This window comes from Idiotropiscis lumnitzeri, chromosome 5 (assembly GCF_059441095.1).
Source record: "Idiotropiscis lumnitzeri isolate Australia: NSW breed Sydney's pygmy pipehorse chromosome 5, RoL_Ilum_1.0, whole genome shotgun sequence".
In the NCBI taxonomy this organism is placed as follows: Eukaryota; Metazoa; Chordata; class Actinopteri; order Syngnathiformes; family Syngnathidae; genus Idiotropiscis; species Idiotropiscis lumnitzeri.
In genome coordinates this window covers 4105923-4250101 of record NC_142395.1, presented here as the reverse complement: position 1 = coordinate 4250101, position 144179 = coordinate 4105923, and the positions used below count along the sequence as shown (strand labels likewise).

The following is a 144179-nucleotide window of genomic DNA, read 5'->3' as shown; positions in this document are numbered from 1 at the left end:
TTCTGGATGGATTTTTTTGAGGAGAGCATCCACATTGTTTCCGATTTTTACATTATCGTAGTAACCCGCAGGCAGGGTTAAAGTTTTGATGGTGAATTTGCTTTCGTCAAGGTATTGAGGTATCAAACTACCTTCAGCCGGGGCCCCGTTTTCCCATGTGTCCACATATTCAAAAGTTGAATGGTCTTCAGGTACGTTGAACCATGTATGTATACCATCATATGATATTTCACTCAATGCTACTTCCCAGTTCCCTTCGAGAGCTATGTGATGGGCCAGATTCACTCTGTATTCCGCTATCGTATTGTCTATATACACATCAGAACTTGAATTGGAGGGGAGGGTGATGTAAAATCCACCTTCGAGATTCGGATCCATGGTGTCAAATGTCGATAGTTCTTGTAAAAGCTTCTTATTTATATATCCACGACTTGTGTAGCGGGGACCCAACTGTCATATTTCATAGGCCAGCCCTTCCAACGTATGAGAAACTGTTTCTGTCCGCCGACTTTACGCCGTTTGATAATCTTCTACACATGAAAGATTTGATCCTTAGTTATCGTGACTTTCTAGAGTTCATGTGCATAGAAAGATCCTCGCACGATTTCGCCGTCGTAGTCTTTAAGCCTGTAAACAGGCGGAAAACGTGGTACACACTCTGATATCGTAAACAGTTCATCTGTAAATCTCTGTTCATATTTCTTGTCAAAGACGCCTCGCACTTTTGATATTCTAACAAGATCCCCCGATTTAAATTGAATTTTTATTCTATCACTACCTACAGGTTTTAGGTTGCCGTACAGGTTTTGGAAGACCTGCCAAGTATTCTCTGGAGTGACTTGATTAGGTTTAATTTTTATACTTGTATAATAACTTTCGTTGTAACTGTCGAGTAGTTCTTGTAATACGTCGATATAACGACGTGTGTTCTCGGTGGTGAAATATCTCCACATTCTGGTTTTTAAAGTTCGATTAAAACTTTCGACCACCGAGGCTTTCAAATCACTGGCAGTTGCACAATGATGAATATTGTGTTTTTTCATCAACCTTTGAAAATGCTTGTTGAAAAATTCCTTCCCCTCGTCTGTTTGTAATTTTTGAGGGACGCCGCTAAGGAGCAAAACCGATTCAAAGGCTCGAACGATTTCTGGTTCCGTCTTCTTCATCAAGACACGCGCGTATGCACGCTTTGAAAACACATCGATGACCGTGAGTAAATATTTAAAACCGTCGTTGTACTCCGCTAGAGCCTGCATGTCACATAGTCAAGTCAAGTCAAGTCAATTTTATTTGTATAGCCCTTAATCACAGACAGTCTCAAAGGGCTTTACATAGCCACAATCGACATCCCCGATCTTAACCCCCAGGAGGGCAACGAAAAACTCAAAAAACCTCATTAGGGGAAAAGTGAGAAACCTTGAGAAGGGACCACAGATGGGGGAATCCCCCTTCCAGGATGACCAGGCTGCAATGGATGCCAACTGGGCAACATTTGACACATACAATGATGCTATGCAATAATAGATAAGATAATGTAAGAGTCAATTGAATGAAGTGCTGCAGGAAGATGACTTCAGTGGAGTGGGTCCTCATCCAGGGCCGTAATATCCATGGCAGCATATCCGAAGATGAGCCTTCGATCTTGTACCAGTCAGTTGGTGTAAATTCAGTACAGCCACTTCCAAGTGAATCGCCATCACCTAATTCGGGGAATTGGGAACAGAAAAGAAAGAACAGAAATAGCAAACAGCCTAACAAGTAGTTCAATGAAGTGCTGAAATATAAGGAAATCAGAAAAGGCGCTGCATGAAGACGACTTCGGCAGAGCAGGTCCCTTCCCGGTTCGTCAGTGCCGTAATCTTCAAAGCATGTCCCCATCACCTAATTCCCAAGCAGAGGAAGGAGGGGGCAGAAAAGAGAAGAACCGGCAGTAAACAGGCCAACACATAATTAAATTAGATGCTAAAGTATATAAATAAATTGATCAAATGTCGCGCTGCAGGAAGACGACATCACTGGAACAGGTGCATGCCCAGTTGGTCAATGCCTTAAACTTCCTAGTGGGTCACCGTCACCTAATCCCCCAGCCGGGGGAAAAGGGGGCAGAAAAGAAAACAAAAGAGAAAAAAAAAGCGGCAGTAAACAGGCCAACAAATATTTCAGCTAAATGCACAAGAGTATAAATGCGTCTTTAATAGTGTTTTAGATCGGCCTGAAATTGATTCATAGATTTTTAAACAATTACTCTGTTCCTAGGGAAATTAATTCGAGCCGGTTTGTGCAAGGTGTATGCATCTTGCGATGATAAAAAGTCCTTGACTTTATGACGCGTCACTTTTTCACCCAATTTCTCCCGCGCAGCTAAATGAAGGCGATCTATGCCTCCAAAGCTGGCGGGTTGAGTGGGATCGTAGTAAAGTTTTTTCAACCACCTCTTCACGCTCATGATGGCTTATGATTTAGTTTCAATCATCACACCAATATTTATCTAAACACACAGACACAAATGCTGCTTTTTTGACAAACATCTATTTTTATTGGTTCACAGCAAGGTAATAACTTTGTCAGTCGTGCTAATAAGATGAAACATGCTGGTGACATAAAAAAAAAACATCCGACAAGGTTAAATATGGTTACACACACAAACATCTACATAATGATATGAAATCTCTAAGTCGTAAAAAGTCTATAAGTCATGGTTAAAACAGAAGGATTAACTTTTGCTTCAAACATATCTTCATACATCTTCAGTTCATGCGCGACCTCCACAGGTTGTTGAACATCGTTAAACAGCGTAAGTATGGTGAGTACATGACCTACATTTATCTCATTTTCCCAATTTTCCAAAACATTTTGAAACGTCCCAGCAAAACCCGACCGACTCACAGATATGACGTGTTGCACAAAAGATTCCCAAGGCGTTTGAAAAAGCTTCAAAGACATGACACGCACTTTTTGCATAAACAATAAAATTTTTTCAGTGACAGGGTCTTTATCATCAACATCAGTATTATATGTAATTGTTCTATTTATTATATCTGCCGATCCATGGCTTCTGTAGCCAAAAAACGATATTTTTCTCAACACATTACCCATTTTTATTAAAAGTTAATATTCTGGATAATATGTTCTACAAAACTATCACTCTGATCACGGTTTATCATAAGGAGGAAGTTCTCATCTTCTGCAAGTCGGGCCGGTAAGTTCTGTACGAGCGCTAACTCCACCAGTAAGATCTCAGCAAAGGATCGGTATTATACGTTCATAATGCATTCTTATATAAAAATGACCCCCAAGATGAACATAGTTATGCAAACAACCTTGTCTTTACTGATACCTTAGCAAAAAGCGATTCAGAATATAAAGAATCGCTGCTTAAATGACTATCACAACATCCATATCAACCCATCCCTTAGGAGGATCATCCCATGACATATGTTGTACATCACCCTCTGGAATAGATGCAGGGCTGGGGTTTGGTTCGGTCATAGTATGAACCTTAGAGGAGTCATACTCGATGTTTGATAGCGCTTGATCGGACCAACTGGGTCGTTGTACCTCATCGTTTTGTAAAGATTCAGCAGATGATATGGGGGTCATCGGAGGGGTCGAAGGCGGAGTATCAGGACGAATCCATCTTCGATATGACGGCTCGCAGGTGTTGTGCGAGGATGGGACGGTAGTAGGTCAGGTTCCCGGGACGTCAAACCATGTAGAGTACGATGGCACAGCTTGGTTCCCGTGTGATGGACCAGGCATCTCAACCTGGTCCTCGCCTACATTTGTAGGGGTGTCAGCACGGCTCCTGTCTGAAGTTGTAACGGTCTCTACATCGACAGCTTTTTCAACCGTAGTCAGATCATGGTCGAGTGTGAGTTCGTCCATACCGCTATCTGCAATACAAAGATACTTTTATTCAATATAATATAGATATGGATTATAGAAATGTAACTCATAATTAGTTGCATCGTTTACCTGAAGAGAGTTCTGCAATGTTGTTTTCGACCCGTTCAGGTGCCCTGATGGGTGTCACCCTTCTCGGGGTGGTGGTGCTCAGGGCCATGAGGCGTCTTGTTCTGAGCATCTTTATTTTCATGAGGTGTAGGTATGGCTCTTCAGCTGGAAAAAATTGGCTTGTCTGTCTGGAGCGTGGTTTGGGCTTTAGTTATACTGGATTGAGACAGGGGGTGGGATAAATGACGTCATCCGGCTGTCCAAATATAGGCGGCCCAAGGGGTACATGTCCTGACTTGTATCGTTGGTAACATACTGGTTTGAGACAGGGGGAGGGATAAACGAAGTCGTCCGGCTGTCCAAATATAGGCGGCCCAAGGGACACATGTCCTGGCTTGTATCGTTGGTAACAAGCCGAGGCCTGTTTCTACAAAGGAATTCTTTGCCAGGTTTTAATAACCCGTGTGGTTGGTAACATGTCTAGACTTGTTTCAGCAAAGGAAGGGGATGCTTTGCCACCCGGATGTCCAAATATAGACACGTTTCACAAAGGTAAGTATGTTTACTTTCCTTCCGTTTTAATATGGTTTGTTTAATAACCCGTCCAAATTTATTGGTTCAACGATTATATGATAAATGATTATTTCAGACCCCCATTGGAAAGTAATAACAATGCATTAATGATTTGCAAATGTCGGTACAAATGTCTTAACCTAGCTGGATGCTATATCCTAACCTAGCTGCATACTATTTCTTAACCCAGCTGGATGCAATATCTTAAACTCGGTGCTATATCTTAGCCAAGCTGTATGCTAAATCTAAAACTCTGTGCTATATCTTAGCCTAGCTGGATGTTAAATCTTAGCCTAGGTGCTATATCTTAGCCTAGCTACATGCTATATCTTAGCCTAGGTTCTATATCTTAGCCTAACAGCATGCTATATCTTAGCATAGCTACATGCTATTTCTAACCTAGCCGGATGCTATTTCTTATTAACATGGACTACAATCCAACATGGCGACCACAGATGACTACAAAACAGCATGGCGGATGCTGAGAACTACACACCAAGATGGCAACCGTACATGAAGTGACAGGAAATGGGAGGGGTTATGACGTACCAGGAAATGGGCGGTGTTATGACGTACCTGACGGTGGGAAAGGCTATGACGTTACCCGGAAGTCGTAAATCATAGGGGCCATAAATCATGGGGTCATTAAGACCTTTTATTGGGGTCATAAACACCTTATATTGGGGTCATAAACACTTTTATTGGGGGTCGTAAATCATAGGGGTCACAAATCATGGGTCATAAATACCTTTTTGACATAAGTAGGACTATGTTCTTTTCCTAGATATTCCATATAGTATTCAATAAATAAGTAAAAGCATCTTTTTGACGCAAACATTTAATATATAAAATATAACGCACAGGGGCCTATTTTGTAATGTAATAATACGTTGTAATTGTCAGTTAAATCCGAGTTTACCCTTTTCCAGTATCTGCATTTCAGCGACCCTCATTCACGCGCATTTACACAATGCGATATATCTTCCGGCGAGACGGATACTACAGATCCAGATAGGGGGCATCAAACATCATTTAATCAAGGGCAGATGGTTGGCATGAACAGACATTACGTGAACTTATGGATGCAGTCGCGGTGTTAGCGGACGGTTTCCTCCTGACTGATCAGATAGGTGCCAGGGCAGCCTGCCTCCCACAGTGCAGCAGCAAGGGCCCAGTTGCACTCAGGGTCCAACATCCATGAGCTCAATTTGTAATGGCCACATGGTTCTGCCACTAATCTAGAGGCACTACACTCCAAACCAAAAAAAAAGAATTATAGGCACGTCAAATTCACACAGACTAGACTACTAAAACCACCATCCAAGCTGTAGGTAGCCGCCCTCGGATCTACTTTTAATAAAAACCTCGGTGAATAAAAACTACAAGATAAAATAAACAACCCCTACACTAAAACTAGTAAAACCTACCCCTTATAAATATTAGCTCAGTTGCGCCCCCTACTGCCCAGCTATCACAGTCCACGTAATATGATAGGGGGGAATAGGGTAATAGGGTCGTCATGCTCGATGGCGCGAATACTTTTGGGGCGGTGGTGTCCTCCGGGATCTGTCCACGTACCGGGGATAGCCTCTCCGGGGACAGTGCAGAGGGGCAGTTTCTTTTGGAGGCGCTGGGAGCATTGTACCCGAACGCTGCATGTCTCGTCCCGTCGGCTATGGCGTCTGGCTTCCGTGCGGCGTTGGAGCGAGAGGTCTGCATGGAGAGATTCGTGTCGGCTGAGGCGTCTCACTCACGTGCGGCGTCGTTGCGGGACTCGTCCATGCAATGTTGTGGCAAGAGTGTAGAGTATCGTGCGTGGCGGGCGTTATTCCGATCCTCCTGTGGCACCGTCTTTATATGCTCCGCTCAACCCTCCCTGGCCAATCGGGGTCGTCAGGTGCTCATCAGGCCACGATCCGAGGTACCTGGGGAAGAAGTTCACTCTCACATGCTCTCACACACACAAACACTTACTCGTTTTTGCCAATTGTGAGGTCCACTTTATTTTAGTACACTTGTGGGGTCTATCCTTTCCAGTGGCACTACAGCTGTCAAAAAAATCTGGAACAATCCCCCAAAAAATCTGATTAAAATTCTTCTAATTTGAAGTGATATTTATAAACTTTTTTTTTCCGACCTGTTTTTTGGTCACTTGTCGGGTCCTTTTTTTTAGCGGTCAGGCGTTATGAGGTCCACTTCCATAACACACATGCACACTTAAGTTTATCTACCTAAGTGGGGACCAGTGTTATTATAGTTAACAAAAACAAAACTAAAACTGGAACTGAAAACGTTAACAAACTAACAAAAACTTCTTTAAAAAAATACTGAAACAGCATTTTACTTTGAGAAACAAACATAAAAAGTGGTCTTTTATCCACTTTAGAATGTGAAAAATTGGCAAACAAGGCAGTCCAGCTTCAATTATAGTGCATACTTGCCTGTAACTTTAGAAGCGGTGTTATACGATGCACTTAATGTAAGTCAAAGTCTGCGGATGGTTAAAATGTAGCCTTTATTATCAAATTGTTTAACTTTTGGTGAAATTTTACGATATATTACTTACCATGGTGTTTAAGTCTTGCACACTTACGAAATTAATACTAAAACAATATTTACCCCCCCAAAAAATAAAGCGAACAAAAACTAAAAGCTGCCCTGAAAAGTAATTAAAACCAAGTGAATTTAAAATACAAAACTCAAAACGAAAAAAAACCCAACTGTAATTAAAATTCCAAAAGAACAATCCTGGGAAGGACTTAAATGTTTGAGGGCGGAAATGGGCACTTCACCCTATTTTGCAAGTCCATCTTCCACTTGGGCAACCTTCTGTCCTCCACCCTTATTCAGGAAATTATCATCTTCCGTTCTTGTTTGCGCTCTGTCCTTATACCGGGCTTTCATCCTTTTCGATGGTTGTCATGTGTGTGGGCGAGGGAAGCGACACTTAAGCAAGGAAATAATTTTACATAATTTGAACCGATTCTAAAAGCAGGGAAATTGAACTTTGCATCAATACCACATACATTGTGGTAGCTGGTATTTGATGGGGGCAAGGCCCAATAAAGGACAGACGAACCCACTTCCGCCCTTGCTTGGTCAGTCTTTTATTTTTTTATTTTTTAAACTTGACCCCAAAATGGGCTTCCATCCGGGACAGACGGAACGGTCTGTCTCCAGAATGAAACACCAAATTCGGCTTAAGGATAGATGGACTTGGGTACACAGTGTCAAACAAAGTACCAGTTCATAGCAACTGGCAGAATGCTTTACTGATTTCCTTAAAAAAGACAAATGACCTTCAGGCCAGTGTTTGATTTTTTTCCCCCCAAGGACATGGGCCTCTGTGGGCAATTAATGCCATGGCTGCAAAACAAACATGAATGGCCATCTACTGGAGCTTCCTTCTTAGAGAAGTGATTCTATATTTTTTAAAATATTTGACTGCCCTCCAGTCAGTCTTTGGTTCCAAGCATTGCAGTTTCTGCATCAATACAACTCTGGCATTCACTTTTTACAGGAACTTGGTTCAATCTAATACACCGTCCAAGATGGCGCTCCACTGCCTTTACCTCAGCAGGTGTCCAGGGTCTTTTGACGGTGGTTCATTTACCTAAGTGGTCATAAAACACAGGTTTAAGAAGGGTAAATTTGAAGAACTGAAAAATGACTGGATTGGAAACATACATTCCCCTTTAAAAGATTGGAATCGCAAAGCCAGTTCTGTTTTCTTTTGGTTGTGGAACCGAGACATTTGGTTTGAACATCTAATTATGAATACAATGCAAATAATGTGAACTTAAGCTTTCATTTGTTGATGTTTAAATAAAAATTTAGGCTGCAAAATATTGGAAAAAACACATACATATACACACACACACACATATATATATATATATATATATATATACACACACAGATCAAAGATTTGCTGCTATATATATCACAATGACCAACAGCCAAAGTGCGAGTGAATCAGGTCCGTCATTTTGTTAAAATTTGCGGTCATTTGTCAACAACGGGGACAACCCAAAAAGTTATGGTACGATAGAGGCACAAACCTCTTGGGTGCTCGGCCTACTTTCAGGTAGCTACATAGTCACCTGACCTGTTTGCAGAGAGCAGCAGTCAAAGACGTGGCTGCCAGAAATGTAAGAGAATGGCAATGGCATCTCCACCCTGCAGACCCACACTCAGTAGGAGTAAAGGTGGTGGATTGGATCCCACCTCCTTTGGATAGCAGCTCGTCGCGGTTGAACTTGAGGTATGGGATATAATTGAAAATATAATTGAGAAACTCAGTTTACCATCATATCTATTGTGCCCTCCTTTGAACGTTGATCAGTCAGCCAAGCGGGAGATGTTCGACTTTTAAAATTATTCAAATTTATTTTTCTGTTGGTGAAATATTCAATCTCATATTGAGTTAAAACATAATGGTTTCTAATAGCTGCGACCTTACCGACACAGGTGTAGTCCTCCCCCCTAATCCGCCTCTGTCTCCCTGGCCACCGGTGTCGTCCCGCGTCAGGGGATACAGATTTTTTCGGGGGTAAGTACTTTGGCATGACACCGTTGTGAGCGTGTGCTGACAATGCAATGCCTCATGGCTATTGTAGTTAATAGTTAAAAGTGATTATTTTGAGTTAGTTTTGTTATTAAACTAAAAATTAATTCTGTTGTTTGGATAAGGACATATGCTATAGTTTTAAACAATAGCAACGGATTCACAGTGGTTATATATGAATAGTTATCTTTAAAATGGGCAACTGTTTATGGTATATTCAATTCATTTAGAGATAACATTGTATCATTGAGACTTTTTCTTTCTGTTTTACTTCAGGTTTATGACCTGTGGCCTTTGTTTAATTAACAAAACAAAGAAACACGATATATGACGTTGCATGCTTCCTAATGAACCTTTTTAGACTGTTGACAATAAAATATCCGAAGAAGGAGACAAATAAAACCATAATAAGCCCAGAATAAAGTAAGCATATTTGAAAAGTAAATTAGCCAGCTAACGATCTTTAAATATACCGTTAGCATCTCTCACGTGGTGGCGTCACGCCCGGAAGCTTTTTTTAAATTAGCCAGCTAAGGATCTTTAAATCAACTGTTAGCATCTCTCCCACAGTGTGGCACGGACACTATTTTTGGGGGGGGGGGCGGGTCCGATGCGGCGATCGGGTTCGGGGGCCTACAATTTTTATGAATAAGACCGGGGGGGTTGAGGCCAGAACGGTACAGAGATCATGGCCGGAGGGCAAGGGCCTGACCGCATACTAATATAATTTGGAAGCATAAATTTGACACCATAAAACAAAACAATGACAACAAAGAGTGATGCTCAGATGGAAGGAAATATCTCAACAAAATACTTGTTCTGTGAGCATCACACATGTAATGTGAATCATGCCAGCCTAAGTTGTTATGATCCATATTTGGTGTTTTTGGTTCCGTATTTAGTTTCATGTTTTTTCCTTGTGTTTAGTGTGTCTCGTCATGTTTATTGTGTCCAGCTGTGTTTGCCTACCCAAGCCCCAGTGTAAACCAACCAAACCCAAGCAGCCTACATGAGGGTAAATGGTAAATTATAGTAGTTGCATCCCTGCATTCAGCAACCTGGTCAGAGTTCTGTGCTCTTTTACGCTTGAAGGAAGCCAACATTTCCTCCGCCCAGGGGATAGTAAACGCTATGAGCAATTCTAAGTAGCCCGGAACAACAGTAAAATGTAACCCTTGCTGATATCATCCCTCTTGCGGGCCCCCTCGGCATGCCGGCCCCCTCGGCATGCCGCCCCCCTCGGCGGGCCCCTGCAACCCCATCAGCTCTTAAGAGGTGCCATGGCACTACTAGATAACATCAGGGGAGGGACTTCACTGGTCACTACACTCCTTAGAGTCACGGTTTCAAATCAAAACCAAAAAAAAAAACTCAGCATACAAGCAAACAATGAAACAAAGAAATAAGATTAACACATGTATTAAAACATGTATTTCTCATGCCATCTATATACCCAAAAGAAATAAAATTAACGCAAAAAGATTATCGCAATGGCTTCTTGGGAGCCACTGAGAATCACATGGCTGTTTAGGGAGATGTGCATGGCTGTTTAGAGAGATGTGCTGTTGTGCATTGGGCTTTTTGCAGTCTGTTGTCTAAACCTGGGACGTTTCTTGCTTGCAATAACATAAATGATAAGACAGACTATCCACATTGTGGACAGCTTCCCTTTTGTCCAGCTTTCTCCTACACCATCACCCAAACACCATAGTCACATAATGTATAGTCGCAGTCAATTTGGAGCATAGATGACTCAGACTTCGACCAGTAGGGTGTGCTAACATGCACTCCGAATAGCCCAATGAGTAAAACAGTTGATGGTCGAGAGGGATGTTCCGTCCATATAATGGGCGCGTCGCTTTACAAGGCGCCTCCGTTGGTTTTGGGGAACATTTGGGACTTTAGAGTGCGCCCTATGGTCCGGAAAATACGGTAGTTTAGTATGTCCAATTGGGATGTTCTCTTATTATTTAAGCAACATTGATTGTCAATCATATTGACTTTAATTGCTTTGTTACCTTCTCAAGATCCAGACAGAGACACACAAGATCCATCCATCCATTATCAGTACCTCTTCTCCTCAAAAGGGTCACGGGGATGCCAGAGTACCTGGAGGAACCCGGAGAACATGCAAACCCGACACAGGAAGGCCTGTGCATTGATGGCAAGCCTCCCAGCGTCAAGAACCAAGCACCATGGTCATTGAGGAAACTCGACGGTGTGGTAGGAGACTTTTTTTTTGGAATGTGGGAGGAAGCCCGGAGAGGACCCAGGCAGGCATGGAAGAACATGCAAATTCCACACAGGATGGCCGGAGCCCCGATTGGAATCCTGGATCTATGCACTGTGAGGCAGACGTGCCAACCACTCGATCGTCAACCATTAAATGTTAAATAAATTGTTATTTTTTTAAATGTTGGATTGTTAAGCGAGCTTGTCATAGTGTTGGTTTGTATGAGCGCATTTCACTGGTGTTTATGAGCGCATTTCCGTAATGTGTATGAGCGCATTTCAGCAATGTGTATGAGCGCATTTCAGTAATGTGTATGAGCGCATTTCAGTAATGTGTATGAGCGCATTTCACTCGTGAGTATGAGAGCTATTCCTGAATTATGTCCCGAACGGCGCCTCATAAACATGGGGGGGCTTTCACTGCAATCCACCCATGGTCACGTACCATTTATTTGACATTATTTAAATTAAATTGGAATAAATGGAAGAATAAAGTGGAACTAATAAAATAAGAACCAATGATATAACCAGTGAAGCTAAAAAAAAATGAATGAAGCTTCTCCACACCTGCTAATTGCCACATTAACTATACTTCCCTTTATTGCATTCAGTAAACACCATTTTTTAAAATTGATTCATTAACTTTTTATTTAGTAAACACTCACTGCACCAACCCAACCTGACTGCATCGGGTCATCTGTCTGCTACACCTGTAGACTCCGAGGGTCCCCTTTTGGTCTTAATGTGTGGCTCCGGAGCCACAGTCAAGTCTCCAGACACGCATTTGCAAATTGCCACACGCATTTGCGAGTCGTCCACGGCGAAACTGTAGCAACACCCAAAGGCAGGGGACGCTGAATGTTGGCATTTTGTGCTCTCAGCCTGTCAGGCGAATATGAGGAAATTTATTAAAAAGCAGCTCGCATACTTGCTTAGATTTGTCAAAGTTTTTTTTATTTATTTATTTTTTGCGGTGCAAAAGCTTACAGCACCTGGTATTCCCAGGCGGTCTCCCATCCAAGTACTAACCAGGCCCGAACCTGCTTAGCTTCCAAGATCGGACGAGATCGGGCGTTCTCAGGGTAGTATGGCCGTAAGCGAGAATTCCCTCCAAAATTTTGCATTTTATACATGTGGTCTTTATTGTGGCAAATACTTCAATCCAAAAATACGTAACAAGAATCTGAAACTATAACCACAGTCACAAATGTGTAACAACAATCTACAATGCATGATTGAAGTCACAGATATATGACAAATATCAGCAAATGTGTACAATGATTTGTTGGCACATACACATGGTTAAATGCGGACAAAAATCCGTAGATGGGCGACCTGTAAAAACGGGACCTTTTGATTGGCTGTGTTCTTACAGGTGACGTTTGCTACAGTCCTGCCGCGGACGACTCGCAAATGCGTGTGCTGATTTGCAAATGCATGTCAGGAGACGTGTGTGGCTCCGTAGCTACACATTCGGACCACATGGGGGCACTAATATTATACCAGCCCCGTACCACCAATATATACACCAATAACTTGGGGGGGCGTTCACTGCTATCCACCCATGGTCATGTACCATTTATTTGACATTATTTAAATTAAACTGGAATAAATGGAAGAATAAAGTGGAACTAATTAAATAAGAACCAATGATATAACCAGTGAAGCTAAAAAAAATGAATGAAGCTTCTCCACACCTGCTAATTGCCACATTAACTATACTTCCCTATAGTCCCCTTTTGGTCTTAATGTGTGGCTCCGGAGCCACAGTCTAGTCTCCAGACACGCATTTGCAAATTGCCACACGCATTTGCGAGTCGTCCACGGCGAGACTGTAGCAACACCCAAAGGCAGAGGACGCTGAATGTTGGCATTTTGTGCTCTCAGCCTGTCAGGCGAATATGTGGAAATGTATTAAATAGCAGCTCGCATACTTGCTTGCATCTGTCAAAGTTTTTTTTTTTTTTGGCGGTGCAAAAGCTTCCAGCACCTGGTATTCCCAGGCGGTCTTCCATCCAAGTACTAACCAGGCGCAACCCTGCTTAGCTTCAGAGATCGGACGAGATCGGGCGTTCTTTTTTTCTTTTTTTATTTTATTGTAATATTAACTGTACAAAAAGAGGTCTGATTCAAAATTCCAACAATCGTGAACAAACATCAATAGGGATATCCAAGGATTTCATGGTCGTAACAAAAGATGCATATTAAAAATGAAAGTCCAGACAGTTGGCAGCAGACACAGAAACTAGTCCGTTGTTCGCCGCCAAGTCGCCTTCAAAACGTTGGGGTCGATGTGCATGAAGATGGGTGAGATGTGAGATAACCAAAGATTTGAAGATGGACCAGTGATCGCCTTTTCTTTTTTCATGCAGATGGATGTTTCTGGTGATGACGATGGCATGACGTGCGATGGCCAAGAGCAGTTTGAGAGCTTTCACATTCAGGCCTTTCAATGGCGAAGGGATGACACCGAACAGGAGAAGCCAGGAATTCTGGTCACCGCCACCACAGGCAATCGGCGAGGGGAGTCTCACCCCCAGCCTCCTGGCAATGAGATCCTCTAGTCTGGATCTGAATTGTCGCACGACTCGGCATTGGAGGATGAGATGGTGGAAGTCCTCAGGTTCCTCTCTGCACACTGGACATGTTCTGTCATAGGCACTTGGTAGAAAAGCATGCAGCGTTGTACATGGAAAGATTATCCTGTGTCTTATTTTAAAATCAGTGTTACTTACCTTGGGTGGATTATACCAGTTGAACATGTCAGCCCAGATGGACGAGGAAGCCAGGGCGGGGTATGCCTGACGCCACGCGTTTTCTGCAGTAGGCTTTTTAAGTACTTTGGTTAGCAACACCTTATAGAATAGTTTAGTTGTGCACTCTGCCAGTCTAATCAGTCGAGCCCCATGGGTCATCACATAATTTAGATCTGACGCAGTGGTGGCGTCTTCGCTCTGTGACATCCGCCCCAGAAGGTGCCCCCAGTGGCAATGCACGGAGTCTCTGATTTTTTCAACTGAGCGTAACACAGTGGCCCTTCGAAAGGGAACTTTGTGGAACCGAAACAAGGTGCGAATGCGTTCAATGTTAAAATTCCCTTTCTGGTCTAATAAATCACCTATTATTCTGATGTGTGCGCTTTCTAAAACCCCACTTAACATCCTTTCCCCACTCTCTGGCTCACCGCCCAGGAGGTCGGGGTTGAACCTCAGTGGAATGTTCTGCAGTTGATGCAGTGACATTGGCTCTGTCCTAACCCATGGCCGCAATGCCCACCACGCCTCTAAGATTTCCATTTCAAAGGGGTCCAGAGGGGGGAACATCGTGCGAGGCAACATCTGGCAGAGATTAAAAATGCCGTAGCGGCTTAAACCTTCTAAAATTGGCATAAGAAAGTCCTTCCAGGGAGCAGAGAAGGCAGGATTTTAAAACTTTCTGAGCAGCTTTAAACGTAGTGCAGCCTTCTTGGTACCGATGTCCATCAAATTTAAGCCACCCAATTTGACATCACCGATCAAGCTTTAGTGCCCAATGAAACCTCTTTCCCTCTTCCACAAGAAATAATTAAATGTTAAATTTAATCTATGACAGTCAGTGAGTGAATTAACTTTGAAATGCACAGGTTATTGATGACCAAAGTTTTCCATTTCAGAGTTAAATTACTGAATTTCCACATATCTAAAGTGGATTTTACTTGCGGTAAAACTGTTTACCATTGCTGTTCATCACAGTGAGAAGTGTTCTCCCCAATCCAAACACCAAGAATTTTTTGGCTGAGCGTGGCCTCTTTAAAACCCCAGGTCTTTGGCACAGCGCTGGTGGTACCAAAAACGGCCATGGTGGACTTATCAAAATTGACTTTAGCACCCGAGGCTTGGCAGAAAATGTTGAGCTCGTTAAGAGCTCCACTTAGACTCTCCACGTCTCTGACAAACAGGTTCGTATCGTCCGCATAATGTAGAATCTTAACTTCGCGTCCACTCGGTGTCCAAATACCTTTTATGCTGTTATTTTGTTTGAGGAGGGCCGCTAGTGGTTCTACAACAAGGCTAAACAGTAGTGAGGACAGGGGGCACCCCTGTCTCACTGACCTTCCCAATTTAACAGGTCCTGTCAGTAGTCCATTCACTTTGATTTTACTGGCTGTGTTTGCGTACAGGCGTTTTATCCAATTGGTAAAAGAAGACCCAAATCCAAATTTGTCAATAAAAAAGAGTGCTCCACCCTATCAAAGGCTTTTTCTGTCATGATCCGTTTCCCGTCATGCCACGTGTCTTTTGTTTTGGTTTTATCAGCCGGCCCGTGGGCGTGCCTCCCAGCATTCTTGTCATGCCATGTTTTCACGGCCGGAGAGTCACGCCCACCGGCCACTCAGCTGTGTCTTGTTAAGCCCTGATTATCATGTCTATTTAAACCTCCGACGCTGAGGAGTCAGCGTCGGATTATTTCCTTCCACTTGCTCACGACCACGTTCCACGTCTGTATCGTTCGCCCATTGAATTCTTGTTGATCACTTGTTATGACCCTCGCTTCGCAAATTGACTACGCCTCTTGCCCAATGTGTTTCGGATCCTTTCGCTCGTTCTCTTTATGTTACGCTCGGCCTTCCTTGTTTGTGCAAGCGCTTTTTGTTCTCGTTGTGCCTTTTCCCCTGGAGCGGATTTTCCCTCCAGCGCCTTTTGTCAACCTTCGCTCGTTCAGCTCCCTATGTTCATTCAGTTTCGTTTTGTTAATAAACTCCCTGTTGATTACCTCGTCTCCCGTGTCCGCGCTTAAGGAGTTCCATCCTCGGCTGGAAAAGCAGCCGAGCCTTACATTTTCGAAGTCGAGGCTCACATGAATTCCGCACAAGGCAGCCATGTGTTTAGTTAAATACTTTATATTTAAAATAGTGTCTGAAATATCCCTTGTCGGAATGCTATATGACTGCGTTTCGGAGATGATGGTACCTATTACTCTCTTGAGAGGAGCTGCTAAAACTTTGGCTGAGATTTTATAGTCAGTGTTCAAAAGACTAATCGGTCTACATTTGCTCAATTGTTCAGACGCACCTTTTTTGTGTATTAACGTAACGGTACCTTCGCAAAATGATGAAGGGACCAGATCTTTTTTTTCCATGTGATGAAACAAATTAAGCAAAATAGGTGACAGCTTTTTCATAAAAGCCTTGAAGAACTCTGCCGTTAGACCATCGCAACCTGGGCTTTTTTATTATTTAAATCTTGGATTGCCTTTGTGATTTCAAATTCGGACATTGAGTTGTCGCACATGTCTTTATCGTCCACACTCAGTACACGGTTTAAGGCGGCTATGGCCTCGGTGGCATGATCTGTCAACGGTTGTCGGAATTTGAAGAGATCAGTATAAAAAAAATTCGACCTCTTCTAAAATGTCATCAATATCCGTGACCATCGCGTTAGATTTATGAGACCACAATTTAGATATAAATGCTTTTCCTTGTTTATTTTTTTCCAGTCCCAAAAAGTACGCTGTCGATCGCTCGCCCTCTACAGCATTTTGAGCTTTGGCCATCAGGGCTGCCCCTCTACACTTCTTTGCTTCAAGCAGCTCGAGTTTATGTTGCAGCGAGAAAAATAACGGGTCCACAGGCCCACGTGTTATTGCCGCAGATAGTTATTTTCAGCAATTGGTCCCTCACAGTGTTCTCCTCTAATTTTTCCACCCAAGACTTAGCTCTACAATGATTAATGGACAATTTTTTTAAACGTAGTTTGACACTTTCCCACCAGTCTGTGACCCTGTCTACATACTTAGACTCCTCATTTATCCCATCAAGAAAAGAGTTTACTTTTGAAATAAAGCTCTCATCCTCTAGAAGCGAATTATTGAAGACCCAGAGACCACCGGTCCGCCTGCTTTTGTATAGACATAGATCAAACGACAGTAGCGCGTGATCACTCTGTCCAGACCATGTGTACTTGGGATTGTCCAATCTCTGCACAAGGGAAGCAGACGCTAAGCACAAGTCAATGCGCGATTGTTTCAGCGTGCCCAGTACTATTTGTTTGCGCGAGGAAGCCCTCCCCCTGAGGTTTAGGGTTCTCCAGATTTCTGACATATTATTATTATTATTGATCAAGTTAAGTAGACAATTTCTGCTGACATCATTTTTGTAGGTGTTGTTGACACTAATATCCAATTTACTCAGGGCGACATTAAAGTCTCCAATCATTGTCGTGTTCTTCTATGGAACAAAGTAGACGGGGCAACAACTGCAGGCTTGTCGGTGGCTTTATTTGTCTCTGCTTACACATCCCCCCCAAAGCAACAGTGCCTCCCCAATATATACCATCCCCGTAATCAGGATCAGCTGCAGGCCGTAATCAAGGATCAGCTGCAGCCCAGATGAATCTGTCTCATGCACAGCACCGTCAGTCCCAAACAATACAATACACCACATCTCCCTTTTTTTTTCCTTTTTTTTTTTTAAGAAAAAAAAATAACGTGAATGAGAAGTATGTCGCATGTCTAGCTACGCTTCATAGATTTAGCCTTACTGGTTTGATAACGACTCTTCCTGATCGAGTTTTCACAACTTCAGTATTAACAGGAAATACAGGAGGTACAATGGGTGATTGTTTTACCTGCTCCGCAGATACACTTGCCTCATTCTGCTTTTCTTTATACTCATCACCCAAAGGTGAATGTGAATGTAATGGGATCAAATGTCTGCGATTGCGTCTCACTGTCCCCGGTGATAAGTCCACAGTATAGAATCTTGGTGTTGTGTGACTCTGGATAACAGTGCCTGGTGTTCTTGCATCTGTCACCCACACTCGCTCTCCTGATGACACCTTACACAAGGGTTTTACTCTGTGACGTCTGTTGTAGTAAGACATGTCCGATATCCTCTTCTCCCTTTCCTTTTGTGCGAGCACGACGCTGTCCGGCAGTGACGGGGGTCCAACTGCGAAGGAAAGGAAGGTAGTGTTGTCCTCAGGCGACGACCCATGAGTAGTTCGGCAGGGCTGTATCCATTCTGTAGAGGAGTAGCTCTATAAGCAAGAAGAGCTAGATATGGATTCGCAGCTTTTTTCAGTAAGTTCTTTACAGTCTGTACCGCACGTTCCGCCTCCCCGTTACTCTGCGGAAACTTTGGGCTACTTGTTACGTGCTCAAATCCATATGCCGCTGCGAAGTCTGCGAACACTTGACCAGAAAACTGGGGTCCATTATCTGACATCAGGACTTCAGGGATGCCATGACGGGCAAAAAAAGATTTCAGATGGGTGACAATGTTTTTGGATTTGGTTTTGTTCAGGCAGGCAATCTCACCAAACCTGGAAAAATAATCCAGAGCGATTAGGTAAATTTTCCCTCCTAGCTCGAACAAATCTGTACCCACTCTTTGCCATGGGCGTTTGGGGTATTCAGTTGGCATCGGTGGCTCATGAGGGTTTTCTCTTTCCTGTATACATGTTCTGCACTTCAACACCATCTCACTTATTTGTTGACTGAGCCCAGGCCACCATACTGTCTGGCGAGCTCGGGCTTTGCATTTTACAACTCCTTGATGTCCTTCATGCAATTTCGCTAACACATCATTTCGGATTGCTGAAGGAATAACGAGTCTTGAGTCTTTCAACAGCAAGTCGTCCTTGATTGTAAGCGTGGCTCGGTCGGGCCAATAGTTTCTCAGCAGTGGTTCTTGTTTTGCGTGATCCGGCCAACCTTGCCTGCACAAATCCATGACACGAGCACACACGCTGTCCAATTTCAATTGGTCTTTTAGCGTTTGCAAATAAGATGAACTGACTGGTAAATGTCCATTAATGCTGTCGACATATATGTCTGTGCTCTCCATGAGTTCTATGTCCGACTTTGTCGACTCCTTTTCCAGTGGTGCTCGTGACAGAGTATCTGCTGTTGAAAGCGATTTACCTGGTGCATACGTTATCTTGTAAGCATAACGCATGAGTCTCATTCTAAACCGCTGGATCCTAGGTGGCAGTAAATCCAGAGCTTGTCCTCCCAATAAAGACACAAGGGGTTTGTGATCGGTTTCCAGACAGAAGTATTTGCCGATCAGAAAATCACGGAACCGCTCACACGCCCCTGTACACGCCAAAGCCTCTTTCTCTACTTGTGCATAGCGTTGTTCTATAGGAGAGAGTGCTCTTGAAGCATAGGCGACCGGTCTCCATCCTTCCTCCCCCCACAGCTGAAGAAGAACACCACCTAGTCCATACGCTGAAGCATCCGCCGATACTTTAGTGTCTCTGTTTGGATCATACATTGCCAGTACTGGGGGTGAAGCTAAAGCTTCTTTCAGCGTTTTGAAGGCCTTGTCTTGGTCCACACCCCAATACCAGCTGTTCTTTTTGGACAGAAGATCTCTCAGAGCTTTATCCTTCTCTGTTAAATTGGGGATGAACTTGCCCAAATGGTTCACCATTCCCAGAAAACTCCTGAGCTCCGTCACATTTGTCGGCTCCTTCATCTTCATGACGGACTCTGTTTTCTTTGGGTCGGGACTTAAGCCAGTGTCTGTAATGATGTGACCAAGGAAAGTCATTGTGCTCCGCGACAGGTCACATTTTTCGACATTAAGAGTTATGCCTGCTTTTTGAAGCCTTTGCAGGGTGGCATGAAGTCGGGCATCATGGGGCATGTCGCTAATGTATAGATTGAACAGGCTGGGGGCTATTACAGAGCCCTGTGGGACACCGTTTCTGATTTTTCTGCTGCTGCTTCGCTGATCTCCCAGGGTCACAAAGAACTTTCTTTCACCCGTCATCCGCTTTAGGAGTCTCAGAGTTCTTTTGTCTTTGACTACAGTCGCCACCTTTATCATTAGTCCGTAACTCCACACTGTGTCGTATGCCGCGGAGAGGTCCACGAATACAGCTCCAGTCTTCTCTTTGCGTTCATAGCCGGCTTCAATCATTGATGTCAATGCTAGTACTTGCTCCAAGGTGTTTCTCCCCTGCCTGAATCCAGCTTGGGATGATGGTATCGTCTGCTCTATGTCATGGGTGATTCGTGATAGGATTATCCTTTCCATCAGTTTATAAAGGCAGCACAGAAGAGATATCGGGCGATAGCTGTTGGGGTTATCTGCGGGTTTATTTGGCTTCAGTATAGCGAGTATCTTTGCCTGTTTCCAGAGATAACAGTAGTTTCCCGTAATGATTGCATCCGTGAGACTACCCGCAAGCCACCTTTGAGCCTTTTGACCTAGGTGTTTTATCATATCTGGATATATTCCATCGACGCCAGCAGCCTTTCCTCCGTGTACTGTCCCCAGTGCGGCCTTGACCTCATCCGCTGTTATCGCCTGTGATCGTTCGCTCTCATCTGGACAATCAGCGTAGAGTTTTTTTATATTGTTTTCTGATGTTAGTTTCAAATTTGTAGTCTGGTTTGTGTTGGCCCCGCTGTTTGAGATTGCTTGCAACTTCGTCAGCCGATATCATGGGTGCTGTCCTCCCTCTCCCGCAATCACCACCGTCCAGACGTTTGAGAAGTCTCCATGCCTGTCGGCTTGATCTTTGAAAGTTAAGACCTTCTACTGTCTCTATCCACTTCCGACGTCTTTCCTGTAGGAGAGAGTCCAGAAGCTCATTTGCGACTTCTTCGTCCCCTGTCTCCTCATATCTTCTTGAAAGTGTTCCTCAGTCCAGCACGGGATATATTGCTTGCGGCAGCCCCTGGGTATAAATTTTCTTGCGCTTCCGAGAATGAGCTTGTTGAAGCGGATCATATTTTGCTGGTTTGATGGGATTCTCTGTACTATGCTCTCGATGTATTCCGTGAAGGATCGCCAATCGGCCTTTCCAAAGTTCCACCTCGCTCCGGGCACTGATTGAGTGATTGGTATTGTGATACCAGTGGTGACAATGACGGGTCGATGCTGGTTATTCGGGAAGCCATGAAGCACCTCTCGTATTGCTGGCATGGGGTTTCCATTTAGTTTAGTCAAAAAAACAAGGTCGGGAGAGTATTCTCTCTGCCATCGGGCTGAAAGGAAAGTTCCGCGCTGTCTTGTGCTGTACATTAGGTGGAGGTCACAGTTTGCAGCCCAGTCTACAACCGCTTCACCCGCGCCGTCACTCCTTGGGTAACCCCAGGAGGTATGGTGGCTGTTAAAGTCAACCCATAAGAACCCACGGTGACACCAGTGTAACAAACACTTTGAACTCCCCTGTTTCTTTGTTTTAAAACTTTTTGCCTGACTTTAACCCTTCAAAACCCTATGCGGCATATATGCAACATCCTGGAATAAAGACCATGTGATAGTCATGTGACTCTGACAGGAAGTGACCTCTCCAATTTGCTGGAACTGCTGATGTGTTAATTTCAAAGAACCAGCCAACTTCAAAGAACTGTTATGTGATACTACAGGTAATGTCAAACTCATTTGACAGTTCCAATACTTTGATAACATGTCCTATAGTGCTGATAACATGGTCTCACCATAGTGTTTGAAGAAACTAATATCAAACCAGGGATCGAAATATTGTCACATCGGGCTTTCAGCCTTAAAATACGATTGAAAAGCTCGACGTGACATATATGTCACAATAACAAAAATGGTCATAATCCACCCAATTTATTCAGCGGTATCTGCGATATTCAGCTGAAGTATGTTCTGCTTGTGAATTAAAAGTATACTGAACAATTAGAAACACCAAATAATGCGAAATAAAAACACTTTTTGGAACTTCAACGTAATGCTAACAAAGTTTTACTATCCTATGATTATCTCATAAAAAGAAATCTCTAATTATTGTGTATTCTGTACTTTCTTATTTTTAATACATTTTTAGAATGCAAAAGAACAAGAAATACTCTCTTCAAAATGCACTCCAGATCATCCTGGGAGATGACAGTGACTTTGAGGGTTGTCACGATAACTCGGATGAAGACCCAGATGATCCTCTTTACAATCCCAATAGCCAAGACATGGACAGTGATGAGTCTAGTGAGTGTGGTGATTCACACATTAGTGAATCAAGTACTTCTGATGAAGAACCACAGCCAAATGTGAGTTCAAGAGAGCAAAATAAAAATACATCCGTCCAAGGAAAAAAAGGGAATGGCCATGGTCACAAAAAAGGAACAGAAGAAGGAACTGTCCAAGGTAAAAAAACATTTTCTTGGAGGAAGAAATCTTTTGAAATCCCTGACAGCACATTCAAAGGATCACATGTCACACCTCCTGACAATCTTCTTAGTCCTCTGGAGTACTTCAGAAAGTTCATAACAGCGGAAATGCTTGAGTTGCTCAAAGATCAAACAAATTTGTACAGTGTACAAAAATCGGAACACCACAACAATGTAAACACCACTGTAAAAGAGCTGGAAATAATGATTGGTCTTTATCTGAGAATGGGTCTTTGCCAACTGACAGGAAGTCGTGCATACTGGGAAAATGACACAAAGTGCCCCATGGTGGCTGACATCATGTCACGTAATCGTTTTCTAAACCTGCTGACAAATCTACATTTCACTGACAACACCAACGTATCAAACAGAAGAGCAGAAGATAAGTGTTGGAAGATTCGGCCATGGTTGGATATGTTTCGCAAACAATGTCTGGATATCACCCCGGAAGAGCACAACTCTATTGATGAGCAAATGGTGTCCTTCAGAGGGACACACAGTCCCATAAGACAGGATGTAAAGGGTAAGCCCCACCCTTGGGGACTGAAAATTTGGAGTCGCTGTTGTTCTTCAGGAATCCTCTGTGATTTTGTCGTGTACGAAGGTGGCACTGGGAAAAAATCTTTACTTGGCATGGGAGGTGATGTTGTGGTCAAGCTTTGTGAAACTCTCCCATCAGACCACAACTACAAAGTCTTTGCCGACAATCTTTTTTCTTCAGTCCCACTGGTACTCAACCTTCTTCAACGAAATATATACTTTGTGGGAACTCTGCGTGCCAATCGCTTAGCTGGGTGTCAGCTTGAAGATGAGAAAAGTCTTGCCAAGAGAGGCAGAGGGTCTGTTGACGCCAGGGTGGAAAAAAACGAAAAGTTGGTCATTGTGAAGTGGTATGACAACAAATCAGTAACCCTAATTTCATCCTATTGTGCAGTTGAGCCTCAAGATAATGCTCGACGCTGGAGCAAAGCAGACAAGACATTTTTGGAGGTCAGGAGGCCTCACATTGTGAAGGAATAGAACACATTCATGGGTGGTGTGGATCTTCTTGATGCATGCATTGCAAGGTGCAAGTATCACATGAGGTCACGGAGGTGGTACCTCTACTTGTTCTGGCACACCATTATGTTAGGTCTGGTTAATGCTTGGTTGATCTACCGCCGTGACTGTAAACGACTTGGTGTCAAAAATGTACTGCGCCAAAAGAGCTTTCAGGCAGAGGTTGCCACTAGCCTCATTCTTCTGCAGGCACAAAGAGGCCGACCATCACTCAATCCCACATCTTCACAGCCACCACCACCACCCAAAAGGGTTCGTCTTGGAGTTCCAGATGATGTTCGCTTAGATCAAGTTGCACATTGGCCTGTGAAATGTGACAAACGCGGCCGCTGCAAACACTGCAAAGTCAACACAACTACCACTCTCTGTGAGAAATGTGATGTGCGTCTTTGCTTCACTGAGGAACGAAACTGTTTCAAGTCTTACCATCTAGTGTAGGCTAAAAACCTTTTTTTGGGGGGGAGTTTGTTGTTCAGTTCTCTGTACCCATGGTGGCTTGTTACAAATGCAACCAAATATGCAGCATTATTTATTTATGATACAGTTGGCAATTTTGTGACACAAAATGTGTAAACTGAAGAATTTTATTTTAAACCTTATCGTTAAAGTCACAGCCACAATTTGTGTTGTTGAAATGCAAATAATTGGCACATTTCATGTTACTAAGCACTAAAAACTGTCATGTTTACTCATTGCCAAATAAAGAATTTTTTTACCACTAACGCCCAATGTTAAATATATGTAACAATACAGATCTTTGGTATGTGTCAGGTTCGCCAATTTGACATATAGGGTTCATAGCTGAAAGGAGAGACACGCAGCCCAAGTGGAGACAGAAAGGTTAACAAAGTTTATTTGGCAACTTCATCTCCCTTCTGTTCCTCGATGTTTTTCACGCATTCCCTTTTATAACATCGAGGAATCAGATTACACTTCGAGAAATCAGATTACATTCAAGGGTGGTACAGTTCGTCTTCTCAAAAGCTGGTTTAGTCCGGTTTATCATGAGCGTGCCGTCGTGGGTCGCAGCTGACTTTGACGTCAGCATCTCTTATCAGGACCTAGCACGATGTTGCTTGCTTCAGACTTTGAGGCCAACTTCTTTATCAGGACTCATCACGACGTTGTTTACTTCATCCTCACTTCTGAAGAAGTGCCACCGCCCTGCCAATTGCAGGCACCTCTCTGCAGTAGAGATGTCCTCCTGTACCTCCACTCTGACTGTAAACACTCAAGCATAGTCCACTACACTAATTTTCAACATGATATGTGCACCATGTATTGAAATAAAGTTGCGTCATGGCAAATGTATAATAACCTAATAACAGTATGAAAAAGTATTATTCTGAAAAAACATCAGAAATGTGTTTAATGTGATCCACTTGGCCCGTGGTATATCCCACATAATTTTCCTTTATGGAAAAATGGGTCTGGGTTCTTATGGGTTAAAGTCCCCCGCAATAATTGAGGGGTGATGATACTGAGGGAGAGGTGGGTCTGGCCAGTGTGTGTTTGGAGGCTTGTATATGTTGCTGATTGAAATGCCGTTGTACTTAATATCTGCTCTGTAAATACCGTTCTCCTGCGATGTCTCGTCCCTCCCCAACAATAGAGGATCCTTCACATATGTGACCAGTCCATACTGCTTGTGATCAACTCGCACTGCGACGCTATATCCTGTGATGGTGTATCTCGACGGCGGTGACTTCTCCTCCAGGTGGGTCTCCTGCAGCATTGCCACGTCAACACGATGCTTCTGCAGCAGCCCCACCAGATAGTCACACTTGGCCATTGACAGGCCCTCGACGTTCAGCGACAAGATTTTCATGCCTCCCCCGATCCGGAGGAAATCTTTGTCCGAGTCTAGCTTACTTTCCGGTCCCGCCGGACTCTCAATGACGGGATCGCGGTCCTTATTATCCTGGGCGACGACCGAGCCAGTATGTTTAATCCTCAGGGTAGTATGGCCGTAAGCAACAATGCCTTTCAAAATTTTGCATTTTATACATGTGGTCTTTATTGTGGCAAATACTTAAATCCAAAAATACGTAACAAGAATCTGAAACTATAACCACAGTCACAAATGTGTAACAACAATCTACAATGCATGATTGAAGTCACAGATATATGACAAATATCAGCAAATGTGTACAATGATTTGTTGGCACATACAATGGTTAAATGCGGACAAAAATCCGTAGATGGGCGACCTGTAAAAACGGGACCTTTTGATTGGCTGTGTTCTTACAGGTGACGTTTGCTACAGTCCTGCCGCGGACGACTCGCAAATGCGTGTGCTGATTTGCAAATGCGTGTCAGGAGACTTGTGTGTGGCTCCATAGCTACACATTCGGACCACATAGGGGCACTAATATTATACCAGCCCCGTACCACCAATATATACACCAATAACATGGGGGGGCGTTCACTGCTATCCACCCATGGTCACGTACCATTTATTTGACATTATTTAAATTAAATTGGAATAAATGGAAGAATAAAGTGGAACTAATAAAATAAGAACCAATGATATAACCAGTGAAGCTAAAAAAAAATGAATGAAGCTTCTCCACACCTGCTAATTGCCACATTAACTATACTTCCCTTTATTGCATTCAGTAAACACCATTTTTTAAAATTGATTCATTAACTTTTTATTTAGTAAACACTCACTGCACCAACCCAACCTGACTGCATCGGGTCATCTGTCTGCTACACCTGTAGACTCCGAGAGTCCCCTTTTGGTCTTAATGTGTGGCTCCGGAGCCACAGTCTAGTCTCCAGACACGCATTTGCAAATTGCCACACGCATTTGCGAGTCGTCCACGGCGAGACTGTAGCAACACCCAAAGGCAGGGGACGCTGAATGTTGGCATTTTGTGCTCTCAGCCTGTCAGGCGAATATGTGGAAATGTATTAAATAGCAGCTCGCATACTTGCTTGCATCTGTCAAAGTTTTTTTTTTTTTTGGCGGTGCAAAAGCTTACAGCACCTGGTATTCCCAGGCGGTCTTCCATCCAAGTACTAACCAGGCGCAACCCTGCTTAGCTTCAGAGATCGGACGAGATCGGGCGTTCTTTTTTTATTTTTTTATTTTATTGTAAAATTAACTGTACAAAAAGAGGTCTGATTCAAAATTCCAACAATCGTGAACAAACATCAATAGGGATATCCAAGGATTTCATGGTCGTAACAAAAGATGCATATTAAAAATGAAAGTCCAGACAGTTGGCAGCAGACACAGAAACTAGTCCGTTGTTCGCCGCCAAGTCGCCTTCAAAACGTTGGGGTCGATGTGCATGAAGATGGGTGAGATGTGAGATAACCAAAGATTTGAAGATGGACCAGTGATCGCCTTTTCTTTTTTCATGCAGATGGATGTTTCTGGTGATGACGATGGCATGACGTGCGATGGCCAAGAGCAGTTTGAGAGCTTTCACATTCAGGCCTTTCAATGGCGAAGGGATGACACCGAACAGGAGAAGCCAGGAATTCTGGTCACCGCCACCACAGGCAATCGGCGAGGGGAGTCTCACCCCCAGCCTCCTGGCAATGAGATCCTCTAGTCTGGATCTGAATTGTCGCACGACTCGGCATTGGAGGATGAGATGGTGGAAGTCCTCAGGTTCCTCTCTGCACACTGGACATGTTCTGTCATAGGCACTTGGTAGAAAAGCATGCAGCGTTGTACATGGAAAGATTATCCTGTGTCTTATTTTAAAATCAGTGTTACTTATCTTGGGTGGAGTATACCAGTTGAACATGTCAGCCCAGATGGACGAGGAAGCCAGGGCGGGGTATGCCTGACGCCACGCGTTTTCTGCAGTAGGCTTTTTAAGTACTTTGGTTAGCAACACCTGATAGAATAGTTTAGTTGTGCACTCTGCCAGTCTAATCAGTCGAGCCCCATGGGTCATCACATAATTTAGATCTGACGCAGTGGTGGCGTCTTCACTCTGTGACATCCGCCCCAGAAGGTGCCCCCAGTGGCAATGCACGGAGTCTCTGATTTTTCCCACTGAGCGCAACACAGTGGCCCTTCGAAAGGGAACTTTGTGGAACCAAAACAAGGTGCGAATGCGTTCAATGTTAAAATTCCCTTTCTGGTCTAATAAATCACCTATTATTCTGATGTGTGCGCTTTCTAAAACCCCACTTAACATCCTTTCCCCACTCCCTGGCTCACCGCCCAGGAGGTCGGGGTTGAACCTCAGTGGAATGTTCTGCAGTTGATGCAGTGACATTGGCTCTGTCCTAACCCATGGCCGCAATGCCCACCACACCTCTAAGATTTCCATTTCAAAGGGGTCCAGAGGGGGGAACATCGTGCGAGGCAACATCTGGCAGAGATTAAAAATGCCGTAGCGGCTTAAACCTTCTAAAATTGGCATAAGAAAGTCCTTCCAGGGAGCAGAGAAGGCAGGATTTTAAAACTTTCTGAGCAGCTTTAAACGTAGTGCAGCCTTCTTGGTACCGATGTCCATCAAATTTAAGCCACCCAATTTGACATCACCGATCAAGCTTTAGTGCCCAATGAAACCTCTTTCCCTCTTCCACAAGAAATAATTAAATGTTAAATTTAATCTATGACAGTCAGTGAGTGAATTAACTTTGAAATGCACAGGTTATTGATGACCAAAGTTTTCCATTTCAGAGTTAAATTACTGAATTTCCACATATCTAAAGTGGATTTTACTTGCGGTAAAACTGTTTACCATTGCTGTTCATCACAGTGAGAAGTGTTCTCCCCAATCCAAACACCAAGAATTTTTTGGCTGAGCGTGGCCTCTTTAAAACCCCAGGTCTTTGGCACAGCGCTGGTGGTACCAAAAACGGCCATGGTGGACTTATCAAAATTGACTTTAGCACCCGAGGCTTGGCAGAAAATGTTGAGCTCGTTAAGAGCTCCACTTAGACTCTCCACGTCTCTGACAAACAGGTTCGTATCGTCCGCATAATGTAGAATCTTAACTTCGCGTCCACTCGGTGTCCAAATACCTTTTATGCTGTTATTTTGTTTGAGGAGGGCCGCTAGTGGTTCTACAACAAGGCTAAACAGTAGTGAGGACAGGGGGCACCCCTGTCTCACTGACCTTCCCAATTTAACAGGTCCTGTCAGTAGTCCATTCACTTTGATTTTACTGGCTGTGTTTGCGTACAGGCGTTTTATCCAATTGGTAAAAGAAGACCCAAATCCAAATTTGTCAATAAAAAAGAGTGCTCCACCCTATCAAAGGCTTTTTCTGTCATGATCCGTTTCCCGTCATGCCACGTGTCTTTTGTTTTGGTTTTATCAGCCGGCCCGTGGGCGTGCCTCCCGGCATTCTTGTCATGCCATGTTTTCACGGCCGGAGAGTCACGCCCACCGGCCACTCAGCTGTGTCTTGTCAAGCCCTGATTATCATGTCTATTTAAACCTCCGACGCTGAGGAGTCAGCGTCGGATTATTTCCTTCCACTTGCTCACGACCACGTTCCACGTCTGTATCGTTCGCCCATTGAATTCTTGTTGATCACTTGTTATGACCCTCGCTTCGCAAATTGACTACGCCTCTTGCCCAATGTGTTTCGGATCCTTTCGCTCGTTCTCTTTATGTTACGCTCGGCCTTCCTTGTTTGTGCAAGCGCTTTTTGTTCTCGTTGTGCCTTTTCCCCTGGAGCGGATTTTCCCTCCAGCGCCTTTTGTCAACCTTCGCTCGTTCAGCTCCCTATGTTCATTCAGTTTCGTTTTGTTAATAAACTCCCTGTTGATTACCTCGTCTCCCGTGTCCGCGCTTAAGGAGTTCCATCCTCGGCTGGAAAAGCAGCCGAGCCTTACATTTTCGAAGTCGAGGCTCACATGAATTCCGCACAAGGCAGCCATGTGTTTAGTTAAATACTTTATATTTAAAATAGTGTCTGAAATATCCCTTGTCGGAATGCTATATGACTGCGTTTCGGAGATGATGGTACCTATTACTCTCTTGAGAGGAGCTGCTAAAACTTTGGCTGAGATTTTATAGTCAGTGTTCAAAAGACTAATCGGTCTACATTTGCTCAATTGTTCAGACGCACCTTTTTTGTGTATTAACGTAACGGTACCTTCGCAAAATGATAAAGGGACCAGATCTTTTTTTTCCATGTGATGAAACAAATTAAGCAAAATAGGTGACAGCTTTTTCATAAAAGCCTTGAAGAACTCTGCCGTTTGACCATCGCAACCTGGGCTTTTTTATTATTTAAATCTTGGATTGCCTTTGTGATTTCAAATTCGGACATTGAGTTGTCGCACATGTCTTTATCGTCCACACTCAGTACACGGTTTAAGGCGGCTATGGCCTCGGTGGCATGATCTGTCAACGGTTGTCGGAATTTGAAGAGATCAGTATAAAAAAATTCGACCTCTTCTAAAATGTCATCAATATCCGTGACCATCGCGTTAGATTTATGAGACCACAATTTAGATATAAATGCTTTTCCTTGTTTATTTTTTTCCAGTCCCAAAAAGTACGCTGTCGATCGCTCGCCCTCTACAGCATTTTGAGCTTTGGCCATCAGGGCTGCCCCTCTACACTTCTTTGCTTCAAGCAGCTCGAGTTTATGTTGCAGCGAGAAAAATAACGGGTCCACAGGCCCACGTGTTATTGCCGCAGATAGTTATTTTCAGCAATTGGTCCCTCACAGTGTTCTCCTCTAATTTTTCCACCCAAGACTTAGCTCTACAATGATTAATGGACAATTTTTTTAAACGTAGTTTGACACTTTCCCACCAGTCTGTGACCCTGTCTACATACTTAGACTCCTCATTTATCCCATCAAGAAAAGAGTTTACTTTTGAAATAAAGCTCTCATCCTCTAGAAGCGAATTATTGAAGACCCAGAGACCACCGGTCCGCCTGCTTTTGTATAGACATAGATCAAACGACAGTAGCGCGTGATCACTCTGTCCAGACCATGTGTACTTGGGATTGTCCAATCTCTGCACAAGGGAAGCAGACGCTAAGCACAAGTCAATGCGCGATTGTTTCAGCGTGCCCAGTACTATTTGTTTGCGCGAGGAAGCCCTCCCCCTGAGGTTTAGGGTTCTCCAGATTTCTGACATATTATTATTATTATTGATCAAGTTAAGTAGACAATTTCTGCTGACATCATTTTTGTAGGTGTTGTTGACACTAATATCCAATTTACTCAGGGCGACATTAAAGTCTCCAATCATTGTCGTGTTCTTCTATGGAACAAAGTAGACGGGGCAACAACTGCAGGCTTGTCGGTGGCTTTATTTGTCTCTGCTTACACATCCCCCCCAAAGCAACAGTGCCTCCCCAATATATACCATCCCCGTAATCAGGATCAGCTGCAGGCCGTAATCAAGGATCAGCTGCAGCCCAGATGAATCTGTCTCATGCACAGCACCGTCAGTCCCAAACAATACAATACACCACATCTCCCTTTTTTTTCCTTTTTTTTTTTTAAGAAAAAAAAATAACGTGAATGAGAAGTATGTCGCATGTCTAGCTACGCTTCATAGATTTAGCCTTACTGGTTTGATAACGACTCTTCCTGATCGAGTTTTCACAACTTCAGTATTAACAGGAAATACAGGAGGTACAATGGGTGATTGTTTTACCTGCTCCGCAGATACACTTGCCTCATTCTGCTTTTCTTTATACTCATCACCCAAAGGTGAATGTGAATGTAATGGGATCAAATGTCTGCGATTGCGTCTCACTGTCCCCGGTGATAAGTCCACAGTATAGGATCTTGGTGTTGTGTGACTCTGGATAACAGTGCCTGGTGTTCTTGCATCTGTCACCCACACTCGCTCTCCTGATGACACCTTACCAAAGGGTTTTACTCTGTGACGTCTGTTGTAGTAAGACATGTCCGATATCCTCTTCTCCCTTTCCTTTTGTGCGAGCACGACGCTGTCCGGCAGTGACGGGGGTCCAACTGCGAAGGAAAGGAAGGTAGTGTTGTCCTCAGGCAACGACCCATGAGTAGTTCGGCAGGGCTGTATCCATTCTGTAGAGGAGTAGCTCTATAAGCAAGAAGAGCTAGATATGGATTCGCAGCTTTTTTCAGTAAGTTCTTTACAGTCTGTACCGCACGTTCCGCCTCCCCGTTACTCTGCGGAAACTTTGGGCTACTTGTTACGTGCTCAAATCCATATGCCGCTGCGAAGTCTGCGAACACTTGACCAGAAAACTGGGGTCCATTATCTGACATCAGGACTTCAGGGATGCCATGACGGGCAAAAAAAGTTTTCAGATGGGTGACAATGTTTTTGGATTTGGTTTTGTTCAGGCAGGCAATCTCACCAAACCTGGAAAAATAATCCAGAGCGATTAGGTAAATTTTCCCTCCTAGCTCGAACAAATCTGTACCCACTCTTTGCCATGGGCGTTTGGGGTATTCAGTTGGCATCAGTGGCTCATGAGGGTTTTCTCTTTCCTGTATACATGTTCTGCACTTCAAGACCATCTCACTTATTTGTTGACTGAGCCCAGGCCACCATACTGTCTGGCGAGCTCGGGCTTTGCATTTTACAACTCCTTGATGTCCTTCATGCAATTTCGCTAACACATCATTTCGGATTGCTGAAGGAATAACGAGTCTTGAGTCTTTCAACAGCAAGTCGTCCCTGATTGTAAGCGTGGCTCGGTCGGGCCAATAGTTTCTCAGCAGTGGTTCTTGTTTTGCGTGATCCGGCCAACCTTGCCTGCACAAATCCATGACACGAGCACACACGCTGTCCAATTTCAATTGGTCTTTTAGCGTTTGCAAATAAGATGAACTGACTGGTAAATGTCCATTAATGCTGTCGACATATATGTCTGTGCTCTCCATGAGTTCTATGTCCGACTTTGTCGACTCCTTTTCCAGTGGTGCTCGTGACAGAGTATCTGCTGTTGAAAGCGATTTACCTGGTGCATACGTTATCTTGTAAGCATAACGCATGAGTCTCATTCTAAACCGCTGGATCCTAGGTGGCAGTAAATCCAGAGCTTGTCCTCCCAATAAAGACACAAGGGGTTTGTGATCGGTTTCCAGACAGAAGTATTTGCCGATCAGAAAATCACGGAACCGCTCACACGCCCCTGTACACGCCAAAGCCTCTTTCTCTACTTGTGCATAGCGTTGTTCTATAGGAGAGAGTGCTCTTGAAGCATAGGCGACCGGTCTCCATCCTTCCTCCCCCCACAGCTGAAGAAGAACACCACCTAGTCCATACGCTGAAGCATCCGCCGATACTTTAGTGTCTCTGTTTGGATCATACATTGCCAGTACTGGGGGTGAAGCTAAAGCTTCTTTCAGTTTCTCAGCAGTGGTTCTTGTTTTGCGTGATCCGGCCAACCTTGCCTGCACAAATCCATGACACGAGCACACACGCTGTCCAATTTCAATTGGTCTTTTAGCGTTTGCAAATAAGATGAACTGACTGGTAAATGTCCATTAATGCTGTCGACATATATGTCTGTGCTCTCCATGAGTTCTATGTCCGACTTTGTCGACTCCTTTTCCAATGGTGCTCGTGACAGAGTATCTGCTGTTGAAAGCGATTTACCTGGTGCATACGTTATCTTGTAAGCATAACGCATGAGTCTCATTCTAAACCGCTGGATCCTAGGTGGCAGTAAATCCAGAGCTTGTCCTCCCAATAAAGACACAAGGGGTTTGTGATCGGTTTCCAGACAGAAGTATTTGCCGATCAGAAAATCACGGAACCGCTCACACGCCCCTGTACACGCCAAAGCCTCTTTCTCTACTTGTGCATAGCGTTGTTCTATAGGAGAGAGTGCTCTTGAAGCATAGGCGACCGGTCTCCATCCTTCCTCCCCCCACAGCTGAAGAAGAACACCACCTAGTCCATACGCTGAAGCATCCGCCGATACTTTAGTGTCTCTGTTTGGATCATACATTGCCAGTACTGGGGGTGGAGCTAAAGCTTCTTTCAGCGTTTTGAAGGCCTTGTCTTGGTCCACACTCCAATACCAGCTGTTCTTTTTGGACAGAAGATCTCTCAGAGCTTTATCCTTCTCTGCTAAATTGGGGATGAACTTGCCCAAATGGTTCACCATTCCCAGAAAACTCCTGAGCTCCGTCACATTTGTCGGCTCCTTCATCTTCATGACGGACTCTGTTTTCTTTGGGTCGGGACTTAAGCCAGTGTCTGTAATGATGTGACCAAGGAAAGTCATTGTGCTCCGCGACAGGTCACATTTTTCGACATTAAGAGTTATGCCTGCTTTTTGAAGCCTTTGCAGGGTGGCATGAAGTCGGGCATCATGCTCCTCTTGGTTACGTCCCCATACTAGCACATCGTCCATGTGACAGACTACACCTTCAACTCCCTCGATGACTTCCAACATGATGCGCTGAAAATGCTCCGGCGCAGAGTTGATGCCGAAAGGAAGGCGATTGAAGTGGAATCGCCCGAAGGGTGTTATGAAAGTCGTTAGTCTGGCTGATTCAGCTGACAAAGGAATTTGCCAGAAGCCCATGTTTGCATCCAGTTTGCTGAACACTTTGGCTCCTGCTAACCTCCCAAGACTCTGTTCGACTGATGGCAAGACAAACCTTTCCCGGCACACATACTCACATACTCTATATCTTTGCTGCTGTAACACTTCAAATTTCCCCATTGTGGGACTAATAAAGGACATCTTTATCTTTATCTTTATTCAGTCCGGTAAAGTCCACACACAGTCTCAGCCTTGGACTATTTTTCTTCGGAAAAACGACCATGCCAGCGCACCAGTCTGTAGGTTCCTCCACTCGAGTGATGACGCCGAGCTCTTCCATCCTTTGTAGTTCCTCCTTTACTTTCCCCATCAAAGATATTGGAATCCTCCTAGGGGTTTTCAATGAGTATGGCACAGCTTTTGGCTTGAGTTTTATGTGGTATGCTTGCTGTACTTCACCTAATCCACTGCACAGCTTGGGGTAGGTTGCTTTTAAAGTGTCCATCGAAACAACATCAACACGTACAAGAAGACCCAGGGCTATGATGGCAGGAAGGCCTAACAGTGGCATGCCAAGATTTCTGACAACGTAGACCTTTTCCACCGTCTGTTTTGTTCTGTAGTTGAGTTGCAGTTCCAGGAGTCCAGCAACCTTAAGTGGATTCCTTCCAGGACCGAGCAATGGCTTCTCCGGCTGCTGAAGAACAGGTATTGTGGATCCTGAAAATATATTTTTCAAGTCTGACTGCGATACGGCAGTAACATCCGCTCCAGTGTCGAGCTTGAACAGTGTCGAGCTTGAACATGCACAGCACCGTCAGTCCCAAACAATACAATACACCACAATCATGATTGTTCTATTGTTGACAAAAGCAAACACATGTAAGAAAAAGTCTCGGTCTTTTTAGCTCCAGATTTGGTGCGTGGAGGTTGATGAGTCGGAGAGGCAATGAGCCATTAAAGTCTACCACTATAAATCTACCCCCCGGGTCAGCATGCACCAGGTTGGGGTGGCCAAGTGCACAGGTCTTAGACAGGATTGCTACGCCACAAGACCTGGGGGAGCCGAGGGCTACATGTACAGAGCCCCGTACCATGCGACGAATTTTGTCAACATGCTCTTGGCTCCACCAGATCTCTTGCAGACAAAGAACATCCCACTTTGTGTTATGTAAAATGTTGTCAATTTTGAGGTTGCTCCGCAGCCCACAGGCATTAGCTGACGCAAGGAGAACAGTCATTTTAAAGATAGGAGGGGAAAAGGCTTATCACTTTGACTTCTTCGATCTTCCTTTCCTCAAGCTTTCAGATTGCCTCTTTTTGGGTTCCGCTGTGCTGTGTTCCATTTTGTCATCAGACAATCTACAACTATTATGGCACTTGTCGACCGGTAAGGGGGCTTCTGCCATGTGGCATTGCGGCGTCAGTTGGGGAAATGATGACCCCTCAGGCCGACCAACATTCCTACCCACCGCAGATATCTCGCTCTCTCCCGTATCTCCAGTGCACGAGGCATTTAGGGAAGTTGGCAGGGAAAAATTGATACTGCTGATCCTTTCTGGATGTTGTTTCTTCCCCAGCCTAGGGATACAACTTTCCATAGTTGCCCCCCCCTCTCAGGGGCAGAGAGTGGAATCTGCCCAACACTCACCCCCTTCAAAGGTTCGGCCCCGGTCGACATGGGATCAGGGGTAGGGCGATGCGCCCCCCCCCCGCCTCGTTCGTGAGTAGAGCTAGGATTTTGACCTATAACTCCCTCCACTACAGGCACCCTTGTCCCACACAGCACTGTATCAGAGCTCTTCTCACTATTCTCAAACAGGAGAGCTTTTGAAAGGTTTATTTCTGGCAGGCGGACAACCGGCTTTGCAATAGTGGGACTGTCTTCCATTTCTATCGGTGCGCCCACAGAAACATCCTCGCCACAAACACAAATGACAGGGTATTGTCTGCACACACCACAACGACGAAGGTGAGTCTCATAACATTCCCTGGCATAATGCCCCTGCTTGCCACATTTCCTGCACAAGAATTCCGGACAATCCCTGTACACATGTTCCGGGGACAGGCAACCTCTACACACTTTGACCTGTCGATTATGGATCACCCTGAAATATTCAGGCCCTGAGGCAGTGATGAAGCGAGCAGAATATGGTAAAGATTTTACAGTGTCAGTAAATCTTACTTTAACAAAACGGGTCCCGTCAGCTACATCGGTGCCCGGCCACATTTTCCTCCGTACATTGGAGGTCGCCGATACGCCCCAGGACTGAAGTTTATCATATATTTCGGAGTCTTCAATATAAGCCGGCAGATGTAAAAAGGATACGACCATTTCGTCGGTTGTTATCTCCCTACCATGTATTCGCGCCGCGCCCATCCGGAAGTCATCAAGTAGCTTCTACTTCGCTTGAATAGAGCTAACTGTTACTTCAAATTTGTCAGAGGAAATCCTCCGACAGGCCCTTTTTGTCACGATCCGTGTCTGTTTGTTTTTCAGCGAGTGGGCGTTCCCTCCGCGCTCGTCCCGTCGCACGTCATCGGGCAGGGAGAGACGCGCCTCAAGCCGCGCAGGTGAAACTGATCAAGTCATGATTACAGACTACTTAAGCCTCCGCTTACGGCCTCGGCCGGACAGCGACCTTGTCAGAATCATCCGACCATGGACTCTGCTGACCGCGAAAAGATTTTTACGGCTGTGGCCAGTCAAGGACGCTTAGTGGGTCAGCAGGGGACCAAGCTCGCCTCCCTGCGCGAAGCGGTCGGCATGCTGGCCCAACGCTTAGAAAGCTACGACGCTCGTTTAAACCCCCTATTTGCTCCCAGTTCGGACCCGGCCGCTTCTGCGTCCGGAACGGCGTATCCGGGGTTCCCTGTTAGAGAACCCAGCCTGCCCCACCCCGCCCGTTATGGCGGGGAGCCCGGCCTCTGCGGGCCCTTCATACATCACTGCCGGCTGATTTTCGATCAGCAGCCCTTCACCTACTCCCTTGATAGCTCCAAGGTCGCATTCATGATGAGCCTCCTGACTGGTCAAGCCAGCGCGTGGGCCATGGCCGTGAGCACCGCTCGTCCGGAAATTCGGTCGTCGTTTGCCGGTTTCCTTACGGAGTTCCAGAGGGTGTTCCACCACCCGGTCAGGGGAAAAGAGGCGGGTGCCGAGCTCTTGGACTGCACCCAGGGTTCCCGATCGGTCGCGGATTATTCCATCGCCTTCCGCATAAAGCAGCTGAGAGAGGCTTCGATGACAGCGCCCTGCGAACCGTCTTCAGGAGAGGTCCGAGCTCAGCCTTGAAGGATGAGCTGGCCGTGCGAGAGGACGCCCAGTCGTTGGAAGAGCTCATCACCTTGGCGATCCGGCTGGACAACCGTCTTCGAGAGCGTCGTCGAGAGAGGGTAGCCGAGCAGCGCTGGACCGAGCCAGCCGCCTCCCGGGTTCCCGAGCCTCCTTCCGGCGACGAGCCCATGCAGCTGGGAGCGGGTCGCCTGGATCCCCTCGAGCGGGAGCGATGGCGCAGATCGGGAGCCTGTTCCTACTGCGGTCTCCAGGGCCATCGAGTGGATTCATGCCCTAGATGATCCGCCCGTCGCAACTCACCGCCTGGCCGCGTCGACCACTGTGAGTCCGCGGTCGATTCCCCCGCGGTCACCCCTCCCGGACAGGAGCAGCCCGGCGTCGGGGTTCCAGGACATGAGGACGGTAATCCCCGGGGCGCGTTGAGACTGGAGGTCGAGGGGGAGATCTTGGGACCGACCACTTCCGTCCGTATCCGCGCGTTGATTGACTCAGGGGCGGGCGATTGTTTCATCGATGTGTGGCCAAACTCGGTTGCGCGGTCATGGAGCTGGACAAAGCCGAACCGCTGTACGACCTCGACGGGCGCTTGCTGGCGGACATTCGACGGTTGACTGAACCCCTGTCCCTCAAGATTTCAGGGAACCACATCAAGCAGCGTTCCTTTTTTGTTATGCCGTTAAGGTCAGCTCCGGTTGTTATCGGGATACCCTGGCTAAGGGCACACAATCCGGTCATAGATTGGGAACGCTTATCGATCCAAAACTGGGGTGTTTTTTGCTATGCTCACTGTTTGCGGTCTGCCGAAGAAGGGTTAAAGGTTAGGATCACCCCCGTTAAAGAGGCGAACCTGGAGAACGTACCGCAAGTCTATCACGACCTTCGAGCGTTTTTTTTAGTCCGGTTGGCGCGGGGCTGTTTTTTGTGGAGAAGAAAGACAAGACTCTCCGGCCGTGCGTAGATTACAAGGGGTTGAATGAGATTACGCTGAAGAATCGTTACCCGTTGCCACTGCTAGACTCCGCGTTCGCTCCTCTGCAATCGGCCACGATCTTCTCTAAGCTGGACCTCCGTAGCGCTTATCGCCTGGTTCGTATTAGGGAGGGTGACGAGTGGAAGACCGCATTTAAGACTCCTCTAGGCCATTTCGATTACCTAGTCATGCCCTTCGGTCTGTCTAATGCACCCGCGGTTTTCCAGGCACTAATCAACGACGTGTTGAGGGACATGCTCAATGTTTATTGCTTCGTTTACCTCGATGACATACTCATTTTCTCACGCTCCGCTCAAGAACACCAGCAACACGTTCGGGCCGTACTGCAGCGTCTCCTCGAAAACAAGCTCTATGTAAAGGCAGAGAAGACCTCAGTCCAGTTTCTCGGATTCGTGGTAGAAAACGGGCAACTCAGAGCCGATCCGGCCAAGACGCGTGCGGTGATAGAATGGCCGACGCCTACGACGCGTAAACAGCTGCAGCATTTTCTCGGGTTTGCCAACTTCTACTGGCGCTTTATTCTACCGGCGCTTTATCAAGGACTATAGCCGTCAGGCACTGCCCCTCACTCGCCTTACGTCCACCAAGACCGCTTTACGTGGGATAGCCTCGCAGAAGCCGCGTTCAAGAACCTAAAGAGAGCCTTCACTAACCCGCCGGTTCTGCACCATCCTAATCCCGATCTGTCTTTCGTTGTAGAGGTGGACACATCAGATTCAGGAGTGGGGACCGTCTTGTCCCAGCGTTCCCCGGTCGACCGGAAGCTCCACCCCTGCGCCTTCTTCTCCCGCCGGCTCTCTCCGGCAGAAGCTAACTACGATGTGGGCAATCGGGAACTTTTGGCCGTGGTCTTGGCGCTCTAGGAGTGGCGCCACTGGCTGGAGGGCACCCTGGAGCCATTCACGGTTTTCACAGACCACAAGAACCTTTCCTTCATTCGATCCATGAAAAGACTAAATCCGCGGCAGGCGCGTTCTTCGCTCCTGCTTAGCCGCTTCAACTACACCTTGATTTATTGCCCAGGTTCACGAAACACCAAGCCCGATGCCTTGTCACGTATCCACAACTCCTGGGAGGAGGAGGAGGAAGGCCCGGCAAGCGTGGTGCCAAGTCATCGCGTGGTGGGGGGCCTGCAGTGGAGGATCGAGCAACAGATCCGGGAAGCGCAGGAGGAGACCGATGCTCCGGCCGGATGTCCCGAGGGACGACTGTACGTCCCGACCCAACATCGCGCGGAGGTGATTAAATGGGGACATGCATCCAAGCTGGCCTGCCACCCGGGCATTCGCCGCACCCTGGGACTGATCGGGCAACACTTCTGGTGGCCATCCTTAAAGACTGACGTAACAGACTATATTCGGGCATGCTCCGCTTGCGCCACCAGCAAATCCTCTCACCAACCGCCGGCGGGACTCCTGCAGCCCCTACCGATTCCTGCACGTCCATGGTCCAATATTGCCTTGGATTTCGTCACCGGTCTACCCGCATCACGAGGAAAGACAGTCATCCTGACCATCGTGGACCGGTTCTCCAAATCAGCGCACTTCATCCCTTTGTCCAAGCTTCCTTCCGCTCTGGAAACGGCCAACCTCCTGGTACAACACGTGTTGAGACTGCACGGGATTCCGGACGACCTGGTGTCCGACCGTGGGCCGCAATTCATCTCACGGGTCTGGAAACGGTTTTGCCAGTCGCTGGGAGCTACGCCGAGCCTGTCTTCCGGGTACCATCCGCAGTCCAACGGTCAGTCGGAGAGGGCCAACCAGGACCTCGAAGCGGCTCTTCGGTGCGTTTGCAACAACCAGCCTTCGTCCTGGGTCGACCACCTACCTTGGGAAGAATACGCCCATAACACCCTGGTCTCATCTGCCACCGGGCGGTCCCCCTTCATGACCGCCTATGGCTACCAACCGCCGCTGTTCCCTACGCAGGCAGGCGCGGAGGAGGTGCCGTCGGTCCAGCGCCACCTCAAGAGAGCCCACCAGGTATGGAGGGAGGCCAGGGCGGCTCTCTCCCGAACCGCGCAGCGCAACCAGCGAATCGCGGATCGCCGTCGATGACCTGCACCCGCTTACAAGACCGGGGACCAAGTCTGGCTGTCCACTCGGGACCTCAACCTAGCGGCGTCATCCCGGAAACTGGGTCCGATATTCGTGGGACCCTTTGAAGTGGAAGCTATCGTCAACCCCGTCTCCGTCCACCTGAAGTTGCCCCCCACCATGAAAATACGTCTCCTTGATCAAGCCGGCTCCTACCTGCCACATGGTTCCTCTTTCCACCCCACCACCACCTCCGGAGATCATTGACGGGGGCCCAGCGTACAAGGTACAAGAGATTTTGGACTCCAAGCGCAGGGGAAGGGGTTTCCAGTACCTGATCGACTCGGAAGGCTATGGTCCGGAGGAGCGTCAGTGGGTTCCCCGCTCCTGGATCCTGTTTCCATCTCTGATCCGCGACTATCACAACGCTCACCCCTCCAAACCAGGTGGTCCGCCGAGAGGCATCCGTTAAGAGGGGGGGGGGGGGGGGTACTGTCACGATCCGTGTCTGTTTGTTTTTCAGCGAGTGGGCGTTCCCTCCGCGCTCGTCCCGTCGCACGTCATCGGGCAGGGAGAGACGCGCCTCAAGCCGCGCAGCTGAAACTGATCAAGTCATGATTACAGACTACTTAAGCCACCGCAGAGGATCAGTCGGCGTCGGATGATTATCCTGCGATGCTCACGTTCATGCTTCACGTTCTTGATTTTGCCTTTCTTGTTCCGTGTATTGATTGTTACGTTTTCTGTATTTTCTGCCTCAGCTACTTTTCGGCTCGCTTTATGTTCTCGTGTTCGCTATTTGGATTTCCCTTATCCTTTCATGGTAAGCCATTCTCGTTTTCTTGTATTCCTTGCTATTAAAGGATAATGTAATCATGGCAGTCAATCTAAACAGAGCAAAGGGTAGACTGCTAGGAGCCACCAGTATGACTTTTGTTGTCCCGGCATGAAAGTCCATTGTTTCAGAGGTGTCTCGTTCACACCTCCTTTGTTGCAGCCTTGATCCAATCTTCCTGCATTCCTCTCCTCAGGGTCTTGTCATTAGCATGGTCCAAACTTCGGATACACTTAAAGGATTTCATGCATTTGACTATTAAAGGAATATAAGAGTTTGAGCTTAACATAGTTCATTAGATGTTGCTGCATCCAGTGTATGAAAGTGTGATACTGTAAAGTGCTGAGCGTGTGACTGGTGGAGCGGAACGGTGTGTGGGGTGCGAGAATGTGTAAGAATGGAATGTTTTAGAAGCAGACGGTGCTGAGCGAGACGAGATGACTCCGGGGGCTGTGGGGGAAGGAGGAGCCATCAAAAGATCACACGCAGGAGGAGCCACGGGATTCGGCGGGGGAAGAAAGACCAATGAGAACAAGCTGAAGTTAACTGCAGGATACACATAGCCAATAGAATCATGCCAGGATGCCTTTGTCTTTGTATAATTTACATATTGTATATTATGAATGACTACTGGGCAACTCGGAAAAGTTCTGTTCTGTTCCGTTCTGTTGGTGGCAAGAGAGGTGTAGAGTTTTATTGAGAGGGATCCGAGACCCAGGCGAATATGTAGTAAATCTGTGTATTGGGAATAAATCCACTCGTGCGTGAAAATGCCGGCTTCCTGATACCTTTCTATTGCAGAACGAGCGCGCATATTGTTGGATTAGTGAGAGTTGGGTAAAGTCGCAAATTGGAGTCAGATTACTAATTTGAGTTTACATTGGTTTAAAATTAAATTCTAACATTGATTTAAAGCTAAATTCCAACACTATGCAAGCGCTTTAAGTTTAATCATCGTTTTGCTTTCCTGGTGGGACTGCGTCCACCAGCGTTTTCCGTTATCGTTCCCCGCGACGGTTGTAACTATTGATATGTGCCTCTATTTAGATTTCCCCCGAATTCATACTCCAGTATTTGTGTGGATTGATTACTCTTTGACGGTCCCAATGGCCGAGTGGTCTAAGGGCGCCGCGTTCAGGACCCAGTCTCCCCAGGAGGACTGGGTTCGAATCTCGAATTTCCCCATTGTGGGACTAATAAAGGGAATATTAAACACCTTGTCGGAACCTCTTTCCGTTGTCAGCGTTTTGAGAGTCCACCCTCCGCTTACGGCCTCGGCCGGACAGCGACCTTGTCACTTATCCACCCACACACTTCCTTAATTCCCCTAATTAACAATAAGGGAGTAATCTCATCACCATTGTCTATGTCCAGAAATACCGTAAGGTCTTAATAAAAAATTATGCTCTCAGCCACAACATTGCTCACCATTCCATCGCCGTCCAAACCTTGTCTCTTGGTAGCCGCCTGCATGTCATCAGGCACTCGATTCAATGGCTGCTCCATGATTTGTCCTAATGAGTCCATTGAACCTGGATCCGGGAGAAAAAAAGGGGGGAATGGGATAGGGGAGAAGAAACAACAAAACCCCCCCTCCACAGCACGGAGGCTGGGAGGAGAAAAAAAAAAACTAAACAAAAGCTCTTAAAAATTCAGAAAAGATCAACCAAGATTTACCACGAAAAAAAGACATAAACCAGGAGCATTGAGCTCTAACTGTCAGCTCTGCACACTCACGCAGAGTGACAATCAGGCACACCTGCAACCACTCAACCAACCACACCTGGGCGTTCTCAGGGTAGTATGGCCGTAAGCAACAATGCCTTTCAAAATTTTGCATTTTATACATGTGGTCTTTATTGTGGCAAATACTTCAATCCAAAAATACGTAACAAGAATCTGAAACTATAACCACAGTCACAAATGTGTAACAACAATCTAGAATGCATGATTGAAGTCACAGATATATGACAAATATCAGCAAATGTGTACAATGATTTGTTGGCACGTACACATGGTTATATGCGGACAAAAATCCGTAGATGGGTGACCTGTAAAAACGGGACCTTTTGATTGGCTGTGTTCTTACAGGTGACGTTTGCTACAGCCCTGCCGCGGACGACTCGCAAATGCGTGTGCTGATTTGCAAATGCGTGTCAGGAGACGTGTGTGGCTCCGTAGCTACACATTCGGACCACATGGGGGCACTAATATTATACCAGCCCCGTACCACCAATATATACACCAATAACATGAAGGGGCGTTCACTGCTATCCACCCATGGTCACGTACCATTTATTTGACCTTATATAAATTAAATTGCAATAAATGGAAGAATAAAGTGGAACTAATAAAATAAGAACCAATGATATAACGAGTGAAGCTAAAAAAAATGAATGAAGCTTCTCCACACCAGCTAATTGCCACTGGTCGGATAACGGCGGTCCTAAAAGCTGCTGGTCCTATACCCGTGGTAAGCGATAGATTAATTATATTTAAAATAGACGGCCCTAGGGTCGTAAACAGTTCTTTAATTAGTTTGCCAGGAAGCGGATCGAGCATACAAGTTGTCGGTTTTGCCGCACTAACCAATTTTGTTAGGCTTTCAAGAGATATTTTTTTAAATTGAAATAAGGTTATCCGACAGTTATCAGCCCTAATGTCCCTATTAACACCATTTATCGCGGAGTTCGACGGAATTTTAAGAACAGTGTCTTTAATCTCATCACGAATACACTCAATCTTCTGAGTAAAGAATTGCATGAAATCGTGAGCTGAATAGGATGAGCGATCCGAGATAGGTTGCTGTTGCCTTAGCATTGCTACGGTATCAAATAAATATTTAGGGTTGTTTTTATATAAGACATTTAATCTAGAATAATAATTAGTTTTGGCAAGATCAAGCGCTTCTTTGTATATTAGTAAACTATCACACCATGCCTGACGGAAGACCTCAAGTTTGGTCGCACGCCATTTGCGCTCAAGCTTCCTACAAGATCGTTTCAGTCTGCGCGTTTCCTCTGTAAACCACGGAGTAAGCCTCTTTGGACGAGTTTTAGTTTTTAAAGGTGCGATGGAGTCAAGCGCATTTAACAAAGTGACATTAAAGTTGTTTGTGAGATCATTAATCGTACCAATATAACTAGGAAACGAAGCAGTTGCTAAAGGGAGTAGCTCAGAGAGCGCAGCGGTGGTTGAGGAGCTAATGTTGTGGCTGCTATAGCTTTGATTATGGTCAGAACGATGACAATGAGCCAAGACTGTCAGGATTGCCTTACGGCAAGGAGGAGGTGGACCCAATAGGCGAGGAGGCAGGGAGGTGGATAGGGTTAAGGGAATTTATTAACTGGATCAAACAAAGACAAACAACGTGGCAGGGTGCAAAATAACAAGGCAACTAAACGTGACTAAATTGGAACAAGGACAAAGAACACAACGAGACGGGAACAAACTAAGCGGGAGGTACGAAAAGGGACGGGAAGAGGTGACCAGAGCTGGGGGCATGAACGAGAGCATGAACGAGAGCGTGAGCGGGAGCAAGAGCGGGAACGAGGACAAGAGCATGAACAGGAACAAGACGTGGTCGTGACAGTCCGTAGGTAGCGGCAAAGAAGGAACAATGACCCGACACTGCGTTGTCGGTCTGGGAGGTTTAAGTAGTCCGAGTAATCAGGGGAGCAGATGGGAATCAGGTGCGTGATGAGGGTAACGGGGAACAGGTGCGTGGCTGGGGAGGACGAGTGCTGAGGGGAAACGCTATCACAGCTGACAAAACAATAACAGAAAGCACATGACAGGAAGGAGGGAAGAAAATAACAACACAAACACTGACATGCGCGACGCGGGTCATGACAAAGACTTCAAATTTGATAAAGTAATGGTCAGATATAGCACTAGTATATGGTAATACAATTATTTTTGAGGATGCTAAGCCTCGGGTTATCACCAAATCTAACGTGTTACCAATTATATGCGTTGCTTCATTTATTATTTGCGTGAAACCAAACATCAATTATTGTCCGAAACGCCACGGTAAGTGGTTCCGACGGGAGATTCATATGAATGTTGAAGTCGCTCGTGATAAGTTTATTATCCGCATGAGTTAGTAAATCAGCTACAAATTCAGAAAATTCATCTAAAAAGCGTGAGTAAGAGCCAGGCGGACGGTAAAGAACGGCAAGATAAAACGGCAGCGCGGCTGTGGATCGCATAATGAGAACTTCAAATGTTTTAAAGGAATTGCTCGGACAAGGACTAAGTTTTAGATTAGATTCGGAAATTAGGGCTACACCCCCGCCTTTCTTTTGAGGGCGCGCAACATGCGAGCTCACGAAGTTTGGAGGCTGTCACGATCGCCTTACGGCGAGGAGGAGGTGGACCCAAAAGGCGAGGAGGCAGGGAAATGGATCACGTTAGGGGAATTTATTAAAGGGATTCAACAAGGAAAAATAACGGGGAAGGGAGCAAAATAACAAAGGTAACAAAACGTGACTAATAGAAAAAGAGGGCGAGGAACGAAAGCAGGGGCAAAACGCTGAGGGACGTAAACGGGAACGAGAATATGAACAAGCACAGGGACGAGAACAAAACGCGGTCGTGATAGTCCGTAAATAGCGGCAATGACCCGACACGGAGTAGTCGGTATGGGGAGCTTAAATAGTCTGGTCATTAAGGGAGCGGATGGGGATCAGGTGTGTGACGGTTAACGGAGAACAGGTGCGTGGCTGGTGAGGACGAGTGCTGAGGGGGAACGCCCCCACTCAGCTGACAAAACAATAACACAAAAGCATGGAAAGGTAAAAATAATAACAAAACCCTGCCATGCCCGACGCGGATCATGACAGAGGCGAAGCCTCATTTAGCGGTAAAAACTGATTCGGTTTTAACCAGGTCTCGCAAAGACCAATCATGTTAAGATTATGGTCTCTAATAAGGTCATTAACTAAAAAGGCTTTCGATGAAAGTGATCTAATTTTTAAAAAACAGAGTTTCAGTAAAATAGGTCTCTCTAAGTTATTCCGCGCAACAGGACTCCTGGTCATAATATTAATGAGATTGCCTTGCCTAGGGCCCGGATTGTACCTCGAGCAACTATAAACGCAGCGAGAATTTCCGACGGTCGGAATCCGATAGTTATTTATCAGCTTTCGAGTGCTATTATTTTGAGAGAATTTTTATTCTATCACTACCTACAGGTTTTAGGTTGCTGTACAGGTTTTGTAAGACCTGCCAAGTATTCTCTGGAGTGACTTGATTAGGTTTCATTTTTATACTTGTATGATAACTTTCGTTGTAACTGTCGAGTTGTTCTTGTAATACGTCGATATAACGACGTGTGTTCTCGGCGGTGAAATATCTCCACATTCTGGTTTTTTAAAGTTAGATTAAACCTTTCGACCACCGAGGCTTTCAAATCACTGGCAGTTGCAAAATGATGAATATTGTGTTTTTTCATCAACCTTTGAAAATGCTTGTTGAAAAATTCCTTCCCCTCGTCTGTTTGTAATTTTTGAGGGACGCCGCTAAGGAGCAAAACCGATTCAAAGGCTCGAACGACTTCTGGTCCCGTCTTGTTCATCAAGACACGCGCGTATGCACGCCTTGAAAACACATCGATGACCGTGAGTAAATATTTAAAACCGTCATTATACTCCGCCAGAGCCTGCATTCGCATAGATCGGCCTGAAATTGATTCATAGGTTTTGAAACAAACACTCTGTTACTAGGGAAATTAATTCGAGCCGGTTTGTGCAAGGTGTATGCATCTTGTCAGAAAGACTTGGGGGGGGAACCAAAGTTTCGTTCCGCATCGACGCAATACTAGGACGGGTTTCATAATAAGGTAACACTTCCGCTCCTCTCGCGGCACCCGTTGGTGTGCGTCTACTGATTAAAAGTAAGTATTCCGGCCATGTTACGTATTGTTAACATATGTATTCCAAATATGTGTTAATTGTATCTCGTTTTGGCAATACGCCGCGTGTATTGCCTCGTTTGTGTCGCCGCGGGTGGCGATGTGCTCCGGGAGTGAGTCTGTGCTAAAAATAGAACAGTGCCGTTACTGCACCCGGCGGGCGCTACTATCGCCGTGTTGTACTCGTCATCCTAGCGCTATTGTAGCCCTTGTTATGTCATTGTAATGTGAATGTTGATTTATCATCACTTTGGTCTATATTTATATTAATTCAAACATATTGTTTTCTTCTGTTTCAGACCACACACACACACACACACACACACACACACACACACACACACACCCCCACACACCCCTACTCACTAAAGGATAATGTAATCATGGCAGAACAAAGGGTAGACTGCTAGGAGCCACTTTTGTGATCCCGGCATGGAAGTCCATTGTTTCAGAGGGGTCTCGTTCACACCTTTGTTGCAGCCTTGATCTAATCTTCCTGCATTCCTCTCCTGAGGGTCTTGTCATTAGCATGGTCCAAACTTCGGTTACACTTAAAGGATTTCATACATTTGACTATTAAAGGAATATAAGAGTTTGAGCTTAACATAGTTCATTAGATGTTGCTGCATCCAGTGTATGAAAATGTGATACTGTAAAATGCTGAGAGTGTGTGTGGGGGTGAAACTGTGTGTGTGGGAGCATAAGCAACAGAATGGGGGTTGCGGGGGTTGTGCAAGGATGGAATGTTGCAGGATCACCAGAAGGAGGGGAAAGCCGAGATGAACAAAGCACAACCAGGAGGAGTCGCCACGGGATTTGGCGGGAGAAGAAAGACCAATAAGAGCAAGCTAAAGTTAACTGCAGGATACACATAGCCAATAGAATCATGCCAGGATGCCTTTGTCTCTGTGCCATTTGCGTATTGTACAGTATGAATCATTACTGGGCAACTCGGGTAGTACATTCGCTGGTGGCAAGAGAGGTGTAGAGTTGTATTGAGAGGGACCCGAGACCCAGGTGCCATGTAGAAAATTTGAGTATTGGGAATAAATCCACTTGTGCGTGAAAATGCCGGCTTCCTGATACCTTTCTATTGCAGAATGAGCGCGCATATTGTTGGATGAGTGAGAGTTGGGTAAGGTCGCAAATTGGAGTCAGATTACTAATTTGAGTTTACATTGGGTTCAAATTAAATTCTAACATTGATATAAAGATAAATTCCAACATCACGCATTCCTACACATATCTATACACTTCCAATGATATGTGACTCCCCTTATTGACATGAAAGATATTCCAGTTTCCTGATTCTCTGACCGGAATCAACGGTCCATACTGCCCGCTTCAACCAGTGTAATTTCTAAGCTAATGTGGACAAGACTGCATTATAACAAGTGGTCCTTCGAGCCGGATTGGAGCAAAGCTAAAGCACTGTGGACCCTGCAGCGACTACGGAAGAGACATCGAGTGGGCCCAGCAGAGAATCCCGTTTGCCCCCTCATCTAATGGACGATGAAGTTGGCTATTCGGTCCCCGGATCACATTCTCCAATCACTTCATCCCGCTCCAGCGGCAGAATCAGAAGTACTTCGAGGAGATCCCATCGCTCTGTAACCAACACCCGTTCCTACTCAGGGAGGCACACAACCTATTCCGTTGGCCACTATCCACAAGATGGAGTCTCCCCAATCCAAGCGGCAATTCTGGACGAGAATACTAAACAACTTCAGATGGTTAATCTTCAAAGACAGCTGGCTGAAGATGCGGAAGCTGAGCGCGAGCTCCAACAACTGCAAGCTCAAACCAAGGCAGCGCAACAGGCACAAGAAGAAGCCGGGCGGCACGGTGGCCGAATGGTTAGCACGATGGCCTCACAGTGAGAGACAGCATCGGGCGTGGGTTCAATCCCGGCTCCGGCCATCCTGTGTGGAGTTTGCATGTTCTCCCCGTGCCTGCGTGGGTTTCCTCCGGGTACTCCGGTTTCCTCCCACATTCTAAAAACATGCATGGCAGGCCGATTACAGGGACAACGGATGCAAATTAGCCATTGGCTATAATCTGGCATATTTACAGGAAACTGTTTGATTAATATGCACTGTCCCTGTATACTTTCAAAAATAAAAACAAATACAAATACAAATACAAGCAAAGGAGGCCATTAGCATACGCCTCGAACAAAGCCGCAGACTACAACAATTAAGAGCGGATGTGGAAATAGCTAAACTGGTCACGTCAATGCTCAGCATGAACAGCACCACATCGAGCACCTATCAGCCAATCCCACCAGCTAGTCCTGCACCAGGCAACCTTGCACCTCCTCACGCCAACTCATATCCAACAATGGGCAAACAACAATCCCCCAATCTAGTCGAAACAGCTGCTGCAGCACAACCGTTACCTACGGCAGCGCCAACAACGATCCATGATGGAGCGGCTGCTCTAATACAAAGTGAGCAACTTAATACGACTCACGGCCCGTCATTCCAGCAGACAGGCCAAGAATGGGAGCCTCCTCGAGCTTCTTCCATTCCCATCCAGGCTCCTACATCAGCACCTGCCCCCTATCCTGGTCTACAGCCACAACTCGGAGCAGATATGCTGATCGCTTCTGCCTTTGGCATCCCAAAGACAACGCTGCCAGTGTTTGAGAGCGGTTGTGAGAGTGACTTTGCTCTGCTGAAGATGGCATTGGACAGTCTACTCAACAACCACACTCACCTGAGTGAGCAGTATAAGTATCAAGTATTACTAAGTCACTTGAAGCTACCTAGTGCTCTCCAACTCGCCAAGGCGTATATGCACCACACAAGCCCATATACAGCTGCCCTCAACGCGCTACAAGATAAATACGGTCAACCGAGGCATCTCATCCAATCAGAGCTTGGTGCCATCCTGAACTCACCCGCACTCAAGATAAGTGATGCCAACAGTTTCGACTCCTTCGCTTTCTCCATCCAATCTCTTGTGGCCATGCTGAGGACTCTTGAAGGCTACAATGGCATTGAACTTATGTGCGGGTTGCACGTCGACAGACTGTTGAGTAAATTGCCTCCCTATTACCGTGACAGCTTCGTGGAGTATTGTCTCAATAGAGGAATCCTACAATCAGGTTTTGACCAAACCTACACGCTCCCTGATCTTGCTGCATGGTTCTATGTCAAATCACAAGCCAAACGCATCTCCAGCCGTGCCGCAGCCTTGTACCAGCCCGAGCCAAGCAAGACAGCTAAAACTACAAAGAAGTCTAGCTCAACTACTTATAAGGAGCAGTCCACGTCCGTTTTAACTGTGAACGAAGAGTCCCTTCGTCCCAAGCCTGCAAAGCAGAAATCAGCTTCCAAGCCACAGCCCTACTGTCCTCCCTGTGACAATAAGGATCATTACCTGAACTCCTGTGACAATTTCAAGAAGCTCACCCCCACTCAGATCGGCCAATGGATCAAGGATGGAAACCGCTGCTGGAAATGCGGCCGCAGCCACCTCGCTGAGAACTGCAACGTCAAACGTCCTTGTAAGGTCTGCCAAGAACAACACCTCACAGTCCTCCATGATTCCATCCGTGAAACCTCCAATGCCGTCCTGGTGGTGAACCCAGCTTCCACAAAGGTCTATCTTGACCGCCCCAATCGTGCACAGCGAGTGATGCTAAAGGTGGTAAGAGTCCTCATTCATCATGGCAAGCAAGCGATGGAAGCATATGCAATCCTCGACGACGGTTCGGAGCGGACGATTGTTTTGTCTCAAGTTGTCCGGTCCTTCAAGCTACCAGGAGCGCCGGAGACCCTTCCCATTCAGACGAAACATCACAATGTAAAACAGCTGGAGGGCCTTACCGTCACATTTGAAGTGTCCCCTCTTGCCACTCCTAACAAGGAATACCTCGTCTCCAATGCATTCTCTGCTGACGGGCTATGCTTTGCTGAGCACAGCTACCCCATCGCTGCTCTACAAAGGGCATATAGGCACTTACGAGGCATCCCACTACAGGCTGTTGACCATGTGCACCCACTCATCCTCATCGGCTCCGATATGTGCCATCTCATCACCCCAGTGCAGCCGACCATCAGTGGGTCCCCCAGAGGGTCCCGTTGCAGTCTGTACACGCCTTGGCTGGTGCCTCCAGGGTCCCATGACTCCAGTCCAGAGCCGTCACAGTCCAGCTCAGTGTCTGCATATCTCTACAGCGTCGGTAAATACAGAGTTACTGCATCATGTGCAGCGCCTCTGGCAACTGGACACTCTACCCTACTATGAGAAGGCAGTTACGAGGTCTAAGCTTGACCAACAAGCACTCAATCTTCTCCAAACCGCTACAATCCGGGTCGACACAGGAGGAATTTCACGCTACGCTACGCCACTACTCCGTCGCTCTCCCCCCATTCCACTTCATGCCCCGAAGGAAGCAGCACTACCAAGTCTTCGCAGCACTGAACGTAGACTTGCCAAAGACCCATCCAAAGCTGCCACCTATTGCGCTGAGATCCAAAAGCTGGAAGCTGAAGGCTATGTGGCGAAGATCACAGCTGAAGAAGCACGCAGGTCGGCGGAGTCCTGGTACATCCCGCACCACCTTGTACACCATAACGGCAAGGACCGTATTGTTTTTAATTGCTCCTTTCAATACAAAGAAACGAACAACTGCTCCCAGGCCCCACATTAGGTCCAACTTTGCTGGGAGTGCTTCTGAGGTTTCGCCAGCACAGCGTAGCTATCAGTGGCGATATTCGAAGTATGTTCCACCAGGTGCTCTTGCTCGCCTCTGACAAACCCATCTTGCGTTTCTTGTGGAGAAACATTCAAAGAGAGGAGGGACCTGAGATTTATGAGTGGCAAGTCCTGCCTTTTGGGACCACCCCTGCTGCGCAACATACGCTCTGCAGCGACATGTGAAAGACTCCCAAGCCAACCAACAAGGACTTTCAGAAGTTGTGACACAAGCATTCTATGTTGACAACTGTCTTTACAGCATGCCTGATCCTGCACATGCCAAGGCTGTTGTGGACGGATTATGCAACATCCTCGCCGAAGGTGGCTTCGAGATAAGACAGTGGGCGATCAATCTGCCTTCAGTCATCAATCACTTGCCCACCAACGCAAGATCTGTCCGTAGCGATCTGTGGTTGTCCCGTGTTAGCCACGACCTGGACGAGCCAACACTGGGTCTACAGTGGAACTGTCTCGACGACACCATGGGATATCGACACCGCTCACCAGAGCCTCTTCAGCCCACACTGAGAAACCTGTACAAAACTCTGGCAAGCCAATATGATCCGTTGGGCTTCATTGTACCTTTTACAACTAGAGCCAAGGTTCTCATCCAAGATCTCTGGAAGCAGGATCTGAGCTGGGACGACCCCATAGAACATGAACAGCTTAAAGGCGGTGGCTTACCTGGGTCGAAGAGCTCCCCAACCTCCTTCAAGTGCAGTTTCCCAGAGCTTACACGCCCCCCCAGCTAACCTCGATGCTCAAATCAAGGCTTCAGACTTCACCAGCGCAGAGAGGGCCTTGTTAGTTCAAGCCCAAGCTGATTCCTTCCGAGCTGAAGTTAAGGCCCTTAAGGTGCTGCGCCCACTCCCTTCAGGAAGCAGACTCAGTTCCCTTGCGCCGGAGTATGAGCAAGAAACTGGCCTCGTCCGTGTTGGGGGGAGGCTTCGACGAGCTACAGATCTTGAAGCTGAAACCATCCATCCAATAAATATGGAACCAGGACACCCTCTCACAAAGTTACTCATTAAGGACTGTGATGAAAGGCTCCACCATCCCGGCGCAGAACGCATCCTGGCAGAACTACGGCGCCAATTCTGGATCCTAAGAGGGCGCGAAGCGATCCGTAAGCACCAATATGGCTACCGTGAGTGTCAGTTCTGGCGAGCTAAACCCCAGAGTCCAAGAATGGCCGATCTTCCACCCGCAAGGCTGAGGCTCTACAAACCTCCCTTCTATTCAGTTGGTGTTGACTGTTTTGGCCCATTCCTTATAAAGATAGGTCGTCGCCAAGAGAAAAGATGGGGCATTTTATTCAAATGCATGACCACAAGATGCCTCCACTTGGACCTTCTCGAGAGTTTAGACTCTGACGCCTTTTTGCTCTGCCTTCGCCGCTTTATAGCCCGCAGAGGGAGGCCATTTGAGATTCTTTGCGATAACGGCACAAACTTCACTGGTGGTTGCCGCGAACTCCAGGAGGCCTTCCAGGCAATGAGCTCTCCACTTCAAGCACATCTCGCAGAGCAGAAGATACAGTTCCGATTTAATCCTCCAGCATCCCCGCACTTCGGCGGAACATGGGAGAGAGAGGTGAGGTCGATTAAAGCTTCCCTGAGAGTCGTCCTGAAAGAACAAGTGACTCCGGAGCCAGTTCTCCGCACACTACTCGTCGAGGTAGAAGGTATCCTGAATGCCAAGCCACTTGGATATGTTTCAACGGATATCGCTGATCCAGACCCCATAACACCGAATATTTTGCTCATGGGAAGCAGAGATTCATCCTTCCACAAGCCATCTACGACAGTGAAGACCTTCTTGGGCGACGTCGGTGGCGACACAGCCAGGTGCTTGCTGACAACTTTTGGTCATCCTTTGTCCGTCACTATCTACCTGGTCTTCAAGGTCGTCAGAAGTGGCAATCCGACTCCAAGGGGTTCAGTGTCGGTCAAGTGGTCCTCGTCGTGGATCCTCGTCTCCCGAGAGCATCCTGGCCGCCTATATTTGGACAGCCTGACGACGTCATTTATCCCTCCCCCTGTCTCAAACCAGTATGTTACCAACGATACAAGTCAGGACATGTACCCCTTGGGCCGCCTATATTTGGACAGCCGGATGACGTCATTTATCCCGCCCCCTGTCTCAATCCAGTATAACTAAAGCCCAAACCACGCTCCAGACAGACAAGCCAATTTTTTCCAGCTGTAGAGCCATACCTACACCTCATGAAAATAAAGATGCTCAGAACAAGACGCCTCATGGCCCTGAGCACCACCACCCCGAGAAGGGTGTCACCCATCAGGGCACCTGAACGGGTCGAAAACAACATTGCAGAACTCCCTTCAGGTAAACGATGCAACTAATTATGAGTTACATTTCTATAAACCATATCTATATAATATTTAATAAAAGTATCTTTGTATTGCAGATAGCGGTATGGACGAACCCACACTCGATCATGATCTGACTATGGTTGAAAAAGCTGTCGATGTAGAGACCGTTACAACTTCAGACAGGAGCCGTGCTAACACCCCTACAAATGTAGGCGAGGACCAGGTTGAGATGCCTGGTCCATCACACGCGAACCAGGCTGTGCGATCGTACTCTACATGGTTTGACATCCCGGGAACCTGACCTACTACCGTCCCATCCTCGCACAACACCTGCGAGCCGTCATATCGAGGATGGATTCGTCCTGATACTCCGCCTTCGACCCCTCCGATGACCCCCATATCATCTCCTGAATCTTCACAAAACGATGAGGTACCACGACCCAGTTGGTCCGATCAAGCGCTATCAAACATCGAGTATGACTCCTCGAAGGTTCATACTATGACCGAACCAAACCCCAGCCCTGCATCTATTCCCGAGGGATGGGTTGATATGGATGTTGTAATAGTCATTAAAGCAGCGATTCTTTATATTCTCAATCGCTTTTTGCTAAGGTATCAGAAAAGACAGGGTTGTTTGTTTGTTGTAAATAATAAAAAAAAAGCCCAGGTTGCGATGGTCTAACGGCAGAGTTCTTTAAGGCTTTTATGAAAAAGCTGTCACCTATTTTGCTTAATTTGTTTCATCACATGGAAAAAAAAGATCTGGTCCCTTCATCATTTTGCGAAGGTACCGTTACGTTAATACACAAAAAAGGTGCGTCTGAACAATTGAGCAACTATAGACCGATTAGTCTTTTGAACACTGACTATAAAATCTTAGCCAAAGTTTTAGCAGCTCGTCTCAAGAAAGTAATAGGTAGTGATGGGTCCAACGACACCGAGGCGTCGATGCGCGCGCCGAGCTTCCAGGGCAAATCCCGTGTCGGTGCGCGTACTGCTTTGAGAAAGTCACGTGACCACTACCAGAATCGTGTCGACACAGCGGTCGCGCGCCAAACTGTGTTCATAAGGAAGCGCATCTGTCAACAGGATGGACGCTCAAAACAAGCATTGAGTTATTAGCGCGTTACTTTGCGTTAAAGATCCGCAAGATGGAAGACGTCACTGTTGATGCGCACTCAGAGGTGCAGCGCTATATGTCAGCAGGACACGTTGCACGTACGGAAGACCCGCTCTTATACTGGAAGTCCATGGAGGCAACGTTCCCTCACCGATTTATATTAGCCACACAGGCGTTGTGCACACCGGCCTCTTTAGTGCCTTGTGAGAGGATCTTCTCAAAGGCGGGGGAAATTGCCTCAAAAAAAGAAATAGACTGAATAACAAAACGCTGGAGAAACACATTTTTTGGAATAAAAATCTTTAATTACAATGAGTCCATTGTCATTCACAACACTTTTACTTGGGCATTCAGACAGATGTTCTCTTAATTTATCAACTGCATCTCAAATATCAAAGATTTTTTTTTATGAAATTGCGTGCATGTAAAAATAATGTGAAAGCAAATGCCTAATCAGAATCAGAAATCCCTTTGTCATTGTACTCAAGTGTGCAACGAGATTAGAGAGCTCCCCTCTCCAGTGCAATACAACAATAATTCAGTTAAATATATAAATTAGATAAGAGAATAATTAGTGCGATGGAAAGTAATACGAAATAGGATATATAAAAACACATCACGTCGCTAATCAATGGAATTGGATAAAATTAGTTTGACAGATCAGTGTCAGATGACCCTGTCAAATGTTTCCTGCAAGTCCACCAGGTGTCAGTATTCAGCAACACAGTGTCAACACAGTGTCAATACATTGTGTCACTGTGTCGAAACGATACAGGATGCCTCATCTACCCATCACTAGTAATAGGTAACATCATCTCCGAAACGCAGTCATATAGCATTCTGACAAGGGATATTTCAGAAACTATTTTAAATATAAAGTATTTAACTAAACACATGGCTGCCTCGTGCGGAATTCATGTGAGCCTCGATTTCGAAAAAGCCTTTGATAGGGTGGAGCACTCTTTTTTATGGAAGGTGCTTGACAAATTTGGATTTGGGTCTTCTTTTACCAATTGGATAAAACGCCTGTACGCAAACGCAGCCAGTAAAATCAAAGTGAATGGACTACTGACAGGACCTGTTAAATTGGGAAGGGCAGTGAGACAGGGGTGCCCCTGTCCTCACTACTCTTTAGCCTTGTTGTAGAACCACTAGCGGCCCTCCTCAAACAAAATAACAGCATAAAAGGCATTTGGACACCGAGTGGACTCGAAGTTAAGATTCTACAGTATGCGGACGATACGAATCTGTTTGTCAGAGACGTGGAGAGTCTAAGTGTAGCTCTTAACGAGCTCAACATTTTCTGCCAAGCCTCGGGTGCTAAAGTCAATTTTGATAAGTCCAACATGGTCGTTTTTGGTACCACCAGCGCTGTGCCAAAGACCTGGGGTTTTAAAGAGGCCACGCTCAGCCAAAAATTTCTTGGTGTTTGGATTGGGGAGAACACTTCTCATTGTGATGAACAGCAATGGGAAACAGTTTTACCGCAAGTAAAATCCACTTTAGATATGTGGAAATTCAGGAATTTAACTCTGAAAGGGAAAACTTTGGTCATCAACAACCTGTGCATTTCAAAGTTAATTCACTCACTGACTGTCACTCACATGTCTGCGAATGTTTTAAATAGATTAAATTTAACATTTAATTATTTCTTGTGGAAGAGGGAAAGAGGTTTCATTGGGCACTATAGCTTGATCGGTGATGTCAAATTGGGTGGCTTAAATTTGATGGACATCTGTACCAAGAAGGCTGCACTACCTTTAAAGCTGCTCAGAAAGTTTTTAAATCCTGCCTTCTCTGCTCCCTGGAAGGACTTTCTTATGCCAATTTTAGAAGGTTTAGGCCGCTACGGCATTTTTAATCTCTGCCAGATGTTGCCTCGCACGATGTTCCCCCCTCTGGACCCCTTTGAAAAGGAAATCTTAGAGGCGTGGTGGGCATTGCGGCCATGGGTTAGGACAGAGCCAATGTCACTGCATCAACTGCAGAACATTCCACTGAGGTTCAACCCCGACCTCCTGGGCGGTGAGCCAGGGAGTGGGGAAAGGATGTTAAGTGGGGTTTTAGAAAGCGCACACATCAGAATAATAGGTGATTTATTAGACCAGAAAGGGAATTTTAACATTGAACGCATTCGCACCTTGTTTCGGTTCCACAAAGTTCCCTTTCGAAGGGCCACTGTGTTGCGCTCAGTTGAAAAAATCAGAGACTCCGTGCATTGCCACTGGGGCCACCTTCTGGGGCGGATGTCACAGAGCGAAGACGCCACCACTGCGTCAGATCTAAATTATGTGCTGACCCATGGGGCTCGACTGATTAGACTGGCAGAGTGCACAACTAAACTATTCTATAAGGTGTTGCTAACCAAAGTACTTAAAAAGCCTACTGCAGAAAACGCGTGGCGTCAGGCATACCCCGCCCTGGCTTCCTCGTCCATCTGGGCTGACATGTTCAACTGGTATAATCCACCCAAGGTAAGTAACACTGATTTTAAAATAAGACACAGGATAATCTTTCCATGTACAACGCTGCATGCTTTTCTACCAAGTGCCTATGACAGAACATGTCCAGTGTGCAGAGAGGAACCTGAGGACTTCCACCATCTCATCCTCCAATGCCGAGTCGTGCGACAATTCAGATCCAGACTAGAGGATCTCATTGCCAGGAGGCTGGGGGTGAGACTCCCCTCGCCGATAGCCTGTGGTGGCGGTGACCAGAATTCCTGGCTTCTCCTGTTCGGTGTCATCCCTTCACCATTGAAAGGCCTGAATGTCAAAGCTCTCAAACTGCTCTTGGCCATCGCACTTCATGCCATCGTCATCACCAGAAACATCCATCTGTATGAAACAAGGAAAGGCGATCACTGGTCCATCTTCAAATCTTTGGTTATCTCACATCTCACCCATATTCATGCACATCAACCCCAACGTTTTGAAGGCCACTTGGCGGCGAACAACGGACTAGTTTCTGTGTCTGCTGCCAACTGTCTGGACTTTCATTTTTAATATGCATCTTTTGTTACGACTAGGAAATCTTTGGATATCCCTATTGATGTTTGTTCACGAATGTTAGGATTTTGAATCAGACCTCTTTTTGTACAGTTAATTTTACAATAAAATAAAAAAAAAAGAACGCCCGATCTCGTCCGATCTCTGAAGCTAAGCAGGGTTGGGCCTGGTTAGTACTTGGATGGAAGACCGCCTGGGAATACCAGGTGCTGTAAGCTTTTGCACCGTAAAAAAAAAAAAACTTTGACAAATGTAAGGAAGTATGCGAGCTGCTTTTTAATACATTTCCACATATTCGCCTGAGAGGCTGAGAGCACAAAATGCCAACATTCAGCGTCCCCTGCCTTTGGGTGTTGCTACAGTCTCGCCGTGGACGACTCGCAAATGCGTGTGGCAATTTGCAAATGCGTGTCTGGAGACTAGACTGTGGCTCCGGAGCCACACATTAAGACCAAAAGGGGACCCTGGGACAGGTGTAGCAGACAGATGACCCGATGCAGTCAGGTTGGGTTGGTGCAGTGAGTGTTTACTAAATAAAAAATTAATGAATCAATTTTAAAAAATGGTGTTTACTGAATGCAATAAAGGGAAGTTTAGTTAATGTGGCAATTGGCAGGTGTGGAGAAGCTTCATTCATTTTTTTTTAGCTTCACTGGTTATATCATTGGTTCTTATTTTATTAGTTCCACTTTATTCTTCCATTTATTCCAATTTAATTTAAATAATGTCAAATAAATGGTACGTGACCATGGGTGGATAGCAGTGAACGCCCCCCCATGTTATTGGTGTATATATTGGTGGTACGGGGCTGGTATAATATTAGTGCCCCCATGTGGTCCGAATGTGTAGCTACGGAGCCACACACAAGTCTCCTGACACGCATTTGCGAGTCGTCCGCGGCAGGACTGTAGCAAACGTCACCTGTAAGAACGCAGCCAATCAAAAGGTCCTGTTTTTACAGGTCGCCCATCTACGGATTTTTGTCCGCATTTAACCAAGTGTATACTCAGATTTCACATGTTGGTCAGATTTACCTGCATTGCAGAAGACACTTCAAACTTCTCTTCAAACTTGCCATCCCAACAGACTGGCAGTACTTACAGTTAGATAGTGCCAAACCACATTCTAAAATATGAAAAGAAAGAAGTTGAGTTAAAGTTTTTTTTTTTGTGTTTTTTTTTTTCATTTTAATCTTGTAATCAGAAACTCATAAAATAAATTGTTTTAAAGTCAAATTAAGCAAACTGTAATAAAATGAGATGAGAAATGAAAAATAATAATGAGAAATAGTTCACAGTTTTACAATGTACTAAATCGTCACAATCACCAGTGTAAGTAAACAAAGGTGGACAAAGTGAAAGAATCAAAATATCAAAACAATCAACAGTAAATACTGTCATGTGGCATCCATTATCTATACCGCTTCTCCTCACTAGGGTCGCGGGGGGTGCTGGAGCCTATCCCAGCTATCTTCGGGCAGTAGGCGGGGGACACCCTGGACTGGTTGCCAGCCAATTGCAGGGCACACAGAGACAAACAACCATCCGCGCTCACACTCATAACTAGGGGCAATTTAGAGTGTTCAATCGGCCTGCCATGCATGTTTTTGGAATGTGGGAGGAAGCCGGAGTACCCGGAGGAAACCCACGCAAGCACGGGGAGAACATGCAAACTCCACACAGGATGGCCGGAGCCGAGATCGAACCCACACCCGATGCTGTCTCTCACTGTGAGGCCATCGTGCTAACCAGTCGGCCACCGTGCCGCCCATATATATATATATATATATATATATATATATATATATATATATATATATACTGTTAAAAAGGTCAGGTCGTTTTGTAGTATGCCGTTGTAGCACCCTCTGGAGGCTGGCCTGTTCATACAATTGAATTTTAGATGGGCATGTTTTTAGCCACCTATTTTAGGACCCACGAAAAGTAACAGACAAGGGATGTACAGTCATTCTCTCCGAAGCCATCCAACCACAAGGTGTGCGTGCATTAGCATGTAAGTGACCCAACATAAAATATCCTTTTTTGTGGGAACGCGATTTGTTTGTGGGCATTTCAGTTAATGTTGTTTGTGCTGTTTTGTTGATTTGTTATGGTTATGACTACGGCAAATTAGTATTGTGTTGATGAGGTTTTCCATTGTATCCGCTCATGTTTTCTTTTTATTTGTTCTACAGAAACCACACACACAAACACATCCATATCGAAACAAATTAAAGATTACATGGACCAAACTGGTTTGATTATTCCTCATCTGGACAATATTGTGTTCTAACTGGACATACTGCAGCGGTTATCAACTCCTGAAAATCAATCCTACAAGCAAATATTTTACATGGTCCTTCGAGCCGGATTCGATAATTACTGCAGACAACGATGTCCTCTCAGGAAGAAGTACAAACCAGACCTAAACGTTTAACTCACCCTCCACACTACTTAAAAGACTATGATGTTACAACTGAACATCACGAGAATGACTCTGAACATACTCAACTAATGGAATCTATAAATGAACAAGAATTTTCTGAAGACAGTCCAGCGGAAGAGACCATAATCTCCTGTTTGACATACGATCAGTCAATACAACCACCAAATAATCAAGAAGCAGTACAAATGAGTGGTGAAAACAGTCTTAGAAAAAAAGAGTCATCACGCCAATGTCGTCGTGAGTCTTCAAGTCCATGTCAGCATCGCCGTGAGTCTTCAAGTCCACGTCAGCATCGTCGTGAGTCCACAAGTCCACATCAGCATCGTCGTGAGTCCACAAGTCCACGTCAGCATCGTCGTGAGTCTTCAAGTCCACATCAGCATCGTTGTGTGTCCACAAGTCCACGTCAGCATCGTCGTGAGTCTCCAAGTCCACGCCGTCGTGAGTCCTCAAGTCCACGTCAGCATCGCCGTGAGTCTCCAAGTCCACGTCAGCATCGTCGTGAGTCTTCAAGTCCACATCAGCATCGTTGTGAGTCCACAAGTCCACGTCAGCATCGTCGTGAGTCTTCAAGTCCACGTCAGCATCGTCGTGAGTCTCCAAGTCCACGTCAGCAACGTTGTGAGTCCACAAGTCCACGTCAGCATTGTCGTGAGTCTTCAAGTCCACGTCAGCATCGTCGTGAGTCTCCAAGTCCACGTCGTCGTAAGTCTTCAAGTCCACGTCAGCATCGTCGTGAGTCTCCAAGTACACGCCGTCGTGAGTCCTCAAGTCCACGTCAGCATCGCCGTGAGTCTCCAAGTCCACATCAGCATCGTTGTGAGTCCACAAGTCCACGTCAGCATCGTCGTGAGTCTTCAAGTCCACGTCAGCATCGTCGTGAGTCTCCAAGTCCACGTCATCGTCCTCATCCACACCGTCGTGAACCTCCAAGTCCACGTCATCTTCATCAGCAACACCGTCGTGAGTCTTCAAGTCCACGCCAACGCCGTCGTGAGTCTTCAAGTCCACCTCACCGTCCTCATCCACACCGTCGTGAACCTCCAAGTCCACGTCATCGTCATCAGCAACACCGCCGTGAGTCTTCAAGTCCACGCCAACGCCGTCGTGAGTCTTCAAGCCCACATCATCATCGTCATCGTGAGTCTTCAAGTGCACAACAGCGCCGTCGTGACTCTCCAAGTCCACGCCAACGTCGGTGTAAGTCTCCAAGCCCACGTCACCGTGCTCATCAACATCGTCGCGAGTCCCCACGTCCACGTCAGCATCGTCGTGAGTCTCCGTGTCGACGCCGTCGTGAGTCCCCAAGTCCACGCCGTCGTGAGTCTCCGCGTCCACGCCTTCGTGAGTCTCCAAGTCCATGTCGTCGTGAGTCTCCAAGTCCACGTCGTCGTCCTCATCAACCTCGTTGTGAGTCTTCAAGTCCACGTCAGCACCGTCGTCCACATCATCGTCGTCGCGAGCCTCCAAGTCCTCGCAGCCACCGTAGTGAAGCTTCAAGTTCGCGTCAACATCTTCGTGAGTCTGCAAGTCCTCACTATCACCGTCGTGAACTTTCAATTTCACACCATTGCCAGCGTGACCATGAGTCTCAGAATCTACGTGAATGCCGTCATGAACTCACCCAGCAGCGTAATAGACAGTATTATTCTCACCACCAGCATCACTATGAGTCAGGCGATCAAAGACGAATCATGTCCACCTACATTGATTCAAGCTACAACCCACAAAGTGATAGTCCAGAGAACAGATATGACCCCCCTAGATACAATACACGCCAACGTACACTTTCACCACCTCGTGGTGAACCAACATATCGAGGGCCAACTCCTACTATTCCCCATTTTGTAAATGAAGACCCACGAGAGTTCACACGTCTTAGGGTCGCACTCGATAATCTCCTGCCACGGGATGCGACAGAACAATTTAAATACCAGATTTTACTAGATCATCTCAGGCTAGAGGAGGCACTACTTATAGCCGATTCGTACTGTAGCAGTCGTTATCCATACAGTGACACTATGGATGCTCTTAATGAACAATACGGTCAGCCCCATCAGTTAGCACTGAAGCGTATCGCCCAGCTTATGGATGAACCGAACATCAAGAGCGGTGACATAAAATCATTCCGAAAGTTTGCTCTAAAGGTTCGGGCCCTAGTAGGAATGCTGGACCAGTTGGGCGACATAGGCCAAACGGAGCTAAAATGTGGATCACATGTCACCCGAGTATTAACTAAATTGCCGCATCATCTCAGAGCAGACTTCAAGAGACATATTAACCCTCTTAGAACCCCCATCCCTACCTTAGTACACTTATCAGATTGGCTCGAATACGAAGTCAGGGTACAAGACGATAGTATGCAGTCCCCCCAAACCGCCAGCAGAGACCGCCCTTTCACCAAGAAAGAGCAAGCACAAGGGGTTAGGCCTAGAGGTACATTTGCCCTCCTTGGTAGTGATCATAATCAAATAGAAAGCACAACAGTTACATGCGAACCCGAAGAAACTACAATAGAACCAAAGAAATTCTGCCCATTCTGTAACACCACTCAACACTATCTCAACCAGTGTACAAACTTTAAGATTCTCACAAAAGAGCAAATTAATAACTGGATTAAGACATACAAGAGGTGCTGGAGATGTGGGCGTAACCATTTCTCATCACAATGCACTTTAAAGGCAAGATGTAATAAATGCAAAGGGAAACACTTGGAAGTGCTTCATGAGGTAAATGCCGGTGAATTTCCCACTCCCACATCCATCCATTCGATCATGGCCGACAGCCCCCGTGCAATAAATTCTACCGCCGAAACACTCGATGTGGACAGACCAATTGGACACAATAAAGTGCTGCTCAAAATTATTCCTGTCACCCTGAGACATGGAGATGCATCACTCGACACCCATGCTGTGCTCGATGATGGATCGGAGCGTTCCTTTCTACTTCACGAGGCAGCTCATTAGGTATCCTGGGGAGCCCGGAGGACTTACACCTGCGCACTGTACGGCAAGATGTCTGTATCATTCATGGTGCCTCTGTGTCATTCACCGTGTCCTCAGCGACCAATCCCAATTATAAATACCAAATATAAGATGCCTTTACAGCTAAAGAGCTAGCTCTAGGAAGTCATTCCTACCCAGTAGCCGCCCTCAAGACGAAATATCACCACCTGAGAGAGTTGCCAATCCCGGAAATATATAATGCACAACCACTGCTCCTAATAGGGTCGGACCATCCACACCTCATCCTACCAACAGAGCGTGTCCGGCGCGGACCACTTGACGGTCCAGCTGCAATCAAGACAGCGATGGGCTGGACCCTGCAAGGTCCTTCCAGGTACCTGAAGCATTCGCCCCACTCCGCGCAATGCCATTTCACCTCCACTCAGCCACCCCAAGCCAATCTTCTTACTCATGTCGAACGTTTATGGCAGTTGGACATCTTGCCTTATCGAAGTGAGAGGGTGGTTACCAGGTCCAGGGATGACACTGAAGCACTCGAGACGTTATCCCAAAAACCTGTCAAGGGTGACGTAAATGGTGCCCCCAGATATGCCCCACTCTTGTCGTGGAGAAAGAATCTGCCACAGCTGGTCACACCCAAAGAAGCTGTTCTACCTCATTCACGCAGTATGAAGAAAAGGTTAACAAAGGATAATAGTAAGTTGATAGCTTATGAAAACGAGATCAACAAGCTACCCACCTTGGGATACATCAAGAAAATCACACCTGACGAAGTCGATTCCAGCGAAGGTTGGTACATTCCCCATCACACGGTAACGCACAATGCCAAAAACCGAATAGTGTTTAACTGTTCACTCAAGTATAAAGGACTATCACCGAATGAACATCTGCTGCCCGGCCCCAGACTCACCTCAAGTCTTTTGGGGATCTTGTTGCGGTTCAGAAAGAATATGGTGTCCATTAGCAGCGACATAAAGGGAATGTCCCACCAGATGCGTCTCCTTCCCGAAGATCAGTCGTACCTGAGATTTCTCTGGCGGAACACAGTGACTGAACCCCCTGAAGTGTACCATTGGTTAGTTCTGTTGTTCGGAACCGTCTCAAGCCCTTGCTGTGCTACGTTTGCTTTGCAAACTCATGTGACAAATAACAGTCAACCTAATGAAGATGTGCGTGCGGCAATTGAGCGTCGTTTCTACGTAGACAATTGGCTGAAAAGTTTACCATCAGTCGAGAAAGCTAAGTCACTAGCCAAGAAACTACGAGATTTGCTGGCAGAAGGTGGATTTGAACTCAGGCAGTGGGCAACCAGTCACCCAGAAACGCTTGAACACCTTCCCGTTGAGTGCACATCGGAAAGTACAAAACTTTGGGTCACTCAAACCCATCGTGACCCATCTGACATCGCAGATCCCGATCCCATTACACCAAATACACTCTTGACGGGGCGGCATGATTCATCTCTGCCACAGGTGGTGTACCCCGAATCCGATCTTCTGAGCAGGAAGCGTTGGAGACATAGTCAAATTCTCGATGACCAGTTTTGGAAATGCTTCACACAAAATCACCTGCCCGCCTTACAAACTCGTAACAAATGGACAGAGGACAAGGATGACCTCAGGGTCGGAGCTGTGATGATGTTGGTGGACCCACAGTCTCCGAGAGCCCTTTGGCTTGTCGGAATAGTTAAGACTACTATACAGGGAAGAGACAATAGGATCCGACCGGCAGAGGTTCGCGTGAATGACAAAATTTTCGTAAGACTGATGTCTCGCCTCATAAAGTTGCCCGCCTTTCCACCAGAAGAAGACAATTAACTGGCTTCAAGGGATACAAATCTGCTTCTCAGATTTGGGGGCGGCTGTTAAAAAGGTCAGGTCGTTTTGTAGTATGCAGTTGTAGCACCCTCTGGTGGCTGGCCTGTTCATACAATTGAATTTTAGATGGGCATGTTTTTAGCCACCTATTTTAGGACCCACGAAAGGTAACAGACAAGGGATGTACAGTCATTCTCTCCGAAGCCATCCAACCACAAGGTGTGTGTGCATTAGCATGTAAGTGACCCAACATAAAATATCCTTTTTTGTGGGAACGCGATTTGTTTGTGGGCATTTCAGTTAATGTTGTTTGTGCTGTTTTGTTGATTTGTTATGGTTATGACTACGGCAAATTAGTATTGTGTTGATGAGGTTTTCCATTGTATCCGCTCATGTTTTCTTTTTATTTGTTCTACAGAAACCACACACACAAACACATCCATATCGAAACAAATTAAAGATTACATGGACCAAACTGGTTTGATTATTCCTCATCTGGACAATATTGTGTTCTAACTGGACATACTGCAGCGGTTATCAACTCCTGAAAATCAATCCTACAAGCAAATATTTTACATATACTATATATATATATATATATATATATATATATATAGAGAGAGAGAGAGAGAGAGAGAGCGAGAGAGAGAGAGAGAGAGAGGGAGAGAGATAGGTGTGTTGGCAGGAAAGCGGCCGTCCAAGACCGGAATTTGACACAGTGATTTAGAGTTATCAAATAAATCACCATGCGTGTCTTTGAAATGTGGGAGGAAACCAGAGAATCCGGAGAAAACCCACGCAGACACTCTTTTTTTTGCTTGTTTGTTTCTTTGTTTGTTTTTTGCTACAAATACAAAATTGTAATGCACCTACAAGTTGTTTTTTTCTACTCCAAATTTATGGGATTTCCTTCGTTCCTGTTACTGCATCAAATTTACCTCTGCCTCCATGTTTCAGTTACAAACTACCCATCTAGCCATTATCTGTACTACTTCTCCTCACGAGGGTCGTAGGCGTCCTGGAGTCTATCACACTATCTTCGGTCAGTAGGCGGGGTACCCCCAGAACTGGTTGCCAGCCAATCGCAGGCCACACAAAGACAAACAACCACTCGTGCTCACACTCACACTTCGGGACAATTTAAAGTGTTCAACCAACCTATGAATTTCAACTTAAATTGTACAATTCCTAGTCAGATTTGCAATGAAAAGATCTAAATGGAACAATACAAATTCAATGAAGGTAATTCAGATTCATTTTTCCCAATGCAATTATTCAAGTTTAGCAATTCAAATCAATTATTCAAATTCAGTTTCTGGTAGCACATATTTCTCTCCCAAAATGAGCCCCATTTCATGCCAAATTGGTTAACAGTGCAATCAGCATTTCTGCCTCGAATTATGTGTTATTGTAAAACATTACATATAATTCACCAACTGTAACGTGTTCAATTATCTTCGAACAAAACTTCAACAGAAACTCTAACGGCCGGAATTATTTTTCTCGTTCCTGGCACTTTTTCCTGAGCAGGTGACACTCAGAAACACTCATGCAATTTTTTTTCTGAGCAAAATAACATAACAAACACAACCTGGCAGCCGTTTTGAAATATGACCACAAAGTTAGTTTCTTTTTTTTTTTTTCTAAGAAAGGAACACGTTTTTTGTCACTTGGTTATGTCAAATACTATGCTTGTATCACAAAGCTCACAAATCAAACCAAAACCCACATTTACCTGCTCTTCTGCCATACGTATTCAAATACAGCAGCCATCAATCTGTTTATTTCACTTTCTTGGTGACATTCATTGATTTTGTGCAATACAGTACATATCATTTTCACCACACAGAAAGTAGTCAATCATTTTAATACTTAAGAGCCAGAGTTTAACAGACATAACTTAATAAAATGTGCTTGGCATTTTAATGCACAACATTTTTAAAATAAATCATTACATAATAACTCAGAGTTTCGGCTCACTTCTGAAGTTATGAAAACTACTTCTATGTTGGCTCTGACATAATTAGGACAGAAACGACTGAAAACACAATTTACAGGATCCAAAATTTAAATAGCGCTGAATATGTAAATTCTAACAAAATGACTGGAAAGGTCAACTAAGTTCACTCTGCCGCTGAGCTAAAACGATGCACTTACCTAAAACAACCACACGATGTCAGCTTTTTACCATTTTTGAGCACATGACTGCACTGCCGTCTTAAAACAATAACAGCCTGCTTGCTACGGGTCCTAAAGTACATTTATCTTGTCTACCAATAATCCAAAAATCCTTGTTAGTTTAAAAGCAAAAACAAACAAACAAAAAAACAAATAAATTAACCTCAAAATAAAAATGAGTGGTCACCATTTGACGTTCTAAGTCCATTAAATATTTCAAGTACAGTACTGGTGGAACCAGTTTAAGAGTAAAACAATAACCTACTGAGTAGAAAAAAGAGGCTGAGGGGAATGTTTGACTCTGTGCAATTCTAACAGGGAGTCAGTCAGTACATTATGGCAGAGGTCTCAAGTCCAAAGTCCAACATTGTTGTTTAAGTCTTATGCGTCCATTTTTTTTTAATCACAATGACCACAGAAGAAGCAATATTGCTTCAAATAAGGCCTCACAATATCAGTACAAAAAGGTAAAAGGGCAGGCAAAAGTTTCACAACCTTTGCTCCCAGATGAAAAATATCCAAAATACAAAATAATTAATTAGGTCTTAAAAGAGTGATACCTGTTTGACTTCTCTCCTTGAAAGCGCATCACACGAAGCATAATGTGGTTCTGAAGTTCACAATTTGATCTGAAAATTATCCCAATTTCTTATGAAAACATTGATTATAAACACTAAGAGTGGAAGTCTTTATAAAAAGAGAAGTTACAAACACGAACCAGCATTAAAAAATAAACATGTCTCCTCAAATTGAGGAACTAGTGCAGAGTCACTATAAAAGATGTGTTCAAAAACTCCCAAAGGAACCCAACTTTCAAGACATTTTCCATTAACACAGCTCTCAGGTGTAGTAAATTACATTTTAATATTCTAATGGATGGATGGAGGGATCTATTCATTGCAGTAACTGAAGTAGTCCAAGACCTACCCAAACCACTATGTAACTTTTTAAAACGTATCTTGCCAGACTGAGCGCCTAACATGAAATAGAGTTGAACTGCCACATTGAATATATTTTTACTCTTGAGTCTTCACTAGTTGTTCATGCAATTATATCACACAGCTCTTCTATTTTTCTAAAGATAAGCGAGCGCAGTACTAATGGAAATATAGCCTGTTTTATGTTTTATCATCAAAATTTTAACAGAAACCAACGTGACCTTCTAAATTGGGTAAAATAGTTGGAAAAAACGATTGGTCCTGAAATTAAAATGATTAAATTTCAAAGTATTTCCTTTATTGCCAGACACATAATCTTATGAATCAACCCTATGAAGCTAAACAGGTGTCATGTCTTTAAGCTTAATCAGGATCAGAAAAAAACAAAACAAAACAAAACAAAACTTTTTCTCCGTTTTAGAAATTCTGCCTACTTTAAGGACTCTCATCTCGACCTCTGATTCTTATATAGCTATCAAGTTCATATGACAAGAGACACTTTGACGCTTTAAGACAAATAAATACAGAACAAGCACGGAATATATCTCAGAGGCTTGCAGGAAAAAAAACAAGTGCACTACTACAAGAGGACCTACTCAAAGTCCTGTAATATTGTGTGACTGTTGGCTTGCTGGTGGAAATTTCGCCAGGGAGGGTGCTATAAGAATATATATATATATATATATATATATATATATATATATATATATATATATATATATATAGCATACATATAACATTAGCATAGAATGTTCTAGAACAAATGAAGCAGGTTTTGTGGTTAAATATAGAATGTGTGTAATTCTTTTGTTGTGTGTTTTTATTTTGCAGTTAACTCCAAATGGGTGTTATTTCAGAGCTTAAAGCATACCAAGGGACAGTGGAATGGTGCATTCAGGGTACCTTCACAATGTCTGGAAATCCCATAGACATTTCGATTAATATATATATATATATATATATATATATATATATATATATATATATATATATATATATATATATATGTATATATGGCCGCTGTCTGCTGGGCCCAAATTGTTTGCGATGCTAGAGATAAACTAACCAATTTTACTCATTAAAATCTGTATACTAAAAATATACACATATTTTGAAGTATTGTATCATAATATTTCAGTTTCACTTTAATTACATTGAGACCCTTTCAAAATGAATCGGCCCTCTACTCACGAGCTGTCACTGATCATAAGGCCGCAAACCTGACACTGTAAAACAACTGGCCTGTAGCACATTTTATTTATTTATTTTTTTGCGTGCATCTGAGCAGAAATAATTTTTTCTCATCAGCAAGGCAAATGTTAATAGATGGCATATTTTCTGTTATGATAACTCTGCATCAGCCTCTGTAAGCGCAACCTTTGGTGCATCTAAACCTGAAAGAAGCGTGTGTGTTCTGTGTGTCATTGCACAGAAGTGAGGTTTTAAGATACTGTATGTAAGGCAGGCCTGCATTGCAAATGTTCTCTGTTACCTCACTTGGATAAATAAAGGTTCAATAAAACAAAAACAAAAAAACAAGGGGTTTTTATACTTTATAGGAAACAGTGGCACAGAATATGATTCAAATGTAATTTGTGCTATCCTTTTCACAGAGTAAAGCCTGTTCACAAGGCCGTCAAAATGTAATGTACATGGAGATGACCAAAAAGGAGCTGGTATTGAACACACAATGGCCATTTTTTCATCAAGTGTTTAGGGCTGGTCCAGGCTCAGGGTCCTATTGGAGGACAGAGAATCTGATGGCTGGAATAGGCAACTACCCTCTGCCATCTCTGCTGCCGTCTGACTTTGTGGCTGAGCAAAAAATATGGGGGCCGATAGAGTCCTATGCACCCTGTTGGAGGATCCCTCAGTGCTAATGGTCGTCTGAGTGAGGTTGTCTGTCGAGTGTATATCTGCAAGTCCTGAGTCATCAGCTCGCATCTCAATCATCCACTCATAAGAATGTGAGAGCCGATCAACAGTTCCGGCTGCTTGGCTCTCTGGGGGCTGATAAGGCGGTGGCCCTGTAAGTGGGAAGTCCTCTGAGGTGTACAGGGCCTGGTTATGGATAATAATAGGGTCTGGGGAAGGAAGAGGGACCTCCTCATCCTCAACAGGATGTAGATCTTTGATGTCTTTGGTAGGGCTCTGGTCTGGAGATATAAAATCTGGCTGGTTGGATATGATGTGGAAGCTGAGCCCTGCTTTGGGACAACCACTGGCTGAGGGGGGCTTTCCTCTGGATGGCCTCAGTGGACTCAGCAGCACTGGCAGCTCCTGGCCCAAAGGCTTACGTGGCAACTCTTCAGGCTTCCCTAAGAAAACAAGTGGATAATACGGTGAAAAAAAGAATATATTGTGGGCTTGAGTAGCACTCAAAAACATTTCAGGTTGAATATGTCTTGAGCCAGTCCTGATGAGTATATTGGAAAAGGCATGAATGTATAGGCTGATGATATGCTTTAACACTCTGTGCATTGGTTGTGGCCATGCTAAAAGAAGACAGTCTGGAAGCAGTCAGTATTGAATTGTCGAGTTATGTACCTGGGGGAGGAAAATCCAGCTTCATCTTTCGTAATTCAGTCATAGAGGCCTGTAGCTGTTCAATGACTACGTCGTCACTGTAAAAAAACGTCTGAGCAATTCGCTCCAGCAGGAACTCTCGAAGCTCCTCCAATGACATCTTCAAGAGACGCTCTGTGCAAATACAGATATACATCCACAAGGCTATGTTAAGATCATACAAAAATGAGACAAATATATACCTCGAAACTTTTCCCTTTCAGCTGATTTTTAGATAAAATGCTCCAAAAACTTGCAAGGACCAACACTACTGACTAAAACTATCCCTTATTAAATACAAATAATAATAATCATCATCATCATCATCATCATAAATATTTGATACGATGGTACCTCACTAAGCAGTGAATGCTTGCAAAGGTTTCATTTTTTTCTGACAGATGCTGATGAAAATCAGGGGGTCGCCTCTGTCATTCGCAACATTTACAAATGCTAAGAGACAATGTGCAAATATTTGGGAAATTGCTTCCAAAAGACAGATGGCGACAACTGGAGGGTATTTGGGACAATATTTTGAGTTTTCAGCTCTCCAGCGTCAAAGATGGATTTGTGTAACTCGTCAAATTCAGCATAAAAAAACAAACAAACATTATTTATAGGTTAGTGCAGGTGGGCCCTAATTGCCTTCAAATTTCACTGTTATGAAAACTGCGTCACCACATCTCTTTTGCTATTTGTGTCCTTAATCTCATCCAAACAAGTGTTGTAAAACATTGGTACTTTTCATTACATTCCTCTTTGTGCCTTGTTTCCCCTGGCATGATGATCAATGTGGAGAACGGCTGCTGATATTTTCACGACCATAAGGCGCACTTTAAAGTCCCAAATCTTCCCCAAAGCAGACGAGGCGCCCTGTATTGCAATGTGCCTTGTGTACCGGCTGAGACCCATAATTCTATACAGATGCTATTCACTTGAGCAACGGGCCTGATCCGTCATAGAGAATTTCAGAGTGCATGTTAGCACACCCTGCTGGTTAGTGATGGGAATCTGGAGCTTTTATGAACCACTGAACCATTTGAAGCAATCACTTCAGTGATAAGGACATCTGCTGGCAAAAAAATAGAATTACAGTCAAATACTATGGAGGCTTTTAGACAGTAAAATACATGGAAACAATGATTGGATACCTAGTTCTTTATACCAAAAATGTTTATGTGTCTTGTGGCAGTTTTCCAGTATATAAAATAAATCAGGCAAATTGCTCATTCCTTGTTTAACGTCAAGCTCAGAAATGTCGGGAATGTCATTTATTTATTTTTTCAACAGTCTTCGGATTTAGTTCATTTAGAGAATGTAACAGTTACTGCTTTGGACGTCACAGGTCACGTGTTTTTCTTCAGACGGAGTAGAGCACTGCACTGAACAGAGGGTGTTCCTTAGCAATTTTATTTCCAGGTTTGAAACATGCACCGGAGCTTCAATTTCAGAGTGCTCATCACTACTACTTGTTGAAGTCTGAGACAACTGTGGGCAGACTTGACTGGGACAACTAAATTCTATGAATACCTCATTTGTTGATGGTTTCACACAATCAGTTAAAACAGACCAGCATATACGTGCGGGAGAAAGACGGACAAAAGGGCAGCTGTCCACGATGTCCTAGTCTGTTTTATCATTCATGTAATTGCAAGCAAGAAACATCACAGGTTTAGACAACAGACTGCAAAAAAAAAAAAAAAAAAAAACACTGCCCAAAGCACACCACTCACGACATCTCTCTAACCAGTCATCTGATTGGCTAAGGCTGATAGGCTCCTCAGTACTCTTTTTGGGTGATTTTTATTTTTTGGGGGGATATGAATGGCATGAGAGATGCATGTTTTGTGTAAATTGTGTTTCTTTGTCTCATTGTTTGCTTGTATGCTGTTCAGTGATAGTTTTGGTTTTGATTTAAAACCGTGACTCAAAGGGGTGTGATGACTAGTGACATCCCATCCCCTGACATTGGCTATGTTGACATGAGAGCTCACAGTGTCAATGATGCGACCAGTCAATGAGAGCAATCGTGTGCATCACCCAATCACAAGAGAACCATGCTAGAGTGCGTTTGTGACTTTTGTGGCTCGCATCCGTTTGCTTGCGGTGTTCTGAATTAACTGCACTAAGACAGAAAATGAACTACGGTTTAGTTAAATTGAAATTTTTGTAAGGCTGCTTCTTTGGCTGATAATATCTCCATATGGCATAAAATTAGTTATAGGTGAGCCATCATCACGTGAAAGACAGGCAAAGCACACAAATGAATTTTGTTTATTAAAATCTAGATAGTAAAATTAATAAGACGTAAAGATGTCAAATGTGTGTGAAAATGCTGACAATAATAACAGCAAGCTTTTAGACATCTTACTTTTGTGTAGCTTCAAGATGGCGTAAGACATGGCGGTGAGGAGCCTCTCACCCTCCAGAATGAAAACATCCCATAGGCGAAGGGTCAAAGTAAATGGTGTCTGCAAAAATCACATCATCACTATGGATTAGTGAATTTGTGGGATCTCCTTCAGGACAAAATCGGGCGATGTATTTGTTTTTGTTTTTCAGGACCGCAGACTTAATCTAAGCATCGAGACGGGTGTTTGTGGGAAAGAGAAGTGCTGACAGTGGCCCAATGGTTCCAAACCCCCACCACAGGATTTTGGGCCTGAATTGGTTTGGGAAAGATGAACAGTTTATATTGCGTCTGATGCAATATACTGGAGATTAAAAAAAAAATAAAATCACTGGGTTTTTGTTGAGGGGGGAAAAAAAAGATTCAGGAGTGGCCGATATATATATATATATATATATATATATATATATATATATATATAGATATATATATATATATATATATATATATATATATATATATATATATATATATATATATATATATATATATATATATATATATATCGTCATTGATATTAACATCAATCTTCCTTTGACAATGAGAAATTCTACATTATCGAGTATTTAAACGGTCTGAAAAGAAAGGACAAACGGGTCAATTAACTGTAAAAGGAGGAAGTGATGAAAGTCCACATTCGGTGAATCGGCATGCTAATCGGCACAGGAGCAGAAGGTTTTAAAACTTTATTCTGTGAATCAGTGGGTAGGATTCAGTCAGGGGCCCAGTTATGGGGGAATCGCCTGGAACTGATTTGGGGTTTGATAAGACAGATGTCGGTCAAAATGGCGACAATGCCAATGGTCGCTGTAAAGAGCAATTGAATGACGTCTGTTCAACTACGAACCATATGAAGGATTACATGACTTCATAAGCAAGATTACTGCTAAACAAAATATATGGTAGACCTCTGCATAGGACACCACTGACTTTGTTGATAATTCTCATTATGGAGAAACTAGTTGAAATCAATTGTCAGAAATGTTCACTAGAAATCAATTTTAGCACATTCTCTTATTCTGAGAGTCTGATGGTCGTTGGCAGTGGTAGATCAGTACTTAATGCAGCTCAAAATGTGATGATATCTGTCATTATGGAGTAATAGGTGAATTGGTGAATTTACTCACCCTGTCAATAAAACACTGTAAGAACCATTTCGTACTGTAAATGCCTGCAGACATTTGCTCTTTGTCCTGCAGAGAAACACATTAATGGTAAACCAGCAATCCTGACTAAAACTGAAAAATTGTACATCGCGCGGCATCTTCACAGATGTATTGCATGCAACACGCTCACATCTCACCATATGTTTCTTTAGTTTGGGAATGAGTTTGGAAATGATTTGATCATGATGAGCCTGGAATCGCTGAAGTTTGGGGAATCCGGGAACAAAAAATCCTGAGGGCAATAGGTTAAGGTTGTGGGCAAGACAGCAGAGAAATATTTAAATGACATCAAACCATATTTGAAAGAGCAATAGCAGCACACCCAGCAGGGAGTTGCACTGTCCGAACTTCCAAAGAGCAACGTACAACGAACCGGTCTATTTGTTGGAGCACAACATCTAAAAAAGCATGCGTCATCTTCAAAACATAAACTCACCATGCATGGCGTGTTTCTGGTTGGTCAGCAGCTGTGTCAGAGCCCAGAAGGCGTCTTCCTCGTTCATGTACATGAGCAGTAGTGCAGCGATTTGACTCATGCCCTGGCAATAACTCACTTCCTGCAGACCACAGGACAAGGTGAAAACAATTACATCGAGGAATTCCCACTTCCCACAGCTTTTGGCTCATGTCTTGTCGGATTGGTGAAACAGCAGCACAGCTTCAGGATGACCTAATCCTACGTGTTTTTTGTGGCATTGTGCATGAACTGAACCTAATTCCTAACATGCCCCCCCTCTCCTTGGTGGCTGGACCTTCCAACATGTGTTACCCATTTTCAGGGAGAGCATGGACAGTACTTTAACACTATACAGGAACAGCGCTGTCATAACAAAAAAATGTTTTACTTTTGTAGTCATGCTAAAAAACCCTCCCTGATAATAAGAATTTAAAAAAAAACTCTTTAAGGAACTGTCTGTATGTGAATGCTGAACAGCTGATACTGAGGTGAAAATCTGTGAATTTAAATGACTTGTTGAAATATAAAATGTTAGTCTTGAGAATTGGAATTGTTTGAATTGGTCAAGAAATGTGGCAGGGAAGGTAAACACAGAAGAGCTAATAATCTGTCGTTTTTTTGTGAATATTTTGGCAATACTAACAAAACATACAGTGTATAAATTAGAATTTAGATTCTCTTTAATTCATTGAGCTAAATTGTAGATGGATTTTTACCTCAAATTTCATGATGTTCACCCTTTATTCATTTTCTGATTTCTGATTCTGTTTATTCCGTCAGTCAAACCCTTTTTTGTAAACCACTCGACAGGCTAACAGAAAAAGAGTGGGGCATTTTTTTTTTCTTTGTTGAGCTCCGCGAACATTTCACTATATCACCATAGCGATAGCAGTCTCATATTTTAAATGCTCATTTTTCTTCTCTGTTTTCTCATGGAATTCTAAAATATGTAGAAACAGTTCCAATAAGGATGTAGAAGAATGGCAAAAATAAATCACCATAAACCTACTCATCTTTTGGAAAAATTAATTGATTTAATTCATTCAAAACCAAACCCTAAATAACCTGCCATAAACTTCCCTATAAACAAAAGATTTTCAAAAAAGCAAAAATAATGTTAAGAGAAAAAAAAAATCTAAAAATAGTTCTTTGGTTTTAAAGACAGGACAATAGCTCGTGTTGTGTGTTGATATATTGTGGTAACATATGAAGTCATTTCCGGGTTCCAGACATTTGCAGTGAAGATGTAAAAATAAATTTATAAAAATATGAATCATAATGAGAGCAAGTAGTACATGGTTTACTGTGATGGAGGAAAAATTGCCACTTACTGTGTTGTAGGCTGAATATGCCGACAGAACATTAAAGAGAGACTGCTGCCTGCAAAAAAGGAGAGTGGGTTCAAAGAAACGATATGAGCGAACTATTTTGCATAAAATATGCTTGCTTCCATCTGTTTTCGAATCGCACCGGTTAGTATATTTCAGAGCGACCGCCACCAACAATAAGTCCAGTGGAGTCTTCTAAAAATTGGAAATTCAAACCAATACTTTCTGTTTCAGTTGACCTTAGTTATAATCATAAATATCGCATGGTTGCAAACCACTGTTCCTTCCTCTACTGCTGCATTACTGATACGTCATTGTTTTGCATAACAGATGCAACAAAATCTGCATATACAGTACATATAATATACATTGTAAACCACAAACTACAACATTAGCCAAAACCTCGTCCACAGCGCGGCGAATGAAGCCATCAACTGCACATGGCTGGAGACATGTTTTCAGACAATGGAGCCCAAGCTCTCCAACTTTCTTGTACAATTGAGATGTGTATTTTGCAGTTAAATAAAGACACTGTTTGCTTATCCTTACTTTCCAGTGCCTCTTCCAAAATCGGCCTGTGATCTATTACAATGACATCATGCTGTGGAGCACTAGATTTCATTGAAACCCGTTTAAAACATAGCCAGCTTTTTGCTCTGTCTTAGTCTGCAGTAAGGTTGCCAAAGAAAATAAAACTGCCTGATTTCATAATGTTATGACAAATAAACCAATGCAAATAAATAGATAAGATGAAGTTTCCCAATCCCTTCTCAGATGTTTTATTTTTATTTTCAGTCTTCCTCATTTAATACCTTAATTTTATAGTCGGGCTCTTGTTTGAGGGATGAACTGGTCAAAATTAACGAGAGATGCAAATCAACTAGATGCTTTCACAACGAGCTGCAGATGGTGGTGATTACCGTTTTTAGCAGGATGGCTCACCGCCACACTGGCATCTCACTTTAAGGAGCTTTCTAAATGAGTGCCTGCCAAACAGATTCATGAGCGGCGCTGGATAAGGCTTCTACAACTGACCTGCAATGTAGCCAACCAGACCCAACTGCTTGTAACGTCTAAGGTGTAACTTTAGGTGAGCTGCAAATTTGCACACACGGAAGCAGAAATGCAGGCTCTCTCTAAATATGCTGCAGAGTGAGACTGTTGCATCAATAATAATAATATCTGTAGCTGATACACTGTAAAAAATGGGGCGTGACATTTGGTTGAAAAAATCTAGTAAAGTTTTTTTTCACACAGACAATTGTTTTTTGTAAATTTCACTACTTTATTGAATTAAAAAAAGTCACTCCAGGGTCGTCAGCTTTTACTTTTTCACATAGCTAATTTCAAACACAAGGTTACTCAATGTGATTGAGGACTGAACCAACAACCTCACGATTTGGAGACTGCTGCTCAACACCTGAGGTAAGGCTCTACGACTTGGAGCGAGTATCTTTGCTGGTATCTCCAAAAGGAGGCCAAAAACTCGCTTTGTAGGATTTTGAGGTTTGCACCTGACACCAATGATATATACTAACAGTACGTAGCAGTGGGATGGTTCAGGTTCAGAGTGGCTGTCTCCCAATCTTCAGGTTATGGGTTCAATCCGCTACCGCAGTGAGCTCCATTGTGTGTGAAATGTGTGTACAAAAACATAAATTGGGTTTAACCTTGGAGTGGCGTCTTAAAATTAATGAACTTCTAAAATGTACTCAAAAACTCCATTTAAATGTCATGATCCGCGTCGGGCATGACAGCCTTTTGTTATTGTTTTCATATGCATGCGGTTTTTGTTATTGTTTTTGTTGTTATTTTCTCCCCTCCTTCCTGCCATGTGCCTTTTCCTGTCTGTTTTGATCAGCTGAGCAGGGGCGTTTCCCCTCAGCACCTTGCCCTCACCAGCCACGCACCTGCTCCTCATCAACGATCACACACCTGCTCCCCATCTGCTCCCCTGATTACCGGACTACTTAAGCCTTCCATGCTCTCAACCCAGTGTCGGGTCATTGCCGAAACTCACGGGCAGCCACGACCACCTTTGTTCACGTTCTGCTCCTTGTTCATGTTCATGTTCATGCTCTGGTTCCCCTCTTCGTTCCCGTCTTTCAGTGTTGTTCCTCGCCCTGCCTCCCAGTCTAGTCACGTTAAGTTTGCCGTTTGTTATTTTGGCACCCTGCCACATTGTTTGCCCTGGTTTGTCCATTCAATAAATCCCCTTTACGCTACCCACCTCCTTGCCTCCTTCCCCTTGGGTCCATCTCCTCCTCGCCGACCGGCGAGTCCTGACATTAAATTTACTTAGAATTCCTGAGTGAAAAAGCGTTAACTAGGAATCTTCAAGTAAATATCACTCCCAATTTCTACAGTGAAACGATGAAGCTAAGTATGAAAAATATTACCAAAAGAAAATCTTACATCATCCATTTTTTTAAGCATTTTTTTATTGTATTGTTGTTGTTTTTTTTGTGGACACCGTGTGCATTAAAATTGTCCCAGTCTGAATTTCTATGACCTGAAAATCAACACCATTTGACAAAGAAATGTAAAGCGCAGCAGTCATCAGTCACTAATGGTCAAATTCAAAACAAACTTAACAAATCCATCAGAATATTTACTTTAATATTTTGTGAAGTGTTGTCTTATCGACTTGTGGATGAACGTGATTTGAATACTTACTTGACTCCAAAGCGATCCATGAACATGATGTGATTGCGGAAGGTCCTGTTGATGTCAAGGTCAATCTGTTTAATCTCAGATGAGTACAGTTTGGCTTGCTCCTTCATTTTCTGGGACACCAAGAAGTTCAAATGTTATGTGTACGTTAGGATACTCATCATGTACCTACTGTATATTTAAAAAACATTTAATGAAAGAATGATAATTGCAATTGCAAGGTAAAAAGTGATACATGGAGAAGAATTATCAATATTTATTTCTCAAGGTAACCAAAAGCTTACGAGCATGCGGCATATAATATTTAGTTTCACAATTTGTGCTATCCCAGATTTGCATCAAAGACAATGGACATGGAATTGTCCGAATTGTTGCTAATTTGTGACAGGCCGGAAACGGAGAAGTCCCTGACAAACAATGGTGGCATTGTGAATAAGGTATTCCAGAATCAGACAAAGCCCACAAATTCATCGTCAAAGGAGTCAAGAAAATAGGTTCTATGTTGTGATTTCATGTGAATAAAGTACATGATGCATGAATGGCTCATTACAGCTTTATGATGCAATAACAAGCTGATCATGCACCAAATTTACTTCACACAGTGCAAAGCCCGAGTAATTCATTTCTAATGTGGAACAGCTTTTACTTCTTCATATTTCGTTGTAATTTAAAATAATAACTTTCATAATCACAAACATAATTCACAAAAAAAAAAAAAAACACACACGAACTGGCCAAACATTTTCACATGATTTTATGTACAGTCACTATGGAATGGAAGCAAATGGGGAACCAATTCATATTGACAATACCTATTTGATTCCATTATTTTAATGAGGTCAGGTAAGGTACAAACTTTTGCATATTCACATTCCGATTGTATTTACCTCATATTTGCCCTCATTGACCTTTTTAGTGTTCTCCACATCCAACAGCAGTGACCAGACACGACCTCTAAGCTGGATTGGGATGCCTTTGTACACCCGTTTCACCATCTGAGAGCACCAATTCAACGAGAGTAAAAATATAGCATATGAATGCAGAAGATTTAATCAGCTAAGATACAGTTCATGATTAAATCGTAAATTTTTGGACTTGCTCCACAGAAACCAAGTTAAGCCATCTTAAAGCATCTGTGCTTATCAGCTATTAATATACACCTGATGTATCTTGGGGAAAATATGCAAATTGCAAAAAGCATTCAAAACCTGACCATAACAATCATCATTTTAGCGCTACTTCTTATGTAATAATCAGTCTATATTGTCAGCCCATACATTTCGGGAAAGACAGACAACCCTCCCATCATTCCTCCATAGGATATGTTGGCTGCTACTCACTTTGTCACTGTTTTTGTATTTGTCCCACATCTTCACCATCTTCAGCCATTTCTCTGCTCTCTCTACCTCCAGTTGCTTCAGCTGTGGTAAAAACAATGAAATAAACAACTGCCCTTTCCTGCTACTATGAGTCCCATTCACATTCCCCCCATGCAAATTTCCACATCAGAGGTGTGACAATATCGCCGGCAAAGGCTTGCAACTTGGTTCAAGTTATGGTGCAATCCTCAGTTTCCCTGTTTGTGAATTTGAACACCGCTCTGCGCCATGGTGGGTGTGGTGGGCCTGCTGGCATCCCGAGAGTGTTTCCTTTTACATGCACCCGGCAGCGGACACAACATTATGTCTGCTGGAACCACGTCAAACTATCTATGCAGGTAGTCTAACGCAATTTTAGTGAATTTGAGTCAGGCATATTGACTTCAAATTGATTTGATAACCTGTAAATGTGCACAACATTGTACCTTTTCCTCATTTGCAGTTGGTGCAGGCAGCTCATTTTCACTGGAAAATAAAGAAAGAAAGAAAGAAATAGGAGGAAAAAATTACTTCCACAAAGTAATGGTAAGATATTGCTTCAGTCAACAGACCAAGATTGGACTTACTGCATGAACCCGAGGCGATCGATAATTTTATAGAGGTTGTAGTCAGCATCTTCCCAGGGGTCAATCTCGACCCCACCCTGCCGGCCCTGGAGACACATTCATGCATGCCAATAAGTAAAAGTCATCACACTAAAGCTGGGAAAAAAATACAAGTATTTCAGTCGGGTGGGGGTTCAGCTGGTTGTTGGGGTACATCAAGTCAATTACAATGGGGAACAATTTGAAAAGAAAATCTGCCGAGTTCGATTTTCATGCTTAAAAACTAAAACTGGAACGATGATTCCAAAATTGCAGTCGGTTTTTTTCTATTACACTTTTGAAGAACTTTCTCTACAGCTTACCAGAAAAAGGTTTCCACACATTTACAGTGACAAGACTGTAGTAAGATGACCTGATTATGATTGGACTCATCAACAGCGACGTGGCAACTGGTTTGAGCAGTCACAATTAAGACAGTTTGGTGAGAGGTGTATGCAGCTCCCAATAGATTTCTCTCAACATTCAAACCATTGGTATACTGTTTTAAGTTTTGTGTTTTTTTTTTCAAAGCTTGTAACTATTCCATCTTAGCGTTTTATTTACATACATGCACATTTATGTCATACTTTTTTTCCAAGAAAACGGGGATCTTACAGATCAAAAACTTGATGCGAAAGAGAATAACTTCGATCAATTTTGGATTCGGCACCCAAAACCTTTTTAAAACCAACTGTTAAACTTAACTCCACCCAGTGTTATCCGGGCAGTATAGGAAAACTGAGAATTTGCAGAGTCCCACACAGGCCAAGGACAACACAGTTGAGGGTTTTAGAATTAGGGGACACTGTCAGTAAATTCAAGGTGCTCCATTTTCAAAGACACGCCTTCATATTCGTCACAAGTCCAATTTACTCTATTTAGAAATTTGGCAAAGCGTGTTGTGCCAAGCTGGGTGTTCTTGTGTGGACCGTGGGCGTTTTCTTATACACGTCCCCAGTGCACTTGAAAATTTGGTCCCTGACCAGACTAGACTTCAGAACAGCTCAGAGCAGGGCTGAGTTGTGGCACAGGTGATGGAATGTGATTTTGGTAATGTGATTGAGGCGCAGGCAAACAGACTGGTTGATGTCATTGTAGTTCATTAATAAATATGACAACAGCCGGTATCGAACCCTCTGAAACATTGTAGGAATCAATTGATTGAAGGCATTGTTATCATCGTCATCTTTATTCTATTTATCAAAATACCACCAAGTGCTGCGGCACAGCTTTTTGCACACAAACTATCTGGGTGTTAGGCGTGTCACGGTACGCTGGAAGGCGAGGTGAAGGAGGACCCAAAGATGCAGGGAAGCCAAGGCAAGGTAACTTGAGGGGAGTTTAATTAACAAACAAAGGCAAACAAGGGACTTGGAAACAAATGAACGAAACGACGATGACGAACAAAACACGACGGGACAGAACAAAACGGGACTATGGAACAGGAACTGTGACGAGTAACATGAGCAGTGAGCATGAGCGAGAGCAACAGTGGCATGCCAATAGGGCAATGCAACAATGGGCAGTGAGGTCGGGGAAATTGTGCAATGCACCGACGACAAACAGTCGGCACGGGGTGCTTAAATAGTCCGGTGATTAGAGGAGCAGATGGGAGTCAGGTGTGAGGCTAATGGGGAACCGGTGTGTGGCTAGTGGGTGCGTCTCCTCAGCCGGACGAGACAGGGCGGGAACGAGCGCTGAAGGAGACGCCCCCCACTCAGCTGACAAAAACAAACAACACATGGCCTGGTGCGTGACAATAACAAAAAACCCTGACATGACCGACACGGGTCATGACAAGGCGATTCGTTTCCAAGTGCCCACTTCACAGCAGTGACCTGTGAATGCTCAGGCCAATTTAACATCATCCAGTCGTGGAGGTCTGCTCGCAGTCTCTTAAAACGCATTACTCACACTTTGATCTTCGAGCCTTTTAACCACAATTCCTCCCCTCTGACAGCGCTGCATCATGAACCCTGATTCATTTTGAGAAGATAAAAAACACATGGTCTTAAACTTACTATAAATACTTTCAACATGCATTCTCCAGGTCTGTCACACATTGGAATGGTACGAAGAAAGTTATGGTTAAAAGAAAATAAAAGTACATGCAGTATGTGGTTTAAGGTCTTGATAAGCAATATTTGTGCATTCCCATGCTTAATGCTTAATGACAGGACGTCACTTTCGGCGCAACATCTTTTCCTCCGCTTTTATCCACCGGGCGAGTAAACGCAACTATGGTTTCGTGCACCACCACATGCAACACTTGCACCATTCTCATGGAAAGACTCTCCCTGCTAGAGGGACGTGTCCGCCAGCTAGAGCAGAGTAATGTGGTAAGCGTAAACGTGGCGGACACGACTGTTAGCACGGGTTGTAGCCAACCTGCTAGTCTGGTTAGCATTGGCCGTAAACGGCTTGCTAATCGCGGTGAGCCTGTTAAGACACATAGCAGTTCCATTCCACCTCGGTCTCATGGCTCCCGCACCTTTGTGATAGGTGACTCCATTACCCGCAACATTAAGCTTGAAAATCCAGCCACAGTAATGTGTGTTCCTGGGGCCAGAGCACCCGACATAGAAGCTAATCTTATGGAGCTAGCGCGCAAGACACCTATACACCAGCGCAGTGCAAACAACGCTAGCTATTCAGATATAGTGATACACGTTGGCTCCAATGACACTAGGATGAAGCAATCAGAGATCACAAAGAAAAACATAGCAAGGACTTGTGATCTCGCCAGAAAGATGAGTCGGCATCGAGTAATTGTCTCTGGCCCCTTGCCTGCGAGAGGCAATGATGAGAGGTTTAGTAGATTATTCTCGCTAAATAAGTGGCTGGCTAGTTTTTGTAATGAGCAGGGACTGCAGTTTATAGATAACTGGCCTTCTTTCTGGGGCCGACCCGACCTGCTGAGGATGGACGGCCTTCACCCTAACTGGGAAGGCGCCATCACTCTTTCTAGAAACATAGATTATTGTTTGAGCCTTCCATGACTATTCATATTAGAGCAGGTCGGGCTGCAGGCGAATAGTGAGCCTGTAAGGAAGGGTATGGAGTCTGTAAGGCTAGAGCTAACTAGCGCTATGCTAGACTTAGACAACACACATAGCTTTTCTTCTAGATTTGAGCGCTACACACCATACGCTGTTACATCTCATACTGATATAATTTCTACTGAGGTGGCAATACATGATGGGTTTAAGCATTCCTCCTCGGTCGGTTTTATTGATGACGAGCCGTTCTCTCAAAATAATAGCACTCGAAAGCTGGTAAATAACTATCGGATTCCGACTGTCAGAATTTCTCGCCGCGTTTATAGTCGCAATCCGGGACCTAGGCAAGGCAATCTCCTTAATATTATGACCAGGAGTCCTGTTGCGCGGAATAACTTAGATAGACCTATTTTACTGAAACTCGGTTTTTTAAATATTAGATCGCTTTCATCGAAAGCCATGTTAGTTAATGACCTTATTAGAGAGCATAATCTTAACATGATTGGTCTTTACGAGACCTGGTTAAAACCGAATCAGTTTTTACCGCTAAATGAGGCTTCGCCTCCAAACTTCGTGAGCTCGCATGTTGCGCGCCCTCAAAAGAAAGGCGGGGGTGTAGCCCTCATTTCCGAATCTAACCTAAAACTTAGTCCTCGTTTTAGCAATTCCTTTAAAACATTTGAAGTTCTCATTATGCGATCCTCAGCCGAGCTGCCGTTTTATCTTGCCGTTCTTTATCGTCCACCTGGCTCTTACTCCGGCTTTTTAGATGAATTTTCTGAATTCGTAGCTGATTTAGTAACTCATGCGGATAATATACTTATCATGGGCGACTTCAACATTCATATGAATCTCCCGTCGGAACCACTTACCGTGGCGTTTCGGACAATCATTGATATGTTTGGTTTCACGCAAATAATAAATGAAGCAACGCATATAAATGGCAACACGCTAGATTTGGTATTAACCCGAGGCTTAGCGTCTTCAAAAATAATTGTATTACCATATACTAGTGCTATATCTGACCATTACTTTATCAAATTTGAAGTCTTGGCTCACTGTCATCGTTCTGACCATAATCAAAATTATAGCAGCCGTAACATTAGCTCCTCAACCATCGTTGCGTTCTCTGAGCTACTCCCTTTAGCAACTGCTTCGTTTCCTAATTATATTGGTACGATTGATGATCTCACAAACAACTTTAATGTCGCTTTGTTAAATGCGCTTGACTCCGTCGCGCCTTTAAAAACTAAAACTCGTCCAAAGAGGCTTACTCCGTGGTTTACAGAGGAAACGCGCGTACTGAAACGATCTTGTAGGAAGCTTGAGCGCAAATGGCGTGCGACCAAACTTGAGGTCTTCCGTCAGGCATGGTGCGATAGTTTACTAATATACAAAGAAGCGCTTAATCTAGCCAAAACTAATTATTATTCTAGATTAATTGTCTTACATAAAAACAACCCTAAATATTTATTTGATACCGTAGCAATGCTAACGCAACAGCGACTAACCTCGGATAGCTCTTCCTATTCAGCTCACGATTTTATGCAATTTTTTACTCAGAAGATAGAATGTATTCGTGATGAGATTAAAGACACTGTTCTTAAAATTCCGTCGAATTCCGCGATAAATGGTGTTAATAGGGACATTAGGGCTGATAACTGTCCGATAACCTTATGTCAATTTAAAAAAATATCTCTTGAGAGCCTAACAAAATTGGTTAGTGCGGCAAAACCGACAACTTGTGTGCTCGATCCGCTTCCTGGCAAACTAATTAAAGAACTGTTTACGACCCTAGGACCGTCTGTTTTAAATATAATTAATCACTATCACTTACCACGGGTGTAGTACCAGCAGCTTTTAGGACCGCCGTTATCCGACCGTTACTTAAGCAACCAAACCTTGACCCAGAGAGTCTCAACAACTATAGGCCGGTTTCAAATCTTCCGTTTATTGCAAAAATTCTTGAAAAAGTCGTCGCGCAACAACTTAATGAATATATGACTGCTAATAATCAATTTGAACCCACTCTACTGAGACGGCCCTTGCTAAAGTTACTAATGATCTTCTCATAGCTTTGGACGCCGACACCTCATCAATATTACTCTTACTCGATCTTAGTGCCGCTTTTGATACCGTTGATCATAACATATTATTAAAACGCCTTGAAACGTGTGTTGGCATTTCAGGTTCAGCGCTTTCTTGGTTTAATTCGTATCTGTCGGAGAGGACGCACCGTGTAATTCATGGCAATACGACTTCGGATCTTTGTAAGATCACATGTGGAGTTCCGCAGGGATCGGTACTTGGACCTCTATAGTTTAGCATCTATATGCTACCGCTTGGTGATATTATACGGAAATATAACATTAGTTTTCACTGTTATGCTGATGATACGCAATTATACATGCTGTTGGATATAACGAATCCGCGCGACTGCTATAAATTAGAGGCGTGCCTTGCCGAAATTAAACAATGGATGTCTTTCAATTTTTTGCGTCTTAACTCAGATAAAACCGAGATGCTCATCATTGGACCAGCGCGTCATCGGTACCTTTTCAAAGACACCACTCTGAATATCGATAAATGTAATATTACCCAAAAGGATTCAACAAAAAATCTCGGTGTCATATTTGACGCAACTATGTCATTTCAAATGCACATTAAAAATATTACTCGAACTGCGTTTTTTCATCTGCGTAACATTGCTAAAATTCGCCCAATTCTATCAACGTGTGACGCGGAAATCTTAATCCATGCGTTTGTTACGTCTCGCCTCGACTATTGTAACGCTTTGCTCTCGGGTCTCCCCATGTCTAGTATTAAAAGTCTGCAGTTAGTTCAAAATGCAGCAGCTAGACTCTTAACTAAGACGAGAAAGTTTGATCATATTACCCCGATATTAGCCAATTTGCATTGGCTTCCGGTCCACTTGAGATGTGACTTTAAAGTTCTGCTACTTACTTTTAAAATATTGCACGGCTTAGCACCTTCCTATCTCGTTGACTTTGTGGTACCATATGTTCCGTCCCGAAACCTTCGCTCACAAAATGCTGGTCTTTTAGTGATCCCGCGAGCCAAAAAGAAGTCCGCAGGTTCTAGAGCGTTCTCTATTCGGGCACCAATGCTTTGGAATGCACTACCCTCAGATATTAGAGGCGCCACTTCAGTAGAAATGTTCAAAACACTATTAAAGACGCATTTATACTCTTGTGCATTTAGCTGAAATATTTGTTGGCCTGTTTACTGCTGCTTTTTTTTCTTTTTTCTCTTTTGTTTTCTTTTCTGCCCCCTTTTCCCCCGGCTGGGGGATTAGGTGACAGTGACCCACTGGGAAGTTTAAGTCATTGACCAACTGGGCATGCACCTGTTCCAGTGATGTCGTCTTCCTGCAGCGCGACATTTGATCAATTTATTTATATACTTTAGCATCTAATTTAATTATTTGTTGGCCTGTTTACTGCCGGTTCTTCTCTTTTCTGCCCCCTCCTTCCCCTGCTTAGGAATTAGGTGATGGGGACATGCTTTGAAGATTACGGCACTGACGAACCGGGAAGGGACCTGCTCTGCCGAAGTCGTCTTCATGCAGCGCCTTTTCTGATTTCCTTATATTTCAGCACTTCATTGAACTACTTGTTGGCCTGTTTGCTATTTCTGTTCTTTCTTTTCTGTTCCCAATTCCCCGAATTAGGTGATGGCGATTCACTTGGAAGTGGCTGTACTGAATTTACACCAACTGACTGGTACAAGATCGAAGGCTCATCTTAGGATATGCTGCCATGGATATTACGGCCCTGGATGAGGACCCACTCCACTGAAGTCATCTTCCTGCAGCACTTCATTCAATTGACTCTTATATTATCTCATCTATTATTGCATAGCATCATTGTATGTGTCAAATGTTGCCCAGTTGGCATCCATTGCAGCCTGGTCATCCTGGAAGGGGGATTCCCCCATCTGTGGTCCCTTCTCAAGGTTTCTCACTTTTCCCCTAATGAGGTTTTGTGAGTTTTTCCTTGCCCTCCTGGGGGTTAAGATCGGGGATGTCGATTGTGGCTATGTAAAGCCCTTTGAGACTGTCTGTGATTAAGGGCTATACAAATAAAATTGACTTGAATTGACTTGACTTAATTATAATGAGAAACACGTTCTGTAAATATGAAAAGTAAATCAAAGAGAATTGGTCTAATTTTAAATTATGACGGTGTTTCAGCACTACGCACAGTTTTGTTAAGAATATTTTCATGGTGTTAGAGGTATAATGAGCAGCATGTGTATGAGGGAGACATGCAAAATAAGGTAAGCAGTTAAGTTTTGACAAGCACTCATGCTGTGAGCTTTATTTCGTTCCAGCTGTGCTCCTACTGGAAACCTGCATTAGAATGTATAATCTCACTTGCTCACTGGGACTTTAGCCAGAAATCTCTGCCTGTCAGTCAGTGCAAAGTGTGTCACAGCTGTTGCTATGGCTAGACAGAGCAGACCCCCTCCACGGCCCCTCCCCCACCAACCAATTTAGCTTAAAGTCTAAGCTAAATTTAAATTCACTCTCCATCTTTCAGCTCTACATCAGCTTCTAAAAACCTACCAGGAAGCGTGATGAGGAATTCAACTTTAATAAAAATGTTGTAATTTTCAAAGTGACTCATTTATCTTTTTGTTTGTCTCTTTGCCGTTCTAGTCTCAATCTATCCTCAGAAAAATACAAGAAAATACTTTGCCGTCACACTAAGAGACTGATGAAAAGAACGCATGTGTGGCTGATTTTTTGTTTGTTCAAATATTGCTGCATGACCAGCATCATCTGAAGATATTTATTTTGCCTCATTTAGATCTGTTCCATACTGTTTGTGCAAAGTATTATACAACTACTGTAAATGCCTTTTGGCAACACAAATGCATCCACCGGCGCACGCCCACACCAGTTTGTTCTCTTCTTGTCCAAGGGTTACACGTAACAAAAAGAAATTCAATTTTGCATTATCATTCTTCTCAACATCCTCGCTTTGCTTCTCAACTCTTCTTTCTCTTCTTTGTTATAGAGCAATACCATTACAGGATACAGTAAAGTACAGAATATAGCTACAGTGAATGACTTTACTTCAAATGATTAACAGTAAATTCTTAATCATTCCAAAAGTGGAGTTCTTCACATATGTTGGTGCCTTGTAGGCAAAGAAATGGAGGCGAGATCGACAGCATCCGTGGCGATGGGAAGTCTGCATCGCTCTATGGTGGCGAAGAAAAAGCTGAGCTGAAAGCTATTGATATGCTGGTTGATCTACGTTCCCACCCTCACCTGTTGTCACAAGCTTTGGGTTGTGAGTTATGACCAAAAGAAACAGCCTGTGGATGCCAATGACCGCAATGAGATTCCTCGTTCCAAGAGATTTGTGAGGTCAGTCATCCAGGAGGGGCTCAGAGTTGAGATATTGCTCTTCCGATTCAGGAAGATCCAGATGAGTTGGCTCGGGTTACTTGTTAGCATGTCTTCTGGACGTCTCACTGGTGAAGTGTTCTGGGAGGAGGTCCTAGGAAAGACCCACCGGAGAGATGTCTCTCGACTAGTCTGGGACTACCTCAGGATCTGCCCTGGAAGAGCTCCACGAAGTTGCCAGGGAAAGGGTTTGGGCTTTTCTACTTATGCTGCTGCCCCTGATACCAGACCCCGGATAAAAAGATGGATGGAAGGATGGATGGATGGATGGATGATTTCAATTTATGACTGACTTTTAAAAAATTATTCTTGTTAAAATGAACTGAAATACATTCCAGCCCCAAAAGCAAGTTGTCAAGTCACACTGAGGGCTAAGTTGGAGCATAAACATGAAATTGAAAAAGGCTACACATGGAGTTAACGTTCATGCGTGAGAGAATGCACAATGAAACAATGAACAGTCCATGTGGATGCATTGATGCTTCACAAACTGAAGCATAGTTTGTGTACTGACGCGATATACGTAGGAAAATTTTGTTTGCCAACAGAGATCTCAATTAACTGAGGTTTCATGGGAGTTTATCTATGAAAATATGTACCTTTTCGATCTCGATTAAAATATTATTGGAAATGTGTTATATTTTATGTGAACGAAGAAAGGAATTAATGTTATGTTTTAAGGCACAGACTCACCTTGGCATATTTTAAAATTATGTCCGCTCTTTCCTCAGCTATTAATGTCTCAATGTCTTTCTTCATGTCAATATCTGTAGAGAAGAGAGCAAAAGCGGTAAGAGACAGAACAAGACAAGAGCAGAACAGGCTCAAGCAAACTTTGCGGTGTTGGGCTTCAAGTATTAATAGAAACAATCCAATTTTTCTGTAACAATGCCAATTTTGTCTTTCAGAGTAACTAACGTGGTTTTAGCAGTATTTGTTTATTATACAGAGATATTCTTCTCGTCCAGAAACTCTCGAACGCTCACGGCATTGTGAGCAGGTACATTGTCATGGTGAAGCATGAGTTGCCTTGCCGCTACTTTCGCACACTGAACAAAGCAAACGTCACAGGATCTTTGGAGATGTGCTGTTTCATTGTCTGGTTCACAATGAAGAGTCACAATTGTAGTTTAGGTTTGACATTTTTCTTTTGCGATATCAGTTCTGTAACTTTTCTGACACACCTCGAAGGAAACACAAGGTGCTTGCCGCATCCATCCATCCATTCTCTTCCACTTATCCGAGATCAGGTTGACAAAGGGGATATTTGAGATGTGCTTTGTATGTCCCTCTAGCGCTTTGTTGCAGCTCCTGCTATTCTGAAATGCGCTTATACATATATATATATATATATGCGATTGGCTGGCAACCAGTTCAGGGTGTCCCCCGCCTACTGCCCGAAGATAGCTGGGATAGGCTCCAGCACCCACCGCGACCCTAGTAGGAGAACCAGTACAGAAGATGGATTGATATATATATATATATATATATATATATATATATATATATATATAGGGCTGCACAATATTGGAAAAAACTGACATTGCGATTTTTGGGGAGGCTGCGATGTACATTGCGATATTGAAACTAGAAAGATTTTCACCAGATGACTCAAATAGGTCTATATGGGAAGACTTTGCTTTGTTTATTATACAGCTCTGGGATTGCCACTTGAGAGAAATACGTGCGCCACGGCATTTTATACCCTTTGTCGAGCATGCAGATAATTTTTATAAACCTCTCTTTCATGACGGCGTTGAAATGCTTTCACTTTCGCTTTCGCCCCGTTAAAAGTTATTGCATTCGCGATTTGTCGATGCTGTTTGGACTTCTTATCATAAGGTGTTATAATAAAGGTGCCTGTCATTGTTTTTTGAGCAGATGGTTTTACATCGGGTCCCACTAATGCAGGGGTATCAAACTCATTTTTGTGGACGAGCCACATCGTAGAACTGGTTTCCCTCGGAGGGCCGTTATGACTGCGATTCCATCACCTTAACGTTGGAAACGATGGAAATACAGAAATCAGAAGCCAGTCAATAAATGTTCAAACAACAATTCTTTATTTCATTTTATAAGGGGAGGATTGGTAACAAATAGCAATATCTCAATTTTGTTAAAAGTGAAGAAAATGTGCTAGAAACAGGAAGTTGCCGCACATGATTTGCCCATCGCGGGCCACATAAATTGAGGTCGCGGGCCAAATCTGGCCTCCGGGCCTTGAGTTTGACACCTGTGCACTAATGAGTCTGAACTGGTTATAAGCGAGCTCGTAATAGCGATTCAAATGGTCGGACAGGTTTGTTGTATTACCTCGTGTTGCAGCAACAACGGCGAGGCACTGTCGGCAGAGAATTTTTGTGTGTTGTATATTCCTTTTTATGGCCGAAATAATTCCATATTTTGGATGTTGACTTTCTTTTGGGGACTAAATCTACTGCTGCTTCTGCTGCCGTCTCCTCATGTTTTCAGGGCAGACTGCAGTGGTTGTGAGAGTGGAGGCGGGGGGCGGGGGGGACATTGACTAATTAGCAGGGGGGTGAGCAAGACGGTCTCTATAGTCTCTACAATGTAGAGCATAGTGTAGCGTGCTGCTTTTATGAAACAAACCAAAAGTTTCCGTGTTAAAAAACAAAAAAAAGGAACATCGCACGTCCTATGACGTGACTATTGCGCATGCGCTCATCGCAATCGCGATGTTCAAACGGCATATTGTGCAGGCCTAATATAGGCCTGTATATATATATATATGTCACACTGTTCTTCAAACCAGTTCAATGGCATGATGTGACTGACAGCTCAACAACAATGTGGGCCACTTTACTGATCAAATAAATCCCTGTCACAACTAAACTGATATCCCGAAATCTAACCCGTACAATAGAATCATGGTATTAATCCTACTTAATCTGCATTCTGTGTGCAAATCTCCACTAATGGCAGTATCATCTGCGACACGTTTGACACGCAACACCACAGAACATAAAACAAAAACATCTGGATTCAGTAGTACAGTAACATAGAATTATGAATCTGATTTCTTTGAACAACAAACAGATTCCTGGACCCACAAGTGGGTCGCGGTTTCATTATGGTAGGGTTGTGAACTGGTTGTTAAAAAATTCCAGGTGGTCTTTAGTTCATGACTGTGACTTTATTACTGCATCTGCGTAGGTTAGTGATGAATTTTGAAGCGTTCCAATTTATGTACAAATGTGTATGAGTGCAATGATTTTGTAAACTGAGGACTCCCTTCATTTTCAAAAACATCCAATTCCAACAAGCCAGTATTCCAACCTGACAGTACCTCGCAATGGCCAGGGCTGGGGAGGCCCTTTATAATTTCTCACAGTTCAAGTGATTATTATTTTTCTTTCATTAACAATAATTGTGACAATGTTGGTATATGTTATAATGTTGGCCATATCGCAAGGCCCTCCCATATTGAGCAAGTCCAGGATAACAAGCAGACAGCCATCTGAACATCGTACCGCAGTGTATACTATATGACATATTGTAACTTCAAATGGTCCAATTTTCCACCAACTTTAGAAGTATAACTTTCTTCTGAAGTGTATACTGTAACCATCTGGATGTGGTCAGAGCACTAAATCAGAGCAGAACTCTGGCAGTAATTTTAACTCCCAAGGCTGGAGGCCCACTTTGGGATAGAGCTGAAGACAGCAGCTCAACATTTACACTTATAGATTTCAATCAAACACTATCTTTACCACGGATAACAAACATCAGTCCATAGATGGAAGGTTCTCTGAATAAACTTTCAGGGGATGGAAAAATCTGAACAAAAATGTCTTTCACTTTTTGTCATCTGAGTATTTGAATATGTTCCTGTTTTACTTGCCTTATGTTCATTTTTTTTTCTTTAGGCACCTTTGCATGTGCTGGTGGTGGCCGGAGCTTCCCGGTCGCACCTGTTGGCACATATTGCCATGTCTTATTTAAACTGAGTCACAACAAAAGGTCCTTTTCTTGCCAGTGTGCTTTCTTTCCGTCCACAACTAGTAAGTACCACTCTCTGTCTTCTGACTCTAACTTGTGTAGCTTATGTATATGTAATTTGAAAATGGCCCACATGTGGCCCCTAGGCTGGACTTTGGACATACTTGCTCTAAGCCTTTTGACAAAAGTAATTGAGCTACATTCTAGTCGTTTTGTTCCCCAGGCTTGTTCACGAAGGACAGTATGAAAAATATGAGTCTGTAAGCAAACATGTACTTCCACTGGATGAGCAGGAGAACATTTTATTTCACCACATCACACGGACCAGATACACTTTGCTTCATGGCAATGTGAAACCATCACAAAGAGTCAATGACCGCGCCCTCATAAACCATAAACCATTGGTTGCCTTGACAGCAGAGGGGACAGTCACAGCAGTTCAGGGCAAGTGTCCCGAGATAGTTGACACCACCATCAGGCTGTCAATTTTATTCCAAAATGCGGATAATCGGCAAAATGCTAAATAATAATAACCGATAATCGGCCGATAATTTGGACCTTTCTTGAGGCGAATTATCATCAGCAGAATGCATTTCTCGCAATTACTGGGGAAGTTGAATTGTTGATATTGAAAATTTTCTGAGTTTTCTATCACTTTCCGAAAATTATTTTAGAAGCATTAGTTGTTCTTGAGGCACTCCGGAATATGGTTTTGGTTTGTTTTTTTGGTACTTTTCTTGGCTATTAGTGAACACTCTTAACCACTTCTCCTCACAAGGGTCACGGGGGGTGCTGGAGCCTATACCAGCTATCTTCGGGCAGTAGGTGGGGTACACTCTGAAATGGTTGCCAGCCAATCGTAGGGCACACATAGATGAACAACCATCCGCACTCACACTCATACCTAAGGGCAATTTAGAGTGTCCAATCAACCTGCTATGCATGTTTTTGTGGGAGGAAACCAGAGTACCTGGAGGAAACCATGCAAGCACGAGGAGAAAATGCAAACTCCAGACAGGAAGACATCCTTGTGCTAACCAGTCGGGCCACTGTGTCGCTATATTTTAAGCAGTATAAATTAATTTTAAATTGATTTTTGATTAATTGTTACATTCCTACCAGAAACTCTCCTGCTAACGTTGCCGTGAACGTCTTTGCTTAGTCAATCGCATGAGTGAGGAAATCGTGGCATGCAGTGAATAAGCTATTTTACTCTGATGACAGTAGGTTGGCTGAAAATTTATTATTTTCACCTAAAGGGATATTGGCACTTACATTATAAGTTTGCATGTAAAAATGAAATTAGTAACCATTCCAAAAAAAAAAAGGACTCTAAGGTGATTTAAGGGTTTTGATGGGATGAGATTTACGACAAATTGGCAGGCCGCTTTTTGGAGCTCGGCCTGTTATTTTTTCCGGTCTCATTGTCAACGTCACAGCAAGGAGGCAAGTGTAATATTGCTCGCTTTGTCAGTTCTGTTGTGTAAAACGCCGACAGATTGCCACCAATATGCAAATTCACATTACTGTACTCTTGTCCACTTCAACCTGTGAAAGTATAAAAGCGTTCTGCACAATAGTTTGTATTTATTGCCATCAAACATGAGCTCATGTGATCACTTAAACAAAATAAAAAATATCGCGCTGAACTCTACTCCACTTACAGAGGCTGAAGCGGACAGTAATGGAGTGAAGTGGATCTGTTCTATCCATCGATATCCCCACGCAGACAGAAATGTGTGCATTTTGGCTCAGTTTTCTATACAATTGTCAGGCTCTTCAACATTTCAAGATGTCTGGCATAGCTTGGAAACATGTTGCGCTGTTGCCGTTTGAACCAACAACTGAAAAATAAAGGCCAAATTGCAGCAGTTGCATTTTTTGGGAGTGACCAATGTGCTTGAATTGCAAGCTGTGCATGACTGGCCATGGGCCACGTGACATCATTCCCATGCAGTTACAAGAAACATTATAGCCTTCTATTAGTTTGAAATTGTTATAATATTACACATTTATATGTGCTATCATAAAATTATATTTAATATGTTATTAGATCCTTATACGCTGTATTTTTTTTTCTTCATGAAAGTGTTGAAAGTGACACTGTTGCTATTTTTAGACACCGAGGGATACTGTATAACAGTAATACCGCCCAGTTCCTGTGCTTTGATTTGAATTGCGGGTGCTCAGGTTACCTCCTGAATTTGAAAATCATGCGTATTAAACATCCATTAGATAGAAAAGACCACACACATGAATTTTTTGTTGTTGTCCTTTTTTAATATATATTTGGTATCGGAGTTATGCAGAAGCAATTCAAATAAATCAAGTTGTGTTACTTAAAAAATTATGGTACTTGGATTATGTTACTGATTAAATTGTGGGTGTATGGGGGGCTCAGTGTTTGTCAAGACCAGGACAGACTACTCACATTTTGGAACCTCACTGCTGAATACCACAACTTCAATGGCAGCCCATATTTCATCATCTCAAGGCATTGATTTGAGGAATGACACCAAACATATGTGGTGAAACTCTCCACGCAGATTGAAATTGGGGGAAACTTCATTTCGTTATCCACCCCATTGTCAATTTTTTTTTTTAAAGTGAATGTCTGAAATCTTCTCTTTCTTATTCAATCTACCTATTTAGATTTTTAGGTGCATGGTCACACATTTGTACCATTGTGAAAAAGGATCCAAATCGTGAATAAATAAATAAAACGTTTTTGCATCAATTCTGACAACCAAAACTGACCAGGAACTAAAGATATTATAAGTGCTCCCATCTTGACTTCAAATAGATACTGTCCTGTACATTACTCTAACATAGTTGACACATGGTTTGATATCACTGCATCAGCAGCAGGCCTAGCAGCAGCTTCACAGTTTTAGTTTAAATATACATGAACAACCAGTCTGCCATTCATGCTTCATCTTATCTTAAAACAACACCAGTATTCATTCGGTAGCAGCGAACGCAAGCTTGCTGGTGGTAAACAAAACCGCAGCATCCAATGCAAACCGCATCCTTTCATCTTATCGAGAACAGTATAATAACATTTACAGATACACATCGGATGAAAATGAGTAATTACCGTCTTTTTGTGTTGAAATTCTGCGCTATCCGTGCAGCAGATTCTGTGTTCATTCTTCGTTGAGGGTAGCTCCAACAGCTCGAAGCACCTGGCTGAGTGTCGGACAACAATAGCCTGCCTTCATCAAACCTTAGCTTTCGATAGACAAGACAGCGCAGGCGAATTTCTCACCCCCACATAATGAGCTCACACTCAGGAAAAGAGCACAACTGGCGGGGGTGGTAAGAACAGCGCCGCTGTGTGGCACCAGTGAGCATCGGTTGTGAGCGCCATTGTTCAAATCTCATTTGGCAGCTTTCTGCAGATACGCACGGCTGCTCCTGAGGTCATCGACCGCCATACCTGAAAGCTGAATGTCAACTGTGATGGAAACACACCATTATCATACATAGTTTTCGTAACCAAACTAACTGAATTAATTTAACTAAATTTAAACAACAAAACAAAATTCAAACTATAATTAAAATTCCAACTCTATCATAACCTCGGTTATCCCGCCGCGCCTGCGATAAACATAATGGAACACGGCATGAAAATCATCAAATTGAAAACAGGGCGCCGGAGGGGATTGCACTGCACATGATCTCCGGAGATGGGCACTTGACCCTTTTTTGCCGGTCAGTCCATCGCCGTCCGGCCGTCATCACTGTACCGTTTCGGTCTCAACCCTACGGCCTCCAACCCCTCTCAGACATTAGCTACTCTGTCTCACTGAAAGGGGCATATGTGAGGACACAGCTGCCTTTGTTCTACACAGGCAGGTCGCCGCAATTACCACTAGAAAATTGAGTGTGCAGCTTTACTCCATTCATTTTGAAATTTTGCCTCAAATGAAAGTCAAACGTGGAAGAAACTGTAATAGTCTCATAAAAGTGTACCAATAATGGGAATGTCTAATTAATAAAGAAATACCAAATATCAGGTCAGATGATTTGATGTCAATTTCTGATGTCAGACTGTTGATTTAATGGTCACATTGTCCGGCTCATAAATGTGTAAATCTTACTGTCAGTGCCCCATGAACCTCACTGTACATCACTTGACTCATTATTAGCTCAGGCAAAGCACATCCTACAGCAGCCATCAGATTTATATGCTTAGTTGGCAAACGTGCTGCGGCAGCCGTCCCACATAGTTATCGTCATAATCTTTTTTAAATCAAAATCTGGTTTTGTTTCTTTAGGTTTGACACAAGAAGAGAATAAATATAATTGTTGTGATCTGGCTTTGAAATATAGGATTATTTTTATGAATAATGACAAAAGTGTTTAGGGTGCCCAGATCTGAGACAACGGATGTGGAGCAGACCGGCAAAATAGAGTAAAGTGCAAATCTATGCCACATAGCTTTGCCTTCAAGTCCACTAGTTTCATGTCATCACAAAATGGGAAACACCATAGATGGGCTAATGAATAGCTTTCGTGTCTCGGCGTTATAACCTTTTAAGCAATAGATATTTGAACACAAATGGTGGCACTACAACTAGACAGATAAAATAACAATACACAGGTATATTTTCTTGACCCTGAGGCTGTCTGAATGAACAGTATTTCCGTAGGTCGGTATTATACTGACACCAGGTGTCAGCGCATACACCAGAATTTAGCAATGGATTTGACATTCATTTTCAAACAAACACTACATTAGCACTTATCGATGCACTGCACTGTATGTCTGTGTACTAGCATCTACACAATTCAATTTGTGTTTTCAAAGAAAGAAAAATACAGCCAATATTGTGAATTGTTTTATTTGGTAATAACAGCTTAATAACACACATTTACTCATGCACTTGTTTATGCAAATATAATTCAATACATGTACAACAGTGTCTATCGACAGGAAAGTGCAAATATCCAAAGCCGATAAGGTTAAAAAGTAGTGCAAACACTTGTGTGTGTTATATAGTGGCATATATGCCTTTAAAGGGGATCTATTTTGGATTATTTACTTCTTCATTTTGCAATATGTCTGCAGTATGTGCCACATACTGTGCATCAAAGCTTGGTGAAGGACTACTTTAAGGATGCAGCTACACTCAGGCTTCGACAACTGTAATTGGTCAGAAATTCCACCCTGTGGTGTCCTAGCCAATATTATCAGTAACAACACCCTCGGACTTGGAGTGAAAGTGCAAACACATATTCAAAACAACTCACATGGGTTGCATACGAATAAAAAGGCAAACTTGGCCTGGCTTTGCCGCAGTGACGTCTGTGCAGGCAGCAACCGTAGATTCCATAGGCAGGCAGGCATTAGCCACTCAATTTGGCCCAATTAGCATTTAGCCACTGATACAAACAAGCGTAGCGGTACAAAATTATCTTCTTACCGGCGTAAGACTATTTCATACAACTAACTTAGGCTATATTATTGTGGGAATGTTTCCTCATCACTTCGCCGTTCACTTCTTGAGACTTCAGTGCTGAGCATGTTTTTCCATAATATTGATTAAAAGAAAAGAAAAAGAAAAAAATACAGCCGTATTGGCAGCTTTATTGTGGAAAGACGTGTTGTTTCAAAGAGAGGAGTTGACATACCAACGGCACTCATATGTGGGAACAATGAGAGCACGAGGAGATTTATCCGTGAGCTAATTGGCTGTGACAACCCAGCATTTTCACTTGTTGTATCTCGCTATTCTCTTCCACATCAATAAACGGAATTTTTGAACAACATTCTGTTAGGAAATTCATCATGTTTTTCAAATGTGCCGTTCAGTTGGTCAGAGTCGAGCCGCATTGTAAGCAGCTATGTTCAGTCCTCAGCCACCCGACAAGCATGGCTGACTCAGTACGACAATGCTGAGGAAAAATTGGCAAATAAAATGTTAGTGTGTTAAAATGTTACTTTTTTAAATAGTTTACCTTAACTAGAGTCCCGCATTACATCAGAGTATTAAAGGTGTAACCTCCCCAAATTAAATATAAAACTTAAAATAAGAAATTAGAAAGTAAACCTGTTCTCTCCTCAATGGAGCTCATAATTAATGTAAATAAATTTTTTAATATAGCGTCAATCGCTTTTATATTTTTAGAGGTTGAAGTGGACGTGAGTAGAGCTGCGCATGTGATTTTGGGTGACAATTGGCCACAGTTTTCAGACATTAACTAACAGAACAGGATAAAACGAGCCAGGAAAACATACTGTCCTTCAATGCTTGCCTCTTACCTTCAATGACATATACAGGCTGCGATTTAAAAAAAAAGAGGGCATCATTAAGATCAGCTGATTGTAGTAATAAGTCATTAAGTCACTACTGAGTTTTTCCGGGGGGTGAATTTTAGTGATGACATTTTTACAGAGACCTATTATACAGGTGACAATGTTCAACCCAATCAAGTATCCCTTTAAGAGTGGGAAAGAATAATGGCATGAAGAAACAACTTAGTTAATGTGGTTACATCCATCCATCCATCTTCTGTACCGCTTCCCCTCACTAGCGTCGCGGGGGGTGCTGGAGCCTATCCCAGCTATCTTCGGGCAGTAGGCGGGGTACACCACACCCTGAACTGGTTGCCAACCAATCGCAGGGCACACAGAGACGAACAACCATCCGCACTCACACTCATACCTAGGGGCAATTTAGAGTGTTCAATCGGCCTGCCATGCATGTTTTTGGAATGTGGGAGGAAACCGGAGTACATTTAGGAGAGTAAAACAACTTTGATTATCCTATGTTTGCATTAATATGTCAGAGCAAAGTGCCTGGGTCACTTTTATTTGTTAAGCAATTATTGAATTTTTTTTTATTATTGAGTCTTTTTCCTTTTGTTTACTTACTCACACATCTGGTTGGGTGTTTGGTTACAATATCTACAAAAATACTAATCTGTCTTCTAAAAAAAAAAAGTTTTATCTTGTTTTCCCGAATCTGTGAAATGTGACTTAGTTTTCAATTGGCTCAACAGTGCCGGGGTGGGATGTGTAATGACTCATCTGTATGTGACAGGACCACCTTGTCAATTTTAAGATTTTAGTCAAAGTAAGGGTAAGCATATGTTAAGCATAAAATTATTTGATCCTTGGAGTGTTCTGAAAAATGCAGATAAGACACCAGGGATGTGGTATAAATGGTGGGGAGAAAAAAGTGAAAAAAAATGCATGTGTAAATTAGAAAAAAAAAGAAAACGAAACCTGCAATCATATTCCTAATCAGCACCAAGCCTTAGTTTTTAGTAATAAATGTTAAATCAGAAACTATTACATTTAAACATCAAACTGATTTGAAAATTCCTCACTTCTCTTGAATACAAACTCGTTATATTATACAATACAAGGTGAGCGCCACTCAAATTCCCCAGTGCTGAATCAACAAATCACCAAATTGGTAGAAGCACATCCACTAGCAGGTCTACAAAAACAAGAATTCATCACAGAAAATGTAAAGGAAAAAAATGCAAGTGCCTGAAAAAAACAACGGTTAAAGGAAAATATCTCAGTGGTCTTGTAAATAATGATGAGCATTACATTGATTTTTGTTAAAGCTGAGCAAAATGTCCAAAAAACCCCAACTTATTTTAGATCTTAATCTTTTCAAGTTAAAAGACAAATATCTGAATCCACAATCCTAACCTAACCAACCTTAAGTGTATAGGAGTATCTTCCCTAAACATCCATACATGCATTATCAGATCCGCTTATCTGAACAGAGCTAAAAAAGAAAAAAGAAGTAATTCTTGCACCCCACAAAAAGGGCAAAACAAGAATGCAGCAATATATCTGCCACTAGTACTTCTTGATTATAAAGTTCCCCTTATCAATCCATTACACAAAGTATTCTCATTTGATACATTAAAAATTCAAACACAAACGTGCGTATTCTTTGTTTCTTTGGATGAAACGGTCACTCTTAGTAACCGGACGATGTAAGAAATCCCGCAAAGGTTAGCAATGTGTAGTTTATAGCTGTTTGATGTGCATAAATTAATCAGATGTCCAACTGCGGGAGTGGTCAGAGAATGCATCTTGAGTGCAATGCAGAACGTGAGTGAATTTATCTTGTATTTTTTGTTTTTTTTGCTTCTGTCGACGCAGCCAACGACCGTTTAAAAAAAAAAAAAAAACGGAATCTCTCTCCACCTATTATGTAATTTGGAAATTTCTTCAGTTAACCCCATGAAGCCACAGGTAAAGGGCCGAGTCGAGATCCACAGCCAGAGGCAGAAATGCTAACCACATGCACCACAGTGCCGCCCTTTTCGACAAACCACATTTTCTTATCTGGGTTTAAGGCTAAAAAGTTGGTGTAACCCGAATTTGAGGGAATGAGAAATGTTTTACTTGTAATCTTAGCAACCTGTCAAAGACTGACTTGCAGATGTTAAATTTTTTTTTAAAATTTAAAATTGCTAAACGGATTACATGCAAGTCAAACAATATATTCCCTTCACAGCAAATTTTGAAGCACAAAAGACAGCTGAACAACTTTTCAAAAGCCTGCATGTGTCAGTGAACTCCAATGTATGATCAGTTTATCCAAGCATAGGAATATAGGCCGTTCTTCTTCCACAACTGACAGCGTGCAGCTGAGTATTCGTTGACAAACGAAAGCTTGCTGGACAGGAGGGCAGTGGCTGCTGGGTAAGATGACCACCCATCAACCATCTTACCTGTAAGAGACAGACATTTTAGCATTAACAGTCTTCATGAAATAATAAACATATATTATAATCTACAGTCAATTTCCAAACCCTCGTTACATAAAAGTCCATATCGTGCAGCAGATATTCAAACAATTGAGCATTTTGGGGTAAAAGCGTTTGGCATTTGGTACACTAAGTCAATGACATCCCAAAAAGATATGGATATGGAGCCATCTTGAATTTTCACAGCTGCAACTGTGTTCTTGTTAGTGATGTAAATAGTATGATATTTCAGACATACTTATCACACACAGTACTTGGAAAATATCTTCTGGATAAATAAAAATAGTCATTAAATATGCACAATGGCTGCCTTCACTTTTATGATTGCCTGTTTTGGGTGATCTCAATGTCAACTGAGTATTTTTTTATGCTGCAGAATACGAATGTTGAACTTTTAAAATGGCGACAAGCTTCCTTCTACCAAACCACTGTACTCACGACGAGCAACCGCTGGTGGCCTATGACCACTCTTTCTTTAAAAAAAGCAGCAATATGGCCGAAATCAAAATGGAAATTTCAAGAAAATAGAGATACCATCTATTTTATTGTAATTAAAACATTGATCCAAGAAACTGAAACATTTCCCTATGTCGGCAGAATAAAATCAACCTAACCATTTTATGAATGGGAATGTAATAGAGTAGATGTTGAAGCACAAGCATGGCTTACTGGTAACAATTCCGCAGTGAAACTCAGCACGGGATTCAGAGTCAATTAAATACAATCCAGTTCATAATGCTGTGTTTTCTGTATTAATGTACTGGTTGTGATGTTTATTTAGTGGTGGTATAGTTTAGTTTCCTAAATGCTATCTAATATTCGCCCCACCCATATAATTTAGATGTCGTAGTTGGATAGTTGCATCTTAATGCACCTGATGTGCCAGCATGGGAGAGCCGAGCCAATTGTAGCGGGGCTTTACTGTATATTGCTTTCATATAGTTACTCGGATGGTGCAAAGACTGCACAATAATTAAATGGTACCGGATGAACGATCAGGCTAGGAGTAGAGCAATTTTCTCATCCAAACCTATTTGTATCCTATACTTGAATGTACAGAATGATTTTTTTTCTTGCCAGAGAAAATCTTGAAGCAAAAATTCCACCAACCACAGCTGCCTTAGAAGAGCATGTCAGGAGAGCTATATACCAAGGAGGTCAGGTGTGGGGTCAAGTGCGGGTTTCAACCCCAGAACTACCTTCTCCATGCAAGTAGGACTTATCAAAGACACCTGAGGGGCATTGTGAACCCTTTTGGACTTGCTAACCAGATGCACGAACTTCCATCCAGCCATTATCCAAGCCGCTCCTCATCTCTTGCAAATGCAAGAAGGGTTTGTTGGCCAGTGCAAGTGCAATAAAGCTAAGTTACGAAATGTCTTCTGTTTCTGTGAAGGTGAGGGGGAATAGTCTTCCCACTGATACACCTTTGGTTAGGCCATCCTAAATATGAGTCTTCTGGGATAGAAGGGAGCTTCATATAAAATTTCAAGTTCCCAATTTAAATTCTGCATGAAGAAAAATGCCTAATTCAATACAAAGATCATCATTTTTAACCAGTCTGAAAAAATGGTAAACTATCCAGAAGGCTTTTATCCATCCATCCATTATCTATACTGCTTCTCCTCACAAGGGTGGCCGGGGGCGCCGGGGCCTATCCCAGCTATCTTCGGGCAGCAGGCGGGGGACACCCTGAACTGGTTGCCAGCCAATTGCAGGGGACACAGAGACGAACAACCATCCGCGCTCACACTCATACCTAGGGGCAATTTATAGTGTACAATCAACCTGCCATGCATGTTTTTGGAATGTGGGAGGAAACCGGAGTATCGGGAGGCAGGCAGGAGGAGAACATGCAAACTCCACACAGGAAGGCCGGATCGAACCCACGACCGATGCTGTCTCTCACTGTGAGGCCATCGTGCTAACCAGTCGGCCACCGTGCCGCCCGAAGGCTTTTATTTAAAATACTATTTACCCGCAAATACGTCTAAAATGTCATATATAATTTTGTAAATAACTCAAAAGAAAACGATTGTTTTTGGCGCCACGGTGAATTCAGGAAGTCCTCGGGTTAAGAACGAGTTCCGTTCCTACGCTGGCAACGTAACCCGAATTTCGGAATTAAGCCTTAAAACACCCTAAATCTCAACATAAATATCCAAATAAAAACGAAATAAACTTCATATTAATAAAATGAAATACATTCGGAAAAAAAAACAAAGATACTGTACTTACCAATACCGCTGAGAGGTGCGGCCATAATGTGAAAAAGGAGGGTTAAAAAGGCAAGGCGAGGCAAGGAAATTCCAGAGCACAAAAACAGACACGCTACACTATGAGGCTGAGACAATGGCAAGGTTCACACTGCAGGTCTTAATGCTCAATTTGGATTTTTGGGTGACATCCAATTTTATTTTTGTGGAAGCGTTCACATTACATAATAGATGCAACCTCGGTCTGTCTGGTGTGTGCACATATGCACCCCCAAAGTGACCCACATGTGGACAAGAAGAGACAATGTCACTCACAACGTAGTAAATGTGGTCCGGTGTGTCAGGGCATTTCTACAGTGGAGCGATTTGGTAGGACATCGAAATACATTATTTGGGGAAATGATAAGGCAAGGTTTTTCAATCTCATTACATGGAGACATCACTTAACTCATTCAATACCATCGACGGATAAATACGTCAAAATCCATTTTTTTTACTAGGCTGGTCGTGAATGAGTTAAGTTGATGTCACGTCAATTCCGTGGGTAAAAAAAAAAAAGAACCGATCTACGGGGGAGAATTATTACAATCACCATAAATGTACACTTTATACTTCACTTTTCAAGTGGGATTATAGTAAACTCAAATATGCTCCTTATTTTTTATTTGTGTTTGCTTGGTCTTATTGGCACCAACCGAGGCACAGAATTGATATACCCGCCAGAACATCGTGGACATTGGATATCGATGTGAAATAACCATCACTGACGAACTGACGAGGCCGCCCGGCTCACCGTGGCTTGTCATCGGGACCGGGAGGCGGCGACGGCGACGCAGAGAGAGGAAGCAGAAGCGGGGCTGCAGGTCCGGTGTCTTTCTACAGCTGCGACGGCAGCCCCACAGGCAACCACTGCCGAGTCTCTACCTCACCAGCGCCAGATCCGTGGTCCATAAAATCGACGATCTGGGATTACAAATCCTGGGAAACCGCTATGTGCGAGACAGCAGTGTGATCGTCATCACGGAATCCTGGCTGCACGCCAACGTCCCCGACGCTAGCATCCAGCTGGCTGGGCGCTCGCTACATCGCGCGGATCGGACGAGGGACACCGGTAAGAGCAGGGGCGGGGGGCTCTGTGTTTACGTGCATGAGAACTGGTGCGGCGATAGCACGATCGTTGAGAAGCACTCTTCCCTCGACATCAAGTACATGTCCGTTAAATGCCGGCCTTATTTTCTCCCGAGGGAACTAACGGTAGTGATCGTCACAGCTGTTTACATCCCTCCCGACGCTAACACTATCACGGCGCTCTCGCTACTCGCGTGCGTCATCAATAAACATCAGCGGGCCCACCCTGATGGCGTTCACATAGTAGCGGGGGACTTTTATAAGGCCAATTCAAAGACTGAACTCCCAGAGTTCCACCAGCATGTCAAGTGCCCAACGAGGGGAGACAACACTCTCGACCATGTGTACTCGAACATCAAGCACGCATACAGGGCCCTCCCAGTCGCCCCCCTCGGCCAGTCAGACAAACTGTCCTTGCAGTTCGCACCTGCATACACCCCTCTCAGGCGCAGATTCAGGCCCACCACAAAGACTGTGAAAACCTGGCGTGATGACGCCATGAGTGAATTACCGGACTGCTTTCAAGGCACCAACTGGGACCTCTTTGATCATCAGGACCTTGATGTTTACACGCATTGTGTACTGGACTCTGCATGGAAACTGTGTCCCTAAACAGGACCATACGGACCATCCCAAATGAGAAGCCCTGGATGTCCAGCCAGGTCCACTATCTCCTCAAGGCACGTGACGCTGCCTTCAGGTCAGGCGACAAAGCCCAGTACAGGGTGGCTCGTGCTGACCTGAGCAAAGGCATCCAAGCTAGCCAAGGCAAACTACAAGAGGAGGCTGGAGTCCCACCTTGCCAGCAACAGACCACGGGAGGTGTGGCAGGGTCTACGGCGCATCACCAACTACCGAGGCAGCAGCACGACCTCTGTAGACCCGAGTGCATCGCTGGCAGAGGTGCTTAACTGCTTCTTCGCTCGCTTTGACTCGCCCCAACAGTCACACCACCGCGCTTCATGCCTGAACTCCACTCACCGTAGAGGAACACGATGTTAGGCGCGCTCCTGGCTATTAACCCCAGGAAAGCTACTGGACCCAACGAAATACCAGGCAAGGTCCTCAGAGCATGTGCCCACCAACTGTCACATGTTTTCTGCAGGGTCTTCAACCGCTCCCTGGCTCAAGCAGTCATCCCCTCCTGCTTGAAAACCTCCACCATTATTCCTGTCCCCAAAAAGTCACCCCCAGTCCTCCTGAATGACTACCGTCCTGTTGCTCTCACGCCAGTCATCATGAAGTGCTTCGAGAGGCTGGTTCTCCAGCACATCAGGGACTGCCTTCCTCCCACTGTGGACCCCTCCCAGTTTGCATACCGGGCTAACAGATCCACTGAGGACGCCATCAACACTGCTCTGCATGTTGTGCTGGGCCACCTGGAACGACAGCAGAGCTATGCCAGGATGCTCTTTGTGGACTACAGCTCGGCATTCAACACAATCATCCCGGACATCCTCGTTGCCAAACTGGACATTCTCGGCCTCCCTGCCCTCACACGCATCTGGATTAAGGACTTTCGGACCAACAGACCCCAGACTGTGTTGCTCGGCCCCTACACGTCCTCCACCCGTACGCTGAGCACCGGTTCCCCCCAAGGATGCGTGCCGAGCCCTCTCCTATACGCCCTCTACACCTACGACTACAGCCCGGCCCACGGTAACAACACCATCGTCAAGTTTGCTGACGGCACAACAGTGGTCGGTCTGATCTCGGAAGGTGACGAGACAGCCTACAGAGAGGAGGTCCAGAGACTGACGGCTTGGTGCGAGGACAACAGATTGCAACTCAACTTTGCAAAAACAAAAGAGATCGTTATCGACTTCAGGAGGAACAAGACGGTGCCGCCCCCCCTCTGCATCGACGGTGTGTGTGTAGAGAGGGTCCACACGTTCAAGTTCCTGGGAGTGCAGATCTCCGATGACCTTTCTTGGACACACAACACCACAGCAGTGGTGAAGAAGGTCCACCAGTGTCTGCACTTCCTGAGAGTCCTCAGGAAATTCAACCTGGACAGGAAGCTGCTGCTGGCCTTCTACCACTCGTCCATCGAGAGCCTGCTGACGTACTGTGTCTCCACCTGGTACAGCGGCTGCACTGAGGCGGACAGAGTGAGGCTCCAGAGGACGGTCAAAACAGCGCAAAGGATTATTGGCTGCCCTCTCCCCTCACTGTCGGACATCTACACCGCCCGGTACCTCACCAGGGCTCTCAATATCGTCAAAGACAATACCTACCCAAACTCACACTTGTTCGACCTGATGCCCTCTGGCAGGCGCTACAGGTGCATCAAATCAAGGACCAATAGACTGAGAAACAGTTTCTTTCCAAGAGCCATCTCCATTCTAAACTCTCACACACACACACACACACGACCACCCTTAACTTGCAGAACAGCAACGTGATGCGTTTTTATATATCCTATCCAGTATTACTTTCCATTGCACTAACTATTCTCTTATTTATCTAATTTATATATTTATCTGAATTATTGTTGTATTGCACTGGAGAGGGGAGCTCTCTAATCTCGTTGCACACTTGAGTACAATGACAATAAAGGGATTTCTGATTCTGATTCTGAATATAAAGTCAATACTGGTACTCAAAACAACTTTGCAGATTTGACCTCCAAGCTCCAAGCTCTCTCCCTCTGGACTCCTGGAATGCATTTTGGGCCGCGGATGACGTCAATGGCAGATATATGTGACCTAGCCATTGAGACTGTGATCGCATTGCAAAAAATCCAATACATATTACGTAACATTGACGAACAAATCAGGCCAATCAATCTAGCAGCAAACTCCTTTTTATTCAGAAAAACGGTCATTGTTGGCCGCAACCACGCCGTTACAACCAACACAACGCTCACTCAAGTCAGCTAGGAATCTGCCTCTCTCATCTCGCTTCTTTCCTCCCGCCTTCCGCCACCCACACCGCGGCTGCGTTCACAGCCTACCCAGAGAACAGGAAACCACAGAACCCGTGAACTATTTACAAAGTCGCTACACTATATTGTAGGATCACATATCAAATTGGCCCAGGTCGGATTAAAAATAAAAATGGAATTTAAGATTATAAAAAATACTACTTTTTTTTTTTTTTTAAATGATACAAGTCCCATACGGGCGAAAAAAAATCCTATCAGGGTTGTATTTGCCTGCAGTGTGAACCTAAAATGGTGTACGAGACTCAGGCATTGTGAAGTTGAAACAGCTTAAGTCGAGTACCGCATAACCCAAGGACTTCCTGTATTGATGATGCCTCCAAACCAAAATTTTGGGGCAAATGCCTTTCGGTACAAGAGTACCAAATTTCATGCTTTTTTCACAAAATTCACAATTTCTTTAAAAGTAGGAGCTAAGATCATTGTTTATCCTCGTGTCGACTACTTATTTGTGACAACAGACTGGTGGTCTACTCTACACAACGAATATCGATATTCTGGGTTAATCACACAAAACACAAAGGCACAAAAGCAGAATAATACTCTTACCTGTTTTGGCAAAGTTCACAAGATGTTGTGTTACAAGAGTCTGGAAACTCTTGTCCTGATCAGAGAGTGGTTTCCCCAGAACTAACTCCAGTCCCCCAAAGAAAGCAATGATATCCAAGAAGTGGAAAGAGAAACGGCTGTGAAATGGCATCAGAGGAAGAGTTGTGTTGACTGCTCCAGAGGGTGTGTGTGTCACCACATAGCGATAAACAGGACTCTCAAGGGCCGCTGCAGAAACAAAAGTTAATTTCACAGGAAATGTGAGGCAGGAATCCTACACACAAAAAAATATTTGAGAAATTATTAAAAGATACACCAACCCCCCAAAAGACTAGTTTTTACACTTTGTACAAATGACAATGATAAAATATCTAATCCAATGAATAGCTGTTTCTTCAGCAAAAAAAAAAAAAAAAAAAAGAGAATTGGATGCTTACCGGTTTTACAAGTCTAATATGGTGTTTCAATAGATACATTCTGGATAAAAAACAAGGTATTTGAATGTACAAACAACAATTTTCAGATTTCTCGCTCTATGCTTTCCACTTCCCCTGAGAAATGTAATATTTAAAACTAGTTCAGAGGACTAATCATTTTATTTTATTAATATTAATAATTTTATTAGTATTAAAATTAATAAAATAATTGCATAGCCTGTGTAATGTAGGGTGTATTACCAATATGTCATTAAAGAGGGGTGTCACCAGGTTTGGCCTGACTGGTGTCTATTTGAAACTGAAACCACGCCCTTGCGTAATAATTGAAGTGAACTGGTTAGCTTCGGCAAATTTTCCTCCTACCTTGCGGGATGGAACCAAAATTCCCTAAACTAGGCAAAGCTTGCTTTCCCCTCAAGTACTCTATTTCATATTGATTAAAGTTGTTTAATAGTTATTTCGTGTTATGTCACATAGTCACATGAGTTGCGCGACCAGTTGAATTCATTAACACTGTGTTTAACATGTTTTAGTTCAAGCATGTGTAAGCAGCAAAAGTGAGTGTCTTAATTTAAATTTATTTCTGTGACCATTTTGGACTGGTGAGAATCATCTGTCATCCCACAATCTGCAAGGTCTGGTGAGTATTGAGTTACACAAACCTCTAGGGTTTTCTCATCTGACCATGTTGGCCTACAGCAGATGGACTTGAGTATCTTGAAATAGTTTTGTGTCCATATTTTGCTGCCATGTGATTTTGTATATGGCCCGAAGACTGTGCAAGAGCACTCAACCTCTGAACAGCCTTCATCTGATGAATGCATTTCCCTGATAAAATGTTTGCCAAACCATCTGGTTAAGTGCCAAAATGAAGGCAATATTCATGCACAGAGAGATGCTACACTATCCAGACCAGGTGTAATGGTCTTGTCAAATATAAAAACATACGTTGTGCGCGACTCCTGTTTTGTATGAGGCATAGGGCTTTTTCTGCCCACACTGTATAGTGTTGAAATGAACACTCAATAGTGTCATTATTACTGCACTGTCAACACTACATTTCGCTGCTTTAAAAAACTATTGGGTGTTGAATATTTCACGTTATTTTAACATTGGGTAGTGGAGATGCATTGTGTATACAGACAATTTGCCAGTGATAAAATTGACGCCCTAGGTGTTGAATTAACACCAGTAGATTAGCAGTGTACAATGTATTTTATTGCAATATGAAAAGATGCACTTTCCTTGACTTCGCTGGGGTTCTTTTTTGAAGCTTAGATTAAAGTCATGATCTCTCCATTAAGCAATTTTCTGCACGCTGGCTGGCCTCAACAACACTTGGTCTCACAACAGCACACACAAATTGCTATACAATATTTATCCATTTTCTGTTCGATAAAAGTCAAATTTTTTACCAGGAAAAAATGTAATGTATTTATAACTTAATAATTGAGAAGATATTTACCTGCGGCCCTCTGGGCAAGATCATTGTTGGGACATGTCACTCTGATGTCAGAAACCATGGTTGTGTATGCTCTCTCAGGACAGCGGTCTGTGGTGGGGCACGGATCTGAGGAGGGATAGAGCTCTAATGCCGCTTCAGGAAGAGTCTTGCTAAAAGACTTCAGTTTTTCTGAAAGGAAACAGGTAATACAAATACATAAAACTAACATTCGATTTTAACACACTGAAGATTTACTCTAGTTCCAACTCAAACCCCCCTCTGCTCTCCCCATGTTTCTGCAAGAGATTTTCTTTATTATTTCTCCTTTAGGAACATAACATTTTATATAGATATCAGTCTTTGGTAAATATTTGAAACATAATCTCAATCCATGTCAGCAGTTACTTTTTAGTTTTACAAAGCGGCCAACAAAATGAATCAAATTAACTTTAATTTTGTTGAATGGTTGGAGACAACTGGCAAACAATGTGGTATTTTGGTATTAAGACCTTTCAATGATGAGTACATAGTTTAAGAATAATTAAGGCATTAATTAGAAAAAATAAATATATGTCAAGACTTTCCACCTCCCTGTTTTACATTTAGTGACTGCATGCTCCAGCTATCTAGCGGCTTTGTGGGCTTAGTTACTTACCTGTCACAAACCACTTGTAGTCGCCCCATGTCCACATGGAGATATTTTCAGGTGATGGACTGCAGAGGAAACAATAGTCGAACATAGCTACAACACAACTATAAATCAGAAACTTGAACAAGGTCAGTATTTACCTGAAGTCTACTTCCTGCTCTGTTGTCCCAATGACGAAAGGAACGTCATTGAAAAATCCTTTCTTTTCCCACATCTCAAAGGGTGATGCTTCAAGGACATACCCGTCCACCACTGCAACAGGGCCACAGAAGTGCCCCATGGTCGGAAGGTTAACCAGGTCATCTGCAGCCCAAGAGGGGTATTGCTGCCATGGGATAGCCTGTCAAAACAGTGAGTAATAACATTTTTTCAACAATAAATACATCTGGTAATCTGTGGCTGGATACGGGTTGATTTCTACATTGAACTTCAGTCCAAAAGTGTAACCCAAAGAGAGACTCTTCCCATATATTCACTAATGGATATACAGTATATTGACCTTATTTTATATATACAAATGTTTAAAGAAAGAAGTAGACCGTGCTTTAGAAATGAAAAAGAAAGCAAGGCCACTTTGAAATAATCCTCGATGAGAATGCAATTGGTAAATGTAGAAAAATCTAAATGTGTACCTGCAATATCTGTTTAATGGAGAGATGTCTAAGGCATGAAATGTCCTTGCAGCCGGTCTTGCTCAGAAAGACCAGATTGTCTGACTCAGCCTGTTCCAGTGTGGCATTGTATACATATGAGCCACTCATGTCCACTGCCGCATGGAAGAGATCCTTTGCGAGTGGCGACATCATCAGGGTCCATACAGAGGTTCCACCTTACAGGGAAGAAAAACATGCCATAGTAGGAAGCTAGTTAATTGAGTAGAAATGTAACAGTGACAAAAGTTCATTTATGATGCTGCCAAATGTACAATAACTTCTTAGGAACAAGTTGCTAGTTGGCAAATATTTTATATATTTACATTTATTGTGCACCAGAGAAAAACACTAAAACATTAAAAACAGGCTTACGATATTTTATTACATCAAGAATAAAAAAATGAAAGGCCTCAGGGAATGATTTGAAGACTGATTTTTGGTTGCTTAAGTCTGGTAGACAAATATTTTTAACATTGATTTTCAGAATGTGAGAGACCCCACATATGATCATAAAACGTCAATGTTTGTGTTCTCTTAAGAGTGTGAATGTGGGGCACTCAACATGGTTAACCTAGCACACCACACTCACAATGATACCATTCCTGACAATCACGAGACCCATAACCAAAACCAGAAATCTGGTGTGATAATAGGAGTTACCTGTGAGGGAAAGCATGGGGCAGCGCTCACTGCTAACTTGTCTCATCACATTAGAGGAGGAGCTTGTGTCGAGCACACAGAAGGATTTTCAATAATAATTACAGAACCCCAACTGTTCTCACAGTGGGTTTGGATAATCATTTGGAGACATCCATAATCGGACCTTTGCTGACTTAATGAGTGGAATCGGACTCAAAATAGACCCAATTTCTACAACATTTCATAGAGAGGTGGTGAATGGTCCAAATAACACTTAAATGAATTTGCTGATTTGGATAAAGCTGTAACAATTTTAACTTCTGCAATTGCAGCCAAATTCGTCACTTTTCAGGAGACCGTCGAAACATGACATTTGTTCAGCCATTATCATTGCATCGTCAAAGACAGCCAGCCATTTTCAACACTTAAGATTCATCAATAATTCATACGAAAAAAAAAACACCCAACCCCATTGAAATGAGCAATGGTATAGATTTGTTCAAATGAGAGGTACCCAATTAAGAGGTTTGGGCCTGACGCCAGCGATATTTAGTTTTTTTTCAGCCTTGGTGGTGCTCTGAGCTCTCTAGATAGATTTTCTGAATTAAAAACAATGCCCTTAATATTTAAAGACAAAGTGTGAAGTAAACGTGCAATCACTGTTGAGTAAGGAAGTAAGTAAACACTCACTAAACATTCTGGGAAGCATCTGTTTGAGTGGCCAAAACAAAAAAAAAATAGGGCATGTAAATGGACCAATTTCATCCTGGCATATAGAGGGAATTTCTAGCCAGTGTCGACAAGTACTCTTTGGCACAAGCAAGATCTTTGCTTTCTCAAGCGTTTTGCTTATGATAAAGGGTTCACAAAAAGGTAGGTGTCATTACAATCCATTTTTAAAAAGTGTGGTGTGTTGCGTGTATTGTGATTGACGGTGGATGTATGTATGCAGAGTGTGCATGTGCTTAAGAAGACTGATGAGAAAGAGATAAAAGAGCGAGAGCAAGTGAGGGCAGAGTGTGAGAACAAGGAGCCGAGGAGAACAACCGGCCAGGTGTTAAGTCGAGAATTGAATAGCAAATGTGGAAATAAAGTTGTATTGTATTGTGTTGTATATATACCTTAAAAACCTTACCAATGACAACGTTGGAAACCAACCCATTATAGCGTGTCTCAATTTGAGCAGAATAAAGAGAAGGTAATCTCACATGCTTCAATTACAGCACGACAGAGCATAACATTTAAAACAATAACGGAAAGCTAATAATCCCATGATGTATATTTTACAATTCTTCCAGTCTTGATGAGTCTAGTCCACCCTCATTTTTGGTGTTCTGTCAAAATGCGCTGCCCGTGTGAATTGTATTACCGGAGGATGATTTGACAGCCGCACTGTTACGATCAGCAGGTCGAGGAGGAGGAGGACCCAAAATGCAGGGAAGCCAGGCGAGGGTAACTTAAAGGGAATTTAATTAATGAAATGGTAGGGCAAACAAGGTACTAGGAGAAACAAATGTAACAAAGTGCAAAATAACGAAGACGAACAAAACGTGACTAGACAGAGCAAAACTTGACTAGGAAACCGGGAAAGGAACCAGGGATGCGCGACAGTGACAAATAACCATGAGCTATGAGCGTGAACGAGGGACAAAGAGCAACAGTGACGTCCAAAAAAGGGCAATGCACTGACGCTGAGTAGTCAGCGCGGGGCGTTTAAATAGTGAACTAATCAAGGAGTCAACGAGTAACAGGTGCGGGACTGGTGGGCGCGTCTCTCCAGCAGTGAGGTAATCAAGGAGTCAACGAGTAGCTGGTGCGTGGCTGGTGGGCGCGTCTCTCCAGCCAACACGACACGACAGGACACGCGCTGGAAGGAAACGCCCCTCCACGCCAGTTGAGCAAACGTAAACAAAACATGACATGACGGAAACGGACCAGTAAGGGACGGATCCCAGACGTCCCAAAACGTAAACAAAAGGAAAAAACGTCCAAAATGAGGGTGGGCGGAAGGGGGCCGGAAGGCGGGACCAGCGAGTCCAGCCGTGGCCATTGAGGCGGACGTCCGGGAGGCCAGACCAGCGAGTCTATCCGTGGCCATTCAGGCGGACGTCCGGGAGGCCAGACCAGCGAGTCTATCCGTGGCCATTCAGGCGGACGTCCGGGAGGCCAGACCAGCGAGTCCAGCCGCCTGGAGGGCGCCGGCGAGGCAGAGACGAGAGGCGGCGGCGGGTCGTCGGGCGCCGCCGAGGCAGAGACGAGACGCGGCGGAGGGTCGTCGGACGCCGGCGAGGCAGAGACGAGAAGCGGCGGCGGGTCGTCGGGCGCCGGCGAGGCAGAGACGAGAGGCGGCGGCGGGTCGTTGGGCGCCGGCGAGGCAGAGACGAGAGGCGGCGGCGGGTCATTGGGCGCCGGCGAGGCAGAGACGAGAGGCGGCGGCGGGTCGTTGATCGCCGTCGAGGCAGTGACTCGGAGCGGCAGCGGACCGGGCGCAGCCGAGACAGGGACTCGGAGCGGCGGCGGGCCGGGCGCAGCCGAGACAGGGACTCGGAGCGGCGGTGGGCCGGGCGCAGCCGAGACAGGGACTTGGAGCGGCGGCGGGCCGGGCGCAGCCGAGACAGGGACTTGGAGCGGCGGCGAGCCGGGCGCAGCAGAGGCCGGGACTTGGAGCATCGGCGGCCCGGGCGCAGCCGAGACAGGGACTTGGAGCGGCGGTGGGCCGGGCGCAGCAGAGGCCGGGACTTGGAGCGGCGGCAGGCCATCGGCCGCCGCCAAGGCAGAGACGAGAGGCGGCGGAGGACCGGGCGCAGCCGGCGGCACCGGCACTAGGGACGGACTCCGGACGTGCTCCGCCGGAACAGGAACTTGAGGCGGACGCCGGACGTGCTCCGCCGGAACAGGAACTTGGGGCGGAAGCATGACGTGCTCCGCCGGAACAGGGACTTGGGACGGACGCAGGACGTGCTCCGCCGGAACAGGGACTTGGGACAGACGCAGGACGTGCTCAGCCGGAACAGGAACTTGGGACGGACGCAGGACGTGCTCCGCCGGAACGTGGACTTGGGACGGACGCAGGACGTGCTCCATCGGAACAGTGACTTGGGGCGGACGCAGGACGTGCTCCGCCGGAACGTGGACTTGGGACGGACGCAGGACGTGCTGCAGCTGGCGTGGAGGTGGCATGGGTTGCTGCAGCTGACGTGGAGCCGGCATGGGTTTCTGCAGCTGACATGGAGCCGGGGACCTGATCCCTATCAGCCTGTCGCCATAGGGATTCAGGGGAACGGGAGACAACAGGAACCGAGACTACAGGTGCTGGTGAGCGTGAACTATGAAACGCAATTCGAACGTGGCAAGGTGCAGAAACCGACGGTGGACGAGGTGAACGAAGTGGCTGTGATTTACGTGACTCAGGGAGTGAAGCGCACGTCGTAAAGTGGGGAGTTGCAGAACCTCTACTGGGGCGCCGTCGTTGGCCGCCATGTGGGGGTCCCCGGTAGATGGCCAACCGGGTGCCCCTGTAAGGGTTTGCACTGTCAGGAGTGGAGAAATCATCAAAACAAAAAGGTGCCCATAAATCACTTGGGGAGGAAGAACCACATGCAAACTCAAAATCGGTGTCATCCTCGAAATCAGAATCAATAATAACATGGGGAGGTACGACGGTGGGGTAATAATATTCCCTTTATTAGTCCCACAATGGGGAAATTCGAGATTCGAACCCAGGCCTCCTGGGGAGACTGGGTCCTGAATGCGGCGCCTTAGACCACTCGGCCATCCTGGCAGCCATTGAATCATTGAAGTGATCATGAAACGAAGGGGGAGAAACAGACGTGGAACGAAAAACCGAACCTACGTGAAGGGTACGGGGTTGGTCGGCAGGCTGAGGGGGGTAGTAGTCCAAGCGGCGGCGTCAGCTTCCCGCTGGGTCCATGTTTGGTCGGTGCATTCTGTTACGATCAGTGGGTGGAGGAGGAGGAGGACCCAAAATACAGGGAAGCCAGGCGAGGGTAACTTAACGGGAATTTAATTAATGAAATGGTAGGGCAAACAAGGTACTAGGAGAAACAAACGTAACAAAGTGCAAAATAACAAAGACGAACAAAACGTGACTAAACAGAGCAAAACTTGACTAGGAAACCGGGAAAGGAACCAGGGATGAGCGACAGTGACAAATAACCATGAGCTATGAGCGTGAACGAGGGACAAAGTGCAACAGTGACGTCCAAAAAAGGGCAATGCACCGACGCCGAGTAGTCAGCGCGGGGCGTTTAAATAGTGAATTAATCAAGGAGTCAACGAGTATCTGGTGCGTGGCTGGTGGGCGCGTCTCTCCAGCCAACACGACACGACAGGACACGCGCTGGAAGGAAACGCCCCCCTACGCCAGTTGAGCAAAGGTAAACAAAACATGACATGACGGAAACGGACCATGACACGCACAATATTTTCAGTCTCCTGAGCAGCTAGCTCGTACATGTATGGTCCAACGAACATAATTTCAACCACCACCTCCTCTTCCTTCCAAGTCCTGAAATACCTGGATCCCCTCAGATACGTTTGAGATTTCGCTTTGTGTGTCAATTTCTGACTGGCTTATTACACTTTCTATGTTGAGCACTGTCAGAGTTGTCTTGGAATGATGTCACACTTCATTTGGGTTTGTCATTCAGCAGAATCTCACTTCGGGAAAATTATTATTTTGTCAAATATACCAAACAAAAATATTTTTTCAGGCTTTATCATTTGGATTACGCGTAAATACTTGACACACAAATATAGTTAATTTCCCATTTTCTGAACCCACTACCCACTAGGTCTTTAATTAAGCATGTATTTGTGACGTTAATCTCATCATATCAAATGCTATTCGATCACTTCTGTGTCATTTGCAATGTGCTGTTTGCGTTCATGTTTCTATATACAGAGCTTTGCAAATGTATTGCTGATGTATGTCATCCATCGCTGTCCGCCACTTCTTGTCTCACTAATGTTTGCAAGTGCAAGGTTCACCAGTGTTGCCAGTTTTATTCCACTTGTTGATAATGGCTTGAGCCGTGTAGTCCCAAAAAGCCTTGGAAATGGCTTCTTTTTACAGACTGATTTAAATCATTTTGTTTCTCATTTGTTCCTTAACCGCTTTGGAATGTGGCATGACATGTTTCTGTTTGAGATCTCGTAGTCTACTACACTTTGTCTGACAGGTGCTATTTAATTTCGTGAGTTCTTGATTAAACAAATATGCCAGTAATTAGGGCAAGGTGTGGGCAGTAAAATTGAAATAACTTTCCAAAAACTGTGGTTCGTCAAAGTTCAATGTATGCTTTAACAAGTGGGGGCAATTGCCTGCTCGAGGAGGTTGGATTATTTTCCCCTAATAATCCAAATAATTATTATTATTATTTTGATTACATTATTATTAATCATAATTTAGTATTTCATTGGGCGGTCTTTGTGAGGTATTAAAATTGGCTCAAAACATTTTAGTGTGATAAATGAGGAAAAAAAAGCAAATCTGAAATGAGGAAGCTGTGCAAATCATTTTTCAACTCAATTCACCTCTGATGTTGACAATAAATAAATTAAATTTGTCAAGGAAAAAAAAATCTAAATAAATTATTTTCATACCTGAACTTTGGCCAAAGATGGTAACTTTTCCAGGATCGCCTCCAAAAATGTGGATGTTTCTTTGTACCCATTTTAATGCAGAAATCTGGTCCATGAAGCCATAATTCCCTATGGAAGAAGAGAGGTGATTCTTTCCATCTCCCAGTTTTCAAGTCAGAAATAAACCCACGAGTCAGATACTCCTTTCAAACTAAGAGTGGGTGAGAAAGGAAGTTCCCTAAACATATGTAAGATTATGTTTATATTTTTGCTGTAAAACACCTGAAAATGACATTGTTTCTAGTAAAAGTCTTCCGACATGAGATTGAAAGCTTTCTGACAAAACAGTTGCCAATCTTGTGAGGTGAGACAGAAACACATGCTTTAAATGAAACAAATAAAACTGACCTGAAGTATTTTTGTGAGAACCTTCTCTGAGTATCTCCAGTGCCATGAAGCCAAATGCATTGAGTCTGTAGTTGAAGCTGACGTAGACCATCCTAGTTTCTGCTGCAAGCTTCTCCGTGGGTGAGTAGCCTTGCTCACCACCACTGAAAATGTGTAGGTAGCCTCCATGGATCCAGACCATGACGGGAAGCTTTGCGTCTGCCTTGAGGGTTGGTGTCCACACATTGATGAAGAGACAGTCCTCTTGGCCCATCACCTTGCCTGTACTTGTCATCGGTTGCACTTGAGGACAAACGCTGCGGAAGCGGCCGGCATCAGTGACGCCATCCCTACACACTGGGTCGGCAGGAGGTGCCCAACGCAGGTTACCAACTGGCGGAGCGGCATATGGCATGCCTTTAAAGGAGTAGGCCCCATTTTTCTGCAAAGTGGGGGATTACATTTTATGTCATTGTGGATTTATGTAGACAAAACAGTCTTTTGAGCAGATTGTGGTACAGCAAAAATGCTAAGGATGCATTTATGTTGTTTAATTGATGACATTTTACGGTCATAAAATCTGGGACTAAACCTTACAGAAATATAAATTGAATACCAGAGGACCTATTCTCGTGCCCAGTGCAAGTCTATCACAAAGTATGGTCTACTTATTCACACAGGTGGAGATTTATTCCGAAAAGGGCATTTGCACCGTAGTGGGCGTGAACATAGCTGACTTGCTTTTTGGCCAAAGAAAGTGGCTCGTCTCATTCCCTTGAAAATTCAGCTAAGGAGGATGTTGCATGTTCTTCATGGCGGAAGCAGAAACTGACTCACTGAAGTCCGTGCAGATGGATGCATGGATAAAGCATGCGTATAAGGAACTGAAACCACTGTGAAGTGGTCACTTGGAGACAACCGAAAACTCTCAACCAAAGGAAAATTACCTCATTATCTTAACGATGATGCAGATATTTGCTATTTTTTGCAGATGTTGACTGGGAAATATTTTCTACTAGTTTTGTTACAATGCTTACGTATTTTTATATCTTTCCTCACTGAAACGTAATCTCTTACTCTTTACTGGTTCAATAATGATGAGGGAAACTAATATCACCATGTGTTAGTTCAGAACCTGCTGTGCAATCCAGTAAGTCTACTTCTAAACGAGATAAGTCTACTTCTAAACAAGATAATGACCCAACATAACTGCATTCCTATAAAGTAGTTTATATGGATAAATGATGCATATTGGTTGTTGAAACACAAACATTATTAATACTGCATGATCAATATGGACCCATAATACATCGGACACTTTTTCTAAGAGATCAAAGGGAGATTGCGTTAAAGGTGGTGTGAAATTAATTTGAAAATAATTCAAACATATTCACTTTCTTCAAAGCAGCATTTTAACATTGTGTGAAGCTTCTGACACTCCCTTGCATGAAGCATGACTTCCTATTAGTGTCACATTCACTGCCTGTACCGGAATGCAATTCAAAAGAGTGCAAACTGGTTTTACATCACACATGACAGTGAGTAGCATGTAGCTTATTTTTGCAGCTATTCTCCCCCCAAACAAACAAGCTTCAAGTTCAGCAAGGAAATTCATCTCTTCCCCAAGAGGATATTCATTTTTCACATTATTACTGAATGTTCAGACTGAGGAGTATGGAACATTGTCCATCTTTTTTCTTCTCTAACTATTACATCTAGTTGGGTGTTGATTACATTACCATGAAAATGTGACTTCTATCGCAAAGAGACTTCTGCCAATAAGATGTCCAGCTAATATGCAAACATATTCATTACATTTACAATTTTGAAATAGAATGAAACAGCGCCAGCATGTGAAACCCTACAACATCTCACAGGTAATCCTTGCTAAAACTAATTTACCTTACACGAGAGAACACGCTATCGCCATTACTAATGGACTATTAAAATCACTTGAGAGCATTTTTTTTATATATTTAATGCAATACCAACACTAAGTAAGATGCAAGATCTATGCAATTGCTCAGGCTTGGAGACTTTAGTATATAATAAAGTAGAATTCATGCTCGTCGGACAAGGTGAGCTACCGTTAGCATGTGTGTTTATTTTGTCATTTCTAGCTGTGTATGCTGGAGTCTTATTGATGTATACATACATACGTACGTACATACATACGTACGCACATACGTACGTACGTACATACATACATACGTACGTACATACATACATACGTATATACATACGTACATACATACATTAGATAGATAGATAGATAGATAGATAGATGCCGTCACATGAACTCACTATTATCAGAATGTAATATGAGAATATAAGAATGTAATACAAAGTATGCAAATTAGTAACCATAGTAAAGGTTAAAAGGTTAACATACTAGGACCTAGCAATATTTTTACAATGGTAAACTAAAATAAAAAAAAAAACTTAAAAAAAAAAAAACATTTTTCAAATTCTAGCCTCAAGTGGTGGAGGAAAAGCAACTTGGTGGGAGGGCACGCCCCCCTATGGCCTGACCTTAGTGACGGGTCTGCCTAGTATGTCTCTTTAGGAATGCCCACCCAGCCCATATTTTTACGTTTGAGATGTTATCATACAAGTAGGTTAATAATAATCTAGTATTTGGACAGTTCAAATACTTTTGGGATTTGTTCAGACATTTATAAATTGATGAAGAAAATGAATCGTCAAAAATTTAAAACTCACCTGTCTTCCTCTGTATTGACCGCAGTCGGTGGTCACTTGGACAAGACCAGGAGGCAGTGTCTGGGCGACATAGCCCAGGTAAGTGGCCAGAATAAGGAGAGCAAGCACCCCAAGACAGATGAGCAAAATGCAGCGTCTGGAAAGCACCAGGAAGGGGCTGATGTAGTGCCTGTGTCGAACATACTGCACCTCCTCTTCATCCTCCTCCTGCACCAGGTAGCGGTACTCTGTCCTTTCTGGTACCTCAAAAGCGTCCTCACTCATCTTCTATCTTGGGCGAAACACACAAAACACAGCTGCACAATGTGTTGCATTCCAGTGCCATGTACAGTACCAGAGGAGCAATTTAGAAAATTGCCAGTCGGTCATTGGTCATCCGTTATTTTTTTTCAAGCTGAATTAAACTGTCAACCAGTTAATGGTGTACCCTGCCTACTGCCCGAAGACGGCTGGGATAGGCTCCAGCACCCCCGTGACCCTCATGAATAGAAGTGGCTGAGACAATAGATGAATGAATCAAACTGTAATCATCAGTCGGTCAGTCTACGCTTCAGTCAGTAAATTTTCGCCAGTCCGTCTATCGCTAGTCCGCCCCTGAAGACAGTTTTTGCACCTGAGTGTGTCTCAGAAAATGTTCAGTTGCACCCTTACTGGTCCAGAGAAAATCAGGATTTGAGGTTTGAAGTACGGGCTGATATTGGTGCCACTAAAAACTGAATCTGAATTTTATCAATTTGAATGTGAATTGCTTAACTTGAATATTTGAATTGAAAACTGAATTATTGAATTGAAAATGGATTTATTCAATTACATAAATGTTATATTTATTGTTTAATTTGAATCTGAATTGTTCCATTTACAATTTATGTAAATCAATAATTAAGTTTTCAATTCAAATATTCAGTTTCCAATTCAAATATTCAAGTTAAGCAATTCACACTCAAATCGATGATATTCAGATTCAGTTTCTCGTGGCACACATATCAGCCCATATTGAAGCCCCACTGATACAGCAACTTTAAATGTTGAGAATGTGAACAGTCAAAAGAGATCTAACTTTCATCATTCCTGCCATGATATGAGCTTCTTGTAATCCAACGTGCAGAGATTTTTTCCACACTGGATTTTCCAAATCCACGACACATTGATGAATGACATTTGGGAATACTTACTTTGCTGTTGCTATAATTCACCTTATATATATATATATATATATATATATATATATATATATATACACACCGTATTTTTACGATCATAAGACACGCTTTCATCAAAGGGCGCAACACCAGTTGAGGGTGCTATTTCCGTATTTAATGCATATACTAGGCGCGCCGCACGACGCCGCACTACAAGGCGCTAGCTCAGCTCGCTGGCTCAGCTGTTCGCGCTAGTTGATTCCAGCTCACCACGACTCAATCCACTGAGGGATTGTTGCCAGGGGTCTCACCCCGGTATAATGACAGATGTCATGAAACTATCAGGAAACACTGCTAATAACAATGACTCTAACCAATGAAAAGTGTCTTGGCAATAGTCAACTCGACAACGTCAGGGGAGGTTCTTGACTGGTCACCACACTCCTTAGAGTCACGGTTTCAAATCAAAACCAAAAAAAACCTCAGCATACAAGCAAACAATGAAACAAAGAAATAAGATTAACACAAAACATGTATCGCTCATGCCATCTATATACCCAAAAGAAATAAAAATAACACAAAAAGATTCTAGCAATGGCTTCTTGGGAGCCACTCAGCCTTAGCCAATTACAGCAATGGCTTCTTGGGAGCCACTCAGACTCAGCCAATCACATGGCTGTTTAGAGAGATGTGGCATGGCTGTTTAGAGAGATGTGGCATGGCTGTTTAGAGAGATGTGCATGGCTGTTTAGAGAGATGTGCTGTTGTGCTTTGGGCTTTTTGCAGTCTGTTGTCTAAACCTGGGACGTTTCTTGCTTGCAATAACATAAATGATAAGACAGACTACAACATTGTGGACAGCTGCCCTTTTGTCCAGCTTTCTCCTACACCATCACCCAAACACAATAGTCACATAATGTATAAGTCACGGTCAAGTTGAAGCATAAATAACTCAGACTCTGTCCAGCAGAGTGTGCTCACATGCATGCCGAACAGCCCAATGAGTAAAAGGTTTGATGGTCTCGAGTGATGCTTAGTCCATATAATGCGCGCGTCGCTTTACAAGGCTTAGTCCATATAATGCGCGCATCGCTTTACAAGGCGCTTTGATTGTTTTGGGGAAGATTGGGGACTTTAAAGAGCGCCCTATGACCCGGAAAATACGTGAAGAGTAAATGTCCTTATTTATATATATATATATATATATATTTACCGTATAAGTCTGGAAAAGTTTAATTGCATCGGTGAAAAAAAATTGTAACCAGTGTATATATATTTACCGTATAAGTCTAGAAAAGTTTAATTGCATCGGTGAAAAAAAATTGTAACCAGTGTAATTACGTCAATATAAATAAGGACATTTACTCTTCACGTATTTTCCGGGTCATAGGGCGCTCTTTAAAGTCCCCAATCTTCCCCAAAACAATCAAAGCGCCTTGTAAAGCGACGCGCGCATTATATGGACTATATATATATATATATATATATATATATAGAATATATATATATATATATATATATATATTTACCGTATAAGTCTAGAAAAGTTTAATTGCATCGGTGAAAAAAAATTGTAACCAGTGTAATTACGTCAATATAAATAAGGACATTTACTCTTCACTTATTCGAAAATTGACAGCTTGCATGTTAATGGAAGCACAACTAGTCACTAGCTGTCGGATTAAGAAATTAAATACAAAATAACGATAATGATAAATAAATACGATACATTAACAACCACAGTAAGCACACTGTCAAACTGGTTACGATACATCTCTTTACTCAATAAACATCTCTTACTCAACAAACAAAATTATTGCTAATTAAATAGCCTATTGCATTCATTCCATGCTGGTGCATCGTGCAGCTCTGAACATATGCCGTGGTGCGATCGCATTAATGGCTTGTAGCACACAATGAAAGTAATTTCCTGTGGGACTGGAAAACGGAAACTAAGTATATTTAGCAATGAGCAAACAATATTCTTTGGAATATTATCAACAGATTTGAAAAATGATGTAACTTAACGAGCACGGGTATGTTCACCCTCTGATAAGATACACAAGTTGCCATTTGTTAGTGTGTAAACATAACTGGAACGTTTATGGACACTGGGCGAGCACAGCACAACACTTGTTACGCATTTCATAACTTCCTCGCCATGCGCTCGTCAACAAGAACATACAAGCAATCCATCCATTATGCAAACCTCAATCCAAATTCGAAAAATATGCAGTTGCAAATGTCCTTTATGCAGCAATGATGTACTGGATGCGATTGAGAAAGAATGTGTAAACAATAGAAGTATGTTGCTGTACGTATTGTCAGACTCTATTATACCAAAATACATTTCGTAAAAAAGGCAACTACGTTTCCTGTAGATATTGGATAGACTGCACAGTATGTTGACCAAGAAAGTCACAGCTAAATCAGCCACCCATGTTTACCAAGTCGTAAACATCAACTTCCTCTGTAATTAGACAACTCAAAATTAGTTCGTGCAAAATACATTTGAATCGGCATTTTACTTTGCTTACCATGTGCTGAAAATGACAACAGAAAAACAAGTAAACTCCAAAAAGCGGTGAGGAAGGCTTCCACTAGTAAAGACTAAGTCAAGCCATTCTTCCTTTAAGATTGGCAATGTATGTTGTGACTCTGCATTACGGTAACGCCAAGTCAACGTGCTGTTGAAACCAATTTCAAAATAAAAGTAAAAAAGAAACGCTGATACTTTTTATTCATTAATCTATTAGCGTGCAGACATTGCGCTTCTGTGAGATAGTTGATTATCCTGGGATCCCACTCAGGAAGTTATTGAGGTTTCAATACAGTGTATGAAATGCTCTTGCCATCTGGTGGGAAACTCATAGAATTTTTTTCTCTCCGTGCTGACCAAGCTATTTTTGACAAAATTTACAAAACATAACCAGGCAATCCAATTAACATCTTTAACGCATAAGTGGCGGGCCTTGCAGTTCCAACTTGAATAAATCCCCCTCATAATACCGTCATTTATGACTCCACGGCCCTAGAAATAATATACAGACGCACACTTAAACACCTATAGTTCTGTCATAAATATGTATAGCCTTAGTTAAACCTGGCAGGAATTTACAGATTCGTGGAAGTTGTCATGTCATTATCCACACCGCTTATCCTGTACAGCAGGCATCACCAAATGGCGGACCACGGGATGGTTCGGACCGGACCCATGGCCAATCTATGATGATTTTTTTTCAGGGCGCATTCGCAAACGTTGGCGCTGCAATTCTAGTAAATACGAAAAATGCGTCACTGATTTGAGCCAATCAAATCTTTTGTTTACGATCCACTGCCAATTGCGCAGCAGACCGGAAGAGCGTGCTGCTGACAGTATGCCTTGCTAAAAAGTTAGCAAGGTCGATGCGTGTTGTTTTAAATGAATGGACGGAGAAATTTAGTTTCGTTCAGGCTGCAGCCAATTCAAAACCAGTGTGCATCATATGCTCCGAAACCGTCGCAACATTGCGAAGCGCCACTACGAAACAAAGCACCGCCCTTTTGTGCACAGTTATCCGCTGACGTTGGAGGTGAGCGCAGGCAAAAACATCGAACTTCGAGTGCAGTACAACAGATTTTTACATTTTCGTTTACAGTGAACCCTCGCTACTTCGCGGTTCACCTTTCGCGGATTCAGTGCTTCGCGGGTCTAAAAAATATTCGGGGGCATTGTAGTTTCGCCGAGCGGCACGACGGGGCGCTGGAGCGGTTAGACGGCCGGCGTGCGCCGAAGAAGAGCGTGGGCGAAGAGGAGAGTGGACGAAGAAGAGCACGTTCCCCCGGACACGATTTGGGGCGACGTTTCGCGCGGTTCGGACCGTACCAGAGCTCCAGAGGAGGCCGGCCGTCGTGCGTGGCAGTTAAGCCGAAGAGGAGCACCTCCCGCCCGGGCACGGGCGGTGTCAAGCGGCCGCTAAGTTTAACCGAATGGAAGCTCCGGAGGAGGAGGGCATGCTCGCGTCACAGTTAAGCCGAAGAGGAGCACCTTCCCCGGGCACGGGCGGTGTCAAGCGCCCCCTAAGTTTAACCGAATGGAAGCTCCGGGGGAGGAGGGCGGGCGTGTGTCACAGTTAAGCCGAATATGAGCACCTTCCGCCCGGGGCACGAGCGGGGCGAAATGAAACCGAGTTCAACCGAACGGAGACACGCTTCGGGGGAGCAGGTCCGGCGTGCGTGACAATTAAGCCGAAGAGGAGCACCTCTTCCGCCCGAGCACGAGCGGAGCGCGAGGCTGTCAGTTATGAATGAATAAATAAATAAATGAAGAATGCCACTTTTCATTTCACTGTCATGATTCGTGCCTGTCATGCCGCGTGTTTTTGTTTTTTCAGCTGTGTGGGCGTTCCTCCAGCGATCGTCTCGCGCCATGCCGTCAGCTGCTGCGAGACGCGCCCACCAGCCCCGCACCGGATTCCCATTCACTCACTGATTACACTCACTATATAATCCACCTACACTGACTACCTGGCGTCGGATTGTTATCCTACTTGCTCATGCTCCCGTACTTCGATCGTTATCTTGTTAAAGTGTTGCTTGTTGTCGCGTTTTTCTTTCATTTCGTTATCAGCTACAGCTCGGCTCGTTTTCTGTTCTCTTTTTCTGTCGATGATTGGTCTCCTCTTATCCTTCCGTGGTAAGCAATCTTCGTTAGTCATTCCTTGCCTTTTGCAAGCATTTTTTGTTCTATAGTTATTCCCTTTTCCTGGCGCGAGTGTTCCACCAGCGCTTTACGTTCTTTCCGCCGATAGATTGGTATTATATATATTATAGCCGATAGACCCTCATAGTCCTAGATTGTAATTGGATACTGACTATATTGTGATTATAAGAAATATCACCACCTTTTCTCCCGTGTCTGCGTTTGGAGAGTCCTGCTCAATCCTCCAGCTCTGCTGGAGGATCATAACATTCACAGGTCACATCGGACGGCGTACCAGCAGGTAAAAGTCGAAGTAATTAAATAAACACAAAAAGAAGTAATTGAATAAATACAAAATTAATGGCTGGGGAATAAAAAAATAATAAGTTTTAATAATAATTTGTTTTTTTTTGTTATAACATGAATTTCACTCTCTCTCTCTCTACCCGTATATATATATTTTTTTTAAGCATTTTTGAAGGTGCGCCGCTACTTCGCGGATTTTCAGTTTTCGCGGCTGGTCTCGGTCCCCATTAACCGCGATAACCGAGGGTTCACTGTACATCCCAGCGGCATGCAAACGAATATTCAGTAAAAGTATCATGGATTTTGGGGAAACATAAAAAAACGTTCAAGTGATGGGGAAGTTTTGAAGGAGTGCTTACATGTGGTTACACAAACACTAAAGGAAAACACAAAGCCCAGATGTGTGAAATAATCTACCAAATCCCAATGGCCCTGACTCCGTTCCAACCCAGATTTAAGTCACTGGCAGGGCAGTCACAAACTCATTTTTCTCATGAAGAGAAGTTAAAAAAATATTCAAAAGAAAATGTGTTGTCAAAGCTCATTTTGAATGAGTTTTTCATGAGGACAGCCATTTTTATTGATTGTGTACTGAACATGTTGACCTGGTTTACTTGGATAATTAGGCTTTCCGTTTTTTTTAGGCTGATAACTCTTTGATTTAAAAAAAAAAAAAAAAAGGTAAAAGATGTTAACTCAATGCTTAGCACTTGATATAGTTCTGCAGGAGATATTTTACTGTTTTTTCTGGAAGTGGTACTGTAAAATATGTAACTAACTAGTGCTGGAAGGAGTATGCAAATCGCTGTTGAGAGTCCGGTTAGAACTCCAATAATGAGGAGATGGTCTTGTGGTTCAGGTCTTTTAATAAAGTTGCAGTCAAAGCACACATTTCTTGACGCTTCAAAACGCTCTATTCGTGTGGTTCTAAAGGAAATAATAAACATTGAACATTGCATGTTACTAATTAGCAGTGAAACGTGGATTGTACAGACAAACAAACAGTGGTATTAATGCTGTAACTTACTTGTCTCACGCACAACTCAAAGCAGGATAAATGTGGACTACAACTCAAACTTAGCTCGATAGACAGACTGACACGATTCTCCCCTCTTCCTCCTTCTTATATACGCACGCACGCCCACGCACGTGAGTTGGAGCACTAAACTCCGCCCTCTTAAAGGAGCCGCTGTCACAGTCTCTGAGCAGCCTTTTCTACAGCCGCCCCCATATTCACCTGTGAATATGAACAACAGAAAAGGTTACACAAAGGGTAATTAATCGTCCTTCGGCAGAGCAGGTAGGCTGATGAGTCTTGCCACAGGTCGGACGTAAGTTCTTCCCTTCACAGTCACTTCGGCTGATCTGATTCGAGTGTCTGGTCCAGGAAAGACCTGAGAGACTTTCCCTACAGGCCAGAATGCCCGTGGCAGCTGCTTGTCCACAATCATAACTACATCTCCCACTTGCAGATTAGCTGATTCATTTTGCCACTTGTGGCGGGCTTGAAGTCCTGGCAGATAGTGTCGCAGGAAGTGCTGCCAGAAATGGTCTGCTAGCACCTGACTGTGCCGCCATCTTCTTCGGCCAAGTATCTCGGAGTCCTCATAGACGACTTGTGGCAGCGAGGCGTCCCGCCGCCCCATGAGGAGACAATTGGGGGTAATGGGGTCAGGGTCCGCAATCTCAGATGAAGTGTATCCCAGAGGTTTTGAATTGAGCATCCCCTCAATCTCAACTAGTACTGTGCGTAATACCTCATCTGTAACGATCTGGGCTCCGATGGTGACTTGAAGGGCAGTCTTCAATGAGCGAATTTCCCGCTCCCAGCATCCGCCAAAGTGTGGGGAACCAGGAGGGTTAAAGGCAAACCTGATTTGTTGGCCAGCAAGCTGTTGCTGGAGCTCAGGATGAAGCTCTTGAAATGCTTCCTGTAGTTCTCGTTCGCCTCCTCTGAAGTTTGTTCCCTGGTCACAGAGAATCTCTTGGGGTTTCCCTCGTCTGGCTATAAAGCGTCTCAGGGCCATCAGGAACGCATCTGTGTCCATACTCTTTTCGTTCCTGCGTCCAATCTTGATGGTGTATGGCCCAAAACAATCTACGCCGGTGGAATAGAATGCAGGTTTGAAGAGACGCAGTCTGGCCGGAGGGAGGTCCGCCATCCGTGGAGGATTTGGTCGTCCTTTCCACTCCTTGCACTTCACACAGGCTCTCTGATGCCGGCGTACGGCTTCGCGTCCACGTAGCACCCAGTACTTCCTCCGGATTTTGGCAAACACTCGTTCTGGCCCGGGATGCTGTAGCTTTACATCATAATCCTGTATGATGAGTCTGGTCAGAGCATGTTTAGGGTCCAGAACAATGGGGTGCACTTCATCCGCTGTCAGGAGGGGGAGACGGCGAAGACGGCCTCCTACTCTGATAAGACCTGTTTGTTTATCAAACTCAGGTGCAAGTGGGATAAGTCGACTTGATTTAGCAATGGGTTTGTTGACCTTTAACTGGGTGACATCCTCAGGGAATGACTCTCTTTGAGATTGTTGCAAGGTTTCCAGCTCAGCAGCAGCATAGGAATCAGTCGTGAGGGGCTCCTTGGAGTCGGCCGCCCCATGGAACTGCCGGGCAGTGGCCTCAATGAAACTGTCCCATGTCTCGTATTGAAGAGGATCTGGAAGACTAGAACTGGACAGAGTTAGCACGAGATTATGTTTCAGCTCACCTTCTGTCGTCATGTGCTGACTTGAGCTGTTGCTTGGAGAGTCCAGTCCGCATTTCTCCACACTTCCACCTTCATCCTCACTCTTTAAAGGAAGACCAGTCAGTGTGATTGCCACATCCACCTCTTCTTCTTTAATGTGGGGAGACGCTTCCTCCTCTTCCATTACTTGGAAGGGCTTCGCTTCCTCTTGCTCTTTAATGAAGAGGGGCTCTGTTTGCTTTACCACCTCGTCAGGTGCCTCTTGAATATTCAGAGGCTTCTGCACTTCCTGTTTGATGTGGGGGCAGTCAATCTCATTCACTTCAATGGAGGAGGCCTCTGGCTGCTCCTCCTTTCTCACTTGAGGGAGCACCCACTTGTCTTCTTTCACATGCATGGGTTCTTTGTTCTGGGCTAGCTTCTTAATGCGGGGTGACTGTCGCTGAGGACGAACATCTACACTGATATCTGCCTTTTGAAATCCAAATCGAGTCTTCTTGAAAACAGCGTCCTGTCTTGACCGAACTGTTAGCTTCTCGCTGCGGTAGGGAAGCACCTCCATCTGCCATATCTTCTCAACGCATGAGAAGAGCTCTGTGGATGAAGGGGTGGACGTAAAAAGGCAGTGACTTACATTCGGGCTTGACTTAATGGCTTGGGCTGGCCCTTGTAGAGTCCATCCGAGGCGTGTCTTTACAGCTGCTGGCCCACCAGGTGGTCCTGATCTGACTGGCTCTATTGGTGTGATGAGGTGCGTGTTGTCAGCACCAATCAGCAGCATCGGCTGGACCCTGTTCAGTGACAGAAGAGGCAAACCTGACAGATGTTTATACTTCTGCTTAAGTGCGGCAACTGGATGAGAATGCTTTGCTAGACTCAGTTGAGCGGCTGTGAAGGCATTTGGGATACTATATATCTTGTCAGGGCTGTCAGCTGGCGAAATCGTGAACGAAACTGACGCTCCATGGAGCTGATCCAGTCCTGATCGGATTGTACGGAGAGCCATCACCTCCTTTCTTCCTTGAAGGCACAACTGTTTGGCAGCAGGCTGGAGCAGTATTGTCCGCTCAGAGCCATCATCTAAAATTGCATATGTCTCCAAGGATTTGTCACCGTTCCTCAGGAAGACTTTGCTGATCTTCAGCAACACCTTCCGGTTGTAGACTGGACGGTCTGCATACAGGACTCTGTTGGTTGTGCTTACGAGGCAGCTTCCTGTTGGCGGTGAATGCGGCGCTTGTTCCTCCTCCTGTCCCCTCTCATTCACGTCATGCAGCACAAGCAGATGTTTCCTGCCACAGTCCTTACAGGGGGCTTTGAGCGTGCACTTTGCCGCTTGATGATTGCGTCCACAACGCCAGCACTTCTTATTGACTTTAATCCACGTCACCTTTTGTTCCCTAGTCAAGTCCTTAAAATTAGAGCAGCTGTTTAGGAAGTGCTTGTCATTATCACAATATGGGCAGTAGGCCTTTCTCCTTTCCATCGCATTTGCCTTGTCAGCTGACTGTCCAGAGGCAGGTGGGTCTGCTGCACAGCTTGATCCCAAAGCTTTCTCAGTGTTCAGGAGGATAGTAGCAGACTTACTTGAAGATTTAGGAGTGCGCTTGTTATCATGCCTCTTGGTGGATGACTCGTCTCTCTTGGGGGGCGTAATGCTGTCTTCCTGGACTTCTAACTCATATTCCAGCCAATCAGCAAATTCGAAAAGGGTCGGAATGGAAACTCTAAGTGGATGGATGAATCTTTTAAAGCTGGCATTGAGGTCGTGAGGGAGTTTACTTAAGAGCCTCGAGACATGAGAGCCACAGGTTAATTCAACCTGACCTTGTCGACCCAGCTGTTCTAACATGCCCACTAGTGAGCGCACATTGAGAGCGAATAAACGAAAGCTCTTAGCGTCACCGCTACGTATGTTTGGACCATCCATTAGCGCTGCAATCCGTTGCACAGCAAGCTTGTGGGGCTGTCCATACATCTTGGTGAGAGCCAGCATCGTATCTGTGTAGGGTAGCCTGGAATTACAATAAGAGTCAGCCACCAGTGAGGCTTCTTTACACTTAAGATGATCAGTGAGAATCTGGTACTTGTATCTCTCAGTGGCGTCATGCGGTAATAAATTCTCTAAGGCTAACTTCATACGTGCGAACCCTCTGGGGTCTGGTGATGTGAGGCTGGGAATGGTGGGCTTTGGTCCTCTGTATGTGGTCTCTCTCTGGGGAACATGAGAGTAGGGCACTGGGGGGAAGGCTGAATCTCTGCCAGCGTAGGAATCTTCATACTGGGGGTCACTAGCTCTGAATGAGTGAGCGGGATGCCTTTGGCCATACATGTCAGCACGAGACGCACATTGCGGGGGTGTGGCTGCGTAGTATGGACTATATCCTTGATCTGCGGGTGGCTGTGAAACTTTGACTTGTGAGAAGTCCTGTATCAGGTTTCCGGACGACCCGCGTGCCTGATCTTGAAGCTGTGAGTGGGCTGGATTGTCCAGTTGGCTTCTGGTCGGGCGTTGATTGCCTCCGTCAAACCCACTGCGGTATGTGCCTGGAGGTGGGAGGTTAGGAGGAGGAGGATTGGACTGTAAGGCGGTCATCAGGCTCTGAAACTGTTTGCGGAGTTCAGCATTTTCTCGGCGCATCTCTTTAAGGGCGGCATTAAACTCACTGAGTGTGTTGACATCCTGCCCCCTGGTGGTTTGCAACATGAAATGCTGAGACCCCTGCTCGTGCTCAACATCCCTCAAATTTCCCGTGTCAAAGCCCTGGCTAGCCGGTGGTGATGGGGATCTACTAGTTGAGCGCTCCGTAGCTACGTGCTCCTCTGGTAATGCTCTAGTAGGAGCAGCTGGTCTTCGGAATTTACTCAGCGCACCTGGCCCACTTAAGTCATAATCAGACATACAGGAAGGCACCAATTTCAATCGTTTGGGTTTGCCGCCAGGTGCTGCTAATTCTGAGTCCTGCATCTTCAAACAGCGATTTGCCATCCGGCTCGAAGGGCCATTGTAAAATATGTAACTAACTAGTGCTGGAAGGAGTATGCAAATCGCTGTTGAGAGTCCGGTTAGAACTCCAATAATGAGGAGATGGTCTTGTGGTTCAGGTCTTTTAATAAAGTTGCAGTCAAAGCACACATTTCTTGACGCTTCAAAACGCTCTATTCGTGTGGTTCTAAAGGAAATAATAAACATTGAACATTGCATGTTACTAATTAGCAGTGAAACGTGGATTGTACAGACAAACAAACAGTGGTATTAATGCTGTAACTTACTTGTCTCACGCACAACTCAAAGCAGGATAAATGTGGACTACAACTCAAACTTAGCTCGATAGACAGACTGACACGATTCTCCCCTCTTCCTCCTTCTTATATACGCACGCACGCCCACGCACGTGAGTTGGAGCACTAAACTCCGCCCTCTTAAAGGAGCCGCTGTCACAGTCTCTGAGCAGCCTTTTCTACAGGTACCCTTAAATTCCTGGAGCCACATTTTCTTGAATGTGAAATAAACGCCTTATATTTGTTTGACTGGCAAAGGTGTTTAATGGGAACATTGCTAAATATTTAGTATATAAGTGCACTCTGTTGAAAATGACTAAATATTGAAACTATATAAAAATGTGTACATAGGCTAGACATTTCGGGAAGTTGGACTTTTAATTGGAAGAAATTTTCGTCGTGGACCTCTGTGACTTTTAATTGAATACCTCTGCTGTACAGGGTCGCGGGAGGGTGCTGGAGCCTATTCCAGCTGACTACGGGCGAAAGGCGCACGACACCCTGAACTGGTCGCCAGCCAGTTACAGGGAAGACATAGACACAGTCACTGAGTGGGAACTGAACCCACGCTGCCCGCACACAACTCGGGCGAGTGTACCACTACACCATCAGTGACTCAGTTCAACAACCGATTTTATAAACAGATTAGCTGGCAACAACAGCGGAACTAGCAAAATATCCAGTCCGCTAGCACCTTCTAGTGGAGGTTTTTAGAATAATCATTATAAATCACACCACGATGTCCACCAACATTTTATTATATATTCTAAAATATATTATTTAATTATTTTCTCAGACCCACTTTATTCACCATGCCTGGATTAAATTGATTGTTTAACTTCACACTCGATGTGTAGCCTGGCACTTGAGACCCACTGAGCATCTGATGTCAATTCACATGACATTTGAATGATTTTGATGTCATAGTGATGTTGAATTGACATCAGATGCCAACTGGGAAGTATTTGTATTAATTACAAACTAAAAGTAATAAAATCATGTCCCCTTTAACATGCAAATTTACAAAATGTAGTGATCATGACTGTCTGAATGTTTTTTTCCCACTTATTGGTCCTGAAATAAAATGAATTGAGCAGTTGTTTTGTGGGGTGATGGGTGACAAAGCCTGGCAGAAAACGCCAGTAGCCACAACAGAGCATGTCAATCACAGGTCACGATGAAGACTCTTGCTCCCTTCTTTTCAAAATGCCTTTTTTTTTTTTTTTGCTTTTTTAATAACGGAACGTACTCCCTCTTTCAAGAGGCTCAGCTTAGTTCAATTTGTGTGTGTGGTTTTAGTAAGAAAGATAAGAGAACTTTTATCAACCCCACAATCGGAAAATTTACACAGCTGTCTAACTTGTGACTGTGCAGTTCTCCAATTTTTCAATCTGCTTGCTGAAAGTAACTGATCACTAGTACACTAGACCTCAGATTCACTAGTTTGCACTGCCAGTGTTTATCACTTCTGCTATCAAAACTTGTCTTGCTCTTTTTTTTCTTACAGGGAGACAGTCGTCTCCTCACATCAATTCGTACATGCTTGAGATTGAATGTGGCTGCTGCTTCGCCATATCTTTAAATATTTAATGAGCGGCCAGATGTCATAGGACAAGCATAAATAAGCGTCTTTAATATGAAGAGTGCGTGTGTTCGAGTGTGCTGACGGAGTTTCTGCAATCAAAGTAGTCTGAAACATATCAATTATTTATCACACACAGTGACAGACAAAATGTAGGACCCTGAATCCTCCAAAATATTAAGAATAATTTATTGGATTAACAGGATTTATATATTGTTGACTGAATGTTGAAGTATGTTGGAATAAATCTGTGGTTCTCAATTATTTCCTGTCACGCCCCCCCTACCAAGAAGAAAACAATTCGCACCACCCCCACCACCATTTTTTTTTTTTTACATTTCATACTAATGTACATGTTCTTTGTATATTAATGTTAGATTGTCAATGAAATATCCCTTAACAAAGCTAAATTGATTAAAAAAAATACCATTTTGAGAATGACTATTGTGAGGATCTCGAAACTCAGTACTGTTGTATATTGATGAGATGATAAATATTTACTATACGTTTTGTTTTGTTTTTTTTTAACTTTATTAACATGAACAAATCAAACAGTTATTAATACGTACATAATATAGAAAAGACAAAAAGAGCCCGGGGGATTTTAAACTAAAATTCTACAGAAATAACATAAAGCAACAGTTTTAATGTTTACTATACGTTTTTTTTATGTTTACAATACGTTTGACGTCGAACCTCTTCGTTGTGATGACGTCAGCCATTTCCGTGTTCCAGCCTGAGAGCGTTTGCTAAATTGCTAACGTAGCCGTCGTCTTATTTGATGTTTAGATAAGTAATGGTTGCAATACAACATTTCTGTTCATAGCTGCTGGCTCTCCGCCCAAACGCGTTTCGAGTCAGACTTCTGTTAAAAGTCGAGCATACATCGAAGCAATTCATTTTAGCGATTAGCGCGTTTAGCGCCTCCTTGCTCGCCTCCTCGTTTAGAACGCTACTTGTTTACGGAGTCGTTAATTGCCATCACGTAGCTTGTAGCTTCTGCTGTGCGCGGTGATGTTTACGCCAACACCATGAGAATTCTGTCAATGTCCCAATATTTTTTAACCTGATAGTATGAAAATTGTTTTGTACGTTTACATCACATCAATCGAGTCAAATTATAATTATTCTTTCTTTGTGTTTTTGAAAAGTTTGACATTCAATATTAACCCCAAAAAAACCTTTAATGCAAAAGTATATTTGTAGTACCGTTCTCTACATCACATTGGGGAGAACACAGGAATGTGAGACATTGAGTGGAATGAGACAACCTGTGCTGTGGAAGACGAGCTGATACGCGATCAGCTAGCTGAACACACTAATAACCCGAAGCTCAGGGAGAAGCTGCTAACGATGCCAGATGACCTTAGCCTGTCCAAAGCAGTGGATTTAGCATTCCACCTGGAGTCAGCAGCAGCGCTGGCAGCTCAGCTGACGCCCGCCTCTAATTCCCTTTTCCCCAAACCAACGCTAGTAGCTCAAACAGTGGCACCGCATACGGATGCTCCGGACTCTGACTATGCTGATGACAACCTGGAAGTGAACTTTACAGCACGCCACGGTGCTACAGCGCGCAGAGCCTGTAGTAACTGTGGCTCACCATCACATCAGAGGGGGGCCCCGAATTGCCCCGCTAAGGGACAGAAGTGTCAACGCTGTGGGAAGCAGAATCATTTCGCCCGCGTCTGTCGCTCTTCCCCTGCGTCAGGCGGCCAATCTACACAACGTGTGCTGGGGAGGCCAGCGCCAACGTTCATCCATACAGTAGCCACCGAAACCCGATCAGCTAAGTGGTGTACAGTGGAGCTGGATGGGTCCTGCCTCCCACTGCTGGTGGATACGGGGGCTTCCAAGTCACTGCTGAACGCTACAACAGTCCGTCGTCTCTTCCCACACCGGACGCTCACTGGTAGCGCCGAGGATCTGTATGGCTATGGACACTCAAAGATTAAGATGACAGGCACGATCACGGTGGCTGTTCGTTACGGGATAAAGACTATTCCCTCATTCACCTTTCAAGTGTCTCGACAGGGGGCCAATCTCATGGGTTGGGATTTGTTTAGCGAGCTGGGTTTCGCCATCTTGGACAGTGTGGGAGGCACCATCCTTTCTGTCATCTCACCATGGCGCCAGAACTGGCCAGATCTGTTCAGCGGCGTGGGTTGCCTCACTGCCTTCAACCATCAGCCTCTCCTCAGACCTAGGGTGCGCCCGGTCATTCAGCCCCTGCGCCGACTGCCCCTCGCCCTGCGTGACCAAGTAACTGCCGAGCTGCAGAAACTCTCCGATGCAGGCATTATCGAGCGCATTGATGCCTCTCCCTGGATCTCAAACCTGGTGGTGGCGAAGAGGAAGTCTGGGGGCCTGCGTCCGTGTGTTGACCTCAGAGCGGTGAATAAGGCAGTAGTCCCGGACCGCTACCCGCTACCCACGGTGGAGGAATTAGCAGCACAGTTCTACAACTCGCCTGTCTTCACGAAGCTGGATCTCCGCCAAGGTCCCTTTACACCCAGACAGCCGCAACCTGACAGCTTTTGTGACACACGATGGGGTGTTCCGCTACACCAGGATGCCCTTCGGCCTCAGCTCAGCCCCGAGCTGCTTTCAAAAAATTATGTCAACGATTTTCGCAGGCATCCCGGGCGTGGTGGTCTTCTTGGATGACATCGTGGTCCATGGGGCGACACCAGCCCTCCACGACGGGCGACTGGCGAGGGTGTTGGATGTCCTCAGCAGTCACGGCCTCACTCTGAACGAAGATAAGTGCACGTTTGCAGCCCCTGTCATCGAGTTTGTTGGGTTCCGGTTGTCCGCCGCGGGCCTCAGCCCGCTACAGTCTAATGTGGAGGCCGTCCTGCGCCTGTCAGAGCCGTCGTGTCCAGCCCAACTGTCGTCTTTTCTGGGGATGACGGCGTACTACTTGCGTTTCCTTCCCCGGTACTCTGAGACTACATCGCCGCTGCGCGACCTCCTGAAACAGGACGCGGTCTGGCAGTGGACTCCGGCCTGCTCCGCTGCTGTCCGCCAACTCAAGACCCAGCTCACCTCACCACCGGTGCTGGCATTCTTTGACCTGGAGAGTCCGACGTTCGTCACATGCGATGCGTCTAACACAGCAGTCGGGGCGGTGCTCTCCCAGATCCAAGGGGGCACGGAACGCCCGGTGGCGTTCGCTTCTAGGTCACTCAACACTGCCGAGCAGAAGTACTCAGTGGGCGAGCGCGAAGCGCTGGCCTGCGTCTGGGCATGTGAGCGATGGCATATGTACTTATACGGACGCCATTTCACTCTGAGAACCGACCACCAGGCTCTCACTGCCCTGCTCGCCACATCGGGATCGGGTCGCAAGCCGCTGAGGATCTACCGCTGGTCAGAGAGGCTCCAGCCATACGACTTCACCACTCTGTTCACTCCTGGCAAGGAAAACGTCGTGGCGGACCTGCTCTCTCGCACCAACCCTATCCCAGCACTCGATACCCCAAACCTCGACCCAAGGTCTGACTCAAGCCGAGACGCGATGGAGTCCGAACTCATTCTCATGCTCCACGGCCCACTCCAGGCCTCTGTCTCCTTGGAGGACCTACAGATAGCGTCAGAGAAGGACCCTGCACTCTCCCAGCTCCGTACTTACATCCGTGAAGGGTGGCCTACGAAGGTGCCGGAGCAGTTGGCACCCTTTCACAGGGTCCGGGATCAGTTGACCTGTTGGAACGGCATCTGCGTGACTCAGGGGTTGCGCACAGTTATTCCCAGTGACCTCAAGCTACATGTTCTGGCCATGGCGCACGAAGGCCATCTGGGGATTGTCAAGTTGAAGTGCCGCTGCAGGGATCTGGTGTGGTGGCCTGGCATAGACCGTGATATAGAAACAATGGTGAAGGACTGCACAGCCTGCCTGGTTAGCGGGAAGACGGGCCCACCGCCCACGCCACCCCTGCAGCCCTTGCAGTGGCCTGCCGCACCATGGGAACACATTCAGCTTGACATCTGCAGCGAGCTTCACGGTGTCCCACACCATCAACGATTCCTTCTCGTGGCATATGACCTCCATTCGAAGTGGCCTGAGGTGGTTGCCACAGGGTCTGTCACAACTCGGGTGGTCATAGACTTTCTCTCATCTGTGTTCTCTCAGTGGGGCCACCCGAACGCTATCACCACGGATAATGGCCCACAGTTCGTTTCGGCGGAGTTTGCCGCCTTCCTGGAGGAGAAAGGGATCAGACACATCCGCACATCTTTTTACCACCCGGAAGCAAACGGCGGGGTCGAGCGTCTGAACCAGTCCTTAAAGAACGGGATCAGGGCCCACCTAGCAGATGGACTGCAGTTTTCAGCTGCGCTGCTCCGCACCCTCCTCCACTACCGCGCAACGCCACACTCGACTACCGGCAGTTCCCCAGCGCTCCTGATGATAGGCCGGGAACTACAGCTTCCTCTGAGCCGGCTCCGGGCCCCAACGGTCGCCACACCAGGGGCGACGCCCGGCCGCAGCACCAGAGTCACGGAGATGCAGCGTCAGATGAAACGGCGATTCGATAGGAGACGGAGGGTGAGGACACCTGCACTCACAACGGGGGACTGGGTCCGGATTCGCCGGCCTAACCGAGACCACAAGCTGCTCACATTCTGGTCTGCACCGATGCAGATCGCCATCCAATTCGGGCCAGCCACTTTCAAGCTCACTGATGGGTCACAGTGGCATGCTAGTCGTCTTCGGAAGGTGGCACCGCCCTCAAACGCCGTCGCAGGTTTGGAGGACACAGCATCCATGTTTGAGGACTGTACCTACCCGGATGAACAGCTGCAGGATGCAACCGGCCACCCACCTGAACAGCTGTAGGCTTGCCCTGGCCCAGAGGCCCGCCCAACTCGTGTGCGGATGAAGCCGAGGCATTTGAGTGACTATGTTTTGGCTTAATGCCCGTTTCGAGTATCGCCGGTTGGTGACAGTTTATTACTAGTGTTATGACGGTAACCAGCATTCATCCAGTTCGTGTAAGTTTGATCTTTTGTTACATACGCTCCTCAGTGGTTCTTTCTAAAAGGGGGGTAAATGTTATGTACGGGCATACACGGGGACAGCCCCGTGAAAAGGGTTGGGGAGAGTGGACCCCGGAAGTAGGCGTGTGTGGTGACGTGGCGTTGTTGTGGCCCGCGACAGAAATAAACGAGTTGATCATCACGTCGTAGTCTGGGAGTTATTCCTACATAACACTCAGTTTACCGTATTTTTACGGCCATATGACGCACTGCATCAAAGGGCGCAACACCAGTTGAGGGTGCTATTTCAGTATTTAATGCATATACTGTCATGATCCGCGTCGGGCATGACAGGGGTTTTGTTATTGTTTTCGTGTGCATGCGGTTTTTGTTATTGTTTGTGTTATTTTCTCACCTCCCTGCCATGTGCACCTTGTTTATGTTTGATCAGCCGAGTATGGGCGTTTCCCCTCAGCACCTGTTACCCTCATCACGCACCTGTTTCCCATCTGCTCCCCTGATTACTCGGACTATTTAAGCCTCCCAGACCCACTACTCAGTGTCGGGTCATTGCCGCAACTTACGGACTGCCACGACCACGCTTTGTTCACGTTCATGTTCATGCTCATGTTCCCCTCCTCGTTCCCGTTTACCTCGCTCAGTGTTGTTCCTCGCCCTCCTTTTCTATTAGTCACGTTTGGTACCTTTGTTGTTTCTGCTCCCGTCCCAGTTGTCTCCCCTTGTGGAACCCCGTTAATAAACTCCCTTGACGTCATCCCTTTCCCTGCCTCCTCAACTTTTGGGTCCACTTTCCTCCTCGCCGAAAGGCGACCCTGACATATACTAGGCGCGTCGCACTACAAGGCGCCAGCTCGGCTGCGCGCGCTAGCTGATGCCAGCCCACCAGGACTCAATATCAGTGCCGGAGGTATCACCCGGATTCAATGACAGATATCCTGAAACTATACAGTATCACTGCCGCCAGTATGAGGTGTCTTGGCAATACGTCTTCTAGACAACGTCAGGGGAGGGACTTCACTGGTCACCACACTCCTTAGAGTCACGGTTTCAAATCAAAACCAAAAAAAAAACTCAGCATACAAGCAAACAATGAAACAAAGAAATAAGATGAACACAAAACATGTATCTCTCATGCCATCCATAAACCCAAAAGAAATAAAAATAACACAAAAAAATTATAGCAATGGCTTCTTGGGAGCCACTCAGCCTTAGCCAATTACAGCATTGGCTTCTTGGGAGCCACTCCGACTCAGCCAATCACATGGCTGTTGAGAAGATGTGCATGGCTGTTTAGAGAGATGTGCTGTTGTGCTTTGGGCTTTTTGCAGTCTGTTGTCTAAACCTGGGACGTTTCTTGCTTGCAATAACATAAATGATAAGACAGACTACAACATTGTGGACAGCTGCCCTTTTGTCCAGCTTTCTCCTACACCATCACCCAAACACCATAGTCACATAATGTATTAGTCACAGTCAATTCAAAGCATAGGTGACTCAGACTTTGACCAGCCCAATGAGTAATAGGGTTGATGGTCGAGAGTGATGTTCAGTTCATATGATGGGCGCATCGCTTTACAAGGCGCTTCGTTTGTTTTGGTCATGATTTGGGACTTTAAAGTGCGCCCTATGGCCCGCAAAATACGGTACTTCAAATCTGCGGTTTAGTTAGGAAAGAGATCACTTTTTGGGGAGGAGGACATTCATATTTCCGCTGCCTTTTGTCTTATATACATTCATTTCCCTTATGAGGAAACATCCTGAATTAATGTGAAATGAGCACATTTTACTGCTTAATTGTCCTCACTTGTCTGGAGGAGAGCATCTTTAAAATAATGTTTCCCTTTACTTGAGTCTTCTCCACTGTATTCTTCAATGAGTGTTTTAGTTTTAGGAGCCCCCAAAGAACACATGAGTAGCCTGTGGGCTTGATCTAAAAATAGCTCATCAGTGATGAGATATATATTTATATATATATATATATATATATATATATATATATATATATACATAGTAACGTAATTCGTTATTTCAGAAGTGTGTACCTAACTTGTCGAACTTCACTTTAATCAGTGACCACGAAATAGCTCACAAACCTGCTCTAAACAAAAAAATTACTAAATTTTTCTTTGGTTTTAATAAGTGACCTCCAAACAATAGTTTTACCTTTTCAGTGCTTTGGTGCATTTTTCTCTCAAATGCAAAACTTCATCTCAAACTGAATCACAGATGCATATGCAATAAGAACTCCCCTTGTCTGCCCATTCTATACCTGTGAAATGGCTGTTTTGACAGGCAGCGCATATGGGCAATTTGCATATGATTGTGCTTGCAGAACCGCATGCTCACCTTGAATATTCATGTGTGCGCATTTGAAAGTTGAATGTGTCTGTGGGATGTTGAATTTAAGCTTTTTGAGTCATTTTTCCCCACTCACTCAACTCTGAATTATTTAAGATATTCAGGTTTTTGTTTCTCGTGCCATCCTGAATACAATTTGTAAATCCTGGCTTTTTCATCCATCTGCACTGTTTCTAAACATTTGCCAAACACGATTGGCTTTTCATTCCGCTATGCAGAGAAGTAATGTCATGCCACATCCACATTCACATCATGCATTGATACAGTGGACACAAAAAGTAGAGGTGGGCATACCATCAATACTTTTTTTTTATTGTTTATTTGAAAGGGACAATGCACATAAATGAACATTGGTTAAGCGGCTGGATGGATGGATGGATGGTACAATACCTGCGTAAATGTGCCAAAGTTAGCAATAGCTAGTTTACATTTGTAGTCCCTAGGCAGGTTACATAAAACAAGAAATTGAATAAATTTCTTGTTTTATGTAACCTGCCTCTCCACTGCTCCAAATATTTTTTGTTTTCTATCACATTCCTATCACATAGTTTGCTTTTGTCCTATGTAATGTTTGTGTGACTTTATTTCTTGCTGATGTAAATTTTTGTTTGTCTATGCTCATTACTGATTTCAGTGCCAGTCTAATGAGTTAGACGCTATTCTGAGTTTATGGTAAATGGGCTGTCACTTGTCTAGCACTCTTCTACCTTTGGTACTCAAAGTGCTTCACACTATTACCTCATGTACCAACTGATGACATACCATCAGGAGCAACTGTGGGTTCAGTATCTTTCTCAAGGGTAGTTTGACATGGTCATTATGGGACTGAACCCACAACATCTAGGTTAGCAAACAACAACATTCGAACCAGGCATTGATGATGGTGATAACCAAGTCTATGACAACCTGTATTGTCAATATTACAATTAATGTTCCAAACGAGCAACCCTCAGGCACATCCTCAGCTGATGCAGCAGGGGCAGTGGGAATGGAAGGTGCCGCTGGAGCTAAACCCAATTCCAAAAAACATTGCTGAAGCCATCACCGCTGGACTGGTGTGGGCAAAGCTGGTCTGACTCTCTGAAAGAACCATTGCCTTTTTCTAAGCCAGGGAGTCGGCAACCCCTGTCATATGAACATCTGTTGGCATCCTGACTTTGGGCAACTACTGGTGGGCCTCGAACGACAACTGAAGTTCCCCAGCCCCATTGCTGCCACCTCCCTGTGGCCAGAGATTGTCCTTGTGTCCGAGTCAAGCAAGCAAGCAAGCAGTGTTGCTGAAGTTGACGGTCCCTTGGGAACATCGATTGGAGGAAGATTTTGAGATATACTCTCCAAGTTTGCGGGACTGATCAGTGATTGTCTGCTACCTGTGTGGAGAGCAAGGTGTCTCTCACTAGAAGTCGGCTGCAGGGGGTACGCAATCCGTTCCTTGGCCATAGCCTTCAGTATTTTAGGCGTCAAGAGAGAGACAAAGAGGTGAGCCATGCACAGTACCACTGATGCGGCAGAGTGA

The 144179-nt window shown here is 44.3% G+C and overlaps 2 protein-coding genes and 1 non-coding gene across 5 annotated transcripts; all 3 read right to left on the bottom strand.

Annotated features, from left to right (window-relative positions):
• Positions 1 to 12306: 12306 nt before the first annotated feature.
• LOC148336011 (5S ribosomal RNA) lies at positions 12307 to 12425 on the bottom strand. The gene has a single exon (XR_015843487.1). It is a non-coding gene; the product is annotated as a 5S ribosomal RNA (ribosomal RNA).
• Positions 12426 to 67190: 54765 nt separating this feature from the next.
• Positions 67191 to 96788, bottom strand: LOC148336010 (USP6 N-terminal-like protein). 2 transcript variants are annotated; one of them, XM_088297161.1, is made up of 14 exons: positions 96598 to 96788; positions 90234 to 90307; positions 81087 to 81172; positions 80946 to 80985; positions 80482 to 80562; positions 80029 to 80136; positions 79145 to 79254; positions 76472 to 76520; positions 75120 to 75240; positions 74821 to 74915; positions 74645 to 74710; positions 73479 to 73578; positions 71090 to 71242; positions 67192 to 70860 (listed from the first exon to the last, which is right to left on the bottom strand). In XM_088297161.1, exons 2-14 carry the CDS (start codon positions 90297 to 90299, stop codon positions 70256 to 70258), a joined length of 1680 nt encoding a protein of 559 aa, XP_088153287.1. In that variant the 5' UTR covers positions 90300 to 90307; positions 96598 to 96788; the 3' UTR covers positions 67192 to 70255. The 2 variants fall into 2 exon arrangements, with proteins under 2 accessions (XP_088153288.1, XP_088153287.1); XM_088297162.1 differs by lacking the exon at positions 90234 to 90307 and having other exon boundaries at positions 67191 to 70860.
• A 1543-nt stretch (positions 96789 to 98331) lies between these two features.
• On the bottom strand, positions 98332 to 125544 carry LOC148336009 (uncharacterized). Of its 2 annotated transcripts, none has more exons than XM_088296860.1 (10): positions 125293 to 125544; positions 121617 to 121887; positions 118917 to 119337; positions 118530 to 118637; positions 112245 to 112441; positions 111753 to 111952; positions 111619 to 111677; positions 110985 to 111152; positions 109083 to 109310; positions 98332 to 102209 (listed from the first exon to the last, which is right to left on the bottom strand). In XM_088296860.1, the coding sequence occupies exons 2-10, from the start codon at positions 121878 to 121880 to the stop codon at positions 102067 to 102069; spliced, it is 1788 nt and encodes a 595-aa protein (XP_088152986.1). In that variant the 5' UTR covers positions 121881 to 121887; positions 125293 to 125544; the 3' UTR covers positions 98332 to 102066. The 2 variants fall into 2 exon arrangements, with proteins under 2 accessions (XP_088152986.1, XP_088152985.1); XM_088296859.1 differs by having other exon boundaries at positions 121617 to 121883.
• Positions 125545 to 144179: the final 18635 nt, after the last annotated feature.

Bases quoted from the DNA above. Each gene is read 5' to 3' on its own strand.
- LOC148336010 (XM_088297161.1), bottom strand. From the start codon at position 90,299: ATGAAGAAAGACATTGAGACATTAATAGCTGAGGAAAGAGCGGACATA. The intron at 81,173-90,233 runs GTGAGTCTGTGC...ATGTGTCTCCAG, and splicing joins TAATTTTAAAATATGCCAAG to GGCCGGCAGGGTGGGGTCGA. The intron at 74,916-75,119 runs GTGAGTTTATGT...TATTGCCCTCAG, and splicing joins CCAGAAACACGCCATGCATG to GATTTTTTGTTCCCGGATTC.
- LOC148336009 (XM_088296859.1), bottom strand. The intron at 112,442-118,529 runs GTATGAAAATAA...CTTCCCTGTAAG, and splicing joins CATCTTTGGCCAAAGTTCAG to GTGGAACCTCTGTATGGACC. The intron at 111,953-112,244 runs GTACACATTTAG...CTGTTTTGACAG, and splicing joins CCATTAAACAGATATTGCAG to GCTATCCCATGGCAGCAATA.